This window comes from Gopherus evgoodei, chromosome 4 (genome assembly GCF_007399415.2).
Source record: "Gopherus evgoodei ecotype Sinaloan lineage chromosome 4, rGopEvg1_v1.p, whole genome shotgun sequence".
Classification (NCBI taxonomy): Eukaryota; Metazoa; Chordata; order Testudines; family Testudinidae; genus Gopherus; species Gopherus evgoodei.
In genome coordinates, this window is record NC_044325.1 from 100,433,358 (window position 1) to 100,572,440 (window position 139,083).

General features: G+C 39.5%; 1 protein-coding gene across 1 annotated transcript; it reads right to left on the bottom strand.

The window, feature by feature from the left end:
• Nucleotides 1-9,430: 9,430 nt before the first annotated feature.
• On the bottom strand, nt 9,431-121,636 carry MICAL2 (microtubule associated monooxygenase, calponin and LIM domain containing 2). The gene is given in 25 exon segments (XM_030560346.1): nt 9,431-11,193; nt 12,380-12,468; nt 14,162-14,348; nt 15,575-15,658; nt 16,106-16,213; nt 27,354-27,485; nt 31,812-31,913; nt 32,133-32,342; nt 35,318-35,440; nt 35,442-35,462; nt 36,320-36,385; nt 41,471-41,583; nt 42,760-42,959; nt 45,805-45,952; nt 46,046-46,136; nt 46,349-46,475; nt 47,683-47,798; nt 49,452-49,709; nt 52,907-53,007; nt 54,070-54,225; nt 56,456-56,557; nt 58,520-58,636; nt 63,299-63,506; nt 88,892-89,249; nt 121,515-121,636. Coding segments are annotated over 24 exon segments (3,510 nt in total). The 5' UTR covers nt 89,156-89,249; nt 121,515-121,636; the 3' UTR covers nt 9,431-10,806.
• Between the last annotated feature and the right edge of the window lie 17,447 nt (nt 121,637-139,083).

Below are 139,083 nucleotides of genomic sequence, written 5' to 3' on the forward strand. Positions count from 1 at the left end.
CAGCCCATTCCCTACTTTGCTTCTCAATTCATAAATTGCCTACACAAAGATGGAAAGTTATTTTAAACAGATACTTGTTTCATTCATCTTAAAAGGTCTCCACATTGGAGTTATGGTGAGCCGAGAGTAGGCATGAGTTCCAAGCACTATTCTGTTTGATCAAGCTTAATCTTCAGACACTTATGACAGCCTTCATCCACAATCCTACACTGGTAAGAATGGCTCACAATCACCCTCATCATTTCAGGAGAAAATTTAAGACTGAGTGTGCAATGCACAATGAGCCTCTAACTCATTGCCACAAGCACATGGAGACCAAGCCGGATTAAAAAAAAATTGGACGTTTGTATGGACAAAACCAAAAATATCCAGAATTAGAACAGCAAGAATAAAAAACAAACAAACAAAACAAACAAGTTGTGGAAACCCTCATGCCTGAGGGAATAAGCCAACATAACTGGGGTTAGGAAGAAACTTTCTGTGGGGATGGGCTATTTGATCACTCCCTGCTGCAGGATTTCTTGAATATTCCTCTGAAAGTAGCTGGTCACTGTCAGAGACAGGATCCTGGACTAAATGGACCACTGACCAGTGCTCCTCACATAGACGTTAAACTGGAGGGCTGACAAGATGGACACCCTTGGTGCCCCATCAGAAAAGGGAAGAAATTATTCACAACTATCCCCATGATAATCCTTGAAATGAACAAATGTACTCACCTTTGCATACTCCTGTTCACTCCCGCCAGGACTTGCAAGCAAAGCACCACCAGCTAGTGTGCTCTGCTGTGTCAGAGATTTGTGAAAGTTCTAACAAGAGCAGCATAGACATCTGGTCTTCTTCCCCATCACCAGAAGGAGATCAGGTACCAAAGGCTCCAGACTACATGCCAAGGATCAAAAATTCAGGCGATGCTGGAGTTGGCCAGCAGTTATCAGCTTGATAACTACTCTGAGTAAGAGGGAAGGGTGAAAACTGTATAAAAGCTTGATACCAACAGAACATCTTGGTCGCGTCTGATACCTCTTAATCAACCTGGCAAGCCACAAGTGATGCTGAACAGCCCAACCTAGGCAAAAAGAATATTTGCTTCCCACAGACTGGCCCCAGGAAGATAAAAGTATCGTAGCCAAACTTTTTAACAAGCCAAAGAAGCCCTGAGTGGCGAACTGGGCTTCACGCTCTGGTCTGTATCTGTGGTCATCCAGCAACTGAACTGCAAGCATCAGACAGAAGCTGTATTTTCTCAATTCTTTTTCCTTTAATCTCTTTGTCTGGTCTTGTTTTAGGTCTAAACACCTAAAATTAGCTGACTACTGACTCTGTTCCCTCTCCACCCACCCCCAACAAGGACATTTCAGACCATCCAAAAAAATAATGTTAGGCAAGGAATTTTCCCTTTGGAAGTCTGTAACCTTACAATCTGCCTTGAGTAAGGGATGGCATATACCACCACCGAAACAGACCTTGTTCTGAAGAGGAAAGTAAATTATTCCACCCTTTTTGTGGAGCAGCTCACTCTTACCTGTGACCCTGATCAGCTCTCTGACTGGCAAATAGGAGGAGTGGAACCAGCCAGCACTCTTCCCACACCACATTTCTCCTCTTCCCTGCCCGTTAGCTCTCAGTGAGATTTGGCAAATGAGTAGCTCATACTACAGGGCTACAGTTGCAATCCAAACAGGGTCACACAGAAGAGTAAATTTTGGGACATTAGTCCCCCTTTTGCACCTGCTAAACTGAGTAAAAGCTGTGACAATCTACTCCAGGGGTAGGCAACCTGTGGCACGTGTGCCGAAGACGGCATGTGAGCTGATTTTCAGTGGCACTCACACTCCCCGGGCCCTGGTCACCAGTCCGGGGAGCTCTGCATTTAATTTAATTTTAAATGAAGCTTCTTAAACATTTTAAAAAACCGTATTTACTTTACACACAACAACGAATGTTTAGTTATAGATTACAGACTTACAGAAAGAGACCTTCTAAAAACGTTAAAATGTATTACTGGCACGTGAAATCTTAAATGAGAGTGAATAAATGAAGACTCGGCACACAACTTCTGAAAGGTTGCCAAGCCCTGATCTAGTCCTTTGTGCCTCAGCTACAGCTCCCCAGCTCTAAATGGACAAGCTAACTTTGTGTCAAAAGGATCTTTTGTCCAACTCTAGTGCGCATGTGCACACACATATACAAGTTCTTCTCTAGCAAGTTACTTTAACAAACATTTTTTAAATCGCTTACCTACTTGGTGCACAAACACTTTGAAATTCAGTCATATAACATAACCAGACAATTCAGACCAGGAAAGCAATACAGGATTTAAAGCAGGCAATTTCTGAATGCATCCCAGGACAACATTAATACAACAAAATAAGCAAAACTTAGCAACCTGCTAAAGTAAAAGTGATTAATTGAAAAGTTATTAGAAACAGAGGCAGGAAGTGAAGAAGATGGGTTTGTATATTTATGGCAAAAGGTTTCTCACGTAGGAGTCACTACCATACTACAGCTTTCATTTTATAACAAACGTTACATAAAACATATTAGAGCAATTTGTGTTAGTCTGGTATATTAATGCATGTAATCACAACAGATTCAGCATGGAGCAGCAATATTTTAAGCCATTAGAGTAATAAACATTAGTTAGTGCCTGTCAAACAGTGATTTTTACAATATACTAAAAGCAGTAAAATAAAACGAAGACATGAACCAATATGTGCAGAGAAATATCAAATCAGCAAGTTCAAGGGTACTTCACTATAGTAACATGGAAATTCCCTTGTAATTTCACATTTCAAAAGAGAAATTCCAGCAATCTGAAATGAGTTCAGAGACCACCACCTGAGGAGGTGAAATCAAAGCCTTCGTCTTTATTCTTCTGTTTGCAGTTCATGAAGAAAAGGAAAGTGGCCTAGAGAAACAGTTACATTGCTAATTTGTATATTTGGACCAAGCATGAATGCATTATGTCTTTTGAGCTTCTACAACCTTATCTTTCATACACAATCAAGTGCTTCATAAACATGTCATGCTTTCAAAAATATTCATAAATATTAAGGATGAAATCAATGCATTTCTAAATTCATCACTTTAACTGGAATGTGAGGAATGTATGGGCAGCAAGTGGAGGGAAGTCAACTAAGATAACACTATCTGTAATGCACATTGTGGGGGCAATGCAAACCTGTGATCTAGTTCTTGAGGCAGGAGTTCATACAGTGTTATCTTGTTCATATTTTTATTGCTCTCATGTACATCAAAGCTCAGAAGGAAGAGGAAAGGTTGTTTCACAGTGGCTTTTATGAATCAAAAACATCTGAATTCATGTAGGAATTACTAACCTGGCAACTGGCAATTTCAAGTGGCTTTTGTTTGTTTGAAAAACCAAGCTTACTTCTCAGATGCTTAAAAAAATTTAAGGTCTTCTTTGGATCCTAAAGTACTAGCATGAAAGTAAAGGATGTCTATCTTTCAGAACAACATTAAAAAGTATGGTTTCAGAAACAGATACTTAGGCAAGTAATCCTGTATTGAATTAATAATTATGGAGACCCAAGAATAATCAGCTTGGGTTTTGAAAAGTACAGACCAATGTGATTCTAATACCTGTATAGTAATTATATTTGAAACAATCTGAACCAAATTTAAAAAAAAGAACCATGAGTTGACGTGGCTGAGACGCTTTATATCTCTGTAACTACTGAACACTAATTAGGTCTGCAGCTTAGATATAGCTTGCATTCCTTGAAAAAAAAATTTGCAGAACACAAAGAATGAAATGATTTAAGGAGGCAATACCAGCATTAGCTCCAAACCCATTTGTTGGAAGGGCTCTGTTAAGCAAGTGCTTCAAGACTGGAGTGGCAGTAGCTTTGCTTCCCTCCCCCCCCCCCGCCCCACACACTTCTTCTTAAACAAATACCATTGTCAATACAAAGTACAGAAAAGAAAAAGGCATCATTGGTGTGTGTGTGTGTGTGTGTGTGTGTGTGTGTGTGTGTGTGTGTGTGTGTGTGTATATATATATATGTGTGTTTAAAATGGCATGCGCTGGGGTGGAGATTTAGAGAGCGTGGGAGTTTTTGGAAATGGCTCAGCTGTAGGCAAGAAAAAAGGCATTCACAGTCTTCTCATCTACAGTGTGGCCTGGTCACATGGTCAGAGCACAGAGAACTCATGAGGGATGGGAGTCCTGAATTACATCTGTTAAACTCATACAGATGTTAATGCACTATCTTCTAGCAGTATTAGAAGGAATAAACAAAGGGCATTTAATCTTATAAAAGCTTCATTTAACAACAATTTTGACTGAAATATGGAACTAACACAATGTTCGCACTGATCGTTCTGCTTATATGTTACATCCCTTTCCCGCATCTGTCTGGTCAATTTAGATTGTACACTATTTGAGGCAGGGACCGTCTACTATGCTGTATTTATTAAGCACATGGCGCCCCAATGTTGGTTGGTCCCCGGGTACAGGATAAACGTGATTAATAAGAATCAATTCTAATTGACTGGCTCTTTTTCACATTAAAGCAACGTACCAATTGCAAAACATTACTTAGGAACTTCATTACTCCTAATGCAAAAGAGGATTTAGACTATTTATTGATACATTATAATGCAGGGAGTCAACAATGAATGTGTCTTGTCAGATGGATCCTACAATGAGGCCAGAGTGGAAACAGCACACTGATCTCTCAAAGTATTTCAATTCCATTGCTTCTTTTTGGATAGAAGCACCAAGACAGGCAAAACGTACAGCCCCCAAGCAAGATCAGTTTGTCTGAAGGGTCGATTTCATTCTTATTGGAGGTGCTTTGACCATTCTTATTAAAATGCTGCCCAACATTCGTTCTTTTACATAAAAGTCACTGGTCCCTATTTTAATTTGCACATCTCTTTGCCAGGCAAACTTTCCATTCCTGATGGCATTTGGGCCATGGGGATTGCGTGTCTTGCCTTTTTTAATCAGAGATGGTTGAATAATTCATTGAAAACAACATCCGTTATTCATTTTGGAAGTTTTTCATCTAACAATTTGTTAAGGATGTTTTTTATTTCCACTATTCAAGCAGCTCATACAGGTTCAGTAGAATTAATTGCTAACACATTCTGTAATAAAATTATTTGCAACATAATTTCTCCATTATTTTACCAGCCATATTTTTTGCTGAGTGAAGCAAGGAAAGAGGTGAAAGTTTAAAGAACTGAAAAGATAGGAGGAGAAGGAGAGGAGAAAATAGGATTACCAAAATGATAACCTAACACAATTAACTGTGGGGGAAAGGAAGGAATCACAATGTTATCATACAACAGGTTACTGTGAACTGCAGCCAAGAGTCCAACAGATTTCTGGAGCTTACAAACTGGGGTAGCAACATCTTTTTGTAAAGAGCTGGGGATAACAGAAGGATAAAGCTTATCCACAAACATTACCTGCTTTCCCTAGAATGCAATATAGTCTTTGAAAAGAACACATAGCATGTACTACACCGTGACCTTCGTAATACAAAAAATATTTGAAAAAAAATACATGAGAGAGGCAGGTGAAGTTAAAGGAAAGAAGCTATATTTCATCTGTATATACAGTTCTGTCAATCCCTGAGCTCAGAGCTATTGTTCCCACGGAGAGTAAATCCCATCACCAAACTCCTAGTCATCTTAAGTAGATGTGACAACTTGTTGTGCAACATTAATGGTTATGGGCCTGATGCAAAGCCTTATGAAATCAGTGGAAAGGCTCCTATTAAATTCAGTGGGCTATGGATCAGACCACAAAAGAGCTATAATATTACAGCATCTAACAGAAGCAGAACATGTAGAATCAACTTGGATATTTGCTATTCAGTTCGCAAGAGCTGTTCTGTAGATAATCCAAATAATATTATAGCAAAATATATTGTGCTTTCCCTTTCCAGATGTAAAAGGTTCTTCAGTAAAAGGCTGACTCTAACCTATTTCAGCTAAGCTCTGTGAATAAACTAACAGGCATCCCCCCAAATATAAATTATGCCTTGTATTAAGAAATTCCAGGTATAGAGTAAAGTCTGCATATAAATGTAGTGGCAAAATATGTTCAATCAGCATCATTAATTCCATGTTTCCCCATGTTCTAGATTTGGACAGCTGCTCAATAAAGCACATTAGAATGCAACAGCACTTTTTACATAAGACTCATAAGAAAGTTACTTTATGGATTTTAATCTGAACACATTTTAATTTCTACGGCTGGCAGTTATGCAGTCTACAGTATTTACAATAGACATGTATCAAAAGATGCTAGCAAAAGTCCTGAGTCTCCCTAAACAGCATGTGTGATGCTCTAAAATGTCACAGTCCAGCAATATTCCAAGTCCTGTTGCAGCTATACAGCGAGGTACACAACAGGTGCCAATTTCTAGTGGGAATTTGAACATCAGACTCCCAAGACAGTATCTTTGGAAAATAATTTTTTTTTTTAAAAGGAAGAGTGGAAAACAGTGAGCTTTAAAAACCAACATTTATTTTTGTTTACAGCAAATGCCATAAATAAAGCTAAACTCCTCTCACAGTGTGCAAAATACAGAATTTCCATGTGACAATTTAAATACAGAATTTTTAAATAACTATTTAATAAAAAATTTGCAAGATCATGAAGCAAAAAGAAAGCCAAAGATTTAGGAGGAGAGGGACAGAATCCTTGATGGCATTCTTTAAAGAAATGAAGACTCTGCAACAGAAGGTAAAGAAACATGGCAATGGCAAGTGATTTGAAAAGAGAGACCAGTCCTTCATTAACCTTATTTAATGAAGCATGCATAGTTTGAAAAAAAAAAAAACCCAAAAAACAAAAAACAAACAACCCCCCCCACACACCCTGAAATTATAAAAATCCATACTTGTGTTCTAGCCTTGTGGTGCAGGAAGTGATGGGTCAACGCCATGCAGCTAGCTGGGGGGGCAGGTTGTTTTTAATTTTAAAAATATTTTTAATTCTCCTAAACAGTTTAACAATATCAGCACGCTCAATTATTTTAGCACTATATACACACAGGTCAGCAAGATAATGAGTTTGCACACCTGATCCTATAGTCCTCCTTCATTCTACAGTTAGACATACAGGATAAATCCTTCGCCAGGGGATGTTTACAAACTCCATAATGTTTTGTTCAAAGAGTTTCAGATTAATTCCCTAAGCTCCTGCATGTGCAACTGGATTCACAACATGGACCACTGTCCCAGTGATTTCAATTAGAAGATATAAGAATGCAGGGTTCCATGCTAATGGATCCATTTGCAGGATTGGCACATAGGTTCTCATTTGTAGTAATCTCTCTTTTTAGATTATCATTTTATTCAAATATACTTAGCTTTTAAAAAAAATCCCACAAGCCCTTCATAGGAAATAAAAGTAAATTCTCATGCACCAAGACAAATCTATTATCAGTTAATAAAACAACCCCCAAAGTTGCTAATGGGGCATAGTTAAAACTGTTATTAGTGAAAACAATTGGAATCAAACATTCTAATTACAGAACTCTGATTGTTTATTAGAGATCAAATTGCCTTAAACATAAAAGAGCACCTCCATTTTTATTAAACTGCCTGTGGAACTTTGGGGTTTTTTTCCCTCCCTCTCGTATAGGAATTTTTATTGCTCTGAATATGGATTTTTGCTTTATCAGAAACTTCAACTTTTTTTTCCTCCCTGAATATTGAGGAAAAATGATTCACATTTATATAGCAGCGTTTCATCCAGATAGCTAAAAAGTGCTTTATGAAACTGGTAAGCAGTACTATCCCCACTTAAACAAGACACAGAAGATCTGTAAGATTCTTCATGCTCTGGTTCTGAATTAGTTAAGATATAATACTTTGAAAGAAGGAGGGTTTTATTTAACTAGTATTTGAGAAACAATGGAGTTGCCTAACATTTAAAAACATGAGAAAAAGATGTACATGCAGGGGAGGAAAGAAAGAAATGTTCTTTATAGAAACATAAGAAATGATCTTTTCTTGCATTGTGCGCTGTGCAGTTGGTTAAAAAAAATAATCATGCTAAAGCTTTCATCCATTAATATACCAGACACACATAATTTGCTCCAAAATGTTGTCAAACAATATTAGAGGTTAGTTACAATATTCTGAAACTGGCAAGCAGAACAATCACCTTACAACAGAAATGTTTCAGCCAATGAGTGGACGTAGAACTGGAATGTTGAAATGAACTAAAAGCAACACAGGATTTCGGAAAAAAGAAAGAAAAGAAAAGAAAAGAAAAGAAAAGAAAAGAAAAGAAAAGAAAAGAAAAGAAAAGAAAAGAAAAGAAAAGAAAAGAAAAGAAAAGAAAAGAAAAGAAAAGAAAAGAAAAGAAAAGAAAAGAAAGAAGACCCTTAGTTTGGCTATAGGTGTTATTCACAGATTACTAGGCAAAAAAAAAACAAAAGTAGAAAAATCAACCAAAATTAAACTCCCTTATTAATTTATGAGTGATGGCTTTCTTCATTAATTTATAAAGATGAACAGTTATGAACCTTACTGGTAGAATTTTAAGGCTAAGGATAAAACATGCATGGATTAATTATATAGATACCAGTGTGACATTTTCAGCGATACTAATGATTCTGAAATGCCATTAAATATACAATTTCATATTTTTATGATTATGAACTTTATAATCATGAATATGCCCTGAATGTGTTTTTTTAATTAATCTATATAAAACCTACACTTAACTTCTGTGTCTCACTTTCTACTAATAAGGTTCATTTTCGGAAAATTCATGGTACATCACAGGTTTTCAAGCTTCTTACTATACAGTTATTCACGTAGACTACCATTATACCCAGGTTGCTAAAATTCAGAACAAGTGACAAACATTGGTGGAGAAATCTTAGGGGAAAAGTATTCCATTGGACTGTTTTAGCGTCTGAAGGTCCAACACTCTGAATCAAAACATGTTAAATAAAATCAAAAAATGTGTTTCTTAACATTCTTTAGGATTGCTGGAGTAACATGGTAAACAACATTATGGGTTTTTTCTTTTTTTTTTTTTAATTAAATTTTTACTAAAGAGGAGTCCAGTATTCAAAATACTCAAGCAGTACAAAAACATTTTTCTACATCTCTATAGCTGCTTACCATATTACTGTTACGGTCACTGTCTCCTGTCAAAAGTCTAGCAAATTCTCACTGGAGTACGTTTGAGCATTAGTGGCAAGTCACTGCAAATGGCATGCTGTACTTGAAAACCATACAAGTTCTTTGTATAAGCCTTTGCAAATATCTTCCTCATCCCCCTGAAAAAATTCTGAAATGCCTTCTCATTGAAAATTGTACATGGTTTCATTCTCTGTACTTTTTAAAATAAAGATAAAATTATCTGGAGGAAAATCTGTTTCTATTAAACCACCAGGCTAGTTTTGTTTTTTGTTTAAAAAAAAAAAAAAAAAGACATTCTTTTTACTGCCAAACAAACATAGAAGCTTCCATTTGGTCTTTTGCAATATTGATATTAAAATCAACCTACCTATGGTCATTGTTTAATGGCCCCTCCTGTTTGTTTTCTACCAACTGCTGGCAACATGTTTTCTGTGGCTTACATTAATACCTTTTTATTAGAAAAAAGGCTACAGATGCTTTTAATTTTTTGGAGATCTGTCCATGTGTTTCTCCATCAAATACAGCTTTAAGCACCTTAATTAGCTAAAAGGAGTCTAGACAATAGTTAAGAGTCTGGGGAATTGTTCATGACTAATTGTCATCAGGCAGCGCTATACATTCTAGAGAAGCTTTTAGGTTAAGGTATCTCATACCGAGATCCACCACAAAAACCTCTCTTCAGAGATGATGCAACTTTATAACTATTTTGATTTTCTCCCATTAGCATGTTATATTGAAATAAAACATCTAACAGAAAATCATCAGTTTAAAAAAAACCCCACATTATTTGTAAGTACTTCTATTTTACCCAAATATGGCTTTTTAGAAATCTGAGTGCAATATATTGCAAGCTAAGGGCTCGATCCAAAGTCATTTTCAGCACCTACAATTCCAACTGACTTCAGCTAGAGCTGTGGGTATTCAACTCCCCTTTGGATCAGCCCCCAAATGAGAAAAAACTCTTAATTCTGGGAATAAATAGCAGCTATCTACACTATGTTTCTTAGATCTGACCATTTCAATTAATCGTCCACTCATCTAAGATTTGCACTTCAAATTTATTTCAGGTTTAATTAAACTAGTATTACAGAAAATACCTAGTATTAACAAAGGATACCATGAGTAATAAATTTTAAAAGGCATGGCTAGAAGTAGGTGCATTAGGTACAGTAAAAAGCTTTTTTTTTTTCCTCTTCAAAACATCTCCATGCAAGTAGTAAACCTTGTTCCCAGAGCAAAAGATCAAAGCAAGAGAAAAGGGATGTGCCATATTCAGGTTTCAAAACCCAGTCACTTGTCACTACTACCCTGAAATGTCTGAAAGAACATGGTCTTTCTTGGTCTTTAAAAAAAGCATTATAAAATGTAAACCCAGAAACACGGTTGTTCACAGCCAGAAACCCACCCCTGCAGAAATGTTTATAAAATATCCTTCATTTAGTCCCCATGTTCTGGAAATGCATCTGGACACTGAACTTCATGATGCCTTTCTTGTACAGTACATGTTTTAAATTTAGTGTGTTTTGATTGCACTTAGTCTGTCGAAGTGAGCTCTTTGTTCACTTAAAGCACGTATTAAATTGAAATGTTTATAAACATATTGCAAGGCTGTTAATTTTGGAAATCTGAAAGGCACAAATTAGCAAGACACTTAAGAATTTAAACCCTAAAGAACTTTTTCACCCATTCAAGCATGTTTTCAAGTGATAGCTCTGCTTCCCGGTACATATGAGTAAGTACCTCTAGCAGCGCACACAGGAATGGCACACCAAGGCTCAAGAGTTCATACAAATAGGTATAGTTGTATGCATTGTCCCTCAAATGAAGATTGGTAGCGTGCAGAAAACCATGCATCCAGTTAGACAGGCGTCTTGGAATGTCAAGCAGATCCCTCGTCACCCTAAGGGGCCAGCTTAGAGTTTTCCTAAAGAAGGAAGTCATGATACCTGGGGGCCTGTCCTCTGGACTGCTAACAGTAGAAGTAATACTTTCTGTGGTGGTTTCTGGGTGCTTGGGTTCCTCTTGCATCCACATTTCTGTTTCCACCTTAAAAAACGAAAATTAAAAATAATTGCACAAGGGCTGAGATATAAATGTCTTTACAAGGATTAATAGATTCCATGGCAAGAAGGCACTATCTAGTCCAGTGGTTCTCAAGCAAGGGTACGCAAACCCCTGGGGGTATGCAGAGGTCTTCCAGGGGTACATCAACTTGCTTAGATATCTGCCTAGTTTTACAACAGGCTACATAAAAAGCACTAGTGAAGTCAGTACAAACTAAAATGTCATACAATGCCTTGTTTATACTGCTCTATATATTATACACTGAAATTTACATTTATATTATAATGATTTTATAATTATAGGATAAATGAGAAAGTAAGCAAAGTTTCAGTACTAGTGTGCCGTGACACTTTCGTATTTTTATGTCTGATTTTGTAAGCAAGTAGTTTTTAAGTGGGGAGTACACAAGACAAATCAGACTCCTGAAAGGGGTACAGTAGTCTGGAAAGGTTGAGAGCCACTGATCTAGTCTATGATCATCTAGTCTGATCTCCTGAATAACACAGGCCATAGAACTTTCCCCAAATAATTGCTAGAACATCTCTTTTAGAAAATACACCCAATCTTTATTTAAAAATCACCAGTGATGGGAAGTTGTTCCAGTGGCTATTTACTCACACTGTTGGCACAATACTATATATTCTTGTGTCTGACACTTACAGGTGAATTATGTAATGTAGTTCCACAAATTCCCACCACCCCTATCTAAATACACAACCGTGCAATCCAAGACTCAAATATTTTATCTTCATACAATCTTTGTTTTTATTTGTATTATCTTAATTTGTAGAATATAATTTGTTCTGCAGTTTGCTTTAGTCTATGAGAATGACACACACAGCATTGGCATAGCACAGGCAAGTATTTGTAAGAGTGACTAACTTTCTGTGATCACTGAGACACAAACATCAACTAAGGTTCCACTTCTGATTGATGTCAACTTCAGCCTTACCTTATCGAGTTCGAGCTCACTTTCACAATGTTAGCTGATAGTAATTGATTCTCAAACCATAAATATGACAAATGCAAAAGAATAAAAGGTTAGCATTACTTCAGGGTACTTTTCCCCATTTTTCTGGTGTGTGTGGGAGAGTGAGGGTGGGAAAGCAACCAAACCCCACAAAACTGCCTCAACATTTATTGCATTAGAAGTATAATCAATACATACTTTCTCTTGCGTTTTTAATGTAGATCGTCTCTTCCTGTGCTTATTGCTTGTTTTACAGTGTATAAAATGAGGTTTGCAGTAAAATTTACCTGTAAAAGAAATTACATTAAATTTAGCCAGTAGGTCCAAGGACTAAAAACAAGCCAATGTAAGACGACTGAAGCAGAAAGTCTAGTGGTCAGAGGACAGCAAGAGGAATTGGGACTTCTGTTCTATTCCCAGATTTGCCACTGACACACTGAATGACCCTGAACAAGTTGCTTTCTGTGTACTGGTTCACACACAGGAGGTATTACCCCACCTCACGTTTCTATCACACGTTTAACGTCAGTAAAATGCTTTGAGATCCTAGAAGTACAACCCAATTTCAGATGCTAACCAGTTAACCTGTTGAATCTATTCCACTGTGTACAAAGAAACAGTCACTGAAGCAGGAGAACTGAAACTTGGGTCTACCCTCTTCCCTACTGAGTGCCCTAGCCCCTGGACTAGAAAGTCTTCTCACTTTGACTCTGGCCCAGTGAATATTTAGAGTGGAACAGTTTTACATGAGAGATTGAAAGAGCTAGGCCCCAAAATACCCTAGAGGCCTGTAGTTAGGACACTTTCCTGAGAGATGAGAGACTCAAATTCAAATCCCTTCTTCATATCAGGCAGAGAGGTATCGAACCTGGGTCTCACGCATCCTGGGAGAGTATCCTACAACAGACTTGAAAGTGGTAAGTGGGGCATTACTATCTGCCACACACCCAAGCAGGGACTTTAATGATGGGAATTTAGGTGCTCAGGAACATTAGGTGCCTACAGGGTTAAGGTGGCAGTGGAGTAGGGGTTTCGAGGCTCAGTGGTGCCTAAATGTTGGATTTAGGTGCCTAACTGGCACTTTAGGAGGCAAAGTTCTTTTGTGGTTCTACTCTAAGTCTCTGTATACTGTGATGCACTGGTACAGTCACCGAAGTTCAGACCCTATTGTCAACATTTTGGGAAGGAAAGGGGACATTCTCGTACTTTAATATATCCCTTCTAGAAACAGAGGTCAGACATGGAGGCCAGTTGTGGATCCCAACACCCTTATAGTCTGGAGAGTACTAGAATAGATTGTACCAGCAGTTTGCTAAAGTTGCTGCTTACAACTGCTGAGCTACAGACTCTTTGGGGATGGAAAAAAAATCCACATTTTTTCTTATTTGTTTCAAAACTGCTGTTAATTCTGCCTCACTCTCTCACTGTATGTTGAATAAGGAAAATGTTTTTATAAACTGGGGGAGGTGGATGATCAGGAGGCTGGAGTATTACTTTGGCAAGTGAAGGTCAATGCAGGAAGCATCTGACGAAGTGGTTATTCACCCATGAAAGCTCATGCTCCAAAACGTCTGTTAGTCTATAAGGTGCCACAGGATTCTTTGCTGCTTTTACAGATCCAGACTAACACAGCTACTCCTCTGATACTCAGTGCAGGAAAACACCCCTTTTTGTCTTTACTTCAACCCACAATCAGAGAAGTGACACGTGTTTGATCTCTCAACCAAGTTTCCAGCAAACATTTCTTCATTTAAACAGAACTACCATGAGGTCAGTCATAATTAGGCTTAACTGAAAGGGTTGGGACTGCAATTGCAGTGGGAATATAAATTGTGAAAGATCAGCATGGGCAGAATTTATTAATGGGTCATGTACATCTCCTGACTGAGCTACCTGGCCTCTACATTTTTCTGCTCTGTTCAAGCTTTAAGATGCATACATTAAAAAAAAAAAATCTTAAATAAATAGTTACTATATTACCTTCTTCTACATCAAAAGCATAGATTCCTAGGCGGAGCGTTGTAGAACATACATTACACTTAAAGCATTCCCTATGAAAGAAGTGGCCTTCTGCACTCAGACGCTCCATGACATATACCCGTTTCTTGCAGAAATAACAGATGTCACTGCCACCTATAGTCTGAGGAAATTCTTTTCGCAGAGATCCCTGTTAAAGATAAGTAAAAGATTAAAACATAGGTAAAGTATTGTGTTGCCAATCAACTACAGTACACACATATACTTCATCTACTACATTGCTGCTTTATTAAATATCTCATGCAGTTTTCACACACATACTTAATATGAATAGCTGCTGTCAACTTTTCTGCTGTCTCCTCTTTGTACTCATTTAATAGGATACTTTATGTTTACACAACACTTGAAAATACTCACTTTACTAAGACTTTTAAGGGACAAAGTTTCAGCTGGGCCTGTACCCAGCCTCCACACAAGATTGTGTGTGTGCATTTATGTGCACACACACACACACACACACTTACTTTTGTACTTATGCAGGTACAAGGTAATATTCACCCCAACACCCATTTGTTAAACTACGGCTTGCTGGCTCAAATGCAAATGTTAGCATAAGTATTAGAGCTTAGGCAGATGTTTGCACCTGCAAAGCAGAGACATATGCCAGAGTATGAAATGCTCTGCTAGTATTTGAAAACACATTTATTCTTACCTAACTGTTTTGAGGTTGGTATTTTTGTCCTTCGATTGCCTGTACGTGTTTTTACATTGCTTCTTCCCAAGGTATATTTGGAATACACTAGAAATTTTGGTTTTAAAATATGGTATTAACTACTGAAATCTTTTTTAAAATGTTAATGACATTCTTTATTTCCCCAAGGTTTATTACTGATGGATCCTTGTGTCTGCAAAAGCAACCTCTATTGGATATCCTTATTCTACCTAGCTATGGGCCCATGCAGAACTGTACCCTACATCTTACATGAGAAGAAGTAATCTGCATGGAGAGGAGGAGGTTGGGGCTTTGACAAGATACATACAAACAACATGCAGACTATACCACCTAACCGCCAGATCCCTATCAGAGACCATCGTTTTGCTGTACCTCACTTTTCGGTGTTAACCACAACCAAGGCACACTGCACTTCCATCTTATGCTTCCCGTCTCGCTGTGCAGTTTTTGTGTGCAAGTTCCAGTCAACATTTGCCCCCTCCATCTCATTTGCCAAAACAGATTATTTCTATACACAAAATTTCCAAAGTATGCAAGCATATGAGTGAAAAAAGCCAGTCGCAAATACTATGTTAATGGAGTACGGACAGTGATGAACTATTGCTAAGCTGAGACAACTGCATATTAGTACTTGCTAATAACTGAGCACTACGACAGCACCGCCTCACTTTGCCTTTCAATACCTGACAACCCTGAACAATAGAAGCACAAGTGGGAGAAGTGGAATAGGAAGTGGGGAAAGACGTAGCTGTGTCCAATGACTGGTTCTGAATTCAACACAATATCATCATAGTTTAGAACTGCTTTCTTCAAAAGGAAACAAATTATTCAACATACATATGTGGAGTGTAACTATACAAACATGCACTTTAATAAAAACTTCCTTCAGAAACCAGCTCTGATTAACAACTGTCTTTACTTATTAGTTGCACTAGCAATTACACTTAGTAAACACGCCCAAGATTTTAAGATGCAGAGGCAAGTAATAAAATATAACAGAAGCCCTGATCTCTGACATTTACAGAATATACCCATGCATGCATATCTTTTGATAATAAGCACCTAGTTCTTGGAGAAAAGAAAAAGGAGAAAAATTCCAGAATGCTTAAGGACCAGAATTGATCCAATTCTAGAATCCTAAATTGGATTGTTGGGATCCTGGAAATGTTACTCATAAAATGAAAATATTTGATTCTTTGTGGGTTTAGCCTTACCAGTTCTGGGGAGGAAAACTGTGGCTTGGGCCTGTGGTCATTAACATAGAGATTGACAAGGACTTCAGCCACAACCCCTATTCCACGTGACACCTTTCCTACAGTCATCTAACCAACAAAGGGAGAAGATGAAGAATAGAAGAAAGTTTTCATTATTTCTGAGAAAAGGACCGTATGAGAAAAGGACACAAAAACTTATTTGAAAACACATACACAAATGCAAGCAGTGATAAAAACAGGCTAGAAATGAGAAAGAAGAAAGTCTAGCACAATGTGGGTATTGCCATGCATTATCTATAACAGGGGTAGGCAACCTATGGCACGCCGACCCCTGATCTACAAACAAAAGGAATGTGCTCTTTTTTATTTTAAGTAAATTTTTTCTCCTTAATATGATGCTCAATTTCTAAAATGTACATATTCCAAAGAGGATGAGAGGAATGGAAACTACAACTTCATAATGAAGATTCATCAATCCCAGAGCTTCATAACACATTCCACAGAAGTTCACAGGAAGCTCTGTAAGAAAATATTCAGTTAAAATTGACAAACTATTCATTATTTTCCTGCCTAACCACTCTTATCTTATGATTTTGATATTAGAAACAAATTTGAGAGGCTTGGAACCAACTGCTTAATATAAATTTAACAACCCCCCCTCGCCTCCCAAAAAAATCAAAAACCCCACCACCACCCTGAAGGTAATGCCAAAAGAGACCACTGCAGCAAAAGCATAAATTCATATGAACAATATAAATTTATGGATTAACACAAGATAACGAAGACTAAGTGAGGAAATGTAGGTTAGAATCTAGTAATGGGAGATTATACCTTCGTCTGCTCCTAATAGTTCTTAGTTATGACAAAATATTTCTAAGAATATTGCATCAGTTATAAATTAAATTAAATTAAAATAAAATGCACAGAACTGACACTCCCATATATTAGAGGCACGAGGCAGGTCAGGTAATCTCTCTTGTTGGACCAGCTACAGAAGTTGGTCCAATAAAAGATATTACCTCACCTACCTTCCCTCTCATATATCCTGGGACCCACATGGCTACAACATCATCGCAAAGAACTAGCGTCTATTGGTATTTTATGAGGATACATTAAATAAATTATTAGAAAGGAAAGAGGTTGGCATCTGCTTAATTCCACCATTTGCACCATGGTGGTTAGATTATTCTTAATGATATTTGTAAAATGAGCTGGACTGCAAGAACCATCCAGTCCCATGCTTACATCAGACAACCTTTGTTAGCCACAGTTCTTCAGAACAATATTCTCAAAGCAAAAAAAATGTATTGCATCTGCTCTGAAGTCATTATTATTACAGAATTTCCAGTCTCTGCTTAAACCAACAATATTCACTTTAGCCTAAGCTGAGGCAGCTATTGAGTGATACCACACAAGAAGCTATGGCTTAGGGAAGAAGCTACTCCGTTCTGGTAATAATGTATCGACTGCTTGAGCTTTATTTCCTCTGAAAACCTTTTGTCTACTGAATTACAATTCCCCAGGGATTAGCCTGTATTAATCTTCTGTGCTCTCAATTTTATTTATTTTTTAATTTAGACTGAGTCTCTATTAATGCACAATTTACAATGGAAATCTTATGGAAAAATTCAGTACTTCATAGGAGGAGAAAGGCACTGAAGAAATTAATCATGAGGAAGACATACAACTAAGAGCATGACATTTGATTCCGAAAGTGCTTGACCCTGCAAAGTACAGGCACTCTGGATCTGTTCCAGATAACAAAATGTGCTTAACTCAAACCATGTGAGCATTGATTTTGATGGGACTACTGGTGTTTAAACTTAATGACTAGGGCTAATGATTTGTTACAATAAAGGGCGTGTAAAATCAGTCTGGTTGTCAAAAAAGGCAATGGTCACAAACTGAAAATTAGAAGCCCTGAAAGTCATGTATTGCATTCTCTTAAACCCAAGTAGCTTGTATTTCACAATGAAAGCTATTTAAAAGCATTTGAGTGAGTATTTAAATATTGACCCATTAGCATTTATCCCACTGACTGACGATCCAGCCTCTCCACAGCAGCAGAACAGAAGGGTAGGTGGGAGAGAATTACTACTGCTTTCTAGTCCCAGGGCATGTTTACTCATACAGCGTGGCATAATAAAACTACCTTCGTGAAAGGCAGAAGCCATGTTGGCGGCAGAAGCTCATGAGTTGCTCAAGGGGGTGGTTTATTCACCCCCGAGTGACATAAGTTATGCAGACATAAGCTGTAGTGTAGACATATCCTAAGCCTCTACAAAGGCAGTAGTAGAATAGGGGAACCGCGAGTCTCTTAACTTGCTACTAAAGCTAGGCTAGGATTTTTCCCACCCGAACTAGAGAAAGCATAGAATCCATTCCGCAACCTCAAACTACTAGCCTCAGCAACGAGCATCTCTGCTCCCTGCTAATCCCCCATGCAGCACAGGTTTCAACAAAACAGGTCCCAAGTTCTTGGATGTGACATAATCAGCCGTTCCCATCACATCCACTCTCTCAAATGGGAAAGCCCCAAAACATCAAAAAGATATTTAAAAGAAAAACCAAAAAGGTGAACATAAACATCCATGGAATCCATGATAATTCTTACAAATATTCTGCCTCAGTAATGACAAGTCACTTTGGCTACTTTGGGGTGGGGTGAAAGGAGCATAAAGGAGATTGTTTATGAAATTTTAAAAAATTCAAGTGCACATCAGAACCTCTGAAATGTCCAGCAACATATGGCCACCAAGGTGTCTTGAATGTTAATCAAATGATATGCACTTTTGGCTAGTAGATAAAAGATGAACAGCATGTTCGCTATACAGACAACGCCAAATAACCTCTGGTTTTTTTAAAATGGGAGTAACTGCTGTAAAATATGTACATCCATCACCTCGCTGGGCCCAAGTAGTGTAATTCTTATGTACAAGATTGCATATTAAATCAGATCTTAGCATTAATAGTTATGTTACTTTTCACTGAAGGTGAAAGTCTCTTTCATTAGATTTTTAAAACCACAACTTTTCTCCCAAAACTCTACATTTCTGCAAATTTAAGCAGCAATTTACTTATTGCACTATGGCTTCCTGAATAAAGAGGTAAAGAGCTCACTGAGACATCAACTGAAGCAGGAAGTTTCAGCTTCATCTTGTTAAATAGTCATGTAATAATTTAAACAAACAAAGCTACACATAACTAGATGACTATTTGAAGGAGGGGCAAAATACTATTGAAGCTAACCTATATTCCTTGTTTGGCTTCTCTTCTCCACCCATTAAAACAAACAGTGCTGACATTAAAACAACCAAAACAAGAGCTAGCAAAATTGCACACCTATGCCTATTATTAAATGCAATATTAAAAGCAAATGTACTCATTACGAAAACAAATGCAAATTCAGTGTAAAACAAAAAGTGACTTCAATTCAAGTTGGTGGTGACCAAATGACCCACTCCATAAGCATTCCCATCCTCAAATCACAGAGTAACATTTTCATATGATGGCTGTTCAGTGGTCTATATAAAATTATCATCTTGATTGTCTAATATCCCATGAACACATGTCCACATCATAGAAACCACAAATACAAAAGACACTAAACAGTAATCTTGTCCGAAGTCTGAGCAAGTAGAGTAAGAACTCAATGGGATTGAAGACTGATCTAAATCTTATTCCATGGTCCCTCCAGTGTATTGGTGCTATCCATGCTGTACATGTACTGCAGATGAATAAAAAAGGTCAGTCTGCAAATACTTCAATATTGCACTCTCCATAAACAATGACTTTAGACATTTTTTTTTAAATAGCAAAAGTAGGAGAAAACATTACTCTTAAATTGTTGATCCCAGACCTAGCTAAATGAATACAGAAGAAATTGTGTAGGCAACAGTGTTGGAACTACATTTAAGAGGAATCAACTGAACTCTTCCTCCATAGCTACTGGCTTGATAACAGGTTTTGAAAAAGCAGTTACTAGGCCATCCCATCCTTCGACTCTTTTTCCTTCCAAATCTGATATCAATGACCGATAGTTCTTAGCAGAGTTTTCCAACTCTGAGCAGATTCGATGATGATGGTAATCAAGTTTATATGTATCATGACTGCAAACTCAAAATACAAGACAAAATGGGATTGGTTATCCATAGAAAGTAAGGCAGCACAAAGAGATTCAGTTTCCAAGTATGCTAGCTGAACAGCACAGTTTAGACTATCAAATAAAGTCTGGCCCTTCAAGTCACACAAAAGGGCCAGATTCTGGCTTCAACTCGTCAGCAGTAAACTCCCCTGGTGTAGGAAAACTCCCTCTTGGTGTAAAAGATGCCACAGCAAACTACTGTGCCAGCTGTCTCTCCATCTTCCTCTCCAATACAGCGTGTGCGTCAACTGAGAGAGGGCAGGTGTTGGGGGGGGAGAGGAGGTGCCTGGCAGAGTCATGCTCTGTTATACCTATCTTCACTGATGTAGTGTTCACTCAAGGCTCTAGGCCCATGTCATAACTTAAAGCAGTTCCTTTGCTGCTCTAAACCTCATTGGGGCTGGATTCAGCACAGGCAGCCCCTCAGAAATAGGGAGCTGCAAGCAGTTCAGCGATGTCCCCCTCCAGTTTCCTTTGCTGAGCAGTTATCAACTACAGGAGAGAATCTGGCCCCACATTTGTATACCAGAAAGATGATCCTTTAGTAGATGGAAGTCTGCCAGCTTTCATACAGCTTAAATTAGTTACACTGCTGTGCTGCACCTTGCTTGCCTGATACTGATCATTTATTCTGAACCTACAAATACTTAAGTATAACTTGGCTCATGCACATAATCCCCTTGTGACTACTAATAAAGTCCCAAACATGCTTAAGTCTTTGTATGATCATGGCCATAGTTATTGCTCTACATGACATACTGCTGCACATGACAAATATGTCTACAGAGAGCCAGCCCTACACCAAATGGTGCCCCAGGCGAAGAATGTCTTTGGCACCCCCTCACCCATTTGTTAAATTTTTGAATACCTTATTTTGTATTGCATTTGTAGTCCATTTCATGACTTTGCTTCACAGTTTGAATGCATGATTTATCCCTGTCAGACATTCTATTTTTCCTTTTTGTCACTTACAACAAAAACAGTACCTTGAGCCCGGCACCTCAGTTGGCCGCCTTCCCTAAATCCAGCCCGGTATCTACAGTAGTGGTGTTGGGTATCTAGGTTTCCTAAAAAGGGTTCCTTATGTTTCTCATAGGGAAACATGCAAGGTGGCACTAAGCAAATATCTAAAAAAGGAAATACAAATTCAGAAGAACATTTTGTAAAAAAACTATGAGGATTTTTTAACATAATTATTAATGGTACATTGCCAAAGCTCTACAGCAGATTTATCTGGTTGGCTAACTGCTCCAATATTAATTCATTAGCTAAGGGGTTTGGGGGAGAAGCCTGGGTTTCATAATTTTGTATAATATTATTTATATTGCCAATGCAATCAGAAATCAGATGTGCTAGTACTTTTAAAACACAAAGAAAAACATGAAAACTGCCCCAGGAGCATACAGACTTTATCCTTCCTCATTAGAGTTACTTTGTCTCTTTTCCTCATCGAATGTCCTGCTTTTAATCACTTGCTTATTCTTTAAAAAAAATGTTTGACTGACTGCCCTGGCAAAAATTTACTACTGTTAGATATTGTTTATCTGAGCAGGAAACACCCAACCCTTATTTTCAGCTGGTAATTCCAATCACATGATTCAAGGGAAGTAGTTAATCTGAGGTGTTGTAGATAACAAAGTCAACTGATTGCAATATGTTCATAGTATGTATGACTTTTAGGGTTTAGGTAGCATAAAGCTTAGACAAGCACTGTCATTCGAAACTTTGGATCATCTTGATTTGCATCGGAGATTATTGTTTAGAGTGTGGACCACCACACCGAACTCTTCACAGAAGAGTCAGGGCAGTAGGAGTGTTCAACATTCATTTGTACTAACCTCCTGTGGCATAGTTTAAAAATTAATTCTTTTCCATTCCTAATAAGATGCAATACCTAGACACTTTAATTAAAGGAATATGCCTTTGAAAAGAAATAGGAAGGCATGTTACATTTCCTTAACCTCCCTTCTAGAGGTATCCTTGCGTCAAGCTTAAAAATAGGTTTCAACATGTAAAGCTCGTCAGCCACTATTTTGAGTAAATACGTCAACACCCTTACAATGTATTATGAATGCCTCATAAGGGTAATGCTGTAACAGTCAGCATGGATTTGTCAAAAACAAATCATGTCAAGCCAATCTGATAGCTTTCTTTGACAATGTAACAAACCTTGTGGTGGGGGGGAAAAGCAGCAGACCTGGTATATTGTGATTTTAGTAAAGCTTATGAGAAGGTCATGCAAGACAGTATCAAAAACAAACTAGGAAAATGCACCTTAGTTCGAGCTACTATAATGTGGGTGCAAAACTGATTGGAAAACCACTCCTAGAGAGTAATCATCAGTGGTTCACAGTCACGCTAGAAAGGCATAACTAGTGGGGTCCTGCAGGGATCAGTTCTGAGTCTGGTTCTGTTCAATTTCTTCATCAGTGATTTAGATAATGGCATGGACAGTACACTTATCAAGTTTGCGGACAATACCAAGCTGGGAGGGGTTGCAAGTGCTTTGGAGGATAGGATTAAAATTCAAAATGATCTGGACAAAGTGGAGAAATGGTCTGAAGTAAATAGGATGAAATTCAATAAAGACAAATGCAAAGTTCTCCATTTAGGAAGGAACAAATCAGTTGCACACATACAAAATGGTAATTGCCTACCCAGGAAAAACAGTACTGCGGAAAGGGATCCAAGAGTTTTAGTGGACCACAAACTAAATACGAGTTAACAGTGTAACGCTGTTGCAAGAAAAACTAACATCTTCTGGGGTGTATTAGCAGGAGTGTTGTAAGTAAGACATGAGAAGTCAATACTCTGCACTGATTAGGCCTCAACTGGAGTATTGTGTGCAGTTCTGGGCGCCACATTTCAGGTAAGATGTGGACAAACTGGAGACAGTCCAGAGAAAAGCGACAAAAATGATTAAAGGCCTAGAAAATGACCTATGAGAGAATTTGGAAGCAAATGAGTTAGTTTAGTCTGGAAAAGAGAAAACAGAGGGGACATGATAACAGTTTTCAAGTATGTAAAATGTTGTTACAAGGAGGAGGAAGAAATACTGTTCTTCTTAACCTCTGAGGATAGGACAAGAAACAATGGGCTTAAGTTGCAGCAAGGGAGGTTTATGTTAGACAGTAGGAAAAACATCCTAACTGTCAGGCTGGTTAAGCACTGGAATAAATTGCCTAGAGAGGTTGTGGAATCTCCATCATTGGAGATTTAAGACCATGTTAGACAAATACCTGTCAGGAATGGTCTAGATAATACTTAGTCTTGCCATGAGTGCAGGGGACTGGACTAGAAGACCTCTCGAGGTCCCTTTTAGTCCTACGATTATATGAAATCAGAATTCAACTGGTAGTAGGATCATCACGTCAGAACACAAGCAGTTCAGTATGTATTTCAAAATGAAAAATTCTCAGAGGTGTTAGTAGGCTGGCATTCTTACAGGGCAGGCTGTGAAGTCTCAGGAAGCTCAGAAAGACTTTTACACTCTCCATTGTTTCCCCGTAGAATAACAGTAAACTCCAGAAGTGCCATGAATGAGGGTTCCCCGCCACTGGCTTTCTGGCCCTGGAGTATGTCCACATATTGAAGTCTGCGCTTTACTAGTGCCACCATTCGGAACTGATCACCAATGCAAATCCTGAGCCCTTTAAATCCAGTTGTAACAACACTGACACAGGCAACTTGTGGTGTATAGTTACATCCGGCAAGTTCAAATACATTGTTAAATGGCATCCAAAGTACTCGAAAATAGGCACTGTGTGCCTGACACATTATTAAAATTTGTTTATATAAGGCCAGAAATTTAGACAGCGCTTTCTAGACAGAGCAAGATACATTCCCTGCCCTAAAAAGTTTGCCATCTAAAACAGACCAAATACGGGACACGTTAATTGAAGTAAGGAAGGGCATGGAGAGATTACTGCTAAGGAAATCAAGGCTGGAAGGATTTTTGGGTGACAGAGGGGGGAAGGGGAGGGGCTTTTAAACACAGGATTTAAAATAGGGGTGGTCTTACTGGGAGACTGTTTCAAGTATAGAGACCCAAGTTTGTAAATGTTGGCATTTGGTCTTTGCTAATATTACAGTAAATTTAGCAGTAGTCTACTCCTTGGGAAAATTACTTTATTTGAAAATTAACTGGATAATCAAGAGGAGTTGTGATTCAAAAAGGAAAAATAAAACTTAAGCTGATCTGCCAATTAATGGCAAGCAAAATAATGTGTAGTATTAGGAGACTAAAGTGACCTGAGAAGATATGTAGGGGACACAACAATCAGCTGTAACAGTAGTATCATCAAATGTATTAGATCATTGTTAAACAATTCATTGCTATATGATATTTCTTCAGTGAGTGGGATACCAATAGTAATGGTTTGGACTCAGCGGCAATAGAGCAAGAAAGACTTACGGTCACTTCTGTAAACAAGTTCTCCATCTCTTGAAAAAAACCCAACAATCTAATATTATTACAGGCTCAGTCATAACTGCTTCCTTATGAATGCATCTACTTTAGAAGTGAGCATGGTGGCCCTAATCAAGAAAGGAGGTCAAAACATTTCACAAGCTCAGTCTTTTTTTTTTTTAATTGTGAAACATATGCAAAAAAATCCCCAATGCACCATTGTAAACACGTGACATTTCTCCACATGCGCTACTTAAACAGTGTTTCATTAACCAAGCCTGCAAACTGCCAGTGGCAGGGCAAGGATTTGCAACTGGAGGGGAGAAAAGGGGCATGATGAGTCATTGGTAGTGGGATGGAGAATGAGACTGCTCCACACTCATGCTGTAGCTCAGCTCCTGTCTGCAGGGCTGGGCCCAGCTCGCCACTCCAGGCATTGCAACTTGGCGCACGGGGTCAGTCCCATTCAGGTTTCACCTGATCTTCCTTCTGTCATGAGGGGGGCAGGGCCAGGCCAAATTTGAGTGAATGGAGTAACGACGACATGTCGCATAGGGTCACATGCAACTCCGTGCACCATCTCACAGCACCCAGAACAGGAAGTTGGACCCAGCCCCACAAGACAGAAATGGCTGCTGCCACGTGAGTGTGGGTCAGGCTCACTCTCCAGCCTTGCGTGAAAAGCACCACACATATATCTAAAGGCTGCTGAGGGAAGGGGAAGTGGTTGCCCCTCAACCCAAAGCTGGTCCCTATTAGCTCCTTCATATTTCTATGGAGTGGAGCACTGAGCAGCAGAATGTGTAAGCACTTGCTTACATATTGAATTTGATCTTTCTAGTCCTAAGTAGTATGTCAAATATTTACCAAGCTCTAACAAAGTCACTAGGTCTTGTGCAGGTAACAGAAAAGATATTTCGAGTATGGATTATGTCAGGGGTAGGCAACCTATGGCACGCATGCCAAAGGCGGAACACAAGCTGATTTTCAGGGGCACTCACACTGTCTGGGTCCTGGCCACCGGTCTGGGGGGCTCTGCATTTTAATTTAATTTTAAATGAAGCTTCTTAAACATTTTAAAAATCTTATTTACTTTACATGCAACATACTTTGGTTATATATTATAGACTTAGAGAAAGAGACCTTCTAAAAACATTAAAATGTATTACTGGCACGCGACACCTTAAATTAGAGTGAATAAATGAAGACTTGGCACAGCACTTCTGAAAGGTTGCCAACCCCTGGATTATGTTTTTGTTCTACCATTATATCAGGTTAGTACATTCTAACCTACAGTAATGCTGAAAATCACATAACAAAATCCATTTAAGGAGCCAACAACTTTAAGCTATAGCCACTCTTTTGATACAATGCTAAATTCACCAAAATATTTATTTTAAAATTAAAACAGCAATTACAGTACCTTTAATTGAAACAACTGCTCATGGGAGGTATTTAATAGAGAACTAAAAAAAGAAAAAAAACCCACAACCACCAACCACTAAAAGTATTGTTCATGAAAGTTTAAGCACCTGGCCTCTGATCTGAAGTACCAGCCTCTAGGATTGCAAGCACAGGTCAGACCTTTCAGTCATTGCCCATTCTGCTGAGGCTGTAAGTCAAAGTTCTAACCAGTGTCAACTGTAAGATAGGTACAAATCTGCCAGGAATTTGACTGAAACAACTAATTTATACTCCTGAATATCTTCACATTCAGCCATTAATTATCTGGGCTGGATTTTGACCATGCTCATGGGTAATTTATGAATGGGTTTTTTTTTTAAAGAATGATTGTTTTCATAGTGAGCAGAGACTTAGGTTGAGGAAGGATGGGTTGAAAAGTTTGAGCAGATGATCTCTCAGCCTCCAAAACACATGGCAAACAATTTTAGGTTTTGATAAACAACCCTTCCCTAACTCTCGCTTCTTAAATGTGGTGGTAGCACCTACTGGTTCCAGATGCCTCAGTGTTTGTTCCCACAGCTACTCTTTAACATTTCTAGGAACTTTATGGCTTCCCCACTTATTCTTACTCCAATCCTGTTCAATATGCTTATTTGTTCTGAGGCTTGAAAGACAACCTGTGCTGCTGTTGCCATAACCACTGGAGGAGAGAAAGGACACGTAGGTCCTTCCCAAAGATCTGGCCTACAAAAGGAGATGGCCGAAAATACCTCAATTAAAATAGTTTCTGCATGTAGGGGAGAAGGAAGCTGAACCTTTTTAAGCTTAGCCAGATCAAAGCTTGTGTTACTTCATCATTAATGGGAACTCTATATTTGTTGGATTTTAATTGATCAAATTGCCTTCAGTTACTTTATGCCTATTTCTCATGTATCAAAGCTGCTTTTATAGAGGAAATGCGTGCTCAAGCATTTAATTCTCAAAAGAGAGTTTGCAGTATTATTAAAAGGAAACAAAAAAACATTTAAAATTAGCTACTGCTAAGATTAAAATTCTCAAAAAGTATGACCTACTTCTTAGTTTTCAATCTGAATTACTTTTTGTTATAATTTCCTTTTACAAACATGCAGAAGTAAACAAAAAAAAAGTGAGCAGTTTAAACCTCTGCATTCAATGTGAAACACAGTACGCACAGATTCTCCATGCAAAGCCAAGACCGTCAATCTGAGCCAATCCTTCTGCAGTTTTTAGAGCAAGAATGGATTTTACATGAAAATCTGTTAATAGAATACCTTGCTAGATTGAACAGCAGGGGAAGCTGAGTGAATAGATGATGAAGATGAAGTAATAGCTGAATCATGGGCTGGAAGGCAAGAGGGAGTTGGGGGCCGATAATAGGATAGGCCTTTAATAGGTAGTTTATTCTGTATAGAGCAGAAATAGAGGAAAAATTATCAGAAAGGATAGTCACATTAACAAGTGTTAGGATGATGGAATTGCACAACCATGCATAAGAAAAGGTTAGGAAGGTAGTAACAGTACAGTTACTTCAAAACTGAAACTCTGCTACTCTGGTCAAATAAACATGACTTGGCTCTTTGTTAAGGTACACATTATTAAAAAGTACAGTGAAGAGTAACAGAACACAATAAGCAGCTTCCAGAGAACAGTATCTGTGCAACTCTTACAAGGGAATGCACCAGTCTAGTAGATTAACCTCTTCAGAGAGTGTGTTTTGCAATTACTTAGGTTTCTCATTACTATGGAGTGTTTTACAGAATTCAGTCCACTATTTTAATATATTAGGAAATAGAGTCATTTCGCACAATAGATGTATGATCTTGTGCATGTACAAAATTTCGTAGTGCACATTTTCACTTAACACATAATCAATAAGGCCTATTATTATGATTAATGGAATCTGCACTCAATTTGGTGTGTGCCACACTGAAAATATATTTAAGTGGACAATATGAATGGATGGGATTATGAGATCATTATTAATTTTAACCGTATGAATTTAATAACATTTAATTATGATCTGATATCTACAAGTGCTGAACAATTGAAGTCAGTACAAGTGATTGAATAAACAGAAATTATTTTTCTATTGGGTCACAATTGGCTGAAAAAAGTCACAAGATGAGGTAGTAAATTTGACCTTAGAAGTAAATGCAAAAGTTCGGTACAACATTAGCCAAACAGAATATATCCTCAGATAAGTGCATTCCAACTTGCTACAGTTAAGTGAAATCTGCTGAGCCAATTAGCAAAAAAAAAACTAGGAGTACTTGCGGCACCTTAGAGACTAACAAATTTATTTGGGCACAAGCTTTTATGGGCTAAACCCACTTCATCAGATGCATGCAGTGGAAAGTACGGTAGGAAGCTATATGTACACAGAGAACATGAAAAAAATGGGATCAGGGTGTAATGGCCTGTAGAATGTGGCATTAACATCACATTCTACAGGCCATGACCCTCTGATCCCACTGAGGGTTCCAAAAGAAACTACACCATCTGCTCAAGAAACTCCCTGAAAAAGCACAGGAACAAATCTGCACAGACACACCCCTAGAACTCCAACCAGGGGTATTCTAGCTGCTACCCAATAAATCCTGGAGGTCCCATCATCTCAGGCATTGGCACCCTGACAGCAGGATAGTCTGGCTACGTAGACTCTCTCCTTAGGTCCTATGTTACCAGCACTCCTAGCGAACTTCGAGACATCACTGACTTTGAGGAAACTACAATCCATTGGTGATCTTCCAGAAAACACCATCCTGGCCACTATGGATGCAGGAGCCCTCGACACCAACATTCCACACAAAGATGGACTACAAGCCGTCAGGAACAGCATCCTCGATAATGCCATGGCAAACGTGGTGGCTGAACTTTGCGACTTTGTCCTCACCCACAACTATTTCACATTTGGGGACAATTTACACCATCAAGTCATTGGCACTGCTATTGGTACCCTTATGGCCCCACAGTATGCCAACACTTTTATGGTTGATTTAAAACAACGCTTCCTCAGCTCTCATCCCCTAATGGATCTACTCTACTTGCGCTACATTGATGACATCTTCATCATCTGGACCCATGGAAAAGAAGCCCTTGAGGAATTCCACCAGGATTTCAACAATTTCCATCTCACCATCAACCTCAGCCTGGAACAGTCAACAAGAGATCCACTTCCTGGACACTACCGTGCAAATAAGCAACGGTCACATAAACACCACCCTATACCGGAAACCTACTGACTGCTATACTTAAATACACGCCTCCAGCTTTCATCCAGACCACATCACCTGATCCATTGTCTACAGCCAAGATCTAAGATACAACCACATTTCCTATAATCCCTCAGACAGAGACAAACACCTACAAAATCTCTATCAAGCGTTCTTAAAACTTCAGTACCCACCTGCTGAAGTGAAAAAAACAGATTGACAGAGCCAGAAGAATACCCAGAAGTCACCTACTACAGGACAGGCCCAACAAAGAAATTAACAAAACGCCACTAGCCATCACCTACAGCCCCCAACTAAAACCTCTCCAGCACATCATCAAGGATCTACAACCTATCCTGAAGGAGGATCCCTCACTCTCACAGATCTTGGGAGACAGGCCAGTCCTCGCTTACAGAGAGCCCCCAACCTGAAGCAAATACTCACCAGTGACTACATACCACACAACAAAAACACGAATCCAGGAACCTATCCTTGCAACAAAGCCCGTTGCCAACTCTGTCCACATATCTATTCAAGGGACACCATCATTGGACCTAATCACATCATCCACACCGTCAGAGGCTTGTTCACCTGCACATCTACCAAAGTCATATATGCCATCATCAGGGCCAGCTCCAAGGTTTTTGCCGCCCCAAGTGGTGGGGAGGAAGAAAAAAAGAAAAAAAGCCGCTATCGCGATTGGCGGCAATTCGGCGGTAACTCCACAGCGCTGCTTTCTTCTTCTGCAGCCATTCGGCGGCAGGTACTTCCCTCCGAGAGGGACCAAGGGACCTGCCACCGAAAAGCCTGATGTGCCGCCCCTTCCCCTTGGCCACCTCAAGCACCTGCTTGCTGAGCTGGTGCCTAGAGCCGGCTCTGGCCATCATATGCCAACAATGCCCCTCTGCCATGTACACTGGCCAAACGAGAGACTCTACGTAAGAGAATAAATAGACACAAATCAGATGTCAAGAATTATAACATTCAAAAACCAGTCGGAGAACACTTAAACCTCCCTGATCACTCAATTATAGACCTAAAAGTCACAATTCTTCAACAAAACAACTTCAAAAACACACTCCAATGAGAAACTGCAGAACTGGAATTAATTTGCAAACTGGACACCATTAAATTAGGCTTGAATAAAGACTGGGAGTCGATGGGTCATTATACAAAAGTAAAAACTATTTCCCCACGCTAATTTTTCCTCTATTGTTGTTCACACCTTCTTGTCAACTGTTTGAAATGGGCCATCCTGATTATCATACAAAAGTTTTTTTCTCCTGCTAATACAGGCTTGTAATTGTAATTGATTAGTCTCGTTAGAGTTGGTATGGCAACACCCATTTTCCCATGTTCTCTGCATATAATCTCTCTTCCTACTGTATTTTCCACTGCATGCATCCGATGAAGTTGGTTTTAGCCCATGAAACGTTTTGTCCCAAAAAATTTGTTAGTTTCTAAGGTACCACAAGTACTCCTCGTTATTTTTGCTGATACAGACTCATACGGCTACCACTTTGAAACCTGAGCCAATTAGATAGCATCTTTCTGCTTCATGGTAGATTAGAGGTGCAGTCAATTTTTTCTGAATCACTGACTTCCATCTCCTCCGTACCACTTAATTTCAAAGAAAAAAAAGTGTTACATTGGAATTCATGAACATATTGGAGAAAGTTTCCAATATTTCTGATAGAGATTTATGGAGTTACACATATACTGACTTCTTACTTTAGAGAATATCTACATTGCCTCTCAAGAGAAAATATTGATCTCTGTTTCGTATCAGTCAACAAAAGTCTTAACAACAATTTCCCCTTCTCCCAATTTCCTAGTCGTCCTCTATTAAGTCAGCTCCTTTTCTGTTCAGCATAGTGAAGGGTCATTACTAGTTTCCAAATAAAATTCATTCACTGCAGTGGTGCAGAGAGAGGGCAAGAGATTCAGTAGAATCTGGGATACTGGTCTGCAACAGGATAACATAACCCAGGCCTATCTGTACATCTGACAGTGAGGAGTCACGGAAATCGTCACCCCAAAACCTCCACCTGAACCAATATCCTGACTGCCCCTGGCCATTCGATCAGAAACCACACCCATGAGTAGCAACAGAAGAAGTGGAATAGTTTTTAAGATAAAACAAACCTACACAGTGAACACATTGATCAGCTGATTGAATATTCACCTTGTCAAGGTCATTTCTATTTCTAAAGCTACCAGCATTTGAATTATCAAACCACCTTTATAGTGAGCTGTTTCTAGTATGTTTCAGGTATGCTTAATATTCTCACACTTTAAATATCTGGTATTCCATGTTTTCACTAAAAATACGTAACATAATTACCTTCTTTAACAACACAAGTCATTCTGCATGATGTACTGGAATCTGAACTCCTGACTGTTTTAGCTTCACTCAAGATGAAAAGAAATGAAAAATATAAAGTTGCTGCAAACGTCTAACTACATATGGTTTCTTCTAGACTATTGTTTTTGCAGCTGCAAATCTAAAATATTCACCTTTGGTAAGTCCACGTATCCAAACATTGAGGCAAGATGAGCTGCTTTCTCTTTAACGTTCTTTTTATGAAATTCCCTACTTGCTACGGACTGAGCTTTCTTCTGTAGTAAATGCCAAGGAAGGGAAACAGAACAGAGAGACAGATTTTAGATAGCTGTTCATACAAGAAAGGCAGAAATTCATATGTACAGGGAAAGGCAATTTATGTCTTAACTATGTAACAGAAGTATGTAAGTACAGTATATATAGGTGCATAGAAGAATTACCAGAATAAACACAGTTAAGAGAGAGACAGAAGTTAAAATGAAATAGCTTGTCACCTGATTAATTTTTTCCTCCACGTGCTGAAGGCGTTTAAGCACTCCAGAAATCACAAATGCAGCAGGACAGGTAGATGCAAGAGTTTCTGAAAGCCTGGACTGCATATCTGTTTTTTCTATAATTCTTGATCCCCTGGCCACACGATCAGAACCATGCAAAGATTGCTTTGGTTCTCTGACCACATGTTCAGTACTAGTTACTGCCTGAAACTGGGAAACACTTCAAATGAAAAAAATTGTTCTCGGACTGTCATGCAACTCACGCATGTTCTAAGACAGCACACACAACAGTGTATCATAGCCATGCACATATCTAAGCATTTCATATAATGTAGTATTCTTCCATGTTTTAAAACACTGCATTACTATAAAACTCACACATATTTTCATGCACTGGAGTATATTTGGACCATACAACGCATGCAGGTCTTCACATCCTGTAGTCTAGCTATCTCTCAGTCTCTATGTGTAATTCTAAATAGTGTGACTAGACAGGGGTTCTCAAACTGGGGGTTGGGATCCCTCAGGGCGTAATGAGGTTATTACATGGGGGGTCGCGAGCTGTCAGCCTCCACCCCAAACCCTGCTTTGCCTCCAGTATTTATAATGGTGTTAAATACATAAAAAAGTGTTTTTAATTTATATGGGAGGGCCACAGTCAGAAGCTTACTGTTTGAAAGGGGTCACCAGTACAAAAGTCTGAGAACCACTGGACTAGAGGGAGAATTCAACACATTCTCCTGTGATGTCCTGCAGTGTTGTGCATTATTACTACAGAAAACATGCATGAAACTGAACTATTGAAGTGTAAAAATACCTCTGAGGAACACAACTTACTTCGCATAATTCGAGATCTACTCTATTCTGAGCTTAAGCAGAATACATTTCAAGTCCAAAGGTTTGAAGTTTTTGATAAAGTAAGATGTGGCTCAAAAAAAATCAGACTACAAATAGAAATGGTCTTTGAACCACACCTGTGGTTCATACTGTAATTAAAAATGATCCTCCCATTGGTATTTTCATGAAATCAGGCCTTCTATTTTATAATGGTTGATCAATTACATGAAATTAGCAAATAAAAAAATTCATATTTCTCAAAAAGACAAACATATGTCAGCCTGTAAATTGTTAATAATGATACAGTATACACAAGAATATATCTTTCTTTAAACAATGATTCTCATCCCATTCATGCAAACCAAATCACGTTCATTGTCTGAATTATCGGCTGATCTACCCTTGCACCCATCAGATAGAGGGAAGGAGTATGGAACAAGGAGCTCACATTCTACCGCAGGCCACTCTGATTTTTCTGGTATGCCAAGAATGGTCTTCCACAAAACAGAAACAAGACAGCAACCTGAACTGCATAAAATAATACTCAGCCTTTTTAAAATTAAGTATCAACACCGTTTGATATGGGACTTAAAAAAAAAAAAAAGAAGAAGCCAAATTTATTCAGTGTTTTATTCTGGGCTACAATGAGGTTCCTAGAATAGATCCTTACCACAAAATATCTGGGGCTCCACCCAAAAGGACTGGAAAATGGATAACTGTTTAGCTCTTAGATGCTTATTTAAACTGAATCCCAACCCTTTGTTGAGTGTCTATATGTTGCAGTATATATAAATTTTGTATGCTAGAAAAATACTGCAATACATGCAATATGTTGATCTATGCATGTATAATAAGCTGTGGTCGTTGATAGAATGCTAAGACAAAGGGAGTTGCTCAGTTTGACCCTGTGAAACAATTCAGAATTGTTTCACTGGGTCAAACTGAGCAAAACTCCCTTTGTCTTAGCATTCTATCAAACGACACAGCTTATTATACATGCATAGATCAACATATTGCATGTATTGCAGTATTTTTCTAGCATACAAAATTTATATATACTGCAACATATAGACACAACTTCTCCACTGATGTCAACAGGAGTTTGCTTGATTTAAGCACATAGAACTTGACCCATACACATTTAGAGTGCTTTGCATGCATAAACTCATTCTTCAATCAGCTTTCTGATCTTGTCTGAAGAGTGTAATGCAACTTTAACATGGAGGGGGGGTGTCTCTTATCATTCACCTATTTTTTCTGTATTATTCTGGGTACTACCACACTAAATTCAAGTACCCTAAATTCAATTAATTTGAGTGTTCTGGAGTCATTTGAAGACATTGAATCCTGCCGTACTATGTAAAAATAGTACATTAATTATTTATAGAAAGATTTTTCTCCTTATGAATTCCTACCCGACTCTTTGGTGGAGGTGAAGGACTTGACTCCTTAGGCTTAGTAAAGCGAGGATTAGCAGGAGGATCAGAGGAAGAGAGCAGGGCTGGTTTATCTACTAGCTCCTTGTATAACATTTTGAGTCAAAACAAAACATAAAAGAGTGGAAAATCTTAAGAAAAGATAAATAGAACAAGATATTTTGAGACACACAGAAAAAGAAAGAAAAAACTGCTTAAAGGGATCCCTAAAAGGGCTTTATCCAGATGTTCTACACAGCCCTTTTGGAGTTGACCCAAATTAATGGCCTGCTCTCCCATTACAACTGTACTTGGAAGTGCGCATGTGGAATACTAACTAGTTTAAACAGACTATGGTTAACTTTAAACATGAGCAGTCCTGCTGAAGCCACTTGTGATCAACTGCAAAACATGCACAGTATATTCTGTTCATTTAATGACAATGCATGCATCAAAAGATTAGACGCACTGTCTTGTATTTTCTACATTTTCTTTCCTAGACAAGAATTACAATGAAAAGAAGATATTCCACTGGATCTTTTTGTCTTGAAAGTGACTCTGTATCCTTTACTAACAGCCACAAAACATGAAAACTGAAGAGCTTTTACAAAACCTTAGTCATAGGTCTGCTGGCAACTTATTGTTACAAAGCTCCACTATAAAGCCATAGTTTCAGAGACAAGTTAGCAGTATGTTTCAAACCAATACAGTTACACTATGTATTACTATGCAATGGGCATCTACATAGTCACAAATTAGTTTTTCCCTAAATGCAATGAAAAGGATATTTTCTATACAAATTTTAGATGACAAATTCTTAAAAAAAGCTTCTTCAAACTCACTACAGATGCAATTTTTATCTGAGAACTACTGTTTTGCTCATGAGGAGAGATTACTTGAATTTCAAAGGTGAATTTTACATTCGTCACTCACCTGTCTCCGGAGAGATGTGTTTGGGGCATTTTCTTCAAACTTTGCCAATAGCTGCGTTGCCATTGACTTTACTTTATTTTGATTCATTCCTTCTCTGTTGCCCTGATCTTTACCGGAATTCATACCCGATTAGAAAACATGAAGCCTATAAAAAAAAAAAAACACAAGGAGAATTTTCTTCAAGTCTGAAATTGAGACTTACAGTGATATTACACCAGACACTCTCAGCCCGAGAAGAATGATGTCATTTGTGACATCTGCTTATTTCAAAAAGTAACTCACTTTTACAGGACAGTAAACAAAAAAATCACTATATAACAAATAGATTATTCTCTTTGGTGACCCACCCCTCAAGTGAGAGAAAGAACAGGATTTACAGAGACTGAACTAACACTGCTGAACATAGAGCAAGAAGCCATAAAAAACAAAATCAGGAAGGAAATGGGACTCTTGCCGGAAGGAAATGCTGTTAGGAAGTTATAAAATAAAAGTTAAATAACTCAACTGGAACAAGAAAAGCAACTATACACACCTCTACCCCGAGATAACGTGACTCAATATAACACAAATTTGGATATAACATGGTAAAGCACCGCTGTGGGGCGGGGCTGTGCACTCTGGCAGATCAAAGCAAGTTTGATATAACATGGTTTCACCTATAATGCGATAAGATTTTTTGGCTCCCAAGAACAGCGTTATATCAGGGTAAAGGTGTATATGTATTTCCTAAACCAGAATAGGAATTTAAAAAATGAAGATCTCTCACTTTTCCTTTATAAATAACCTGAAAAAAAATAATTTAGCTTCACTACTGTGTAGAAGATAAATTAAAGACTGCAAACTCCTCGGGGCATGGTGGGGAGGGGAAAAGGGGTATGTCTTCATCAGCACAGAACACAAAAGTTCAGATTTTGGGCCTCTGTTAAATCGGCTTCCTGCTACTTCATTAACTCTCTTCATGCGGAAGATGTGGTTAACATAGCAACAAGACTTAACACTCACCTCTTCAAAGCCACCGAGGCCCTTTCGACGCCTTTTGTTCATATCATTTTCTTCACTCCTTTCAACCTGCAACAATAAAGCCAAACAAGGTATGTTGAGCACAACTATATTTACACAGAATTTATTAATCAGTATGTTAAAAATATTAAACTTAGCAAATAGGGAAGTGGGCATGGGGTGTTTGCAGAGTGGGACTGGCTCGGGAGTTTCAAGACTTTTGGGTACTTATCCCACCTCTATCACTGGATTACAGCCCTGATTCAGCAAAGGACTTAAGCACATGCCTAACTAAGCACACAAATAGTCTCATTAAACTTTAGTGGGAATACTGACATGTTTAAAGCTAGGTATGTGCATAAGTATCTTGCTGAACTGAGACTTATTACTGAAACTTTAATGGCACTACTGGATATTATTGAATTCTGGTCTCAGTTTCCTTGTAAAACAAATCTAAAAGGAGTGCTTCAGGGATAATGATTTAGGGGACATCTTAAAGGTATTAGTGCTCACAAGCACTTTGACATTCTTGGATAAAAGGTATTAAATACAAATTATATTATAATGAAACTGTAATGGATTTCAGGTAAAGTTAAAAAAAATATACACAGCCACATCCCCCTCCCCTCCCACCTCTCACCACACACCCCATCAAGTAGATTTCAAGCACACAATATAGCTTTCTTCCCCTTCAGAAAAACTGTATGCTTTATTCACAATTCTATCAAACTGATTATGGTCTTGATTCAGTAAGGTATTTAAGCACATGCATAACTTTAAGCATATGAGAAGCAATTGACTTCAACTGGGCTACTCTCACGCTTAAAGTTATGCACGCGTTTAAGAAATTTACTGAATCAGAGCCTACTTGAATAGACAGACAAGTGATATTACCCTGTCAAATGACTTAGTGATTTAAAATTTACATCCGCTCTCAGTAAAATTTCAGTCCTGGAACTCTGGTTCAACTCCACAAACAGGTAAATTGTAGGAAAAAGTAATTATAACATGGACAATCTTTCTGCCTGGTAAACATGTCAGCCTATGTTGTTTCTGTATAATAGTCAATAAAAACCACAGTTCAGTCATTTGTATTTGTATGAGTGGCAACTGAGCAACCTTCCATGACAATAATAAAAAGAAGGGGGGGGGGAGAAATGGGACGACAAACAAACAATAAATACAAACTTCTTTTTAATATTTTCCACAGCTTATAATAAATCATTCTAGAGTGAACTGAAGAAACAGATGACAATATTTTGAATACTGTGCCTTTCAAGCATTGGTTCTCAGTAATTTAGTTTCCCATCCTACGTAAGCATGTCTGCCCAGCAAGACTGAACAGTGAAATAGCACAATGTGTTCTGCAGAATAGTTTGTACATAAAAAGAGAAGACCACACAAGAGAATGAATGAAGGGCACAATATCACATTAACTTTCAAAAATTTGTACAATGAACTGTGATTAATTTTTTTAAAGATCTAGACTACTAAGCAATTAATTGCACAGTGACTCCATGCCTGCAGACTGTGCTCATTATCATGTAAACACGTAAAACTCATTCTATAGTCTGGAGAAGTACAGGAAACCTCAGTTCCTCTGGAGCACTGCAGACACTTTAATAGGAAAATGAAAAACATTATCTAGCCCAGTTCATATTGGCAAACAAACTGCAGCCACATTACCCTCAGCCTGCAATTTCCTAATCTCTCACACACTAGGCAGGGTTAGAGGTCTCCCATCCAGCTAATGACCAGCTCTAAGGAAAAGCCTGACAGCGCAGGAAGCAGTGCTGGCAATTCAGTTGGTGGCAGTTTTCCCTTGTGGTCAGTGCTGAATCAAACCCACATAACGTTGTAAGGACATACCATTGTGTTGGAAGTACCATCTCTCCAACAAGACAACACTAAGCACCTGACTATTTGTACTTGTTAATAGGTCCTACATCAATTTTTAAGTCTGGTTTTCCTGCAAAGCTAAGGTTAAGTTCTGCCTTGCTACATTTCCACCGCCTCTTCAGATAGCTATAGTTTGGGTAACTTCCTGTCCCAAACTGAGGGTGCGCCCACACAGCAGCTGGGAGGTGTAATTTCCAGCTCTGGTAGATGAAAACATGCTAGTTCTGCTGGAGCTAGTGCGCTAAAATTAGCGGTGTAGCTACAGCTACTCTGTTACATATTCAGGTGGCTAGCTCAAGATGCCGCTTATGCCACCATGTCAACAATGCTATTTTTTAGGTGCTATTGAGGACAGCTAGCACATGTAGGTCTACCCCAGCTGAGATTCACCTTCCAGCTGCTGTGTAAATGCACACTACAAGGTAACACTTCTGAAACACAGAAGCTACACATCACAGAGGAAGCTGTGAAGGTCTGTGGCGCTTCCTACAAAAGAAGTGACCTCGACATTCTTGCTCCCCGAGCCATTTCTAGATGGACAACATTGCACACACACTATATTGGGGTTGGAGATGACAGGCGTCTGAAGGGAAAGCATTATTTCTTCTTTCCATGGTGCATTGTGATAGTGGTGCCAACAGGAGGCCACAAAGCAAATTCCCTCTCATCGTTTATCTCATCTGTAAACTTTTTTGGGGAAGGGAAGCAGTTACTGTTTTATCAAATGCTGTGTACATGTGCAGCTGTACTCCAAGATTTAATGTAAAGAACTCCCAGAAGCTGCTGCTCTCACTGGACAATGCAAAGTGCTGAACTACTGTATTAATTCCTACTTCTGCTGCTCGCAGAGGTCAAGAAGTACCAGTATTTCTTTTGTCTACCAGTTAATGAGAGAAGACTAAACACCTTAGTAGTGGGGAGAGATTTCCACTGCTGAAAGTCTGTTTACTTTTGTAAGTAACTAAGGAAAAAACAACATGGCAATAAGAAGAGCTCCTCTCCAAAGGAATCATCTGTTTTAATAGAGCACAATGGTTATTTGCCTATTTGGCTTGTCTCTAGTTTGGCTGGTTGGTAAGTGTGTCACTCTGGTTTTGTTTGTGGGTGTTTGATGGGTAAAAGTTGTACCTAATAAGGATATAGAGATAACTAGTGAGTGGCTGACTAGTCACATGCTTTAAAAATGTGTTTATGGACTTAGCAACATATAAAACTCAAGTAAACCTAAGAAATAAGCACTTTCTGGGTTAAGAAAATCTTGTTAGGTAGCTGGTTTACACCAGAATGAAAGACAAGGTGGAAGCAGATTTATAGCCAAGTAAGGAAAACTATGACATTATATTTTAATATATGCATACATATACACATATATACCACACATATACACACACACAGGCAGTCTGTTAAGATCTTGGACTAGGAATGAAGAAGCGGGAAAGCTGCCTTCTGTTATTTTTGCAAGTTAACATGTGAGGCAATGAAAAACTAAAAGTAAAAAAATCTGAAGTGCTTGTATTGGCAGATATTTTGTCTTTTACTATGCAACAGACTAAAGTTACAATAGAGTAGCAAGTTAGGTCTATTACAAACATGGTTTCTTTGCAACAGCTGGAATTATTGAAAAAAATAAGATTACAGAACGGTGCAGGAAACAACCTCACGAGTTTGCATTAGATTGTATTTTCAGGAAACAACCATGGAGGTTAACGAACTATGCTGTTATCACGGCTTTACAGAGCAGCAGCCACATTCTGGTGTGGGTTGGCTAGCACTTCATAGCAATTAGAACTGAACAATCACAGAGGGACATTGTCTTTCACCCCCAATCCCACTCTCATCTTCCCTTTTTAAAACTGAGCCTGCACAGTCTGGCTCAAAGTCAACAAACTGCCTCTCCAAGTTCCTGTCAATTTAGAGGATTGCATTTGGGGTGGGGAGAAGGGTAAATACATAGGATAGCAAAGTTATTTAACAGAAAATATGTAACTGAATGTATCTCCAAAGTCATTGTCTTGGAAGAGCTTCTATTTATTTAAGGAAAAATAAAAACAAACACTCTCACTAGCCCCAATCCTGAATCAGGCTCTGCTAGCCCAGATCCCTGTGCCCTGCACGGTTTCACTGACTTTGACAGGCACCGAGTGCTTTATGAAGCACAGGAAATCGTGTACTCACTAGCAATTCTCCATTACTCAGCAGCACTTATGATAAAGTAAGAGAGAGAAAAAATAAGGGGACATGTGAATGGAGTATTGCCTAGGGGCCAGATCCTCCAAATATTTACAGCAGTAAATGTTACTCTTGGTAGTGAACTTTCCCACTGATTTCAAGGTCATAGGCATTATACTTCTGTAAGTTTGGAGGATTGGCCACTAAAATGTTTTGGAGAATGGAACCTGAAAATGTGGTATCAGAAGTATTAACCTCAACTATTTTCCAGGTCATTAATTTCATTGCTATAAATAAAAGATATTTAAAATAATTGAAAAATTCTCCCAGAATCACAACTATTATTTGAGTGTACATGTGGTATGGTAATATAGATTTCACTCTTTTATATGAAGTACTGCAAGACTACAGTACAACTTTGATAAAGGCATGGTTAACTGATGCAGGGAAAAATTCAAGGTTTTCTCCAGTCTTTTCACAAGTCTATAAAACTTTAGAGACTATTTTTCATTATATATGTTAACAGTGGAAAACCTGGCCAGAAATATCAAAAAGCTTTTTATATGATTTGCAAAAAACAGGCCATCTTTTTATGCTGCTCACAAATGAACAATCTGGAATTGAATAAAGCTAAAGTAGAAAATGTTCTAAGAAAGGACACTGGCAAGTTGAAAAATCTTAAATCTTTTTTAAAAAGATATTTATTTACCTATGTCAAATAATACCAAGTACTCTGGACAGTTAAAGTAAACTAGTTAAGTTTCTGCTTTCTACTTTTTCACTGTTTGCACACTCAAAACTCCCGTTGAACATTAAACAGGAATTTAGGATTTGCAAGGACTGCATTATAAGAACTAGTTGGTTTCGAGATAATTTCACTGATGACTAGCATAATGTTGCAATGCTTAGAGTTACAAACATCGTAACGAATATTTTTGTTTAATAAGACAACACATCCTTGTCTGCATTGGAATTATTTTCATATAACCATGAATATATTCTACTGGTTGACATTATGTAGAAGTATGATAGTATATCTTTAACCTACTAATATGAGGTAAAGTAGTAAAGGGCAAAGAACCTTACTTTTGGTACTCGCTTCCTTGGTAACGTTAAATTGATGTAGTTATTAAATATGAAGTTTGATGATTTTGCTGAGCAAAGGTCATTATTTTCTCCATTTTGCTTATCCACAGCATCTGTTAAAATGAAGATATTGCACTCTTAAGATATTGTATTCACATAAACATCACTTTTCAAAACATTTTCTCTGTAGAAACAAATATTTTTGCAGTCTACTAGTAGTAGCATTTATACATGAGTGTGTTGGAGCCCACTCTCCCTGCAGAACGAATGAATAAATAAAATCTACGTATCTTTTTTAAAAATTGGAAGAGAATCCCATATAAATAAATATGGAGAGAACATCATCCTTAGCAAGTTGCTATAATGTTTGACAGTATTATCTTAATGATAGTGGCAGTTACTCAGTGCTCTCCTGCTTTCCGAGACCATTTAGGAATTGAAAGCCTTGATCCAAATCAAATATTTTTTCCCTTTCTGTTTTAAGCATGAGATTACTACAGATAGCAAAAGGAGTCAAACATTCCAGAGTGGTTATACTGTAGCTGTGAGTGTCACGGAGTCACCGGGCGATGCTCTGGAACTGCTCCCCACCAAGCCAGTCAGGGCTCTGGGGAGCCTCCTCTCCCTTGGAGCAGACTTGTTCAGGGCAAGAAGCTCACACGGCTTCACCTCCTGGGTCTCTCCTTGGAGTATTCAGCATCCTCTGCCCCTCCGTGCGCTTCCCACAGCGAGCCCGCCTCAGTGGGGGAAAGCCCCCACTTTGCAGTCAGACGTGACTCTCAGCCAGCCAGTAAAACAGAGGTTTATTTGATGACAGAAACAGGGGCTAAAACAGAGCTTGTAGGTACAGCGAACCAGACCCCTCTGCCGGGTCCATTCTGGGGGTCAGTGAGCCAGACCCCCCACGTCTGCCCTCAGCCAGCTCCAGACTAACAACCCCTCCCAGTCCCTCCTCTCTGCTCAGCTCCTTTCCCGGGCTAGGAGGTCACCTGATCCCTTTGTCTCCAACACCTTCAGCTGAAATCTTTGAAGGGGAGGGGCCCAGGCCATCAGTTGCTAGGAGACAGAGTGTCAGGCATTTAGGTGCACTGGCCCTTGCTCTGCCAGATACTTAAGAACTGCCTAGGGGACACTGAGGCACCAACACAGTATTCAGAGAAAACATTAAGAACATTCCCAGTTCATCACAGTGAGAAACGGACTTTGGCCCAACATCAGGTGTAATTAGGCAACTTAGGTGAAATGATCATTCCAATTTCTGTAAAAATGAAGAACAATGGTTTGCTTACCAACTGCTCTCAGAGGGGTTCCTCTAAATAGCTCATAGAATTTTGAGAGGTACATGACCATGCTGAGTTTATCAGGCTCTCCAGCAGACGCCATCTCTTTCCCAGTGGTTACTGGAGGAATTCCAAACTCTCGTTCAGCGATGTCAAACACCAGTTGGTTATTTTCAACAACATCTTCTTCATTCAAAGAGTCAAAGTCACTAAGGAACAAAGCATTAATATCAGGTGGGTTTGGGAGAGAGCTGCCTTCTGTCATTTTCACAAAAACAATAAAAGCACTCATTTGCCTCATTTGGGAACGTCATGACTGAAGTCATGATTCAAGACTGCCTGCATGTTTCACAGGGTTGCATTTGTGAACTGTATCCAAATTTACAGACAAGGCATATGACCCAAAGCACTTCCCTACAATGTTTGATGTTCACTTTCAAATTAAAATTTCAAAAACGTCACTGAACCTAATTTTTCAAAACTAGTTGTAGAGAAAGAATTTCCTGATCTACCATGTGAAAAACATAACCATACCACAAACACTACAAAAAAATCCTTCCCTTCCAGAATATAGCTGCACTGCTACGTGTTCCAACTGCTGCAAGTGATGCACTTTGCCTTTAAACACTGGAATAATCCCAATTCATTTAGAATGAAAAGTAATCAAATTCATGACCACATAGATTAGTGAACTGTGAGCTCAGACTAGCACCACATTCTCTTATAAAAAAGTCTCTCTCTCTCTCTCTCTCACACACACACACACAAATTGTCCTTGCGATAAATTGGACAGTCATGTGATAAATTGATCACATTCTTTTGACTGCCCCCAATCCATTTTCTCTGGGACTCAATAAAATTGCAATCCCAAGTAGTTTCAAGCACGACATTTTTTTAAAAAAATAAAGCTGCTAGCAAAGATGTTTCCTCCACCTCATGTCAAACATGAAATTCTATGCCCCCAAAAAGTGATCCTTTCCTGATGCCCAGGATGGCTGAAATTCTGTCATGGGCCAGTAGCTGCTTTTATGAATCCAAAAGCATCAATTTTAAAATCTGATGGTACAGCGCTCTGGATCTCATTACTGGTTTAGTGCTTCATATTGATGTCCTCAGGCCAATGAGATTAGCCAGTATTTGGGGCCTTGCCAGGTTGTTTCCTTTAGGAGGAGAAATTGATGCTGGAGTCGGATATTTCTTAGATGGAATCCTCTTTAGTTACAAAGAAAGCATGCAAAGTCCTGTTTCTCTAAACACAGTAGAAACAAAACAGCAGAGTTTTCTTGCTCAGGAATCTGAATTTCCCTGTCCGGCAAGTACTGTGCTCAAAAAAAGGTCTCTGTGCTCCTTCTCACTCTACAGCTATGACAGATTCTCTCGCTTTCTGTCTCTCTCATGCCTAAGGCTACAATTATGTCATGAAGGTCACGGAATCCTTGATTTCAGAGACCTCCATGACATTTTCTGCTTCAGCCCCTGTGCAGTTCTTAGCTGCTGCTGGTGGCAGGACTCCTCACAGCTGCCGCAGGCACATCCCTGCAGCTCCCAGCCAGTGAGGAGGGACCCCACAGCTGCCCATTTTGTCAGAGATATTTTTAGTAACAGTCAGGGACAGGTCATGGGTTTCTGTGAATTTTTGGTTATTGTCTATGACCTGTCCATGACTTACTAAAAATATCCATGACAAAAATCTCAAGCTTACTCATGCCCAAACAGCTTGTCAACCCATCCCTTGATCATTGTGTTTTCAGTCAGCCCCAGACAAACCCCTCTTATTCTCCTGAGTTACGCCTTGCCATGTGGCCCACCTTGCATGGTGGCTTCTACGGTTTCCAGTTTCACAAGGTAAAAGGGGCCCAACTGCACCTCCTATTTAGCTGAATAATTAGCATTTAGCAAACCCATCAGCTCTAACCATGTCGAAAACCATTAATGCTTCCATTTATACTAGCTCTTATTTTGGTGCATGTGCCATTTTTTTCCATTCTGGAGTTTCCAGTTAGGTCTTCTTTTCAAATTTCTGCCACACTGTCATTCTGGATTTAAAAGTGTATGTGCATTGGGTAGCCCAGCATGCCTGTGTGCACTTTCCAGTGCCAGAGAGAGTCTGAGAGGATAGAGGAGTCATTCCTACCACAGATTTCAACAGAGATGACCATTAAAAGACTGATTACAGCTTCTCTGGACGCAGGAAGATCACAGGTCTCAATAAATAGCTGGGACAGAGGAAACACACTTAGGGTATGTCCATACTGCAACTAGACACCCATGGCTGGCCTCTGCCAGCTGACTCAGGCTTGCAGGACTCAGGCTAAGGGGCTGTATAATTGCAGCGGAGACTTCCAAGTTTAGGTTGCAGCCTGAGCTCTGGGACCCTGCCACCTTGCAGAGTCCTGGAGCCTGGAAGTTTACACTGCAGTTGAACACCCCTATAGCCTGAGCCCTGCCAACCCAAGTCAGCTGGTACGGGCTGGCCGCCGGTGTCTAGTTGCATTGTAGACATACCCTAAAAGTTTCTGTGTAATTAGTTAGGTCCAGTGGGATATGGTGTGGTTAAGGGATCCCAGAATTAAGACCGAAGAAGGGGGTTAGGGCAGACGAGAGAGTTAATTTGACACGACTACCTCAGGCATCTGTTACTCGATTTTTGGTGTTCATAATGCAGCTAATATGAAAGAGAGTGTCGGATTGCTCTGGACAGAGCACATACAGAAACAGTCTAAAGCTGCAAAATTCCCCTGAACTTGCCCCTCTTTTCTAAGAATGTGCTTCGAGGAACACATGGACATAAGCCCTCACATTAAAAAAAAAATAGGCATGTGATTTCCACTAAAGTCAACAAGAATCATACAGCTAAAAGCCACGCCGCTCTTTGAAAATGTATACCGATATCTAGGAAAAAACCAAACTCAGCAATGGCATGCACCTGGTTGCAAAAACAAATGTTAAAAGGGGACTCTAAACCACCAGCATTGTTTTGGTTGGCCTTACACGAGTCTATTATAAACTACTTAGAGTATCCTACAATTAGCAAACTCTACCCACATAACTTACATGAGGTCAGGTCTGAAGCGGTGCATAATTGCACACAGCGCAAGGCCACTCCTCCAAGAAGTAGTGAGATCAGTGACATTAACGTTCCTGTAGCCTTCTGTCTGTTTCTGACACCAGGTTAAAAGCTTATTAGGTCGAATATCAGATTCTGCAGGTGTAATACAGAGAGAACATTTCAGTCACTTGCATGCTCTGAACACGACATGTAAAAGAATCATACCAGGCAGAAAATTTCACATACCATGCCTTGAGACATTCACTGATCTTCTAATAGAGCTGACCCTTTCAAGAGGGCATTGTTGTAGCTCATTTGTAACATACAAATGTCTAACCTAAAGCAAAAAAAATTTGAACATGAGTACATGAACCATTGCAAGTGATTTTAATATAATATTTTCTTTTCATGTGAAATTTATCGGATAACTTGACCTCATCCAGAGAATCTCATGAAAGTTTTGTTTATGCAGCATTTCAACTGCAGCCATATGACTCTTGGGACAAAACTGAATTGTGATCTTGTAAAGTGAGCCTTCAAAGAACTGACCTGATGAGGTCGAACACAGCTGGAGTTCAAGTTGGGATAGCGCGTTCCTGGGTCAATGGTATACTGGTCAAAGTTCTTGTTGATATTTTCGGGTGTAGTCTGGGGCAATAGTCGATAAATGCTCTCTCTGACAGACAATAATAAAGTGTCAATTGAAGACCGAGTGCAACCATTTTTTCCTACATTGCTTTTGTAATTGCCTTCACCTTTATTTAGAATCTGTCAATGATTAGCACCCTGCACTAAACCTGCATCAGCACCAACTGCCCATACTGTCTCAGCAGGAGACATTTTCTATCCCAAACCAGACACACACTTACGTGATGCCTGTATCTTCCTGAGGCAGGAAGAGAGCAAGAAAAAGTAAGATTACGTCATGCAAAGACATCTGGTTTTGCTTTAATCTCCACCCAAGGGGTAACATCTCCTTTTACCACAAAACAGCAATGGATCCAGTCATTCTGCAATTCACCCAACCACTAGGCCCTTCCTTTGTTACTCCATTTAATTTTCCATTTGGGATTGTGCTGTGTTTCTGAGTCATCCACAAACATCTGCTTTCTCATTCCTCACACAGCACTGCACTTATAGTTCTGATCCCATAATTACCACAAACAATACTGCTCTCAAACAGCTACCATACATCAGTTTCTAAAACATCTTGACTAGCTGTAACAGTATCAAATCTTTGCCACTGGAACCACTAAACAGGGTCAGCAAATTCAGGCCATCGCCATTCAAAAAAATTTTTTGTTGGTGCCTTTAATAACAGTTTTTAGGAGAGTGAATAATAGATTATAGAAAAGAACTTATGATTAAAAGCTATGCAGATTCTTGCTTGCTGCACGTTTAACAGAGTCCATAAAAGTCACATCACGGTCCCAGCATGAACTAAAAGGCTCAGCTAGAAAATGGAGGTGCCAATTCTGAAGACTACTGCTGCTAAGACATTGTTTGTGTGTTCTTTGACTAAAAGTATATTATTTCACAAAAGTGTTTGGGGACCAGAAGATCTGCAGGGCTGGTCATTTGATACCAAGCCTTACACCTCTTCCTCAAAGTTTCAATCTGGTTTAGGTCAATAGTCACTTAGGCCTTAACCCTTCAGATTACTCCATATCAGCGGACCTTTGCACCAGTAGAGTAACTTGCAGGACCAGGTCCTAGAAGTCACTGCCACCTGAAAACTGTTCAGTAGCCTAAATGAATTGACTGTCACCGCAGGTAAGCAGAATACTTCTGTTACTTGTGTTGCTCCTTGAACATCTTCTACCATCACCATATTCCCTTAAAATTTGCTTAAATGGTAGGGGAAGAAGAAAGGGAGTGTTTACCGTTCAGCAAGGATCTCTAGTGGGAGTTTTCCTTGATCCCAGCTCTTCACCATCCACGCTGTATCAAAAGCAGCTAGGAAGCCTCTTGCACAGCCGGTACCCATCGGCCAGAAGGGCTGTAAAGAGTATTTACAGTTTAGCCAAATTTATCCCTCATCTTTCTTAAAAAGAGACTTATCACCAAAGCAGTTGCCAGGTGGGCTTGCAGGCTAGGTTTTCACACATTCCGAGATGGTAGGCCAGAGAAAGTTCTAGTATACAGTGTTTTTTCTCAAAGCCTCAGCTCCTGGAGTCATGAGAATCGCAATTTTCCATTTTTCATTTGTATATTCATTGTCCAAAGAAAATTTCTAGCACTTATGCAGAGAACAGCTGGAAAATGTGAACCCTAAAACATTCAAAAAACAGAAAGGAAGCAGAAAGATCGAACATTCCTTAATATTTAAAACACTTCCTGATTTTTAAGTCAATCTCACAATGTTTTGGGGATCTGAGAGATGATTTCTGAACATCAAGGGTTGGCAATACTGAGTACACTGCTTGTTCACTAACTACACGTCTAGCATCAAAAGTACAAAGCAGGACAGTCTGACTAACTGGGACTTCAGTCAAGGGAACTACGCTATTTACACCAACCGAGGACTTGGCTCCCTGTTTTCAGCTGTGAAACACAACTTGTGTCATATACACAAGTAGAATCCGCATCAGAGATCATTAGCCAGGCAGTAGTTACTTACAAGTTATAGTATGAAAGTGAGAGAAAACTCCAGTGTAAAGAGAAAAGCACCAACATTTCACAACATTTATTGTAGGTAAGACAAAGTATAGAGGGTCCACTGACATTCGTAGGCCATCTCTAATGGCAATGCGAGTGTATATGTCAGCCAAGTAATCAACACATACTCCATTTCGTAGGAGACATGCTGAAGAAAGCCCATAAGGCCACAATACTCTGATACAGACATTCACAAGCATGAATAATAATAATGAGTAACAAACATTTACACACACAAGCAACTCCTTTGAAGATTTCCCTGGAATTACTCATGTAGGTAAACTTACACATATGAGCAAATGTCTGCAGTATTGGGCCCACAGTTAGTACAGCTGACATGACCAACAAGGAGTCACTCCCCCTCCAATTTTAGAGTTAAAAACCAGAAAGTTGTCTGTCAAAATGTTGTACCTAATCACACTGTAGTTTAAAGTGGCACCTAAAGGTTATTATAATTAAAGAAGTCGGTATGTAACAAAATATTTCTCTGAATTTTTTGTTTCTTTATACTTTAGGCATTTGCCAGCGTTTTATGTAGAAGCAGCCTCACTGTTTCTCCCTTATTTCCTGTTTCTCCTTAAAGAATCTTATAGGAATGGAAGAAAAAAAAATTAAATCCGGCCATTCTACTTAATGGTATTCTATGAGAAATTGCAGCTTTTAAAAAATGAGTCATTTAAAAAGTTCAAAACTTTTCAGTGTCCCTTTAAACAAATAGTTATTAAGCTTGATCATAATTTCTAAGTAAAAATGCTGTCTGTTACTAGATATTACTAAGTATTTGGCCAGCTCAGCTGGTTTCTGAATCTTCTTAATTTTATTCTTTTCAAGAAAGATTTACGATTACGATGTCAAAATAAGCAATCTGAACGCATTTACTAAAGTACCTGAACCTGGTGTTTAACAAAACCAAACCAAACTCCTCTTCCAGTATAAAAATATATTTTTACTTTAAGGAATTCAAAATGCTTTTTGTTGTTGCTGCTAGATATACCTCAAGTAAACTGTCTCCAACAAGGGCAACTAAGAGCTGATGTCTGTGCCTTTCTCTTACTAGTGCAGCATTTTCAGAGGCATACATGGAAGTAAAATCAAACATAGCCACATCTGGCTGCCCATAGTGATTAATTGCAAAATCCAAGGAAGGCAGCTGGTAATTGGTTGCAAAGTCTGCAGCTTCCCTTGCATAAGACAGCAGATTGTCCTGGTTTACGTTTTCCCCACAGAGAAGCATCTCGGTATCAATATAGTCCTGAAGAGACAAAAACACCGGCAATATGAGAGATTTTAAAATATTCTGATGTAGGGACAGAAAATAGAATAGCACATAGCGGATGGCAACATCACATCTTAGTGGCAAAGTACTGAGAGAAATCTGGCTGCTACTTAAATATTTAGAAAGCTTGTTAATATATAAAACACATTGCTTAATATTTTAAACTATATACTAAACCCAATCCAGAAACAACAACTCTCTATGAAGCAAGCCAAATAAGCATTACTACTTACAATGGAAGATGGTGTTTTCCTCACCCTCCTCCCCATAGCTACAAGTTATTTTGGTAAATTTACTACCCTCCTATTGAGAAGGTACTACCACCACCAGTTATCAGTATGTAATGCATTCCGTCTTTCGTGTCCCATCACTATTGATAATATTGCACTTTAGGGCTTGTGAGTCACCGTACTGAGTGACGAGTAATCTGGAATATATGACCAGATATCGATGAGCCTATGGTTTAGAACTGTATATACATGGAACTGTGTAAGTAAGACATAATAGACAAATAGACATATCTACAAATTGGGCAAAGAAAGAATTTGTTTGAGGAAAACTGCTCAACTTCACAGGGACTCCTTCTTTATGGGTCATGCTTCTTGCCAACTTAATCATGGATGAGACCCCTGACCTGGCGCATTCTAGATGGATGGTGCTGCAGAACTGATATTAGACCAGTTATCTTTAGACAGGTTGTGTTTAGCACGAGACACAAATGGATCGAAGAAATGGTGTGCATGTGCCAGTTGCCTATGACCTTGGTTAAGTGGCTCCAGCTCCACAACAGGATTTGTTTGAACATGTACATATTGTGAGAGAGTCCTGGGAATAGGATTAAGATGAGAGAAGCAATGGTGAATGCTGTGCAAATGCCCTCACAACAGCTGCATGCAGTGTTGCCCCTATAAGAAGACCCCTCTGCAACTGATGGCAGAGAGGGAGGAAGGAGAAAGTTTACCTGGCTGGAGCAGTTTGAACAGGAAGTGGGTGGATTAGGTGTGGAGGAGGGGGGATATTGCCCTTCCAGGTGACCAGAGAAGGGGATGTTCCAGAGAAACCCGCTTCATCTGGACATATTTTATTGGGTGCCCAACTTCAGGGAGAATGGGGTACACCCATCTGAATGGGGAAGAAACATAGTCTTTCCCTAATGTTAGATAAAAATATCAGCAAATATCTGGGAACCCAGCTATGGTAGCAGTATGGCAGCCAAGATAGTGTCTCTTTGTGGCAGATGTCCAGTGCAGATACTCAGTATGGAAAGGATACAGTTATTGGATAAAATGGATTGGAAGGGAATTTCGAGGAAAGCAGCACTTAAGAAAGCTAAGTGGAGGGTTCAGGGCTCGTAGTGTCTGGCTCTTCCTTTTCAGGCCCCTTAATTCTTATATGAGGGAAGGGAGGCAAGGTCCCAGCAATGCGCTGGCTTGGACCGGGTTGGGAAGGGGGAGGACTGACAGTACCTCTCCCAAAGAGGTGAAATTTAATTATATCCTGCACTGCACAATTTATTGCCAGGTACTCCCAGATATTTTAAGTGAATCAAGTTGTAGCCTGCTCAAACCACATCCATTGCCTCCTGTTTTTTTTCCTGCAAGGCCAGACAATGGGACAGTGCTCTTAGAATAGAATTCCTTTGACGATACTGTGCTAATTTTGTGGCAATATGAAAGGAACAGAAATTTGTATGGCTTTGTTGACAAGAATTTGGTTTTGCTTGTTGTACGTCTAACACCTCCCACAAAATTTAAAAAACAAAAAACCTAAAACATTTGAAACCCGGGACAATTTCTGGCATTATTTCCAATGGGGAACAATCTACTTGTCAGTTCTAAAATGATACTAAATGTTTTTGTTGGGGAGATCAGGTTTTATTGTTGAAGTCTGATCCTGTCTATAAGGGACAGAAAAAAGATTAGCTCAAGTTTGGGGGATGCAGCTTGTGTCATTTGGTTGCAGTACAGTTGCTGGAAAGGCACAGTGACAGCACATGGCACATGATCCAATTAGACATTCCAGTATCTCAGCTTTACCCACCTGGGTAGGGAAAAGGGTTTGGCTAGATTGCCCTGTTGTCCTCCGGGCAGTCCATGGAAAGCATTTAAACAAAAACTAAGGAGCCCAACCCTGAAGTCAGGCTGCACAAAAAATTGCTTTTAGTTCAAAAGTGGTCATGGCAAAGCATTGCAAAGTTAGTCACCAGGACAAATCTAACATGGACTCTTTAGACAAAATGAAAGACAGGAAAGAGGAGTCTTAGATTCACATCGCAGGAGTCATCTGGGTCACAGTCCTGGAGACTGTGATGTCATTTTGTTCCATTGACTTGTCCGTTCTGAAAATCTTTCAGGATTGGGAGGGTTGGGGTGGCCCACTGGTGTGATGGTAAGTCCTAGAGTCCCAGCCTGTGGCAAGTCATGAAGGGGAGGCTGCTCAAAGTGGGAGTGTGGTGACAATGGTGAGAATACTCCAATCTCCCTGCCTCGCTGAACTCTCTTCTACACTCTAAGCTGAAAATAATTACCAAGGACTGATCAGAGAAGCAGTTTCGAAAAAGGGTGGCAACTGTCTCTCATCAATAGTACCAACAAGCCAAACAAGATTCTGATAGCCCACATACAGGTACTTCCTTTCCTCCCAGGAAGATTCTAGTCTGTTATGACTATTCCGGCAAGGTTACAAAATGACAAGTGATTTTTGGATGCTTAACAGGAAACATCTTGAAGGGGACTGATTTTCCAAAAGCCCAGTTTCTGAAAATTAAGGCCTTTTAAACCATCTCAGTTTGGACACCCAAGAATTACTAGGTACTTTGAAACTTGTTTATAAAGGCCAACTTGTTTAGAAGCAACTTTCCTGTTGCCTTTCATCCATTTTGGACAATTTAATATTTCAGTGTTGTACTCTATCCTAGGGTCTCTCAGTGTGCTGGCTGAGCATACACAGTTTTCCCTAATTGGATTTTTTAGTCACTGAGGTTTATTGTCTTCAGTGATATCAATGCCTGCGTAGCCAATGACTCTTCCAGGGTGACTCAAGATCATATTACAACCAGTTTCTGAACTGACACATTTAAGCAGTACCATTTTCAGTTCTCTCTGAGTTTTGTGTTCTCACTGTAAAAAATTAACCAAATAAAACAGAGGGCTTTGCCCTGCATCTATACATACATTGATAATCACTCCTTTGTCCAGAAGACTCTGCTTTTTTGCTGTCATTACAAAATAGTGAGTGCTATCTTTGTAGTAAACAATATTCTCCAAGTCAATTCCTGAAAAGACAAGACATTTGTGAAGAAAACCTAACTTAAATGAATGTTTTCATTAGTTTAGCCATTTACCATCAATAATAGATATAGTCCCCACAAATATCTTTGATTTCAGTCTAGTTCAGGCACCTCCCAAAAATAAATACGTGGAGTCGCCAACTGAGATTGCAGAGTGTGTAGAACAAAGGGGCCCCAAAACACAGAATACAAGAAAGTCCTTGACCAGCTGTAAAATATTTGTAGCTATTATTTGCATTCTAAATAATCTTCTAAGAAAGAGAAAAAATGATCCATATTTGACACAAAATGTGTAGGTTGCCATAGGCCTAGCTATGGCTCCAATAAAATGCTCATTGGTTTAAATTGGACTAGGATCAAGCGCATGGTGCCCAAAACGTTAATTTAAAATACAGACTGCAATGTGGGAATCCCCGAAACCAGGGAATGGAAGTATATACCCTTAGTATACTTCTAGTGGATGTTGCTCTATTCTGGGCCCTTTTTTCCCCACACACTCAAGGATGAAGGTTTAATCCAAGATACAGTTTATATAATTTACAGTGAATGGTTTTAAATCAACTATTTATATTTTATTTTAAACTGATATAAAAACCTATTGACAGCAAACTAACATGCACTTCAAAAAGTACTTTCTTAGCAAATAGACAATGACACTTCCAAGAAAGCAAGTGTGCATATTTTATGGAGATACTTAAAACATACAATACGTGAACTAATACAAAGAAATCAAAGCATGGGAAATCTTTAGGTATTGAGAATGTTCTCACAAAAAGTTATAGTTTGTATCAAAAATATTTTTCCAGTTGAAAAAAAAGAAAACACCAAAAGATCTAGGATGTGGTAACACCCATGATAAAAAAAATTCCATTGTATGAACACCTCCCTCCCTAAGACTTTGAAATCAGCAGAATTTTATTGCGTTATGTTATTGAATACATTATAAACTATTTTTGGAGGGGGGTAGGTGGGTGGTCCTCTATATATCAAGTTGTCCTATCGTATATTTTGTTTGGTCATGAAAAAAATACGAGAATCAGGACCTACCCGTTTCCTCTTTAAGGTCCTGGAAGAATTTTTGATTGAAGATGAAAGCGACACCACTAATTTCCTCTACCTTGGCTTCTGCGGTTGTGTTTCTGTTGATAAAGTTGGCCGTGATAGCTATAGCCAGCTTTCCACGAAACTCCTTCCTTCTAAAACCTGGAGAACAAGGGAAAGAATTAACACTACAGCAATAGTGAGGTTCATTTGTTGACGCTGACCCACATATCTTGAAAAGTTTAAGGCTGCTAATTTCAAACGCTCTGAAATACTGTATAACTACATAGCTTTTGCAACCTTATTAAACAAAGTTGGGTTACATCCCTCCAACAATACCTCTTCAGTGACAATTAAGACTGGCAACCCAGAGAGAAGTTCCTGTAACCCTGGCTGGTGTGTAAAACCAGCCAAAATTTTTAAACCATGCTCTGAGATGGGGGAACCTTCAAGGCAACACTCTCTTTCACAAAGAAATACCAATCCAGCCCCAAGTTTATGGCTAGTAGATTCCTCCTTTTTTCTAAAATCCCATGCATTTCATTTCAAGGTGTCAGCATATCCCCATCCCCAAAAGACCTGGAGATACATGCATGGTACTGTAATTAAGATATACAACATCAAGCTGAAGGTTGGATTTTCATTTGGTTGTTTATATTTTATTCTGGGGTGGGAGAAAGAGAGAAAAGTGTGGAGCAAAAACAAACCCATGTATTCATTACTTGAAAATTTTAAAACCATGAGGGAGAAAATTTGTAAAAGCTACAGTACTTAGCAAAAAAGCCAGAGTTTTGGTAGCACTTACTATTTGGTTAGTTTTAAAAAATAAATAAATAAATCAAGTTGTCAACAATCAAAAGGAGGAACACAGAAAATATGAAAAATATTTGGCTCCTACAACTATGAGAAAGATAGAAAGAAAGAATGTGTGCGAGTGAGATAGTAGGTCATGATCCAGCAAATATGCATCTGCTTATGTTTATGCATTTGAGCAGTCCATTAAAACTGTGTGTGTGTGTGTGTGTGTGTGTGGGTGTGTGTATAAACTTAAGCAGACTCATGTTTGCACGATCAGGATAGTAGGAAGTAGTTTAAACCAATGGCAAAAATTATGACTTTCAGCTAGTGTATTTCACAGTCAGTATCAGGGAAAATGAAGAAATTCACAATATGTAGTAATTTGTCTGTAGGTGGTCATGCGTTCGACGCAGTGGGTATTCACCCACGAAAGCTCATGCTCCAATACGTCTGTTAGTCTATAAAGGTGCCACAAGACTCTTTGCTGTGTCTGTAGGTGTGTGTGTTTCTGTTCTAGTGTCTCTTTGCTTGGGATAGGTATAATGTGCAAATTATCACTATTTTATGAATGGTCTTTAGTCTGATACATTATCGTGGTCATCAAATACTTTCTCTTAGCCAGATTATTTCTTTAAAGGGGCCACCAAGATTTTTGTTAGTGTCTGCAACCCCCAACAGGTTACACTGGCATTAATTTAGTTTTGCTGATGTGTGAATCCTGTAGACTTTCTGCAAAGACAACCAAGGAAGCGTGACCAAAATTTTCTTTTTAAAAGTGGGGAGGGGGGAAGGAAATCTATAAGCACTGTATTGTGTTTGGCAGATAGTTTTCTCCACATGTCAGTTTTTTCTCCTAGGACTAATAAAAAGGGAAAATCAGGAACTTGGTGAGTTGAAACTAACATGAGTATAATTAAAGCTATCAGAAGAACATATAATTAAGTAACAGGTTTGTTCATGTGACGCCAGAGCTGCTCAGCTAATGTCTCACTCACAAAAGCAACTCAGGGGGTTGGAATTCTGTTTGATGACTATAAGAGACATAGCAGCAGGACCTTCCTTTCCTGCAAGTTATTTATTATCTCTTACATCTGTTACTGAAATGACTGCTTCTGATATTAAATCATCACCGTCCAAGAACAACCCCTCTGCTGTGTTCATTAAATACCTGGCAGTCACTATATGATCATTATTTCAAGTATATTCAGCTGACTTATGAGACAACGACATGAAGAATGTGCGGTTCCCAACACATTTTTGTCAATTATCATAAAATTAAACCAGCATGTTATTCGTTAACCTTGCAGTAGGGACTTATGGTACTGACCATCACAATATGATACCTACAAACTGGCAGAGATGGCCCTAATAATCAGTAATTAAGTAAATGTCTCACTTGTTGGGGTACAGCTGAAAACACTATAATAAAGGCGGGAGACATGCCATAAAGGAATTTCCATTGTCATATACACAAACACTTATGCATTGAGGGAGAGGGATAGGGAGAGAACCCATTCCCTTCTGTTCTCCATAGCTCAGCCTTTACACTGCACTTTAAGACAGTTAAGGAGCTTAAGAATATCTTTTTACTCACCTTCTAAAGTGTTCCTGCGACCATCTGCACCAATAACAACATCAAATTCAAAGGCTGACAGAGGGTGATCCATTGGGAGAAATTCAGCCCGCCAACCTATCTCTAAAGAAACAAGTAATACAACTTTTTCAGATATTGTGCTGTTACAGAAGAAGCATTGTTAGAATGTGAAGGAAAGCAACTAGGATTTAAAAAAAAAAAAAGTCTATTTTCCTTTCAAACTGAACCATATTCTGCCTTCAGACATCTGCATACAACTTCCACTGACGTCAAAGCTGCATGTAACTCCTATGAATGTTAATGAGAGTTAAGCTTGCAAGCTGACGGCAGAAAGGAACGCCTTCATTCGGGTCATATAAAACATTATGTTGACTATGGGCCCAATCTTGTGAATACATACACAAGTGATTTTACTCACATGGGTAGTTCCAGCTTGCACTCAATGCGACAACTCACTCATGTGTAAGTGTTTGCAGAATTGGAACTTAGTAGTTTTATTTTTAAAAAACTGTTAAGCAGATTCCAATTAATCTAACACAAAGAAAGGGGAAAATAAAATCTAGCCAAAATGCTACAACCTTTTAGAGAAAGATGCCTCACTTTCATTAACCTAAAACAGAATCTGAAAATGTTTGTATTACCCGTACTTACAATGATGAGAAACATTCTGAATACAAATACGAACAATCATAACTAGTATCCCTTTATCTCAGTCCATCTACTCACAGTCAGTTAAAAACACAGAAGTAGTATTAGCTACCAAGATATAAAATGGAAACCTTGCTCACTCTATATTAAAATTTGCACCACATGTTGCAAACTAAGGCTATGTTTTAGTCACAGGTATTTTTAGTAAAAGTCATGGACAGGTCATGGGCAGTAAACAAAAATTCATGGCCCATGACTTGTACTACACGTATACCCTATGAAATCTTTGGGGGGCGGGAGGGCAGAAGAAGAGCCATAGGTGCTCATGGGCCGGGGGAGGGGGCATCCAAGGACCCCCCTCCCCCAGTGCTGGGTGAGGGGGATGGCAGTGCTAGGGGGTCCTCCACTGGTGCTAGGGGGCAGAACTTGGCGGGGCTGGCAGACTCCCTGCCCTGCTCCTTATGGCTCCCTGGGAGTGGGGATATGTCCTTTCCTCAGCTCCTAGCTCCGCACACTGCCCCACCCCAAGAGCCAGCTCCGCAGCTCCCATTGTCTGGGAACTATGGCCAAATGGGAGCTGCGGAAGTGGTGCCTGCAGTGGAGGCAGTGCACAGAGCTAGGAGCTGAGGGAGGGAGGGTCATGTCGCATCTTTTCTGGGGAGCCCCCCACCCCCAAGGAAAGTGCTACCCAGAGCCCCCTCACTCTCAAGTGCTCCAACCCCCAGTCCTGAGCCCCGTCCCACACTCAAAATTCCTCCTGCTGCTGCTGTGGGGGAGGCAGTGGCCCAAGACTGCCCCAGCAGTGGCTGGTGCAGCTGGCCCAGGGGCTGCCTGAACTGGTCTGGTGGCCCCCTGGCCAGCCGCACCGGCCACTACATAAGTCCTGGAAAGTCATGGAATCCATGACATCCATGACAGACTCGCAGCCTTATTTATACATACTAGTAAATACCATTCAATGAGAATGACTAACTTCTGATAGGGTACAAACTGTCAATGGGAGTCGCATACAATGGAAGAAAGAGCAACATACGCTCATAGGGCTTAAAGACATCCTCAAAATTCATATTTATCTATCGAAAATTCTCATGCCAAGAATACAGCAGCTGGCCATATTAACCTCCCTAAAAAACCTCAAGCACATGGCAGCAGACATAGTGAGAAACCTCTACTTTTCTGGCCAGGGCATATTTTTTAAATGGATCAGTGTATTGATACAATGACAGTTATGCTTGCGATTCTATACACCATTTCATAAGAAAGGCACAAGTTTGTTTAAGAGGAAGTGTGCTACCTTGGCTTGATTAGAAATTATTTCACAAATGATAACAGTTATTTCATACAATGAGAGTAATTCAATAGGACAAAGTTACTGGATTCTTAATTCTATTATTTGAAGTCACAAATCAGTTGTACTTTGGTTTTCTTGATCTTCAGGAGGTTCCAGAACTTTCACAAACTCTACGTTCACGTGGATTTCTATTCCCAGCATAAGTGCAACTTTGAAGAGGATAAGCTGAAGTTGTCGAATACCTGTGAACAGTGATAACACATTTGTCATTTTAGGCCATGCAACAGCATTTCCTTTATTAAATTAATATTGTGGTAGCACCTGGAGCCCTCATATTGTGCTAGGCACTGTACAGATACATAACATGTTTTCAGTTTCTTTGCTGGAGTCCCTAGAGACTAGGCAAGTCACTTGAGCCTAACTTTTCACAGGTGGTCATTAACTGTGTTCTCCTCATTTTCTGGGTGCCTCACGTGAGACCCCGAGACCTGATTTGCAGAAGTGTTGAGCGCTCGCAACTGAAGACAGTGGGAACTGTGTTTTGAAGCTATTGAGTATTAAAACAATGCTAAGCACTCTGAAAAAATTAGGTTCTTAGCATGTCAAATTGGGTATCCAAAATTAGTGGATTTTTTTTTACCTTAATCTCTTTGTCTCAGTTCCCCATCTGTAAAATGGGGCCCAGGGTCTCAAGACAGGCACCCAGAAAATGAGGCACATACACACAATTTACGACCACCTGTGAAAAGTTCAGTTTAAGTGACTTGCCCAGAATCACTCTGTGGCAGGGAAGGGCAGGGGTACTTCCCAAGGCAGCATTTCACTGCCTGAACCAAGAGATCATCCCTTCTCTTCCTCCAATCCCCTGCCTCATTCACTACATGCCTTCCAACTTGTGCATCTGAAGTAGCAGTTCTACAGATACTCTCCTTTACTACACAACTCGGATTCATCACATAACAGGTCCAACCCGTGCACTGAATGAAGGGGTCCTGTGGAAAAAAATAGTATGTTATGTAGTTAAAGACTGTAGCATAATGCATATGCCCAAGGTGGCTCAATTAAGATTGCACAGGCAACCTTAATACTAAATACCTTTGTATTTCCTAATTTTACTGAGTGCTTGATCTTCAACCTTAATCATGTTCTTTTAACATAGTTTTGATCCAACACACAATCCTCTGCCAAGTGAGCTAACAGAGTAAATAACAGCAGCAAGTTGTCATCCCCTGTGTGGACTAGCAGTAGAAGGGATGAGACACGAACACAGGATTTCACAGATATTTGCGGAAAGCAGAGGAATCTTCAGTTCCATTTCAAGCTCTGGAGGGGACAGTGCTCTATTCCAAGCTCTAGTGTGCACAGATTTTCTGGCCATTCCCCAAGCTCGACCCTTTTGCCCCTTCCCCCCAACTTTGTCCTACTCTAGTCCCATCTCTTCCCAACCTCAGGTTCCTCATACCAGTCTCATTCTTCTCCTCATCTAGCCAATCTCAGCCCCCATTCCTCAGGTTCTCATCCTAGTCTCTTAGTTCAGCCATTTCTACACCCTAAAGGCTCCTTTTCCCATTTTTTGCTCCCCCTGGCGCTGTTCCAAGTTTGGCTCTTGTCCCCTCTGCAGTTGATTCAGATAGTTTTCTCCTCCACACTGCTAGAATGCCAGCAAGAAAAGCACTGAGAGTGCAGGAGAGAGAGACTCAGATCTAATAAATACCTACAGAGGATGCCTGACTGCAATTTTTCAAAGGCTTATACTTTAGCCAAATTTGGGCAGATTTTCAGGAGGAAAACAAACATCCCTGCAGGACTGGCGCTAGGGGTTTGAGTGCCCTAGGCGGACGGCAATTTCGCCGCTCCGCATGCTGGTCCCGCGGCTCCAGTGGAGCTGCCGCAGTCGTGCCTGCAAGCAGCCGACCGTCCGCAGGCACCACTGCGGCAGCTCCACCGGAGCCGCCTGCTGCCCCTTCCGGCAAAACGGCGCCCATCATTTATTCTGGCGCCCTAGGCGATTGCCTAGGCTGCCTAAATGGTAGCGCCGGCCCTGCATCCCTGACACAATAGCCACTTCCCTGTCAAATTTCAAGTCTCTGCTCCAAACTATGGAGACGCTAGAGCGCTTCTCATAGAAAAGGTCACCAGAGTCTTTATCCCTAACCTCATTCTAGGAAACAGCTGAACCATTTTGTCTGAAAATTTCCAAATAAAATTAATCCTGACACAGACACATGCCATAGAAAAGTGCAGCCTGAAGAGCTAAAATTTGGTAAAGTTATAAGCAACTGAAAACAGGGTCTTAAAATGGGAAGTGTCAAGCACTCTTATTAATAGGTAGTTCTGCCAGCCCCATCTATAATAAGAGAGTTGGGAAGCACATTTTGGTTTCTACAAACTTTTAGATTTATTGTAAAAAGAACAAGGAGCACCTCGGAGACTAACAAATTTATTTGGGCACAAGCTTTCGTGGGCTAAACCCCATTTCATCAGATGCATGGAGTGGAAAATACAGTAGGAAGATATACATATCACACACACACACACACACACACACCCCATGGGTTTTTCCAGACCAACTCTAACGAGGTGGGCTATTAGCAGGAGGAAAAAAAAACACCTTTTGTAGTGATAATCAGGATGGCCCATTTCAAACAGTTGACAAGAAGGTATGAGTAACAGTAAGGGGAAAATTAGCATGGGGAAATTGTTTTTACTTTGTGTAATGACCCATCCACTCCCAGTCTTTATTCAAGCCTAATTTAATGGTGTCCAGTTTGCAAATTAATTCCAGTTCTGAAGTTTCTCGTTGCAGTCTGTTTTTGAAGTTTTGTAGAAGAATTGCAACTTTTAGGTCTGTAACTGAGTGACCAGGAAGGCTGAAGTGCTCTCCAACTGGTCTTTGAAATGTTCTAATTCTTGACGTCTGATTTGTGTCTATTTATTCTTTTGTGCAGAGACTGTCTGGTTTGGCCAACGTACATGACAGAGGGGCATTGCTGGCACATGATGGCATATATCACATTGGTAGATGTGCAGGTGAATGAGCCTCTGATGGTGTGGCTGTGATTAGATCCTATGATAGTGTCCCTTGAATAGATATGTGGACAGAGTTGGCAACAGGCTTTGTTGCAAGGATAGGTTCCTGGGTCAGTGTTTTTGTTGTGTAGTGTGTGGTTGCTGGTGAGTATTTGCTTCAGGTTGGGGGGCTGTCTATAAGCGACGACTGGCCTGTCTTCCAAGATCTGTGAGAGTGAGGGATCCTCTCTCAGGATAGGTTGTAGATCCTTGATGATGAGTTGGACAGGTTTTAATTGGGGGCTGAAGATGACAGCTAATGGCATTCTGTTACTTTCTTTGTTGGGCCTGTCCTGTAATAGGTGACTTCTGGGTATTCTTCTGGCTCTGTCAATCTGTTTCTTCACTTCATCAGGTGGGTACTTTAGTTTTAAGAATGCTTGACAGAGATCTTGTAGGTGTTTGTCTCTGTCTGAGGGATTGGAGGAAATCTGTTTGTATCTTAGAGCTTGGCTGTAGACAGTGGATCGTGCCATGTGATCTGGATGAAAGCTGGAGGCATGAAGGTAAGTATAGCAGTCAGTAAGTTTCCAATAGAGGGTAGCGTTTATGTGACCATCATTTATTAGCACTGTAGCATCCAGGAAGTGTATCTCTTGTGTGGATTGATCCAGGCTAAGATTGATGATGGGATGGAAATTGTTGGGATCATGATGGAATTCCTCAAGGGCTTCTTTTCCATGGGTCCAGATGATGATGTCATCAATGTAGAGCAAGTAGAGTAGGAGCGTTAGGGGATGAGAGCTCAGGAAACGTTCTAAGTCAGCCATAAAAATGTTGGCATACTGTGGAGCCATTCGGGTACTCATAGCAGTGCCTTAACTTGAAGGTATACATTGTCCCCAAATGTGAAATATTGCGGGTGAGGACAAAGTCGAAGTTCAGCCACCAGGTCTGCCTACTTGTTCAGGACGCTTACCAGTGTAAAAGTATGTCCTGTATCCTTATATTTTGATATTACAGATGAAATCCTGTCCCACAGAAGTGGGTGACAAAACTCCCATTGACTTCTCTGGGGCCAGGCTTTCAACCTTCATATATAAGGACATTGGTTTATCAACCCACTATCTAATTCATATCAGTCAACAAATATACATCGAAATTACATCTAGTTACATTGTGATGAATACACATTCAAATAAAAACAGATATCCACACAATCAGATGTCACTCTCCTCCATCCCATCTGCTTTTTAAGAAAAAGCAGATAGCATCTCCCCACCCCCACCCAAGATGATCAAAACTCATTTCCATGGTTTTTGTTAAGATATTTGGTTTACTATTTTTGGTACCATTTTCTCTATAAGTTCTCCTCCTCAATAATATCTGCAAACACTCCTACAGTCAAGATGCTGTCCAAGAGGTTTGTTTTTGTCCGAGTTAAGTTAAAATCCCTTTTGGGTAGGCATCATCCCCTTTTCAGTATTTTGTAAGGCACATGGTACAATTAAGGCACTAGATATAAAGCAGCAGTATCATTCATACAACTGTAAAACCTTTTATTTTTAGAGTACGCTTTTAAAGGCAGCTTAAAATGAAGTCTGTCAAACTGGTTCTGGACACCAATTTAAAAAAACGTCCACACGAGGTTTCTCTTAAAGATGAGCAGCATAGGTTATCGTTCAAATAAGATTATGCAATTTTGGCAAATCAGAAGGGCTTGACTTTTGGGATTTTTCTGTGTGTGTGTATTCAGGATGTATCATTACTATCTTGGTAAAGAAACACTACACAGCAAGTCCAGAAAAGATCTCTATTAATATTTCTGAGGTAAGTCTTCTGCATAGCAAGCATTCAACAAAATTGTACATTTGCATGTAGTCACTGGTACTTACTGATATGGTCAATAGATCCTCCACAGAATTTTCCATAAAATTTTTTCGCTCCCAAACCCCGGAGGTCATGGATTGTAAAAGGCCAGAGATGCAGCACATTGTTTCTTGAGAAAGTGTCCCGCTTCTCCACAACTACAACCTTGGCTCCAAGAAAGGCAAGTTCTATGGCAGTCCGCAAACCACATGGACCACCTCCAACAATCAAACACTGAGGGAGGAAAGAAGAAGTTTGTTCATGCAAATGGAAGTCAATATAAAATTGCCAAGTCATCTCAAGGGTGTAAACTGTCAACTGAAGTAATGCTACTGTATCAAGAGCTGATCATATACCTCCATAAATATTCAAGTACACTATTGACAAAATGAAGCAGTTACATTCATCAAATATTTTACTTAATGGAAGGTGTTCAACTATTTATAGAATTTGGCAAATGTCTCATACGAAGATATCAAAATAAGTACCCATTGAAAAACTGATGGAAAAATATAGTAAAAATTATTCAGAATGATTTCATCCAGCTCTAAGTAGATGTAAATAAATTTTAAGGATATAACAGTTATTTCAAAATTACTTGCAGTAGACAACAACAGGAAAGACTTGGAAATGAAGAATAAACGGTTTCAAGGCAGATTAAAAAAAAAAAGCACATCAACATGCTATTGCAATCTTCTATAGCACAGCCAGTGTTCTGAATTCCATGGATGAGATCGTAAGCTGGTGTAAATCAACATAGCTCCAGTGACGTCATTAGACCTACCCTGATTTACAGTACTTGTGAACTGGGCCTGTTCTACTTTGTTTTAAGACTGACCAACATATTCAAAAATGGGATTTTAAAATTAGGCTCTTATGTCCACATTTAGGACCTAAGGGTGGGATTTTCAAAGTGCCTAAGCACAAATCTCATCTATATATGTTTTGGCCTGCAGCTTTGTTTCTACAAGCCAGAAAGCTGTGATTTCTGGAAAACTACACATGCAGATGCTTACATTTTCTGACTTGGTTACCACAAATTGTTTGATTAGAAACAGCCCTTCTTGATATATATAACTTCAAATTATTAGAGAAGCAAAACAGTTCAAGTAACAAAATGAAGTCTGCTGACCGCTAAGGTGTGCATGACCTAATTCAGACAGTTCTGACTATGAGGTAGATGTTGTCCTATGCTATAAGTACAACTGCATTATCTCACAATCAAAACATGCTCCTTTGGTTCTCTCACACATAGCCAGACAGCGATTACAGTTTCAAAAGCAAGGACTTTAAACCTAGTTGAATGTGTTTACAGAAAGTCTGGTTCTAATTACAATTCTTTTTTATAACAGTAGAGTTATTTATTTATTTTGGTCTGTCCATTTATTTTACAGTTTTACGTTTCAGATTAAAATTATTTGGCACAGGCTTTAATGTAAACCAATGATGAGAAGAGCTACAATTATATCTTTTTCAAAAGTAAAATATTCTAAAAATTCAATAATAGTGGATTTTCCACAGAATGAACAGGTACTGTAGATTTAAAAAAAAATGCTACAGATATTAAAGTATTAATAATTAAAGCTAAATCAGTTCCATCAGCCATTTCCCAAGCTTGCTTACTCCTAAAATACGTTTTTAGCTTGTACTTTCAGAGTAACATACCACATTGTATGCTAAATACTAAGAAAACATCAATGGATCTAATTATATAAAGGAAGAAAATCCAGCACAGATGTTGCCAGGATCAGAGAGTGGGATTACTGACAGAGGCTGGGTCAGTTCCTCTCTGCACATACTTGTTATGAGATTAACATGGGAACTCTGAGTTCTGACAAGTAAGTGAATGCATTTACAGCTATGCAGTTTTCCAGTAATGTTGAGCAAGCAGCTAGCAGCACTTTGCAAATACAGACCATACATGGATTGATCAGAATTTTTCTGGCGGACAAGAAATATTATATATAAATACATGCATTTTTTTTAAAGTAGTCTTTTGAGATTTAGTCATAGTCGCTGTTGCCAACTAATAAAACCCCACACTGACATTTCTTCATGGTGCTGTAGGAATGAATGTATTCAAATTTGAGAGAGAGAATGAGAATTTCTCCTCCTCCTCCCCTTCCTCCCGACAAGATATCTTCCAATTTGCATGGGGGCACTGTGAAAAGTAATTGTATTTTTGCCACCATCCATGGTTACCATCTATAAACACAGATATTTGCATGTCTTAGAGTCATTTGCTCTTTGGTTTATCAGGAGAGCTTTTCCAGTGATGTATAGCTCACTCCTCCTGACAATGTATTATCCATTTTGGAAACTTCTGGAGCCAAGAACAGCAAGAATCTATTGCAAAGATAATTTTTTACAGTGTTGAGGCTTCTACCTTAATTAAGTAGTGAAAGAGACAACACATGGAAAACACACACTGTTTATATGCAAAAACCAAAACAGTACTGCAAACATTCTAGCAAGACCTGTGAAACCCTTAGCTCTATATTTTTTCTGCTAATAAACCAGACTTTTTGCTCATTATTGGTCATATTCAGAATGTTATGAATTTATCGCTGCTTTCACACGGTCAGGTGAAGCCATTTCTTCCATGGTGAGTAACTACTGCCTACAAACAAGTCTGGCGAAACTGACCTCTGAGTTGTAATGACTAGCATTGTGGAAATCAAAGGAGTCTTAGCACATAGATGCTACTTATGGCTGAAAGGCTTTGTTCTGCTCCCATTCAAGCCAATGGGAAACACTCCCTTTACTTTTATGATCCAGAATCATTTTGCTCTTCAAAGGCCCTCTATCAGTGAGGGAAACCACAATAATTGAAGCAGCAAAGAATCCTGTGGCACCTTATAGACTAACAGATGTTTTGGAGCATGAGCTTTCGTGGGTGAATATCCATTTCCTCAGATGCATGTAGTGGAAATTTCCAGGGGCAGGTATATATATGCTAGCAAGCAAGCTAGAGATAACAAGGTCAGTTCAATCAGGGAGGATGAGGCCCTGTTCTAGCAGTTGAGGTGTGAAAACCAAGAGAGGAGAAACTGGTTCTGTAGTTGGCAAGCCATTCACAGTCTTTGTTTAATCCTGAGCTGATGGTAACAAATTTGCAGATGAACTGAAGCTCAGCAGTTTCTCTTTGAAGTCTGGTCCTGAAGTTTTTTTGCTGCAGGATGGCCACCTTAAGGTCTGCTATAGTGTGGCCAGGGAGGTTGAAGTGCTCTCCTACAGGTTTTTGTATACTGCCATTCCTAATGTCTGATTTGTGTCCATTTTTTCTTTTCCATAGAGACTGTCCAGTTTGGCCGATGTACATAGCAGAGGGGCATTGCTGGCATATGCAGCACACACCTCAACTGCTAGAACAGAGCCTCATCCTCCCTGATTGAACTGACCTCGTTATCTCTAGCTTGCTTGCTAGCATATATATATACCTGCCCCTGGAAATTTCCACTACATGCATCTGAGGAAGTGGCTATTCACCCACGAAAGCTCATGCTCCAAAACGTCAATCATATGCCAGCAATGCCCCTCCAATTACTCTCAATTATGTGTCTTGCCATTCTTGTCCTGAACACGAATGACACCATTCTGGTTATCAGTACAGCAGGCCTTTCATTGAGAGATCTCATATTCATGACACAAAATCATCAATAAGAAGTGGATTTACTCAATTGATTTACTTTTTAAAGTAATTTTAACATTCCTAGTTATATACATCTTGCTGAAGCACTCTTTCATAAACAGGTCACTTTAAACTGCAGTATGGTCTTAAATTTGTCATCAGGTCATTTTTTTCTTCTCATAAAATTTAACTATTCTCTGTAACAGTTATTTTATATTTTAAACAATATTAATAAAATCATGCACATCTTATAAATCATAGATGCTTCAGATATTAATGGAGCAAATACGGTGTTTTTACGGTACCAGTAGAGAGCTGACATTGAGGACATTGTTTCTGAAATATAAATCTGCTTCCATACAAATCTTACCCCAGACAATAACATGCTCAGCTCTATTGCTGTTTAAAGTTGGAGAAAGCAGTGGGTACTGGTGTCAATAATGGTTTTGAACTGAAATTAATTTATATACATATATGAAAGCTTCGTTTCCCAATATCCCCTGTGTTTCTGTAGTTTAGTGAAGCCATAGTACTAAATTACCTTAAAAATGGGCCTCTCTCAAAGATAGTTAAACTATTGAGTTCTTGCAGATCAGGCATTTGAGAAATGTAGCACCTAGATAAACCCTTTGCATGTTTCTGTACCATTGGTAGGATATAACTGGCATCAGTTTACTGAGCCAAATAAAAGCACAAGTTAACGCTGCAAAGACAGAATTATTTTGTGCCTCTCCTTTCTGGATATGGATTTTCAACAATCTGAGCAGATTCCTCCTGCGGGGAGCAGGAATTGGGGAGAGGACAGATGGCAACAGGACTGGGCTCAAGTAACTGCCATGAAGGAGGCACACCAGGAACCCACAACACTTGTACCCTACCCTAGAAAAGCCTAACGTGGCTTAATGTACTGTAGATCTGCAGGTGAATAATTCCATCAGTCTGGGGGGTGATGGGGTTAGGTTTTAAAGTATCAGAGATCAAACACAAAAAGGACACTATAATTATCAGCAAGTTAAAAGGAGAAAACTATCTGATCTGGTGACAAAAATCCTGTTTGCTCACTTTAATTACAGGAACAACAGAATTACTCATTTACCTTGCAAATATAGAACAACCACTCTTTACACTCCTGAACTCAAGGAATCTACTCCTTGAAAATAGGGTAAAAAAAAAATTCTCTCTCCATATTTAAAAATAAACAAAAAGTCTAACTCAGCATGTTAAGAATAATAATTTTCTTATTATTATATTTTAAGCGCAATGCCATTCTCTTACCTAAGAGATCCAGGCCCTATACAAAAGACTACTGGAATATATAAACATATTTTAAATACAGCAAAAAAAATACTGTTCTGCAACATTAAAACTGAAAATTAGAAAGGTTCCAATGCTGGGGGAAAAAAAAAAACAAACACCACACCACAATGGAAATGAAAGATACATCAACTTTTTGGCAGGGGAAGGAGTGGTAGGTTTCAGGCCCTGATCCAGCAATCAGATCAATCATGGCAGACCTTGGCTTGTGTGGGGGTGCTCCACCCAGGAACAAGAATCCACCCAGGGATCCTATTTGTGGGTCAGGACATTTCCATTTATACATAAAGAGGAGTAAGAGCTGAGAGAACATCAGTGCATCACCCATTTGTGACAAGTTAAATGAGAGGAACTCAACCCAGAAGAGGGATTCCTGCCTCCAAGACACAACCCTAAACCCAGCCACAAAAAACAATATTTCCAAACACGTACGTGCTCAAAAGGACTCCAGAAAAGGTTGTCTTCAGAAATGAAGTAATCTCCTTCATCAAACTCTGATTCTGAAAACAAAGTTTTGCCTACAGGAATGATTGTGCCATTAAGGAGGTGGAGCATTAGCCTCATGCACCCCACACCAGCTAAAAGTCACGTCTGTCTCATATGAAGACTATCACATACAGGGCTGGCTCCAGGGGTTTTGCCGCCCCAAGCAGCCAAAAACAAAAAACAAAAGCACAACAACAACAGAAAAGCTGTAATCCCGATCTGTGGCAATTCAGCGGGAGGTCCTTCGCTCCAACCGGGAGTGAGGGACACTTTGCTGAAATGCCACCGAATAGCTGGATGTGCCACTCCTCTCCGGAGTGGCCGCCCCAAGCATCTGCTTGCTAAGTTGGTGCCTGTAGCGTGCCCTGATCACATATGCATGCTATTGCACCCTTCTCCCTAAGGGAGATTTATCTTAGTTGATGGATCCATTGGCACTGCTCTTGGCCCATAACGATGCCCTTCCAACCTCACTGAGATGAGAAGTGGATGCCTGGTGGATACCTTCATGGTATGCAGGAAATAACGGAATCCCTAGTGCTTCGCCTTCGCTACTCCCCACTCCCACACGCCAAACACACACAGAACTAACTCTCTTCTTCAAACTGCAGTTAAGGACACTATTAGAGACTACACAGTGGGCCAGATCAATCATTGGCGTAACTCCACTGTCTGCAATAGAATCATAACCAGCATGAAACTGGGCCAATCTTTACATGCAATATAACTAAACACGAGGCCATGAGTGATAACCATAACATATAATAAAACAATAATAAATTTTCTGTATCAGCAATGATCCGTTCCCTGGAACAGTTTTAAGGAAAAACAGCTGCATGACCATCTAAAGCAGACAGCTAACAGAAGCTCTGATGGGAAATTCTCCTCAGCACCATTCTCCTTATTTTATCTCTATAAGTAAAAATTGAAGCATTTCTGGCAAGTATATGGGTGCTCTGAAGGAGATTCATGACAATTTCTGGCTGCGTTATTTGCCAGTTTCAATTTTAGCACATAAGCTCATTGTCAGTCATAGGATGTAAAAGTGCAGTCAGATGGGAAACGTGCCCCTGATTCAACAGACTAGAATAACCAATATAGATTAAATTGTATAATGTGACAGAAAATGGTAATATCCAATTTTCAAAGAGCTAGAATCTTACATGCAATTTCAGTCAAAATAAGATACCCACACTCAAAACGTTCCTGAGCAAAAAACAAGATAATAAGTGTGACAAGAACTAGCAATATGTAATAATAATATACAATATTATGATTCGAGCCCTGGCTAGCCTATGGCCCCAGTCTAACAATCATTTAACATGCATAGCCCTATTGGATTTAATGGAACTACATATGTGCTTAAGTGTTCTGCTAGATCAGGGCCTACACATGAGGGAGACTTGGCTCCCCGTGAACCACCATGTCAGCAGATGTCAGTTGAGGAGCGGTCATCAAGAGTCCCTAGGGATACACACCAGAGTAACGGAAGGCAGAGCATCTTTGTGGACAGCCCTTGACTCTGTAATTCACTCTCTCACTGAGCATGGTGCTCTATCCTGGTAGGGCCTTACAACCACTCTTAGGTGAGAGTACCTTGCTACATAAGAAGTCCCATTAAAAGGTGACAAAATAAGACACTGAGCCCAGGTCTACCCTACAAAAACTTGCCAGTATAACTATGTCGCTCAGAGGTGTGGAAAAGCCACATGTCTGAGCGATGCAGTTATATCAGCCGAACTCCCAGTATAGACAGTGCTATGTAGACGGGAGGGTTTCTCCCATCAACATGGCTACTGCCTCTCGGGGATGGGGGAGTACCTACACTGACAGGAGAAGCTCTGCCTCGGTGCAGATAGCGTCTCCACTAAGTGCTATTGTGGCTGCAGCTCTGTAAGTGTAGACAAGCCTTTAGGCTTTTGCTTGATGGAGGTGGCAGTAAGTTTAGGAAGGGCATGATGCCATGTTGTGGAAGGTTAATATTAAAAAGAATCACTGCCAACCTGAAATCTAGTAAAGATTAACAGATGTTTCAGATACTAGATCTGCCTCCAAATGCCCCTGACAATTTTTGTGGGTTTATAGATGTTCTCTTGAAATATGTTCCCTCTCCCCCCTTCCCTCTCTAATGTTGCTGACCCATACAGACATGGGAGGAAGCTGACCAATGACTATATAAAGATTCCAGTGAAACTGACTGTACATAAAGGAAAAGAAAGTTGTTTATTTCCTGTTACAGGAATAAGTGTCATGCGTGTTCCTTATAACCACAATAGATTAAAAAACAAATCTCAGAGAAAAAAGAAATGTGAATTTTCAGTTAACTGTGTCTCTTTAACGAGACATGATCCAATCTTATGAAAAGAGTTGTGTGTGCTTAAATTGACACACTGAGAGTCATTCCATACATTATTGCACTTCATATTGTCTCAAATGTTTGTAAACTTACTTACAACTTGTTGGATGTGCATTTTTAAAATCAAGGAGTACAGAAATAAGATGCTGGTGAAGTTTAACGACAGAAGAGGTAAGTATGTAAGTTTATGAATCTCTAATCACTATATGTGGCAAAAGACACTCAGATTTGAATCATTTTTTACAGACTTCCAATTATGTGAAGTTGTGTGCTGTGTTGTCACGTGGGCAACTGACCACAGGAGAGTAGCGTGTTGTCACCAAAACAGACTTTTGCTTATGACCGGAGCAGCATTTGAATATACATCTCCAAGGATAAAAGGCTAATGAACCAGCCAACTTTGCTAATTTCTGACTTCCAAGTTCTTGGAGATAGACGACAAAGATACAGAAACTCTCATATTGGCATTTAAAAAGACATGTGCCAAGGATTTAAAGTTTACAAATTTGGCCTAATTCCAAATTTGGCATTCCTTCAGCTGCTGTGTTGCAACAAATTTGCAAATCCTTCAGCTGTTGTATCCACAGCTGAACTTTCCAGCTACTTGCCAGTGGAATCCATACAAGAATCTATAGAGTGCGTATGCAAAAATAATTTCTTAACAAAGAGCCCTTATCTTTATTGTGTCTTTTTTTTTGGCACACATGGTCAGAGGTGAAACACGTGCATTAATGCATTGAATCAGTTGGCCCTTTTTTAATCAGGATTTTCTGAGTGGACAGAGATTCTAAATCAGGGCATTGTTGTTCTAGTTGGAAAAATGCAGACACTTTTTTAAAAAATGAAAAGTAATTCCAAATATCCCTATATTTATGTCTCTCAGATTTATATATTGGCATTAGGCTCACATACAAGGGTTTGTCATACAACTCAAAATTAAAAAAAAACATCACCACATCATATGCAAGAGATCCAGAATTTATGCTCCATTATACAAGAAATGTGTGTTTCTGGTTACACACTGAAACATTCAATTTATAGGGATTTTGAGATACACTGAGTATCTTCATTTTTAAAATTGGAGAACTGAACCATGCCAAGCTATTTAATTTACTCTGGATTTTAGCTTTTTAGTATAATACAGCTCTCTCATTAGCATTTTGTCATATTTAAATTCTGTCAGCTTCCAAAGAGCTTTAAGAGCTTTTAGCTTACAAAAAAAATTATTGTATATTGGCAATTGATAGACATCACACAGAATATACACAAGTGTCTCTAAAAACTTTAAATTCTTCGTTGTCACACTTGTGAGCCAAAAATGGCTGAAAAGGTAGAAAGCTAAACCCCTAGGGAAGAGAGAGTGCCTCACCCATTTCAAGTGTAACCTGTTTGTCTGTCTATTTATCTATAGTACCACAGTATCTGAGCATCTCACAATTTTTGAGTATTGATCCTCCCAACATCCCTGGGAGATACAAGTGCTGTAGTCTCTCACTGACCCCAGCCTGCCCAAATACCTACACACACAGATGGGGAACTGAGGCACAGAGAAGCTAAAATACTTACTCAAGATCACAGAGGAATTACATGGCAGAGTATGGACTTGAACCCAAGTCTCCTAAGTCCTAATGCGGGTGCCCTAACCACTTGACCACACTTCAGATCCAGACAGGAGCATCAAATGTGGATTATGTCAACCTCATTAAAGTCAACAGGACTAGTTACATCAGAAAGGTTACTGTGTGATTACAGACAAGGTTAATAGGTCCTGAAGGAAGTCAGTTCTGGCTTGAGGAATGGAAGTCACACTGCCTCCTTAAATGAAAGTGGTGGGGGTGGGGGAATATGGGGTCAAAGGCACCTCTGGCAAACTGGTCAACAGACAGTTTTTTTCAAGGATGGGAGGAGGAGGACTTGGTAATATACAGTAAGAATATTACTATTGTACACAGCCATAATAATCTGTTTGCAGAGACTGCATATTACACTGTACCAATGCTTGCTTATCTGGGTGTCCTTAGAGTCTTGTAATGAAAATAATGCCATAAGTCTTTTAATTGTATCAGTATAGCTAGGAACATACTGTACAATCAACATTTCCAAGAACAGAAACAGTATTCTTGTTTTAGATATTTTAAATAAATCTAGTAACTATATACTGCTGATGCATGCTGAAGAGAAGGTTAAAATGAAGCTCCCTGGGCTAACACTTTACACAGAGCACAGCAGATGCAGCAACTCCACTCAGTATTAGCAGATAAAGTATATATTTAAAACAAGAAGTTTATACAGTTTAAAAAAAAACCCACACATGGTATGTTTTTAAGTCAAGTCGAGTCACTTTCTCAGGATATTTCACAAAATAGTTTAATTTGCAGTTTTAATTAAACATTGGTTATTCTATTAAAGGCAAATTCCAAGAGATATGATTCTTTAGAAGCTAACTTATGATGCCTGAGCTCACGCAGTAACAAACAAACAATCACCTTTTGAAATGGAATGCAGGTTTGTTAAGGAGCAGACCATTTCCTCTCATCAAGTCTAATCATAAGCACAGCAACTGTATAACAAGTGGCAGTTATAGTTATATGTGGGAGGTAATACTTCATAAGTAATAACTCTAGGTTCCTGAGGTCATTTCCCTTCCAATCCACCTCTCCCATATTTCAAAAGAACAACAACAAAAATGACTCTGATCAAGGATGTATTTTGCTCTTCAGTATCATCATTAACTCCCATCTTAACTAGCAGTGTTGAAGGTCACTCCCTAGAGTGGGAAGTTGAGCTTTTCCAAGGCAATCTCACACTTGAACATTCAAGATCATTGATATCTATATAATAAATTTATTTCTTGAATTTTGTGATTCTAGATACAATGTACAGATTGGCTGCTCAGCACTGTTAGTGCCATTGTTTTCTAGTGTCAACAGGCAGAGAAACTCAGAACAGTTATAAATTCTAACCAGAATTAGAACATGTACCTTTACTCTAACAATTATTGGGAATGTTTCCAATAGTACAGTGTGTTAACATAACACTCCCTCACAGGGCCATCATACTAGTCTGGTGACAGCCTAACACACTGTAGGGAATCGGAGTTTAGGGACCTCAGTTGTCCTGGACAAAAAAGAGTTTCAGAAATATTAACAGGCTGAGAGGTCAAGGGGCAGCTAGTGCCTTTGTTGCCAGAAGGAAGGCCTTTGGAAAAGGAAAGAAAAAATTAAGTGTGCATGTATGAGGCAGGGAGAATTCAGAGGAAGTAGTGTTCAGCAGTGAACAGAAGAACACAAGCTATATGAAGCACCAATTTATGTCAGTGCACAAGAAACATGACTTTTCTATATATATGTTTATATGTATGTGGCTTTGTAATTGTAACTCTGTTTTCACATTCCAAATACATGCAATTCTGATACAAAGATCAACGCTTGTGATTGTTCTGTCACCGTGATCTCTATATCCAGACTGACAAACAATGAACTTCCTAAATCAGATAAATTCACAGAAGCAAAATGTGGGTGTTGTGAGGACAGAGCAAGTTCTACGAGACATGTGCCAAGGCAGGTCAGTCAGGTTATAATTGAGTAAGACTGGCACTCCTACAAGTTGTGCCATTCTTTACGTGCATGCAAATACCTCGTAATGTCACACCTTAAATCAGAAATTACTTCCAGTTTTCTTCTTACAACTGAAGACTCACTAATGGGCATAAATTATTAAATTATTTGGGAGTAGACAATGCTTTGCAGGACACTGAACTGACATCCCTTGCAACATTTCTTTGATCTGGATTGTGAATTGCACCAAGGATTGTCTCTCATCTAAACTGCACAGTTTGTTAGCGATGATAATGTGTAAAGGTTGGGAGGAAGGGGCAAACAACAGAGGGCCAATGGTTACACCCATGAAACATTAAGAGAAGCATGTATTGCAGCACAAGCTTTTTTTTAATACTTCTTATTTATTTAAATGCGGTAGTGCAAATTAGTGATGGAAGTGCAGGCAAAGCCACCTGCATCCAATAGCTAGCATCTTTGGTTCATGTACCTGAATAATCGTTACAAGTAGCATCCACTAAAAGTGAAATCTATTGTATGTAAAAAAGGAAACCATCTGACAGGAGAAGATGGTTACAAGGGACATGACAGTTCAGTGGAATGGATTCAGAAGCTCTTACCTCTAACAGTATGTCTACACTGCAGTTAAACACTCCTGACTGACTTGTGTCAGCTGACTCAGGCTCTCGAGACTCAGGCTGAAAGGCTGTAAAGTTGCAGTGTAAACGTTTGGGCTCAGGCAGAGCCCAGGCTCTGGGATCCTCCCCACCACATAGTGTGCCAAAGTTCAGGCTCCAACACAAGCATCTATACCAGGGGTTGGCAACCTTTGGCGCAGAGCCCATCAGGCTGCAAGATATTTTATTTATATTGACCGTCTGCAGGCTCGGTCCCCCACAGCTCCCGGTGGCCGCAGTTCACAGCAACCCACCACTTCCTGCAGCTCCTGGCCAGGAATGACGAACCGCGGTCAATGGGAGCTGTGGAGGCTGTGCCTGTGGATGGTAAATGTAAACAAAATGTGTCGCGACCCGCCTTCGGATTACCTGATGGGCCACGTGCCGAAAGTTGCCGACCCCTGGTTTAATTGTAGTGTAGACATACCCTAAGCATTTAATTGCAGTGTAGACATACCTTAAGGGGCCAATGTGAATACAGGCCAGGCTGAAAGTCCGTATCACCTGAAAGGCATTTAGTGGCCTTGTTTCAACTTTCATTATTCAAGTGTCCACCATCATCACTACTACTGACAACAATGTTGGCTGTCACAGAGCGTGTTCAAGGACAGAATAGACAATGTAAATGGACTGAATTAATCTTCCATTTCTAGAGAGTGTCCCTCCAGCTTGCAACATAAGGACACTGGTAGAGTGGTTGAGGGAGGTGGCACTCCTGCTGCACCTTCTTCTGTAGAAAGGAAACATCTAAAAGTTGGATTGAAAATGGATGAAGTTCCCCAACCAGCATACAGTTTTTAAAGCAGAATTACAAATTCTGAATACAGTTAACTTATCAGGAAAACTCTTAGGTGGCAGTGCTGGTGTTCATGGTATCTTTTACATGCGCACACGCACGCACACACACCCCTACCTTGTAAGCAGAAAAAAACCTACTACTACAAATGAATTTTTTGTAAACAAAATGTTTCCCAATTCTTAATTACTCATAAGCAGTAAGAAGAAGAAACAGTAAGTTTCTACAGTACAGATCTTTTACTCAGTAAAAGGCTGCAATCATCCTCTCCCATCCGCCCCCGACTCCTAAATGATTCATCAGTCGTGAAAATCAGAGGTCCAGAGCACTTACTGATTTCCACATGTAATTGTCATAGGCTGTAAAATCACTTCAGATAATCTGTGAAAAATGAGAGTAAGGTGTTCCTCTTCAGATAGCTGAAGGTGATGCAAAGTTCGCCCTTCCATTTGCCATAATTTAAAAAACAACAAAAAAACCCCACACCTCATCAGAAGTCCTGCCAGTACAGAAACATTCTGGTGCCAATAGACTACTTGCCAGTTCAGAGACAGAGCTGAAACTGCAGTGTTGCGAGCCATTGGAAACATAGGCTTTAGGTTATGGTTTCCTGTCTACAGCACTTCTCGTTCTGAAGATCTGTTCAGAAATACAGCTTGCACCAACTGTAACAACCCAGAGATAATAAAGGGAGGTCAAGGGAAAAAAAAATCAATAGCAAACCTTTTTACATAAACTCTGTCTCACCAAGGCCAGAAGGAACCACTAGATTTTCTAGTCTAACCTCCGCTATATCACAGGCCACAAATACAATCAGCACCCACTCACTAAACCCAATCAGGGCTTTGGAGCGGAACCCGGAGCTGGAGTGCGGACCAGTAGGTTTTTGCCCAGAGCTAGAGCATAGCAATTCAAAAATCTGATTGCTCCAAATCCCTGAACTCAATAAACTGAAATTCATAGATTCACAGACTCTAGGACTGGAAGGGACCTCGAGAGGTCATCAAGTCCAGTTCCCTGCCCTCATGGCAGGACCAAATACTGTCTAGACCATCTCTGAAAGACATTTATCTAACCTACTCTTAAATATCTCCAGAGATGGAGATTCCACAACCTCCCTAGGAAATTTATTACAGTGTTTAACTACCCTGACAGTTAGGAACTTTTTCCTAATGTCCAACCTAAACTGCCCTTGCTGCAGTTTAAGCCCATTGCTTCTTGTTCTATCCTTAGAGGATAAGATGAACAAGTGTTCTCCCACCTCCTTATGACACCCTTTTAGATACCTGAAAACTGCTATCATGTCCCCTCTCAGTCTTCTCTTTTCCAAACTAAACAAACCCAATTCTTTCAGCCTTCCTTCATAGGTCATGTTCTCTAGACCTTTAATCATTCTTGTTGTTCTTCTCTGGACCCTCTCCAATTTCTCCCCATCTTTCTTGAAATGCAGTGCCCAGAACTGGACACAATACTCCAGTTGAGGCCTGACCAGCACAGAGTAGAGTGGAAGAATGACTTCTCGTGTCTTGCTCACAAGACACCTGTTAATGCATCCCAGAATCACATTTGTTTTTTTTGCAACAGCATCACACTGTTGACTCATATTTAGCTTGTGGTCTACTATAACCCCTAGATCCCTTTCTGCCATACTCCTTCCTGAGTACCAAAGTATTGCGAGTTCACAGAAGACTAGACCATTGTATGTCAGAAGCTGAGGTGCACCAGTGCCTGCGGCCTCCTGCAATGCCAGGGAAACAAGGTCTTACCTTTTAACACAAATAGTTTAGAAAACAATTATTTACAGGAGCTGTTACCTTGGTCACAAAATCAAAAGAAAGTAAGCGTCAAACGTATTGACCTCTGAAGAAAAGGGTTTGTTAGGTTTTTTTTAAAAACACTAAAAGCCCACTGCTAATTACAAGAGAGCTGAAGCCGTTTATTACAGTGCTTCACCATGTGGTGACTGCATCCTCCTACTGCTCGTTCAGCCAGAACAAGGGTAACCACAAAGCAGAAAGCCATTTAATGAAAATAAACCCACACATGGAGAATGATGTTGCAAAAACATCTGGGAGGATCGATCCTTTTGGGGAACTCAGCTCTAATAACTAGTTATTCTTCCTTATTTAATTTTGTGTCAAAAAAAAAAGATGTTTGGCAAGTTGGTTTTGATGGTTTGCTTTTAAATACTTTCCATTTGAAATGGACTCTGCTGTAAACAAATTGGATATGGGTTTGTATAACTGTTAAACCTAAATATGACGTTAAAAACGTCATCCTCATCAATATTTTATTGAGACAATAAAGCATGAGCATGAGACTTCTGCACACAAAAGACGTAGTTAAAATAGAGTAAATTAAACTGGATTATTATTCATTGTTTCTATTAAGGCTTTTCTTCAACCACAAAAAAACACAAGATTTTACATTACAGATTAAGAACATAAAACCCTACATAACACATCTGAATGCCAGGGAGTTAGGCCCAGAAATTGAATAATTAAAATTTAAAATTAATTATAATGGGAAAACATGACAATATGGAATTACCATAAATAATCCTGACCCACTATAACTCTGTTCATATATTCCCACCATCTTGTGGGACTTTTGATTTATATAAAGTTTATATCATAGCTAGTGACATGTCAAAATCAGGTTAATTTGCTAGTTTGGCCAGGAACCTTGATACTTATGTACACCATGTATTTTGGTGTTTGGAGAATATGCAAAGGTTAATATATACCAGTCTCCCACTCTAGAGCCAAGTCTTCTATCACTCTCTGCATCGGAAGTGTATAGAATAAAGGCTTTAAAGTGTTGTGGGACAGGGAGACAACTATCATTTCCCCCAACTTTCAGACTATTCACTGCATTAAACACACACACTAGTGAGTTCTTTGCCTATGCCACAACTCCGACTATAGGTATTAAAATTGTTTGAAAAAAAAAATAATCAAGGTTTTGCGTTTGACAAAAAAGTGACACAATGTATCCATGTGCTACAGTGCCTCTTGTATATACAGAAAAGCTACAGAATTTGTGTCTTAATAAACTTTGACACAAAAACATATCATGCTTTTTCTTGATAAAATACATGTTTCTCAAAATAGCAAAACAACAACAGAAAAAAAACCTGGCTGGTTCTCAAACCAGGCATGGGAACTTAAATAAGAGAGGCACCTGTTCTACAGAAGACAGGAAACTGCCTTATATCTGGAACCTATTCTGTTCTCAGCCAAATGTATAATCCATTCTTATTACCAAAATTATGTATTTCCTCACTTATCTGTACAAAAATAAAAATAAAAAAAAGAAGCTCGTAATGTAACTAACAATAAAGCTGTATCAGAGCTCAGTTTGGCTCTCTCTCTCTTCCCTAGACAGAAACAAAGATCTGACCCCAAACCATCAACAAAGGAAAGCAATTGTCTGGCAGGCCTGTACTCCTGAGGCTGCATTGGAGAACTGTTTCCTTTGGTTTGGCACACATACCACCCTGTAATTTGGATGGATATCTGTCTTTACTATTTTCACACAGTTATAAATCCAAACCACCAAAATGTCATAATAAAGCAATGTATCTCACTGTAATCTCTTGACGATCGAGTCAAATTTAACTAAACCATGTGACAGCAACAATATCTGTGATTTGTGTAAAAGCAAGCTGAGTGTAGACACTGGTTCAGTGAAAATCGCTACAGAAAAAAGAATACCTTGGAAAACAGTGAAACAGGAGAAGTTACTTTCTGTAGATTAATAGCAAAGACACAAAAACAAGGGACACAGATGTAAAGCTGCTGTTATCTTGTCAACCAAAACTTAAGACTTCCAAACATCTAGAAAAGTTTACAGAAATATTAGTCAGGCATTCTGATTAGGTTCTCCTGGCCATAGATTAATGTTTCTCATGAATGATAAAAAATGGAAAGTGGGTGCCTGACAAAACATCTGTAGTATAATGTATACAAGTTCTAATAAAAATAAAGTGATTTCATTATCGAAACAAATACCAAAACTTTGCCTTTGGTGATGTAATTTAGCCTGCTTTGAAAACAGAGTGATTCAGAAAGTCAGATACTTAGCAGATATTCTCTCAAAACAAAACCATGTCCTTTCATCGCCATGACTCTTTTCAGAGACAAAAAAACATTTCTTGAAGAAACAGTAAAAATAGTCTGAACCCGTCATCAACAATTAAAGGGCTCTGCTGTAACATGTTGTCCCTATCCATGCATTTTCTCCTTTTCCCCAGTAGCTCTTCCGTACGATTTCATAGATAATCCCACAGCCTTCCCTGAACTCAAAGCATTCTATACATTTTATTTATATAGATTTTAAAAAGAATTAAAAGAGGACTCTCTCCAAGGCTCTAGGCACCCATGCCATAAATTACAAAAATAAAGTAACCTGGGCACTGAACTAAGTGACGTGATTTTTCAAGCACACTAAACACTCACAGCTGTCATTTAAATCAGTAGATTATGTTGGTAGTAAGTACCACCAGCAGCTTCACAACTTCAGGACCAGAAGTTCAGCCTAAATTGAAGGGCTAAAGAGACAAGTAGTTTTTGCCCTCTTTTGTTTAAATAAAGAATTTGATATCAGAATGTATTTTTGTGCACACAGGTTCCTCATCAGAACTTCCTCTAATTATAGTATTTAATTCCTATTATGACATTTCATGACCTGTTGATGAATATACAGAGACAACCTGCTTGCTACAAGATACCACAGAGAGTTGTCTTTAGTAAAACAGTAATTTGATGCAGTTTTGCACACCTTTTATATCATCTGTATCTTCAGAGGTATAAAGGACAATGATTAGTGGAATTTCCTAATTGTGGCTTCCAGTGTTGCAAAACAGGTTTTAGAATTTATGGTAACACTTCACATCAGATGGAGTTTAATGCGATGTCATCATGAAAAGATTTGTGATTCCATGTTACATCTGCCGTACATTAAACCCAAAAGTAGTAATGGTGATTTAAACAACACCAAAAACAAACAAAAAAAAAGTGTCACAAAAAGAAAAAAAAATACCCAAGGGATTAGATAGATAATTCATTAATTTAATGTTACTAAATATATGAATGCCATTTTAGTCAAATATAAAAAAATACAGTGGTCAGCTAGTGTAATCCTAATAGAGATATAAGTCCTATTTTAGATAAAATAGATGGGATTTTCATTATAAAGCTTGATTATTAAAAACTTTAAAATCTCAGCCATTTCAAACCCGGTTTTCAAGAGGTTAACCTCTATTTTGGCTAAAGTGAGCCAGTTACTCAAGTTCTAATTAAGAGCAAAATTAGAAGATTTTAAATCTTCCATCTATAAAATATTTCAGAAATGTTCACTAAAGTAAATAGAATGCAGAGCGAGGTGTCTCTGGAAGTATTAGGTGGATCACAAATGACAGTGCTGGGGGGCGGGGGGGAAGGTAAATCTGCCAGCGTTTCAGTTAAAACATATTGGAGGATTGGTTTAATTATGAAACAAACTTTTGTTCAGCACCTTCAAGAAAACAGAACCTCCAGAAAACAAATATATTGTCCACTGTGTACTTAAAATGCTTCAACTTTCTGCGTGCAAGTCACAAGTTTTTGTCCACACTAAAGACCAATGAGAATGGCAGATATTTTGTACATAGCTAAAATGCAAGACTGCCATTATGGGTCACTTGCCCAGTTTAGTGTCTTTGGTCCACACTACACGGTAGCACACAGAATGGGTTGGCAATAAATCTGCCATTCTCAATTCCGTGTTAAAAACAGATTTGTTAGATCTACGGTGCATTGAGAAGATGTTTTTTAGAGATGAAAAAAAATTCACTCATGTAGATGAGGTAAAGTGTTATTCAATGGCATACACTATGAAAAGGAAGAAACAATGGCTTGGCAGATAAAATTGTCCTATTTTATAATTAATGAATATTATGAAGAGAGCTTGATGTTGGTATTCTGGTTAAGTCACAAGCTATTCCAGCTTGACTCAATTTGTGAGATCAGACCCTTTCAACTGATTCATATCCTGGCCCTATTAATAATCCTGCACACATGCACAATGTTCTGCATATATCAAATTTGAAGTCATGCTGTAATAATAAGCTGAGTGATTATTGCACCTACTTAACCAAAATAACTGAAAAGTGTGGTAATTCACTTGTTTCTATACTTTTTACACCACCAGTAGCAACAACTTCCACACATTGATAGCATATTAAATTACACAGTTTCTATACAAAAGGAATATGCAAACCTAGGAAAAAGTAGTCATTAACCCAAGGAAATGGTTCAAAACAGTTTAATTTTCTACTGTAAATAGTTAATTAGAAGATATGAAATAAGCTCTGGCAGCTAGTACTGATATGTAGGCAGCACTGTTCTCTGTAATGAAATTTTTAGTAGTAATAGTTTGCTTTATTAAGTATCCCTTATGTTTTAAGCAGTCAGATAATGCTTATGCAACTGACCGGGAAGATATGTTTGTGTCAGTTTATGAGTTCCATTTTGGCTTTCTGAACACCATGTTGTATGTCAACCTTCATTTTTAATGAACACTTTAGTGAGGCTTTGAGCATTTATTTGGTAGCAGGAACTTGGCACCTAGTACAGATACTATGGGCATGTCTACACTGCAGTTCAGCTGGAGATGTGAATAACAGCGTGAAAGAAGTGCTGAGCTATAACTCTCCCATGTGGGTGTGCGAACTTAAAGTCCTCAGCATGAGGTAGGAACCTATGTTAATGGGAACTTGCAATCTTTTAGTTCATGCTTGCAGTGTCCAACTGTGGGTGTTACAGAATAGCACCCTGGTGCTCAATATTGTTCAGACACCTACTGTCCTAACTGTGGAGCAGCGTAGACACACCCTAATTCTGGGAAGCTCTGACTGGATCAAGGGCTATCAATACTGAATACTGAATAGTTCCACCCTAGTGAAACAATAGGCTTGCTATTAGCGGAGCCATTGACTGAACTACTCTCTGCCAAGAAGGTGAGGGTGCTGGCTTTGGAGCTTGGAAATTCCCCAGCTGAAACAGGGGCAGAAAAGGTGGCAGAAGCTATTTAAAAAAAAAAAAAAGAGGAACAAGCTTTAAGCAAGAGAACACTGCAAGTGTTGCCTGGCCTATGGATTCACAGGGGTAGAGAAGACACTGAAAGGAAGTGGTCTGAGGAGTTTGTTTTCTGTACCTCACTCGTGGGGTATGTGCGTGCGCGAGTGCGAGAGAGAGAGAGAGAGACTATGCTTTCCTATATTTTGGATGCTGAAAACAATCTGGTTTTTTTTTGTAATCCAGGTGCACTGTGTAGGACATGAGAATCCGGGTAGTAACTCCATAGTTAAGATACTCGTAACATTACAAATCTGGGAAGGGGAGAGGAATCATTTTTTAATTTTATTAAATACACATACTTTAGCTTCTGAAAAAGGCTCCTTTATGCCTGTAATGTTGTGTGTGGGGTTTCCCTAGAGCAGAATGAGGTTTTTTATTGTGGTTTCTTTTGCAAATTTTAAGGTTAGATTATGTCATTTTTGAGATAGATGACTAAAACGTGGTGTGTCTGAACTTTTTGAAAATTCAACACTTTTTTTTTAAGTCCTCCCAACTTAAACACACTTTACTGTAAAAACAAAATAAAAATGGACACGATTCTTAAATAACTAATGCACAGGATTATTACTACTTATTGCAGTGGAACAGTCTTTAGGAAATAAGAGCTCATTTTTTAAAATGTTTCCATGTATATTACTATACTATATAGTATAGAGCAGTGGGTCTCAAACTTTTTTTTTTTTTTTTTAACTGGCGACCCCTTTCACATGACAAGCCTGAGTGCGACCCCCTCCCCAATAAATTAAACAAGCTTTTTAATATATTAAACACCATTATAAATGCTGGAGGCAAGCAGGGTTTGGGGTGGAGGCTGGCAGCTCACAACCCCCCCATCTAATGACCCCCTAAAGGGTCCTGACCCCCGGTATAGAGGAAATTACAAGTCACTTAAGTGTGTCTAAAAGGTTTGTGTAGCAAATGGACCTTGCAAGCACTGTGAAAGATGAGAATACATCAGGTAAAGTGGCCAATTTTGATTTTGTAAAACAAGGATCAAGGCTAGTTTAGACCCTGGTTTTATCTTAGCCACCAAAGATCGCAGAAGATTTTGGGTGGTTGGATAGGTTATAAAGCAACATGTAAAAGGAACCTCAAACTATGATATTGGTCATTGTGCTCACCAAGGTTACAAGTTCAGCTAACATAACCAGCAAAGCTGCTTGGGGCCTCTACTTTAAAAAAAATACCCTGAGGACATTTCCAAACCCACAAAGCGACCTCTAAGGTAAAATTTAAGTAAAAGCTCTTCCCCGCCCCACCATTTTAAAAAAAAGATTACAAATTAAATAGCATTCCTTAAATTCTAAATTTCCTTTCAGTCAAGTACTAGTTCTTACACCTAACTTAATGCTGGCATCCTTTCATCTGCAAGAGATGGTAGGAATTGCAGCATATGATGTAGACAGTTTGCAGTGTCCCATGTGACTGAATAGTTCAATCTGAGATTTGCATGATCTTTGGCAATTATTGCAAACATAGGTGTCTCAGTTGGGAACGGCTTACTTCCTACAGAGTCTTTAGGTTCTTCAAACAGGCAAATTTATCAAGCACAACAGCCCTGCTAGAGCAAAAACGACTGCGCTGGTTGGGCCCTCTAGTAGGTTGGAAGATGGATGTATATGGGGAGCTATCAGAGGGAAAAGAACAGCAGGACATTCCAAGCTTCGCCATAAAAGACACATGAAAGCAAAATATGAAGGAATTTGGAATCGATCCTGACCAACGGAAAACTTTGACCAGTGATTGTAACAAGTGGTGCCATCATCTCCATTAGGGCATCAAAGTCCATAAATTAATGCTGTCCTCAATATTCCTGCTCATCAAGAGACTCAAGATCCCCTGTACCATTGTCTTCCCCGCAGCACTCCCTTTCAAAATCCAGATCTTAGATGCTCTTTGCTCACCCTTACACAATAAAAGTTCTACAGTCAAATCCTAACATGCAGGATCAAGAACTAATCCTCCATTACACCACTCTTCCACTAAAATCCAGAGACTGCAGCATCTCATTCCATTCCCATTTACATGCCAGACAACAACACCTTCTCTCCATCCAGCACCCTACAGGCCAGAGATACCACTGTACCCTTCTATACCATTCTGACATGTGCACATCATGGAATCTAGCCTACCTACTTTGTCCTTACAATACAGGTCAGAAGCAGTATCCTTGACATACAAGTCAAAGACATATCAGTGTACCTTGCCCACTCATCACTGAGAAAAGAAGCTTCCACAGTTACAGCCAATACTAATAGGCCTCAAAAACCTTGTGAAATTTATAAAGTCACTGCAGCTCAGCTTTGCATTTGTGTTCCAAGTGTCAAGAAATGCTAGTGCAAAAATTAAGGGTGGCCAGAATTATGAGAAGTCAAGGCGTGGAGGAAATAATTTCAGCTCATCGGAGCTTTTCTTTTTTATAAATTATTTATTTTTAAAATGAACGAATGTCTTTAGCTAACTGTTAGAAAAAGTGATGCCTATTGGCAACTTTAGCTCTCAAAATTGTATTTTCAAATAGCCACTTGTCTAACTTTTTGGGTCTGCTGACATATGAAACCGTTAAAATTTTCATTCCAACTGAGCCACTGCAACCAGCACTTTTCCGTATATAACTGAAAGTGGAAAGTTTGGGCCACATTCTACACTGTGCAACATACAAAAGCCTACAGTGTTGCACGAGACACAAGAAGAGGGTAAATTTAGACCACCAAACTTAAAATGTGCAAACAACTCCAGAGCTACAAATTCACAGCACAGGTAAAAGTCACAGTGGTTTGAAGATGGCAATTTGTTGGTAGCATCAACAAAGCTAATAACATACCAGTAATGGATTGGTATATTTAACCATTAACCTTCTCTATTGTGCAGTAGTATTTTTATTGGACCATTAGTATTTCTGAAAATGACTTATCTATACTTTATCGTGATCTGTAAATAGGACTGCTGGATTGCAGCAAGGTAATGATCAGAGAGTCTGCCCTCTTGTCTCAATGTGTTTCCTACCATTCATGTGGCACAGATATGCTTTCGCAAGAGACTATGATTCATATGTAAGGAATGTCTGCTAGATATCCATACTAAGTCTGTAGACCACAGTTAACATTTTCATTTGTTGCAACCTCCAGATTCATTCTTCTCATATGCAGTCAGCTCACTTTGATGAGAGAATTATAGATCTTGTTATGGTAAATAATATAAAACAAATGCAGATATATCTTACTCCTATACGCACTCTTTTGTCTATGATGAGTTATCCTACATTTATCCATAACATATAATACACACAAATCCATTAGTTTATACAAATATTTATGCCCCATAAATACAAATAAATCCTTATTCCAAAGCACAGAACTAATACCACAGGAGGCAGATTAGACTCTTGGGTCATAATCCTGCAAAGTTTTACACAGGTGCTTAAATGTTACAAATTGAGAGTGCTATTGACTTCAGTGTGACTTCACATAGTATGTGCATTAAGCAAATGCTTAAGGCTTTGCAGGACCAGGGCCTTGCACTGTATGGGCACCGTTCAGAGACCAGAGCCATGCTCCCTCTCCCTACACTTTACACATGCCATCAACACTACCTGTTTTCTGCTGCTATTATCTCCTCAGGCTGACGACAAACTTGTGGGGGGGGGGATAATTATTAACTGCCAGATGCTTCCCCCACCCCCACTTCTTTCCTTTCCTGACTGTACATTCACCATGAAGTTGCTCACTGACATATATTCAAAACTGTTTCAAAAGAACAAAGAGAGGTAGGATAGACGAAAATGGACGGGACAGGAGGAAGGGAAGGAAAAAAGCAAACAGAGGAAGAAGTAGGAAGCAGATAGGAAAGTGGTGAAGACAGTTTTACTGGTCCAAAAATCTCTTGGTTCTTCATTTTCTAGAGAAGCCTGTGGCAGAGATATTTCAAAACTATTTTTTTTAAAGAATAACAAAGCTTATCCAAAAGATAAGTTTTACAAACAAAAACAGAAGCCCTTACATGCATTCCAAGTGATTTACAGAGCCCTTTCTCCAAGATGCTTTTGAAAAGCCCCTGGTCTTTAAGGAGAGTGAAGAAGGTAGAAAAGCCATACTTTGCAGAGATTACAACTATAAAATTCATGATGATTTCAATTTATGAAATCCTTCACGGTTTGGAATCCAGTGTATTTTTATATACCATTTGTCCCCTGTGTTCTACTTCCACAAGTGTCAATAACCCTTAGATTTGTCCAACTGAGGGCTGGGAATTCTCAATCTGGATTTTGTATAATTTATAGCTATAACTCAGCAATAAAACTGAGAGCCATATATATACAGTAGCAAATGAGCTACTCTAAAATTAAATATAATCACCACACAAATGACCCCAGTGGCATGAACTGGTTAAAAATAAATCTTTAGTATAAAACTTTTATAACAGCATTTATTCTCACTGGAATCCAATGGTTTCCAACAGGCCTGCACTACATCTTATTAGAAACAGAATATCACCATGCTGTTCACAATCACACAGACTGCCTCCTCTTCTACTCACAATTAGGAATATAAAATATTCTATGGTTAACCAATAAGTATTAGTCTTACTGCTAATATATTGCAGTTAACCTTTAAAACAGATTAGTAAAATAATTTCATGACATTTCATATCCCTGCCTCTGCTATCATTCCCTCAAATTAGCTGAGCTCCCTGCCCCATGTCCGAGCACGCTGTGTGTATTAACAAATCTTCCTCTTCCCTATCTGCATTCCACTCCCCAGCAGCACCTAGAGCAGGACAAGCCAATCTGCCCTTACAGGGTGATGGTTCAGGAGCCCGGAACAGCTGGGTGCCTCGCTCCCAGCCAGGAGCCAGTACAGGGACCGCAGCCAGGCACATACCCCTCCCCCACAGACACAGGCCCCCTGGCTGAGGGGCAGCTACTGCCCCCTGCTGCCCTGGCCCCCCTGTGAGACTCCACCAAGCCCCTGGACACCATCCAGACTCCTCCCAAGTGGGCAGTTGCTCAGGACCCAGGCCTCTGCTGGCTGCTGCCACTGGATGTGACAGGCTGAGGGGGTGTGTAGCGCTGTGTGGCCAGGTTTCTGGGCAGCACAGGGCACATGACCAGAACTATCCAAAGTCCCACGACGCACTGAGGGAGACTAGGTTATATGACGATGGAGACTGATGTCACCATGACACCTCCTGGACAGATTCTCCGTGCCACCATAACACTCCTGGATCACAGGATGGTCTCTACCTTTCCCCACCCCCATCACCAGGACAGTGCGCAGAAGAGGGGTGGTGACAGGGTACCAACTACGAATGTAAAATGTTAAACTGTTAACAGATATAATTTTAATAATTTAAACAGGTACTTTTTAAAACACTATTTACATCCCTACTTGCAATCACGTAACATCAGTGGGAAAACAGGAATTGTTTGTATGCAAAAGCAACGATAAGAAGGTATTTAAATATTTATGTTTACTATAGTTTAATAGTTAGAAACAAGGAGACTCAATGCAACATGACAAGCCAGATCTCCAGGTTCCAGTAAGTGCTCTGCAAACAACCACCACCCATTTGCTATGTAAGAAAACAGTATATACATGCAGAACCGTTTATCTTTAGTGGCAAAATTTGGCAACTAAAAATTGTTCTAAACCATAAATTAGAAATGGAAGTTCTCAACTTACCTTAGTGTTCGTACAAGATCTTCCTCGCTTATATTCTTTATGACTTACTCTTTTATCAAGCTTGTTCCACAAAGCTTTGGCCTTCCAGCTGGTTACTTTTGACTTCAATTTTGGATAGAAATTTCTGTAGTCCAATGGATCCAGTTCAAGTTGACGGGTGAGGATATTAAAGGCCTGAATGGTACCTTTGCATGTTGATGCTTGTACAAAGTTTTCAAATATCTGGCCACCTTGGCTGTGCTTCTCATCATCGTTTTCCCCCATGTTCTGAGCACTGTGTGTAGAAAGGGCTAAACTTGAACTGTGGTGCTCTGATACAGGTGACAGACACTATCAAGTACTTCCAAGAATATTGTACCTAGAAAAGGAAGTCAAATTAACATATTTTCAACATAATGAAGATCAAAAACCTACAAATCATATTTAAAACCAGCTAGATACAAGCATGCAGAAATGAAAGGCTCTCTAAATGAGCCAAAGTGCAGAATAAAGTTAGTAATGGCATGAAATATACCAATTGCAGAAATAATAAATAAAATTATGACACCTCTGCAATGAGGATGTTGTGAAGGCCAAGGGCTCAAAAAAGAACTAGATAAATTCATGGAGGAGAGGTCCATCAATAGCTACTCGCCAGGATGGGCAGAAATGCAAAACCATGCTCTGAAGTGTCCCTAGCCTCTGTTTGCCAGAAGCTGGGAATGGGCAACAGATGGATCATTTGATTATTACCTGTTCTATTATTCCCTCAAACACCTGCCATTGGCCACTGTTAGAAGACAGGATACTGGGCAAGATGGACCATTGGTCTTACCTGGTATGGCTGTTCTTATGTTCTTAATGCTAGGCATCAGTTTATTTCATAATGACCATTATGAACATCCTTAAACACTCTAATTTCAAGTTCAAGGACAATTCATTCCCCCTAAAACACTATCACATTTGTCTAATGACAATCATTTTTGGCCTTATTCTACTAGCTAGCAATCGATACCATTCTGACAACTTCACACATAGTAATTCCTCAGAAGCATCCCTCAACCATAACTGTAGTCAGAACCTTGTATCTCTGGGAATTGGCCACATGTCAACACTATATTATTTTAAAGAAAGATGTCCAATTACAGCTAGGGCATTGGTATATAACTAACTCAGAACAACTTAGATTCAGCATGAAGAGCCTGTTCATCTTGTCATCAGTTGCATGCAGAAAACATTTAGGATGTCTGGAGCATCACATCTTGTTACTCCAAAACCGAAATTTCAGGAAAAAAGGGACCTACTCCACTCTTCCAACCCCTGTATGAACCATGCCCGAATGAAAAATAATCTAGTACTCTCCAGTATAAGAAAGGTAATCCTGCATTCTTTGCACATTGTTATTTAAAATGATTACATTCATGTAAAGAGTAATTCAAGTTCCTCATGGTCAAACCACATGCAGTATTTAGGACAACTACTATTGGAGCTGTGAGAAGAGAAAGCTACTCTAATTAGTGTACATTTGAAAGTACTAAAATAACTTTGTAGGGCCACTTCTAGATCCTACTTTAACCCCTCATTCTGAATTTCACCCCAGTAAAGTCATCCCAGGTCAAAAGATTTAGATTCCCAAGTTCTTATTTTTTCCCCCCAAGAGAATTAAGATGGATTATTTAGCTGCTTACAACTGGTGAGAGTTTACCTGGATTCAAGTCCCAGAGTTTTAAGTGGGGCCAGTCATATTCCCTTCTTCCTGCTATTAAGGAATTACATACTATTTCAAACACAATACCAAACTGAGGCTTGTTTAATCTCCCACATAATTAGTTATTTTACTTGGACCCCCATCAATTGGCTTTTAGATTTAAAATAAATTGTCAGAAGGGCCTTTGCAGATACAATGTTAAATTAAAAGTGTTCACAAACCATCATTCTCTACCCATGTTTGCTTCAAATGGAAAGGGAAGCCAAAATAATCAATGTATTTAAATTAAGAGGAGACCCATCACATAAATCTTGCATTCTTTCAACATGAATGAATATAGGCAACCTATAAAAGCCTCCTGTGGGAAGAAACAGAGAAGTATTTGGAATGCTTACATTTTGTGGCTATGCTTAAAATAAATAACCTTTGCTTTTACATCATTCTGTTGCCATTTTAGGGTATAATAAATTTCCAGTGTTGAGAGTTTGTACCTTTTCTTGGACCTAGGGCCATGATTAAATACTTGTTGCCAAAAATAAGTTAGGCAATTTTTGTTTTCCAGTCTGAGTTCCTCATTTGTGGTATGTTCCCTGTTCATTTGTGAAGGGCTTCACGAAGCAAAAAACAACCTTTCCCTTGCTCCATCTCTCAGAGGCTCTAATCTTGCCAGGAACTGAGTGCTTCCACTCCCATTCAGCACCTTTGAAGGTTCAAGCCCAAGTGATTAAATGTTAACTTCTCAAAATACATCCATGGAAACCAGTGAAAAGTAAAGAAGGAGTGATATAGCTATAGTCACCCACTTAGGGCATGTCTACACTTGCCATTTAAAATGGAAAATGTCCCCTTTTTCTGCAAAAACCATGGGAGCATCTACGCTTGCCAATGACTTTTTGCGGTGAAACTCAGACGTTTCACTGCAAAAAGAAAACCACCTCCACAAGAGGCATACAGATCTTACCGGTGATGCTTTTGTGGTGACATGCAAGTGAAGACATGCTCTTCCTGTTTACACAGCTTTTAGCCTTCACAGGATTCCCACCGTGCCTATGTGAGCACTCTGGCCAGCAGCTCTGCTGCTCTGACACCAGGTAAACAGACATTCACTCCTCCCCTGTAAAGCCCCAAGAACTTTGAAACTCCCCTTCTTGTTTTCTTGACAAGTGCTCACTTATTTGGCCAGGTAACAATGCCTGCTCCATGGAGCAAAAGGATCCCCTGCTTGGAGCAATGCTGAGCTACTGGAGCTGATCAGTGTTTCAGGAGAGGAGGCTGTGCAGGGACCCAGGATGCCCTGCGATCGCTCCCCACAAGACTTATCAAAGTGGGATAGCTGCCCTCAGTGCACTGCTCTCATCAGTGATGGAAGTGCTGCAAATATAAACACTCTCTGATACCTGGGAAGTAAGTGAGTCACAAACAAGCGCTCTTCCTTTACCGGTTCGCTATCACCATTGAAATAGACAGCGCAAAAACTCTGCAAGTGTAGAAACAGCCTATTAAATTTGCTGGCCTCTGCCAGAGTTGTTATTTCCTGCAGCAAAAAACTGATAACTTCAGGAAAAAATCTGTCCCTGGGGAATGGTCAATGTGCCGACATAACCACCAATAACTCCTTGTCTGAGCAGTCACCAGGATATCTGGAAGAAGCCCTTCCACAAGTCTTTATATCACACCACACACCGACACTTTCGGACAGCACTCCGGAGCACCTAAACCATTAGTGCTTTTTGATTTTGTAGAGGGCTCAAAATCAATCAAAAGGAAAGAGGCATTTTCCTGCCTTCCACTGGCTCTTGGCTCCTAGCAAGCAGAAGACATCAGTCTCTAAGAGATATAAAATAAAAGAAAATAAAAGTTTGGTGCATGGCCCATCTAGAAAGCTTCCTTGAATTGGGGGGGGGCCTCTTATAGCCAAGAGTCCCAACCAAGTTTTGATTCCACCTGACTTTTTTAGGGTTGAGGAGACTCTTCCTACTTCCTCCACCTTTTATGCACTCATAGGCTCTTTGTCACAGTAACACTCACTCCAGCTGAAGGGGGCAGGATTCTAGTCTAGTTTTCTAGCACCTATCCACAGCATTGCAAAAACTAGCTGAGTTGGAATGTCAGAGAATTTTAATGTGGAGAAGGAGAAGGTGGCGGCGGGATGGGAGGGGGAGGGGTTGTTGCATCAGTCTTGAGTGGTATTTAAGCATCCTTCATCCAAACTCCGTGTGAGTACAGCATGACTAGGAATCTTCAGGAGGAAAAAGAAGGGAAGGATCTCCAGCAGACAGGACTAGTCATTCTGTGCAGCATGCCTCCATCTTAATAACCACTTGGAAAACTCCCCTCTAAAAATGCCATCAGATAAGCCAACAACATTTACATGCCCTCTGTGGTTTCTACCCTCACTTTGCAAAGGAAAGGGGAAGAGGACGAGTGTAAGGCATTGGCAGAGTAGTGGGAGCCAGTGGCAGCATGACTCAAAATGAAACCATGCTGTTGAGAAGAGAGACAGGATATCAGAAGCAGTACAGATAGGCAGCCCCTTTATGAAGACAGAAGGACTCCTGTCTCCTTCACATAGCCTTGAGTGGAAGTCGGGAACTCCATAAAGTAAGATTTGTCCATTGTCCCAACTAACTCCCTCCACCCCATTTCTGTGGGGCTGTTTCAAAGAAGGAGAGCCTTTAGGACAGTCAGTTTCCAAAATAATCCTGAAACTATTTAATATGGACAAAGTGAAATCTCAGCAGAGACATTTGCTCACTGGATGAATTTTTTTTTATTTTTTATTTTGTTAGTTGTGTCAGAGGTCAAGTTCTTCACAAAAGCCACAATTTGTGGTTTGAAGGACATGAGGCACAGCAGACTCTGGTTACTGTGAATTCCAGATTGCTACTGAAAACACCATGGCTCTAATTTTGGCAGGAGCATTATGTTGACCAATGACGATGAAGAGAGTGCATGGAAGAGGAAATGCTGATGCTCTCCAAGGAGCTTATTCTGAGCATTCACTGCTACTTCACAGGACACTGCACACGTTGAGCTCACCAGAAACGATGCAATGAAGTCTGTCCACTGGAGTTTAATGGAATAATTCTTAACCACAAATAAATACATCTGATTCACTACTATCTAAAATGCTTTTAATGATTTAAGAGGAAATAAATATAAACTCCACCAGCGTATAGGGAAATATTTGATTTCAGACTTTCCTTGTGCTTGGATTTACTGCCACTTATGAATTCATGTTTTTAAAATGCAAATCATTCTGGAGATGAAACAAAGTTGAAAGTCTCAAAGGCACATGTTGTTGCTGAAATCTCAGACTATATTATCCAAGTGATTCTGGAAACAATGAAGCACACAATTGTGTCTTTATCTAGGATAATGTAAGTGAATTTAAAGGCTTACCTAACTATCACGCCCCCAAAAGATAAATTTGGGGTCATGGTAATATGTGGGAATAAAAGTTTGGGGTTTTGTCTATTTGAGGTCAGAACCTCCACTGCCTTCAGTGATTTTGGTCAAGCCGAAGACCAGGAATATTGTCCACTGTAACCCCCAACTGTCATACATTTAAGTCTCATGCCAAGACTTGTTCTTTACTAAAAAAATGTTGACAGTACAGTGGAAGATTTTGGCATAGTTGCAGGCAGCAGTTACAGAGGATGGAAACAGGAATGAGGGCAGTGGGGAAGAGCTGATGTTCCTTCTAGTTGCCCACCATCCAACTCTACCTTACACTACCCCCAATTAAAAATGCTAACTTTCAGGTGAGATGCCAGCTGAAGTATCCTTTGTCATCCCTAGTGGTTATGCAGGAAGAATGTAAAAGATTCAATTAGGTTTTTTATAAAAAAAAATAGCCTGGGTAGTGGAGGTATAAATGCCAGTTCCTTGGTAAATATTTCCTCTTTCAATGAAAGAGATTCAAAAGTGGTCAGTTGTGTGAGAACACAAGGGACTACTTCCTTTGCTATCACAGCCATTACAAATGCCAGTAGCTTGTTACTCAGAAGCACATGAATACAACAGGCCCTGAACTGCATAAAAATATAGGAGCAATCCACACCAGAACTACTTTAATTTTTACAGAGCAATATAAAATAGTACTTTAGTTGTATAAAGGTAGCGTGTTAAGAGTTTAAAACTTACCTTGCTACTTAATTTTTCATTGGGGGAATAAAAATAATTCAAAAGCTGTCTGTTAAACATGAAAAGTTATTTCTTAGTCAGACATTATGTTGCTCTCTTTTTAATATTTGAGAACATATTTCTTGAGTGGATTGTAAAAAGATTAAATTCCAAGTATTTCAATACCATTATTGAAACTGGAATCAGGATTAAAGCCGTAATTCTTCCATACTTACTGAAAGTAAAACTTCTGCATTCAGACTTGAGTTAGGCATGCAGAATACAATGAACTTGTTGTTTTTAATCTTAAGCAAACATCAGAAGCAAAGGAATGGATTTTGCAGCATTTGTAGTAAACATCTACTTTGGCCTTTCTCCACTTCTACTTTTTTTTTTTTTTTTTTTTTTTTTAAATAACAGGAGAAGCCACTTTATTTCTGCTCTAACTGGGCCTATATACTGTGATAAGCACAGGACCAGGGACAATCAGCAACTGTTCTGAAAAGCAATTCCTCTTGCCTGGCTCATGAAAGTCTGAAAGCTTAGTACCATTACAATTAGATTTGCAAGTGAATCTGGCAGCACTACAGGGCTTTCTAGGCTTCCCAAATTAGTTTCTACTTATATTAGACATTTTGTTTTTATAGCCACTGTTTTAAATAGAAATATTTATAATTAGAGGAAAACAATGATTTCCCCCCACTCCTCAACTGTCATAATAACCAGGTGGTGTTTTTTTGTTTGGTTTTTAAGATTTGATTCTGCTAATAATAAAGCAAAATCTTTCTTCACTTCACTTAGAAAACTAGTTAATATACATAATCCAAACTGCTTGAAATATTGTTTACTCGTGGCTCTGAATCTGTGCACAAGCCTAAAATTCAGCAATAACTAAAGATGTTTCTGAATAAAGCCTCAAAGTTTTCTTCCTTTATTAACAACTGAAGCTGTCGGTTCGTTTCTTCTTTTGGTTAGTTAGGTTTGGCTTTTGTTTTGTTTTTTTCATTTTTACAAAAAGCTGACTTACACAAAACTCCTGCAAAATAATTTTTGTGGTCAAGTATGGAATTCAAAACAGTTCTCACCAAGACACTCTGTGCTTATGAACTTACAAGGTTACCGTACATGCTATCAGCTTGCTTTGTTGGAGTTATATGAGACATTTTAAACACTGACCTTCCAACAAGTGCTGCTCAGCCAAGTTATCCTGCTTCATCTGGAATCAACAAAAATAAAATATATCCAGAAGCATGTGCATGAGTATCTACGCACCAATCAACACTTTTCAGTGTATACTTGCATATCTTCATGGGAAAGGCTGCTTCAGTCTACTAGAATCCTGCAGATTTATTAGAAGTAGCATTTTCATTTATTTTTATCTACAAACCTAGGCACAGTTCACATATTTGATATCCAGTTTACACTTTTAGTGCACACCAGTTTCTTCATACTATTAATCCAGTGTTTCCACTTTCATTATGGAAATATGCAACCATACATGTAACCCATGCCATCACAATCTGGTTCTTTGTCCCCTCTCTTGGCTAAGTCACATAAGGATGTTGGATTCTGCTACTGCATCCAAAATATTGGATACTGCCCAGTTAGCTCAGTCAAAGCCTGGTACTTTACTGCTTGAGCATAAAAAGGACCTGGTCTACAAGCTCTGAGGCAGACACGAACTCAGAAACCTTAGGCTAAGCCACCTGAGGGAAACAAAACCACATGGCATTAGCATGATTTATACATGGATACATTCTTGAAATCTGAACAAAAAACAAGAAGAACATGAACTTGCAAACTATCATTCATGCAAGTAGTGCTGACCTGCACAAGAAGTGCTATCATCCTCTGATGCAGGCCCAAATATTTCAAGTGAATCCTAATGACAAAGTACTTTCCCATATCTCCCATGCAAAAGTAAAACTTAACAAGTATTCAAGTTGCTTGTATTTCAGAGCAAGTGAATGTGACACTTCATTGATCCTATTGTATTTCTGGAAAATTTAAGCTCTGTTAGCTTTAAGTTCCAGCATTAGGACAACTAAGTTCTTCAGTCTAATTACCATTTTGTGATGTGAGCACTACAGAAATAGTTGCTTCTGATGAAGATCTGGTCTAGTCCTTTTTATGTTGGAACCAAGTAGTGTTACTGCCTTTGCTTCATGCTTTATCCAAGACACTCAGCAAAGACAACTGAAGTTAACAGTAGCTCTAAAACTAATAAAGATTAAAAATAGCCTTGTATGTTAAAATAAAGCTAACCACACCCTTAGTGAAACTTAGTCCCATTTTATTTGTCTGGTATTACGGATTCATATGGTGAAGACTTTCAAGATGAATAGTCACTCTACAGTCATTCTTTCAATATTCGCCCTAAATTAAAATTGTTCCCAAGTGTAATCCTCAGGCAGAGTCATAGAAACATAAGACTGAAAGGGACCTCGAGAAGTCACCAAGTTCTAGTCCCTGCTCTCTGGCAAGATCCGGTAAAACTAGACCATCCCTGGCAGGTGTTTGTCCAACCTGTTTTTAAAAACCTCCAATGACTGGACATTCCATAACCTCCTTGGAAGCCTATTTCAGATCTTAAACTACCCTTATAGTTTAAAAATTAATCCTAATATCTAACCTCAGTCTCCCCTGCTGCAGATTAAGCCCATTACTTCTTGTCCTATCTTGAGGACATGCAGAACAACTGAGTACCAGTTTCTTTATAGCAGCCTTTAACATATTTGAAAACTTATCAGGTTCTCCCCTCCCCCTCTCCCCCAGTCCTCTTTTCTTAAGATTAAACATGCCCAGTTTTTTTTGTTTGATTGATTGTTTTTTAGACTTCTCCTCATAGGTCAGGTTTCCAAACCTTTCACCATTTTCTGTTGCTCTCCTCTGGACTCTCCAATTTGTCCACATCTTTTCTAAAATTTGGCACCCAGAATTGGACACTACTCCTGCTGAGGCCTCCCCAGTGATGAGTAGAGTGGAACAATTACCTCCTGTGTCTTCCATATGACACTCTTGTTAAGACACTGCATAATATTTGCTTTTTTCACAACCGCATCACATTGTTGATTCATGTTCAATTTGTGATTTACTACAGTCCCCAGATCCTTTTCAGAAGGATCACCACCCAGCCAGTAATTCCCCTTTTGTAGTTGGGCATTTGATTTTTCCTAAGTGGAGTATCTGTCTTTATTAAATTTAATCTTGTTGAATTCAGACCAATTCTCCAATTTGTCAAGGTTGTTTTGAATTCTAATCTTGTCCTCCCAAATATTTGCACCTCCTTCCCAGCTTCATGCCATCTGCACATTTTGTAAACATATTCTCCACTCCATTATCCAAGTCATTAATGAAAACACTGAACGAATATACTGACCCTGGAGGACCCGATTAGATACACCCTCACACTTTGACAGTGAACCATAACTACACTACGAGTAAGGTCTTGCAACCAGATGTGTGCCCACTTTACAGTAATTTAATCTAGACCACATTTCTCTAGTTTGCTTATGAGAATGTCATGTGGGACTACATCAAATGCCTTACTAAAATAAAGATATCACATCTACTGCTTCCCCCTTCCCTCATCCACTAGGTCAGTAACCCTAAGGAAGCAAAAGAGGTTGGTTTTGCATGATTTGTTCTTGACAAATCCATGCTGCCTATTCTTTATAACCCTATTATCCTCCAGGTGCTTACACCTTGATTGCTTAATAACTTATTCCAGCATCTTCCCAAGTATTGAAATTAGGCTGGCTGACTGTAATTCCCTGGGTCCTCTTCCTTCCCCTTTTTAAAGGCAGGTACCCAGGGGAAGGAGGGGAATGTGCCCAACTTGGCAGAAAAGCAGAAATAGATTATAGGAGTTGCTGCAATGGAGAAATCCATGTCAGCTGCACAACAAGTTGGGTACATTCAGGAAAGTCTGGAACTCTTTTCTAGAAAAAAGAAACGTAGCACAGGTGGATAGCCTATATTAGAGATTTTTAGGCATCTCTCTCTCTCATGTAAACACCACAAAGAACTCACCAGTGAAAGAGCTCTTGAACTGAAGAGAACTAAAGGTATTCAAAAAACCTCAGATACATGTAAAGTACACACACACACGTACAATCAAGCAGCCCTGATTAGCAGCAATTAGTAACAATTAAAATATATCCATATACATGTCAGCTTCTCTCCAGGGAGTTCCAGAAACAGCACAAGCATGTACAAGCCTGTGTAATCACGTATACCAGACTAACTTTGCCTACTACTAATGTAATTGAGTAATAACACTAATATATATCATGGCCTATTCTATATAAATTTTCTGGTAACCCAGTGAAATGCAGCTAAAATCTTCAGATTTGTTTTTTAAATTAATAAGTGTGAAATATTAAAACATTCCTTTTACGTTTCTAATATATATTTTACATTTTAAAGTTAGTTAAATTTTCCAGGATATTGTGTATGTGTGTATATATTGTGACAAAGTTCCTTCTCTACCTTGGTGGGTCCTGCACTTATTTGGCAGATTTGCTCACCTCAGTGATCTTCCCCACAGTCTGGGTCAACTTCTCCTGTGTCTGATCAGGAGTTGGGAGGTTTGGTGGGAACCCTGGCCCGGGCCCGCCCTCTACTCTGGGTTCCAGCCCAGGGCCCTGTGGATTGCAGCTGTTACAGGAGGCACTATAGACAGCTGCATGACAGCTACAACTCCCTGGGCTACTCCCCATGGCCTCCTCCAAACACCTTCTTTATCCTCACCACAGGGCCTTCCTCCTAGTGTCTGATAACGCTTGTACTCCTTAGTCCTCCAGCAGCACACCCTCTCACTCTCAGCTCCAGACTCCTGTACCCCACTGGCCTGGGCCTGTCACACACACACACACACATTATATATATATATATATATATATATATATTATATATATATATACATATATATATACACACGTGTGTGTGTGTGTTATTAAAAAGATTCAGTAAATTAAATAAGAATCAATACAATTTTGAAAGCCTGAATACAAAAAACTGATTAAAAAACAATGACTCTTGAAATTATTGAACATATTTACAAAAATATATTGAACTTGAATGTTGTTTAGACGGGTTATAAAAGAATGCAAGTTAACACATTTTAGATCTGCTGTAGTAGCACAATGAGATATAAACACTAAGAAGTTTACGTTGATGTTTTTTTAGGTTAAAACCAAATAGGAGGAGGGAATGTGCAAAAAATATATTAAGGACCTATATTAAAGACACAGGAAGCAAATTAATAAAAAAGTGTCCAACAGGCAAATGTACATCTTCTAGCATAATATTCTTCTTATTTAAAGTACATTATAAATATATTGTCACTGAAAACAATTAATGAGACAAACTTAAAATCTAGTGAGAATCCTGGCTAAATCTAGTGAGAATCCTGGCTTGTTTCCCCCTTCCCCATAAAGCATGTAATGGGTTTTAAAGATTTAAACTCAAAACACACAAATCATCAGAATGGGCTGTTTTTACAGAACATGGCTTTTGCACTTTCCTGCTGCTCTGTTGAGGGGTGATGTGTCTCAGAAAGGATTCAGACAACTGCAGAGCAGGGGCAGCTCCAATTCTGCCCACATATCTATTCAGGGGACACTATCATAGGGCCTAATCTCATCAGCCACACTATCAGAGGCTCATTCACCTGCACATCTACCAATGTGATATATGCCATCATGTGCCAGCAATTCCCCTCTGTCATGTACATTGACCAAACTGGACAGCCTCTACACAAAAGAATAAATGGACACAACAGACATCAAAAATTAGAATACTCAAAAACCAGTCGGAGAACACTTCAATCTCCCTGGTCACTTGATTACAGACCTTAAATCGCAACACTCCAACAAAAGAACTTCAAAAACAGATTTCAACGAGAAACTGCAGAATTGGAATTAATTTGCAAACTGGACACCATTAAATTAGGCTTGAATAAAGACTGGGAGTGGATGGGTCATTACACAAAGCAAAACCTATTTCCCCATGCTAATTTTTTCCCTCCCCTCCACTGTTACTCTTGTCAACTGTTGGAAATGGGCCATCCTATCACTACAAATTTTTTTTCTCCTGCTGATAATAGCTCACCTTAACTGATTACTCTCATTATAGTTAGTATGGCAATATCCATTTTTATTCCTCTGTGTATATACATCTTCCTACTGTATTTTCCACTGCATGCGTCTGATGAAGTGGGTTTTAACCCATGAAAGCTTACGCTCAAATAAATTTGTTGGTCTCTAAGGTGCCATAAGTACTCCTTGTTCTTTTTGCTGATACAGACTAACACAGCTACCACTCTGAAATCTGTCATCATGCAAGAGTTTATAATGGCCTTTCCAGGGAAAGGAAACTCGAATAGGATAAGTCCGAGGAGAACTCTTACATGGCTCTGAACTTCACTTCTCAGACTTTGTATTTCATGCCCCAGGGTGGCTGTGTGCAATATACTGGGAATTGTCCAGAATTTTTCAAAATAAAACTTTAAAATGAACATTGTTATAGTGTTTATATAGTCACTAATCAATTCATTTTCCTACAGTCAGACTTGAAAGTTTATCTGAATCAGACAGAAATGCATGGGAGTCTCAAGCACACAGGAAAGGAGGAGGCTCTGATTTCTTTTTTTTTTTCCCCCTCCTTTTTTCTTTTTTGGAGGGAGTGTCTTTGGTTCAGTTGCATCCAGGTCCTATCTCATGTCAACCCACCACTGACTCCTAGCCAGAAATGCTACTGGGGGCGGGGGGCAGTCAAAAGACTGCTAAGGAGTTTTCAGGCAGTGAGCTGCACCACAATTTTTGATGAGGGCCTCCTTTGTAAGCTGAGAGGAGAGAAATGGCACCCACCTGCATCACCCAGTGGGGGAACTTGATGGAGCCCATGTCCCTTCCCCACCAATCAATGGAAAGCCGAGGCACAAAATAAAAAAAAAAAAGTCTCTGAAAAAAAGCTATGATGAAATATGACACAGCCGAAGTCTGCTTCACCCTAACATTTCTCTGGAAGTAAAAGAACTAAACTATAACAAAATGCTAGTTTACTGATATTATCACTTTCATGAGGCAGACTGATAGACAGTTGGATTTAATCAAGTCCCCATGCATCTTCTACAGCATGGAAGATCATATAAGAAAAACATTCCAAAATGCAGACAGAACTGTTACTGACTCTTGCTCATAACTGTTTATCATACACATTTTAAACCCTGATTATAAGAGTCTGTTAAGATCTGTTAAATTTGCTGTGTTAACAATATTAAAGCTAATGAGAAAAAAATACAGTTTCCAAAATTTTTCAATGACTGTCTTAAGCTCTCTTATGCAAAAATCATAGGCACTTGTTTCCAATTTTCCAACAGAGTGAACAAAATGTCTTTGAAGGAAACTTACAAGATGTTATCGTCAGATCTTAATAGAAAATAAACCATGGGTCTGTTTGTTAGCAAATTTTTTTTCCACTTATTTTTGAACAACATTAGCTCTTATTTCCCTGAGTTTATGAAGATACACCCACACTAGCCCTGCCTGCATTCCTGAAGTAGACATATAACAAGGTGGTATGTAAACAACTTTTAAAGGAGAAGCTAATTTTTCCACTGTCTTTTATACCTAACATTTGTTTTAGGACACAGTTGATTTGATTTAAAGCAAAATATCTGGCTGGGAAAACTTGATTTGTAGGATGCCAATGTCAAAATATGTATAAATTCCCAAATAGCCTATGTTAAATTGGCATTAAGGCTGAGTACATATCAATAATTCAGGGCAAAAATCAAAACAAGTATTACAAACTCAGAAAGTCTGGAGCTAAGAATACCACTTAAAAGAAATTTAAACATGTTCACGTGTAGAAACAATCAGTAAAAGCAGTCTGGGTGCCTTAACTCTGCCTACTAGCAATGCCATGCAATAACAATGTAATTATTGCACAATATTGCACAATTGTTTGCTTATTTTTAAAAGCCATACAATTTGTTCTCATTTTTCCCCCCTATGGGTCACTGTAGGGCACAGTTAAGGTTGTTTGGATGCCTTAACTGCATTTCCATACCTTACTATGTTTCAATTTCTTTTGAGAATACACAAAGCTCTTTGGGGCAGGGACCACCTTTTGTTCAGTGTTTGTACAGCACCTAGCACAAAGGAGTGCCGGTCATGGACCAGGACCCCAAGGCATACCAGTACAAATAAGCAAATAATCAATTGTCTTGGCAATCTGCACTTCTGTTGTGTGGCAAACATATTTGTCAATTATGCATTGCAGCAGAATATACCTTCTTTACCCTTGCATGGGGAAGTTTTCTCTCACTGTCTCGCCAAAGCCACACTGTGACTAGAGGCACTAAGCCTCTCTTTATATTGTAGATCTCTACTTCTTCCATATACAGAACCCACAATTTTAAAGTGCGCCTCAGGCTTGTACAGGCCACACATACCTGGCTCTAGCCCAGTGGTTTTCAACCTTTCCAGACTACTGTAACCCTTTCAGAAGTCTGATTTGTCTTGTGTACCACCAAGTTTCACCTCACCAAGAAGGGTGGAGTGGAAAACAGAGATGGGCTGAGAGAAAGAAAAAAAAAAAGCCACTTGGGATAAGCCCATGAAAACACTAGAAGCCACATTCAGACTAGCTCAGATTCCTTCATCACATCCTCAGGGAAGAATAGTACATACTGGTTAAGGATGTCTGTATTACTCTGTCACAAAAACAACCCAGAATAAGCAGTAAGACTACCTGGAAGTGTTTAAAGATGACTGGTTACTAATTTCTCCACGTTTTCATTATTATGGAAGTCAGACTTCAGACATGACACAGGATATAACTGAATTGATCTTTCCAGATGGGATTTTTGTTTGAAATATGTGAAATATTTCATTCCAATAGTATAATCCCATTGCTACTGGCATTGTCGCTAGCATTACTGAAGAGAAATCACAGTTGATGGGCAGCACAATGCAATAGGATAGCAGTGTTGTTTTCCAGCACAGAAGTTGCATCACGAGATGAACGAAATTACAAGATTTGTCTCCAACTTTTTAACTGCAGTTAAAAGCTGTTTGTTTCAATGCTCACCTCACTGTTCCACCCACCCACACGAGTGCTGTTCACCTGCACATTGACAAACTAACTTCAAGGAACCAGAAATATTTTCATTCAACCTGATAATTGAACACTAGCGCTCAATATTCAAACATGTGAATGTAATAAGGATCTGAGAAGGAATAGGGAACGAGTTTAATGGTAAACATCACAAGCTTTGAAAGCATTCAAAATTACTCTCTCTTTCGCATGTAGCATCAAACTACTGATCAACTCATTCTTAGAGCATCAAAATTTTATGTAGTATTACTGAGCGCTCAGGACAATAAGCAAAGCAATAAATAAATAAAATAGTGCACTAACACAGAGAAAGTTTGTGTAAGTAGCAAAATTTCTGTAATGCACTCCTCAATTGTGTGCCGTCGAAATGGAGCCAGAAGTTGTGATGCTTGCAGAAGTCAGATGTTTATTTGCCCCAGATGGTATAATAGAGGGAGTATGTAAACCTGCCCTGGGTGATCTATACTAGCTGATATGAAAAAGGACACAATTCCAAGCCTTTGCACTGGTATACCAAACCCTTGATAGAAATAGCAAAGAGACCAGTGGCACCTTATAGACTAACAGAAGTATTGGAGCATGAGCTTTCATGGGTCTACATGCATCCGACGAAGTGGGTATTCACCCACGAAAGCTCATGTTCCAATACTTCTGTTAGTCTATAAGTGCCACAGGACTCTTTGCTGCTTTTACAGATCCAGACCAACACAGCTACCCCTCTGATACTTGATAAAAATAGCTTCCCAAGTATTTGAGCAATAGTTTCACCATCAATGATCCTGACTGTCATGGCTGACCAGGGTGAGTTTGCTTTTGGGCCCAACATTCAGATCAGGACTCAGCTGAATATAAATATAAATTTTAGTTCATGATATTCAATGATTAAAAACTCTTCTAAAGAAGGTTCATAAGAGCCCTTGCTGGCTGCCTTTAGGATATGCTACAAGTCCTATTTTTTCTTTTAACCTAATTGGGATCATATTTCGCTCTCCCATTAATTTCTGCATCTTCCATTTCCCCCTCTCCAACCATATGTATTAGATGGGATATGATTCCTTTTGTAGATGAGGCGATTTGTCAGAGAAATCTTGGCTCTTCCCCAGCACCTAGAATTTATTCTCAGACTAGACATCATAATTTGATCTCTTTAATATTTGGCAGTTAGGGTTTTTTTTTTAGTAGTAAGATGCCTTGTGATAAGTGCCCTTAAAGTACACTGAAAAAACAAACTGGTTCAACAATTAAAGTGTTCTATTGGATTAAGGCGACTAGACACATTAAGCAGTTAATAACCACATCATGGAAAGGGATTTATTTCTACTTTTCTAAGATTAACATAATAGCATAACATACAGATAATGAGTTTGTTGTTTTCAATTTGTAATAAACAGAAGAAGCCAAGTCTAAAAAAGTGGTGAGAGTGGGGAAAGAAATCAGATTCTAAGCTTCAGTCACAAGTCGCTACTACAATCTCTTCTAATGTTGCCCTGTAGAATTAGTGTGCTACTTTGAACAGGTCAGAGGACACAAAAATTGGGGGAATGGCAAATAATGAAAAGGACAGGTCTGAATTGCTTGGTAAACTGAGCGTGAGCAAATAATATGCATTTAAATATGGCTAAATGCAAATGCATACATCTAGAAACAAAGAATGTAGGTCATACTTACTGGATGAAGCAGTGATTCTGAAAAAGATTTGGGGGTCATGGTGGGTAATCAGACTACGATGGGCTCCCAGTGCAACGCTGTGGCCAAAAGAGTTAATGCAACCCTGGAATGCATCAAAAGGAGAATCTCAAGTAGGAGCAGAGAGGTTATTTGAACTCTGCATTTGGCATTGGTCCAGCTGTTGCTGGAATACTGTGTCCAGTTCTGATGCTCACAATTCAAGAAGATTATTGATAAAATTGTAGAGGGTCAGATGAATCACAAAAATAATTAAAAGATTAGAAAACATGCCTTAAAGCGACTGATCTTCGAGTCTATTTAACGTAAAGAGAAAGTTAAGGAGTGACTTGATCAGTCTATAAGTAATACGTGGATTCTTCAATCTAGCAGACAAAAGTAGAATAAGGTGTAATTTTTAACAGGGGGCTTAATTAACCACTGGAATAGTTTACCAAGGGTTATGGTGATTCTCCATCACTGACAATTTTTAAAATCAAAATTGGATGATTTTCCTAAAAGGTATGCACTAGGAATTATTTTGTGAAAGTCCTATGGACTGTGATATAGAAGAAGTCAGACTAGATCATCATAATGGTCCCTTCTGGCCTTAGTCTATGAACTGTTTGTACAAGAATAAAAGATTTGTGTAGATTTTATTCCATATAGATTCCTGGCTTCTGATATTTCTCGTGAAAAATTTAGATCTCCCGAAAGGAAAGCTGAATGTAGCTCCGCTTCCTTTGTCAATTGGTCTTTATCTGAATGGTGTTCTGTGAAGGGACTGTCACTTTTTAAAACTTTGCCTTTACTTGCTTAATCAAATCCAGTAGAGAAAAATGTGTGTTTACATTGTCAATGTTAGTTTCTATTGAAAACTCAGTGCTAGTCATTAAAAAACATCAGTAAACTCCTTGGATTAGACGGAAGACAGGAAAGCTCCCCCTTCTGGAGAGTTTTGAAAATGCTCCTTCTTAGAATCCTGATGTAATCATCAGAAGAGAAAAAACAACAAAAAAAAACAACAACACATCTTTCCTTCCTCTCCATTGAAATCCATTCTGGATTACATTATTGCAGGCTACACTGTCATTTTCACAACAAAATATCAGACAACAGGCCAAGCCCATGTGGGAAGGAGGAAAGTTGGATTCAAAGCATGGGCTGTTTCCTAGCATGTGACGAGGTATAATTTGCTCATTAGAGAAACAGTGTAATTAAAAACTAAATTGTAATGAAGGCTTTCATGAACTATCCTGTGTTGTCATCTCAAAAAGACAACTTAAAAAAAAGGTCATATATTGTATGCCACAGGTCTAGTCTAAAGTACTGATTAAAACTGACAGGTCAGTTGATATCTGGGAGACAGGCCAGATAAATGAAACAGTGAAAATAAAAACTTATTATCCAAAAAGTTTTTATTTTCTCCAAGAGTAGCAATATTTTTCGCTCTCTTACATATGAGTTTAGTAAAGTTCAAGGGAAGGAGGATAGTAAACTGGCTGCAGTGCAGCTGACCAGTCAGATCTTCTTCTGAAGTTTTAGCATTGTTTGTATACTACACTAAAAGCAGCTTGTGGCCTCTTCATCAGAGTAGTTTTAGTAACTGTACTAGTATGCGCATCTGAATGAAATCTTAAATGTCAGCTGCAGATACACTGCCGGCTATTACGTGCCTCTGTTTACCGGCAATTGTGTTTCATGAACTAAACAAGGATATTCCTAAAAATACTTGTACAGTTGCTTAGCAGTCAGGCATATATAGATCAAAAATTTCAAAAGCTCCAAATTGATGTAGGAGCCTATATCCCACTGGAAATCTCCTTGAGTTAGGCTTCTTCAAGAAGTTTACCTAGTATGTCACAAGACAGAACTTTGCTTGAATGGATGAAATAAAATTGAAAATAGAAATGTGTTTCATGTTGACATTGTGTTGTGGAATTATCTGTTTTGTCCATTTGTCCATTAAAATATTCCACTGGAAAAAGCTGACTCAGTAAATAGTCTGTTGAACACAGGGATTGGGTCATGTATTTTAGTTAATGTCAAGTTGCACCTTGAACCTAGCTTTGTGAAAGTATGTTAAACACACATAGAAAGAGAGTCTCCGCTTATCTAAAATAGACATGTAGTTCTTTTTGTTCAGTATTAATGCATGATGATTGCTCTCTAAATGAGAGATGTAAATTCTCTCCCACTACCCCACCTGAAGCTGTTCCTTTAAAGTAAATACATTAATCAGTTGCTATTCAAATCAAAAACACATAATGATGGGGAAATCAATGCATTCATTAAGTCAAACACTAGCTAACAAATAGTTGGCTATATGAATGCATAGTGCCATGTGTTTAAATTCAAAGTGAAAGGAAGCCTTCAGAAATCATTGACTGCTGGATTTTTAGAAAAAAGGTATTTCATATATTTGAGATATTACTGGGATGGAGACTTTTCTATAAAACATCTTTTTGCTTACAAGTCCTGTACTACTTTTTCAGTCAAAAAGTAGTAAAAACTCCTCTCACGGATCTTAGTGGTACAACTTTTGCCCAAGCCAGTGTAGATCAAGCTTTTGTGGGACCATCCCCTCCCATGGAAATATATGCAGGATCCACATTCCGGTGTTTCACTCCCCATCATTCTACCAGGACATGGGGATGACCACAAGAGGAATAGCCAGTATTTTTTTTGCCCCAATCCTGCATACTCCCCATGACAGCTCCCACCACAAGGAATGGTTTCCCCAATGCAGCAAGGACTGCAGAACAGTCATTACAGCCTCAGCTCTTCCGCAAGTTTTGAAGGGTGGCCCAGGCCATGTATGCTGTTCTACCCCAGGTCTATATCCCCCAAGCCCATCTCTCGGGGCAGGAGCAGGGCCATCCAGAGGATTTAGGGGGCCCAGGCAAGGCAAAGCAATTTCAGGGGCCCCTTCCATAAGAAAAAGATGCAATACTATAGAATATTATATTCTGGTGGGGGCCCCTGCAGGGCCCGGGACAAATTGCTCCACTTGTCTCCCCCCACGGGCAGCCCTGGGCAGGAGAGGAATGGTCAGCTGCTTCCAAAGCACCAATCGCTTAACTTGTTCTAGCTGTTCCTCTGTATCAGAGCTATTTCATATTTATCTAACTAACTTACAGTTAAAATTAATGCACAGAGCATATAATGAAGGCAATATCTATTAGCATGCATAACGTGGGTAAAGCCTGTTGCACATTAATCTATTTTCCTGTCCAAATATCTAAGGCTCAAAATACAAAACTACATAGGCTTGACCTGCAACCTTGGTTGTCATTCACACCACACACAGTAGCCCACGGTACAACTAAGTAAAGGGAGTGTTAAGTTACTCAGCCATTATAACATGTCTCTGCTTAAAATTTCAGCTCAAATACCTGCTCCCAAATTTATACCAGGTACCAAAGCCACAACACAGTGTCTTATTAAATGTTTGGCATGTTGCATCAAGTTACCATTGGTATGTGGTTATACATCACGGCACATCGTGAGACCATGTGGCAAGGTAGCATCACATAATACAGCATGCCAAGAATACTGACAAGAAATTTAAAACAACCCCCACTTTTAGAGCACTTTTAATAAGAAGTATGTCAAACTGTCCAATCCTGTATGTAGTCTTCATTTTCTGTATGAAAAATCCATTAAAACAATGCACTATATGTTTAAGTATTCACTAACAGGTTTACTATTAAAAACAGCATGTTTTAGTTCAGCACACAGAACTTGTGCTCTTCTAATGTTTTAGTTAGTACACCCTGAGACATTATTTATTAATGCAATTAAACTGAAAATCACTTAAGACTCCACTGCACTCCTTCACTGGGTCTGGATAATATCTCAAAGACAATACCTCAAAAGACTAATTATACCAATAAATATTCAGTTAGGCGAGTTCCACTCAATTTTGAATCATGCACCAATAGTTCACATCTGTGGAACTTGTTTCCAGTCCTTAAACGTGCACATTTCTGATACCTATTCAACCACACTAACGTTCTAAACACAAATACTGTATGTAGAAGTGACAGCTGGTTATTTATAAAATTGTGTATATAGAAATGCAAACCAGCTGTTACACTGGAGGGTGTGCATCACACAGGGTGTAAAAATTCTCTCAAACCCTCGAGATGGATCTAGACTTTAAATATTACACTCTTTCTACTTGCATGCAAGAATTTTTTAGCAATAGTAAAACGATGACTGTTGGTGAAAGAAAAGAAAAGATTAAATGAACAGGTGTTACTGGCATGTAGAGAAAAGTAGAATCCTGGAGCAGATCCCCATAGCATGGTTCTGAAGAGAGACACCCCATCCCCCCCATCACTGCCAATGTAACATCCAAGTTTGAATCTCAGTTTTGGATCTCCCCTGTTCAGTTTGGATGGGAAGCAGGCTAGAAAGCAGAAGACATTTTGTCTCAGCTACAGAATACTGCCACTGCAGGAGCCTTGAAGAGAGATCAAGGATATTCTAGCTGATATGTCTGTGCAGCACTCTGTCTCTTAAGACTGACCTCCAGTGGGAAAAGCAGCAATGTAAAGACAAACATACATTCTGGGCCAGATCTTCAGCAAGTGCAAAGTATCAAAGATTCACTGATGTCAGGAGAGCTATGACAATTTACACAGCTGAGAATCTGGCCCTCTATGTCAGTGGTTCTCAAACTTTTTTTTTCACGTACCACTTTAAAATTGCTGAGAGGCTCGGCAGACCATTTAATGATCTTTCCAAATGTTATTTGTTCCACTAGCTAACTACTGTAAAGCACTTTCGATAAAAGCGCTATTTAAAAAGACCCTTAATAATAATTTACTTTTTTGTTCTACAAATAAAAGCACACATCTCATATTTGAATATCAGTAGTCTCACCTTTTTAATGTGGCGGATGTGCCCTCTCTCCCCCGCCGCAGCCCGCAGCAGCCCCCAAGCTTAGGCTGGGAAAGAAGGCCATCTCTCCCTAGCAGCGGCAGCCCTTGAGCTGGGGAAAGTTGCCTCTTTCTGTGGCCACCGCAGCCCTGCGCATCCCAAATTCCCCCCATCCTCTCTTCTCACCCCACTGACCCCTCCCACCTACCTCCTATTCCCCCCAAGGCCACCACCTCACTTTACACATGCATCTCCTCCAGGGTCCAGGCCTGGGTGCACCTTACAGGGAACTATCTGTAGACCACCTGAATGGAGCTCACAGACTACAGCTTGAGAACCTCTGCTCTAGGTCATGTCATTGGGCCAAATCCTTGTACTTCCCAGTGCCTAGACCCTGAATCTTACCCTGTTCTCTTCAGAATGGCAGCACATGCAGAAAATACACAGGAAACAGCTGGACAGCAGCCAAATGGGACACATGAGTCCACACAAGGGGGCTGATACCCTCAGCTCCCAGTGAAACCAAAAGACACTCAGCACTTTGAACCTCTCTCGTAATGAGTTTGATTGTACAACAACAACTGAAAAGACTTGTTCAGCTGGAAAAAAATACATAGCAAAGTTGCTGGAATACACAAAAATCAGACTAGGTAAAATTAGGACAAAATGTCCTGTTTTTAATGCTGAGGCTGCATTTCACATGGACATAATATAGCATCATCCCCTACACCAGAGTTTGACGATTTGAGGTCAATAAGAATTATTGTTTTGCATATTACAGTTTCTTCCCTCCTTTTTAATATCTCGATGCTTCCACAATCTCCCATTTACCTCTCCCTAGTCCACTGTGCTGCGCCATTTGTGCGGGGTGTATCAGAGGTAACATGCTTCCCTAATAACACTAACAGATGGACTCACCTCGGCTAGTAATCAGGGCAGTTATTGTGATACATTCCCAGCCAACTGTATATAAATGAAAATGCCATTAACTGCCAAACATAGGTCTCCCCAAAGAGAAAGAGTCTTCCTCTGTCTCTGCATTAACAATCTTCTTCCCCTCACATCCCAACACCTATTTCAAAGGCTTACATTAGAAACTATTCTCTGAATCTTAACACAGAGGTTTTTAAAAAAGCCTTCCAAGTGACCACTCTGGGTGTGAAAACTACAAAATATATAAGGTGTATACTGTACAGTAGAGTAATTGACAGTGCATTCAGCCTTTTAAAGACAGCACTTTGGGGGCCAATTATTGCACATTATGTGGCTTAATTTTTTAAGAAGAAATGTTTTATTGTAGTTGTTCCAAATATTTTTAAATGGGTCACTGAAAACAAGAACAGTTCTGCATAAGCTCAAAAGCTTGTTTCTCTCAAAAATGGAAGCTAGTCCAATAAAAGATTATCTCACCAACCTTGTGTCTCTAATATCCTGGGACCCACACAGCTAAAACACTGCATAAATACCTGCACTGAAAAAATTTACATAATTTGCATACATTCTAATTTACTGCTCATTTATGGCACTCCTACACACAGGAGTAAACTGGAACAGCTCTTTGGGTGTTGCAACAGCACGTCCAGTCAATAATCTGCAAGCTTAAAAAGTCTGAGAAGGGTTTATCGCGGACTAAGAGCCAAAGAACTTGTTTTTTAAAAAAACACTGACAAACTCCATAATAACATATTTGCAATGCCAGACCAGTCATTTCAAAATTTCAGTTTAATATTAACTTGATAGCATGCAGCCAAGAAGAAAAATTACTGGTGTATTTTCTAAATTTATGTGGGTGGAGATAGAATGTGGGAAGCAGCAGGGGAAAAGAAAAAAAAAGAAAACATGAGCCTGATCCTGTATTCTTGACATTACTGCCCATGGGACTTTTGCTGAAGGAATTAGGCCCTGTGTACATTTGGAGTCAGATTCACAACAAAATTTAAGATTCTGTACAGTGACTGAATGATGCTGGCTGGCCTGCATCAATTTCAATAAAATTATTTCCCCTTCATAGTCTCAATTTTGCAACATACAAGAGGAAAGGGAAATGCGGTATAGACAGTGCTCAAATTACAGGGGGATCTAAGGAGGGCCAAGCCCCCTTACTACTTTTAGGGTCTACCTGTCTTACAGAACTCTGACTTCTTACTACGGTTTAAATTAAAGCAAGCCACTTGACATTCTCAACTCCCATATTTCTTTCTCCATAATCTGCGCACTGGCCACAGAGGGTGAGGAAAGGAAATTCTACTCTCTGTATCAGTGCAACAAAGCAAAGAAATGAACTTATATACAGCAGAGACTACTATTACTACTGATTATTATTAATTTATATGTGCTAGCACAATACATCTCTCATTTAGTTCCCCCCGTGCTAGGCATGGTTAGGGTGACCAGACAGCAAATGTGAAAAATCAGGATGCAGGTAGAGGGTAATAGGAGCCTATATAAGAAAAAGGCCCAAAAATCGGGACATCTGGTCACCCTAGGCATAGTACACAAACAACCGAACAAAACAAAATGGCTCCTTGACTCAAAGAGCGTAGGGACTACTGGGTAAAAAGATAAATATGCTGTAAGAATCTCCATGTGTTGCCTTAAATAGAGTTTCCTTCCTTTTATGGAAGTAAGAAAAAGACAAGCCCCAATGTGACTAAACTCCAGTTCTAGGGAAGCTGAGTAAAATTCTATTTACTTGCAAGGCTAAATGTAATGGTCTGGAGATAAAAAGAGTTATAGTACTACTCAACTCCTCCATGTCAAAAATAAAATGAGCAAACTCCAACTCTAGAATGCATCATTATGCAGCATTAACTGTGCAAATGCACAATTAATCTGAAAAGTAACAGACCTATCTCAAGTCTTTGAATCAGTTGACAGCTCAGCTAGCATCCTTAGTTTAGAAATGAACATCTGTGTTTTCTGGAAGCAATGTAATACACTGAAATACTTAGAATTACTAACACTGCTGGTGAAAGACTCAGTCTCTAGTGTAAATACCTCCATAGACAGTCTTAAAGAGCTGCAAAGCATACATTTAAAGATGGGGCTCACCTGGTAGCCAAAATGTTCAGATCAGGAGCAGTGACAATATTTTTCGAACTAAGAAGGGATCTACAGAGAGCAGATGATGAAAGAATAAGTGGGTCTGAAGAAACAGTGTTACACACATAATATATATTATTTTTTGCATTGCCTCTAAAAACGTGTCTCATTGTTAGTTTTGCATTCTACAACTTGTTAAATTTAAATTAGGCATACATACTGCTAACTGGGGGGGGGGAAGTCTTCCAATAACATATGCCTTTATTTAAAGTGACCTGACATTCTGTTTTGCAACTTGTTAATTGATAAGGTGTCACACCATAGAGTGCCTCTTAGGACCAAGTCCTGCTTCCACTGAAATCAACCAGAGTTTTGTCACTGACTTCAGTCAGATCAAGATATGACCACAAAAGCCAAAGTCAGGTGTATATATTACTAGCAGCTCACAAAAAATTCTGAAGCTGTGTGGTATTTCCCAATAATTTACAACTGAAAACTCTCGGTATCTGAAAAAAGAATAGGAGTACTCGTGGTACCTTAGAGACTAACATGCTGAAATAAATTTGTTAGTCTCTAAGGTGCCACAAGCACTCCTGTTCTTTTTGCGGATACAGACTAACACGGCTGCTACTCTGAAACCTCTCAGTATATGAGTTTCCCCTAAGGTTTTGTTTCAAGTTACTGTTTTTGAAATAACAGCACTGTGATACATGTGGGGTAGAGCCAAAATTTATGCCACAGGAACGGAAATATTTCATTATTTGCTGACCATAAAGAATCACAGCAGTGACCCTGTTGTCCTGCTGTCTTACATACACAGATCACCCCCCCCCCCAACAATTAGCTTGCTCACATCACCAGTCAAGAGACCTGGCATGAAAAAAATATTCTGCAGCAGAACTAGAGAATAAATAAAAACAGTATCAGACAGTACAGCGTGTTTAACTAAAGATGGTTCACAATTCTAGGACAGCTCCCTGCAAATCTGGACTTCTAATTACTTTAACGCAAAGTCAGTCACATACCAAGAACATGTCTTATTGCTGCATGTCTTAGGGCAGCAGTAAGAATTAGAACACTTAGCACATACAGAGCTTTACATTTTCAAAGCACTATACAAATGTTAATGAACCCTCACACTTACCTACTTCACAGGTTTGTTAAGCATTACCCCATTTTATAAATGGGAGACAAATGTCAAGTTACTTGCCCACAGAGCCAGACTCTAGCAGAAATTAGATTAGAATTTTTCCAATTTGGTTCTCATTTCTCTAGCCTATGCCATAAACTTCATTGCTTTGCAATTTTTTCAACTTTGCGGGGAGGGCATGATCATCAAAAGTGTGGAACTCTTATTTCTAAAAAGGTCTGTCCTTCAGGTGTCAAAACTTGAGGTGTCAGTTAACCTGGGGAAGGGTGGATTACTGAGCCAGAAGGGATAGCAAATATGTTTTGCAGCAACTGAACTTGGAAGGTCCATTTGAATAAAGTGTCAGAAACATATATAAGGGGGATGTAGTAACAGTTTAATTAATCAGGTTAGTCATAAAATGTTTTAAGATGGGTATGTCAACACATTACCACGTAATACAGAGAAAGCCAAGGCTCAGACTTAGAAATGCTAGGGTAGCACAGCTGCAGCTGAGCTGCTGTACCGTAAACACTTACTACAGTGACGGAATGGGTTCTTCCATTGCTGTAGTAAATCCACCTCTCAAGAGCCAGTAGCTAGATTGATGGTAGGATTTTTCCACCGACATAGCAGTATCTACACCCAGGCTTATTTTGTACAATAGAATTAAGCCAAAGCATGACATTTTTCACAACTCTGAGCGATATATTTAAACTGACCTAACTCTGTAGCGTAGACGAGCCTTTAATCTACACTTAAAAACTGAATTGGCATAGCTACCTTGATCAAAAGTGTGAAAAAAGCCACACTCATGACCAACATAGATATGCCAACAACAATGTAGATGCAGCAAGTCACCAGGGCCTGATGGAATGCATCCTAGAATACTCAAGGAGTTAATAGAAGAGGTATCTGAGCCTCTAGCTATTATCTTTGGGAAATCATGGGAGACGGGGGAGATTCCAGAAGACTGGAAGGGGGCAAATATAGTGCCCATCTATAAAAAGGGAAATAAAAACAACCCAGGAAACTATAGACCAGTTAGTTTAACTTCTGTGCCAGGGAAGATAATGGAGCAGGTAATTAAAGAAATCATCTGCAAACATTGGAAGGTGGTAAGGTGATAGGGAATAGCCAGCATGGATTTGTAAAGAACAAATCATGTCAAACTAATCTGATAGCGTTCTTTGATAGGATAACGAGCCTTGTGGATAAGGGAGAAGCGGTAGATGTGATATACCTAGACTTTAGTAAGGCATTTGATACGGTCTCGCATGATATTCTTATAGATAAACTAGGAAAGTACAATTTAGATGGGGCTACTATAAGGTGGGTGCATAACTGGCTGGATAACTGTACTCAGAGAGTAGTTGTTAATGGCTCCCAATCCTGCTGGAAAGGTATAACAAGTGGGGTTCCGCAGGGGTCTGTTTTGGGACCGGTTCTGTTCAATATCTTCATCAACGATTTAGATGTTGGCATAGAAAGTACGCTTATTAAGTTTGCGGACGATACCAAACTGGGTGGGATTGCAACTGCTTTGGAGGACAGGGTCAAAATTCAAAATGATCTGGACAAATTGGAGAAATGGTCTGAGGTAAACAGGATGAAGTTCAATAAAGATAAATGCAAAGTGCTCCACCTAGGAAGGAACAATCAGTTTCACACATACAGAATGGGAAGAGACTGTCTAGGAAGGAGTATGGCAGAAAGAGATCTAGGGGTCATAGTAGACCACAAGCTTAATATGAGTCAACAGTGTGATACTGTTGCAAAAAAAAGCAAACATGATTCTGAGATGCATTAACAGGTGTGTTGTAAACAAGACACGAGAAGTCATTCTTCCGCTTTACTCTGCGCTGGTCAGGCCTCAGCTGGAGTATTGTGTCCAGTTCTGGGCACTGCATTTCAAGAAAGATGTGGAGAAATTGGAGAGGGTCCAGAGAAGAGCAACAAGAATGATTAAAGGTCTTGAGAACATGACCTATGAAGGAAGGCTGAAGGAATTGGGTTTGTTTAGTTTGGAAAAGAGAAGACTGAGAGGGGACATGATAGCAGCTTTCAGGTATCTAAAAGGGTGTCATCAGGAGGAGGGAGAAAACTTGTTCACCTTAGCCTCCAATGATAGAACAAGAAGCAATGGGCTTAAACTGCAGCAAGGGAGATTTAGGTTGGACATTAGGAAAAAGTTCCTAACTGTCAGGGTAGTTAAACACTGGAATAGATTGCCTAGGGAAGTTGTGGAATCTCCATCTCTGGAGATATTTAAGAGTAGGTTAGATAAATGTCTATTAGGGATGGTCTAGACAATATTTGGTCCTGCCATGAGGGCAGGGGACAGGACTCGATGACCTCTCGAGGTCCCTTCCAGTCCTGGAGTCTATGAGTCTATGAGCTTTGATGATGGAAGAGTGCTTCAGTCAATGTAGCATCTCTTTCAGGGAGATGATGTTCCTACACCAACAGAAAGACCCCAGTTGGCACAGGCTGCGGCTACACTAGAGGGCTATGCCATCATAGGCTGTGTGCACATTATGAAGCCTAAGAAAACATATTGACGCTTTTCAGTCTCAAGTATGAAAATAAAAAGGTACGTGTCATAATAACGTGTATCCACTTACACTGGCTGTCATATGGAGTTATTGTTCACTGTACTTTTGGAAGGAGCTGTGTGTCACCCCATTACACTTGCCACCAAAGAGGGGCATCAAGAGATAAGAAAGAAGAGGACTGGGTGAATAGGAAGTGGATTCAAGGTCCAGAGAATAAATACGATTTTGAGCTTTACTCCAGTGGAAAAAATAGTTACAGGATCAAGGAAGCAACTGTTCTGTAAAAGAAATCTCCAAGTTCCAAAACAAAGGCTTTTAAATTATTAGAGAAAACGTAAGTATTTGGCCTTGATTTTCTCAAGTGAGATTAGGCCAGGAGTGAAGTGGTCAATAATTCTCTGCATCTTTGTTTTAGTTCATAAATATGACCATTAACTCCATTATGCATGAGAGAAGTCTTTAAAAACATTCCAAGTTATCAAAAACTAATTCAAGTGTCCGCTCTCCAGTGCTCTTATTTCTAGAATACAGGGAACTGTCACGCAGGAAGAAGAAAGTATATCTAGCGTATAAAGCAGGAGTGGGCAAACTACAGCCCGCAGGCTGGATCCAGCCCCTCAGGGCTTTGGATCTGGCCGGCAGGATTGCTCCTCATAGTGCCGTGAGCCCCGTGCTGCTCTCAGAAGTGGCCGGCACCACTTCTCTGCAGCCCCTGGGCAGGGGGACAGAGGGCTCCGTGCGTTGCCCTTGCCTCCAGGCACCACCCCTCGCAGCTCCCATTGGCCGGGAACAGGGAACCACGGCCAATGAGAGCTTCAGGGGAGGTACCTGGAGGCGCAGCAAGGGCAGTGCACACGGAGCCCTCCGCCCCCCACTGCCCAGGGGCCACAGTGCTTCCTAGAGTGGCACGGCATGGGACCAGGGCAGACAAGCAGGGAGCCTGCCCTGGCCCCGGTGCACGCTGCTGCCACCCCGGAGCTGCTTTAGGTAAGCAGTGCTGGGCAGGAGCCCAAACCCCACCTGCACCCCGCACCCCAACTCCCTGCCCTATGCCCCCTGCCTGCACCTCGCACCCCTCCTGCACCCCAGCCCCCTGCCCTGAGTCCCCTCCTACAGTCTGCACCCCTCCTGCACCCCTGCCCTGAGCCCCCTCCTACATGCCACACTGCTCCTGCATCCCAACCCCCTTTCCTGGGCCCCCTCATACACTCAGCACCCCTCCTCTGCCCCAATCCCTTGCCCTGAGACTCTTCCTGCACACCACACTCCCTCCCACACCCTGCCCCGGCCCACATACAATTTCCCCACCCAGATGTAGCCCTCGGCCCAAAAAGTTTGCCCACCTCTGATGTAAGGTGATAGCCCTTACAAAATTATTTAGATTGAAATATACTTATATAGCCTCTTTTATCCAAGATCAAGGTATTTTACAGACATTAATTGTTAACATCCCTGGGAGATAAATGTTGCAAGTCTCACTACCCTGATTTTACAGATGAGGAAATGTAGTCAGTGAGGTTAAGAGTCTTGCCCAAGGTCCACTGCAAGACTGTGGAGGAGGTGGCATTAAAACCCAAGTGTCCCAACACCCATTCCCTCTGCACTATGTTCTAGGTCATACTGTTTCTCTGATGAAAAAAAGTTTGCAATACATGACTAACAAAAAAGTCAACTTGAAACAAAACAGAGGCTCTTATATAAAATTTCCTAGCCCTGCCAACATATTTCAACTCTGATTTGCAGGGACCATCTCTGTATGCAAGAATGTAGTTCCATTTCTTTGCTCGAATTCTTTCTTGGTTGAGATTAACAGCAAGGATGCCAATTGTGAACAGAATTTTAAAATTGACTGAAGCATCCAGATCTTTTCACGCTGGCCAGCAAACAGATATCAGAAAGTCACTTGCTTTCATTTATCAACAGCTGTCAAATTCAGTCCAGTGACTTTCAGGCAAGAGAATCTATATCCCATTATCAGTCTTCTGAGCCCTTCCAGTCGCTCGCTGCCTGCATTTTTTAAACTCAGATTTTCAACCCATACCTTAAGTGTAATGGTTTAATAATATAATTACTACTGTAGATTAAGACACATTTCAAAGCCCTGAATAAAAATAGCTGTCACATTCAATTAGGCCCAATCCGTGAGCAGGAAAGGATGTTGTGAATGGCTCTTGGTGCACATTAACCAGAACACTTAACGCCACAGAAGAGTGTTGTAGCAAGCATACACAGAAAGTGTTTCTCATATTATTTCAGGAAGTTTAAAAAGAGATGCTAGCTGAAAGTTAGTATACTGTCAAATATCTGCACTTTATTTCCATACATTCTTCTACACAAAAAAAGTTAGGAAGAGAAAGAGTCCATAAGGAAATATAAATTTAAAAAAAAGGAAAAGTTATTTCAGGGCTCAAAAGCTCTAAGCTCGTCAATAAAAGAGCTATCTTTAGAGCACACTAGGATTAAATGTCACTATATCCAAGACCAATCAAGGTGGTAGATTTGACTATAAAAGTAATCTAGCCAAGCAACTGCAGTTAACCTTCTTCAGTAGGAAAAAAGCTAGTCAGCAGATCCTATTTAAGTGACAGACATACATCAGGGACAACACACACCATATGTGTTTGTGTGCATTAAAACCTTTTCCAATAAATATATATTCTTTACTCTGCAAAGTTCATACAGGAAAGCGATACTGGCATTCAGTGAGATAATATAATTTAAAAATACAAGTATGATAAAACATTCACTCATTCAGTACACATCCTATTCCAAGCGAGGCTTACATTCTTAACAGATGTAACAACTGTAATTCAGTATGGACAGCATGGATGAAGTCAGATGCCAGGCAGTGAGTAGTTAGCAATTTTGAGTCTATTCGTACTTATTGGCTGATCTACTGACTATTGCAGTATATCCATAATCTCTCTTAATAGTTATGCCATTCCATGTAGTATTACATACAAATGCAGATGAAGTTGGAGAGATGTGATTTGCTCATCATAAAACTTCTTAACACACAACAGTTAGTATTTTAAGAAAGGCTGTTCACAGGGGTGGTGTGAGGATTGATTAGTTAATGTTTGTAGAGCACGTCTGAAACACCGTGTGAATGCTAAGCACTAATTACATATTATAGTATACATATCGCACACCCACTATCATCATTCTCAGGGCATAGCAAGGCTTACGGCTGGTACCCTGTCTTCCCCAGTCTAGCCTCAGCAGAATTTTTTCATCTCTATAGCCAAAAAGCGTTCAGACAGTTCACCTTAACCCATTACCTGGAACAACATATTCATGTCTGTCTGTAAACAACCTCAGACTTCCCCTCCCAGCCTCACCCAGCTCTTATCTATTGCACATATGGTGCACCTCACTTCTTCCCCAGTTCTACTAGTAATCTCTCTCTACAATTAGCTGTCTAACTTCAGGCAGGAAGTGTGAGCAGGTAAAGTGCTACTTTCAGCTTCAGGAAATGCTTTCTGTTAAAGGGAACAGGGATGGTACATTTCAAAAAATATATATATACAGTTCTTATAAAGAGAACTAGACCCTCCCCATCACCAGCGCCACAGAAAACAACCCCAAAAAGCCAAAACAGCTTGCATGTGTTTTTCCTTGGCTGTTACTGACCAAATCAAACGCTGGTGCAATGTCAAGCCTAGCCAAAATAAAGACTGGCGCAATCTGTCAGCCTCCTCTTCTCATCTACTAGACTAACAGACGTTTTCTAGCATGAGCTTTTGTGGGTGAATACCCACTTCCTCAGATGCACTCTTTGCAGCTTTTACAGATCCAGACTAACAGGGCTACCCCTCTGATACTCTTCCCATCTAAAACTCAGGTTTGAAGCGGCTGCTAGTCATGGGTGGGCTGCGAAAGTCCTTACAAATCCACCTGTGCCAGAGAAATCTGAAATCGCTAGTTTCAAAAGCGACTTAATTCCTGACAAAAGACCGTTTTCTAAAACGGTTACATTTGTAACTACACACACTGTCTCTCTCTCTCTCACTCTTTCCTTGCGCTGGCATCTCACTTGTGGTTATATCACGTCCTGTTTCTTTTCAAAACCACCCGAGCGCCAGAAGCCCTAAGCGATACAGCCCCGGTGTGGGGCGGGGAACCGGCCCAAACGCGGGTGAGGTGGGGCGGCAGGAACTGGGCTGCTGGACAGCCGCGGCCAGGTGAATTATTCAGGAGCGCTCCCGCCTCTCAGCTGACGCCACCTGCGAAACCCCAGCCGGCAAACCGAGCCGGGCAGCCAGCGGCCAGGAAGCCGCAACACAAGCACGGAAGCACGTTGGACACAATCCTATTACACAAGCCCCAAACCGCCCCCCTCCTCCCGGCCGGGAGCCGCTCGCCCGGCTGGGAGCAGGGGCTAGTGACCGCCTGGCTGTGACTTACCGGGCACCCTGCTCAGCATGTTGGGTGGGGGCACCAGCCGGGCTCACCACGGGGCAGGAGGGTGGGACACGCGCGCTCCTCTCCCCGGGGGACACGGGCACATCCGCGCACGCAGGCACCACCTGGGACGCAGCCCAGAGACTCTGCCCCGGCCGCCTGCCCGGGCGGAGAGCAGTAGAGCTGGGCGTGGCCCCGGCCGAGCCCCGGGCCAATCAGCGGGCGGCCGGGGGCAGAGGGCTCCTGCCCCAGCCCGGCCCGCTGTCACAGCGCGCTGCACATGGGAAGCCGGGCGCGCGGCCTGGGCAGCGAGTCTGCGCCGAGCTCTGGGGCGGGAGACCGCCTGGTGGGTGGGGGGAACGCGGGTAGCATAGGGTGCACGGAGCGGGCCGGCTTCCCCTCGGGGGACGAGGGCTGGTGGGCCTGGCCACTTCCCCCAGCGCTTCGGTTTACTGGCCCAGCGCTGAGGGGGCCAGGCAGAGCCCGTGGGGCAGGCTGAGGAGCTAGGAGCGGGAGGTGCTGGAGCTGAGGGAGGCCGAGGGAGGTGAAGTGGAAACACTCGGGAGGGAATGACACGAGGAGGTGGATGGGGTAGGACAGGACAGGGGTGAGAGCAGGGCCATCCAGAGGCTTCAGAGGGCCTGGGGTCTTCCTGCCCCCGAAGACCCTGCACTTCAGCGGCAGGTCCCGGGGCGGTAGGACCCCCTGTCGCGGGTCTTCAGGGTACTTTGGCAGCGGGTCCTGGCGGACCCATTGCCGCCGAAGACTCGGAGAAGAAGTAGTTCCAGGGGCCCGGGCCGCGCAAGAGTTTTCCGTGACCCCCGGAGTGAAGGAGGCTGCTCCAGGGACCCCGAAAAACTCTCACAGGGACCCCTGCGGATCCTGGGGCAAATTGCCCCACTTGACCCCCCCCCGCGGGAGCCCTGGGTGAGAAAGGGGACTGAGAGGAGGGCAGATCTGGGAGGAAGCAGCCCCGGGGAAGGGATGGGGAGTGAAGGAGGGCAGGATATGTGGGCAGATGCAAAGTCGGAAGGCTTTTAAAGGGGGGAGCTGGGAGGAGGGGAGATTTGGAAAATGGGCATTTGAGAAGAAAAGGGGTGTTTGAGAGAGGGTAGTCAGGATGGATAGAGAGGTGAAGGATGAGGGGATGGTCAGGAGAAGGATGGGGTGAGGAGAGTTGTGGAAAGAAGCTGGAGAGACTAGGGAAGACAGGAGAAAGTGGACATTTGCAGTGCGGGAAGAAGGGACTTTGCGGGGAGAAATGAGTGTCTTGGGGAGAAGGAGGAGAGAGTCTGGAAACTTGAGAAAAGGAAAGAGGAATGGGTGCAAGAAGAGAAGGAAGGTTAATAGAATGTGGGGGACTTGGGGATAGAGAAGAGAGACTTTGGAAGTTTGGCCAGATTGGAGAGCTGAGGGAAGGGTGAGGAATGAGGAGAGACTGGGAGAAGGAGGAGAGGGCTTTTGGAAAGGGAGGAGAGGAAGTGAAGATATTGGAGGAAAGGAGGGCAGCATTATAAATAGGGTTTTGGCCATAGGCAGCAAAGAGGGTAAAGAATGGAGAGAGATACAGGGAGGAAAGAGACTTGGGCCTGGTTCTTTTTAGAGGTGCCAAGCAACTTCCTTTGAAGTGAATGAGACCTGTTGGTGTTCATCACTCACCAGCTAAAGACTGCTGCTGGTGAAGCCTGAAGGGGCATTGGAAGGGATCTGGCCTAAGACTTATACTTCACACAGGATGCACTTTTCTCTTTTTAATTTTTTTCCCAAGGATCATTTGTGCCTATCCTGTGTCATATTTGTACACAGAAATGGCACTGCAGCCCCAGAGAGTCACCTTTATACCGAGATCCAGCTTGATCTTTACACCACCGAGAGCAGTGTGAAAGACCTGGAATAGGAACCCAGAACTGGAGCATGTGCATGCTCTGATACTTTCTAATCTTCCTGTAGTACCCGTATGACACCCCCATTACTGTAGTATCCGAGTGCCTCACAATCTTTAATGTTTTTATCCTCACAACACCCCTCTTGGGTAGGAAAGTGCTGTTATTCTCATTTTACAGACAGGGAGCTGAAGCACTGAAGACTAAGGCCCAGGTTCTTAAAGCTATTTAGGCCCTTAACTCCCAATGAAATCAATAGGTATAAGGTGCCTAAATAATTGTGAGGACCTGTATCTACGTTATTTATTCAGAGTCACACAAGAAGTCTGTGGTAGAGCTTAGGAATGGAACTCCAGTTTCCCAAATGCAAAGCTATTTTACCCATACTGGCTACTCTGAACCAAATTTAAAACCAGTCTGGACAACATGAGTTAAGTGTAGATGGAGCCTAATTTGTGACTATGAATGTGCACAGCTAAGTGTAATATAATATACAATGAGCTAAATGTTTAAACAGTTGTCTGAGGCAAGAAGTAAACTTCAAGGTGAACGTGTCTCATGGAAGATACCTCCTGTTTGGTTTCAAAATCTGTTACTGTTGCTTGTTCCTCACATTGTTTTACTGGAACAACTTGCTGAATCTGAGCATTTTACTCTATTAGCTTTTGAGCTGTGTTTATTAACAGAGGAAAATAATAAAAAATCTTTTTAAATAATCAAATTCAGAAACATAAGAATATAAGAATGGCCATACTGGGTCAGACCAAAGGTCCATCCAGCCCACTATCCTGTTTACCAACAGTGGCTAATGCCAAGTGCCCCAGAGGGAGTGAACGTAACGGGTAATGATCAAGTGATCTCTCTCCTGCCATCCGTCTCCACCCTCTGACAAACAGAGGCTAGGGACACCATTCCTTACCCATCCTGGCTAAAAGCCATTAATGGAGTTAACCTCCATGAATTTATCCAGTTCTCTTTTCAACCCTATTATAGTCCTAGCCTTCATAATCTCCTCAGGCAAGGAGTTCCACAAGTTGACTGCGCTGTGTGAAGAAGAACTTCCTTGTATTTGTTTTAAACCTGCTGGCCATTAATTTCATTTGGTGGTCTCTAGTTCCTATATTATGGGAACAAGTAAATAACTTTTCCTTATTCACTTTCTCCATTCACTCATGATTTTATATACCTCTATCACATCCCCCTTAGTCTCCTCTTTTCTAAGCTGAAAAGTCCTAGCCTCTTTAATATCTCCTCATATGGGACCCATTCCAAACCCCTAATCATTTTAGTTACCCTTCTCTGAACCTTTTCTAATGCCAATATATCTTTTTTGAGATGTGGAGACCACATGTGTATGCAGTATTCAAGATGTAGGCGTACCATGGATTTATATAAGGGCAATAAGATATTCTCTGTCTTATTCCCTCTCCCATTTTTAATGATTCCTAACATCCTGTTTGCTTTTTTGACTTCCGCTGCACACTGCATGGACGTCTTCAGAGAACTATCCACCATTGGGTAAACTCTACCCAAAGCACAGTTTTGACCCTGAAAAAGCAGACATGCTAGAGAGTCCACTGGGGACTTTGCTATTGCTACTTAATTTAGATGGAAGGGGTCAGATACTATGGTGATGAGCGGCAGTATAAAACCTCAAGATAGAAAACAAGGTACTTGTGCACTGGTATGTTCCACAAGGCTGTGTTGAAACAAATGCCTAACTGGGAAAGACCACTAGAGACCATCTCTTCCTTCTTCAGCAGCATTGTGGGGAAGGCTACCATTGGGCTCCAAGGCTGACTGCAAAATCCTTCCACCTGATAGTTATCCTAAACAGTCTTTTTTCATTCTATCATTGTACTATGCACTCACCACAGTGACCTTTATCCTGCACCATTGACCTCAATAAGCATAGGCGGAACCCTGTAATGGGTATACTACTCTGGAGAAATGCCTATTTCAGTGCCACACAGCCAATTTAACTCTACTTCCTCCTAAAACACCATTATTTACAGAATCCAGGTAATAAAAAAAAATATATTTAACAAACTCACAACAAGTGGTCAGAGTTAGGTTTGCATTGCAAAGAAATATACTTTCTATATATATGATAAGAATAATTGCTTATTATGACCTTAGTGTAATATTTGTGATGCACTTAACTATTCATTTCCTTGTTGTTAAAACACTTGGGTTTTGTAAGTAGCTTCAAAAGTGAGTACACTGTTGTCACTTAGCAACCTGAACTGGTTTGTGAAACAGTTTTTTAATTTGTATATTATTATACACTTTTTTAGCCAAAATCAAGAGAGAGACAGTTCAAAGGCCAACCTTTGTCTCTTCAAAGCCATACAGTAATACTAATTACTTTGGGTCATAAAGGGGAGTTCATCTAGGTAAAGACTGAACAAAAACTAAATCAGAATTCAGTATTATATACAGATCTACTAGCCACTCCACCATATCCTTATGTAAGGGATTGGGGATGCAAAAGCCAGAGAGGAAAAAGATTATTCCTCCTGATTGTAGTGGAACCCCCTTCTACCAAGAACATGTTACCTGAGATTGGCACAGGAACCAGCATTGCAGCCATTATATTTAACAGTGCAGCTCCTTAGTAGATTCTTCTCATCCCGCCCCACCCTGTTTCTCTCCTTTTGAAGAAGAGACACACCATAAAACATAAGAATAGAACTACAGAATATGAAAAATATTGCAGCCTCATTATCTAGTAAAGACACACTAACTCATTGCCGCAGGGTGCTCATCCTCTCATGTGATCATACAATATGCTGCTGCTTCTAACTTATGTAAACAGATTTTTCAAATTCATATAAATGTAATATTATCTCCGTACTTGGCCTTAGTATTCTTGTGTGTTCTTGTTAGACAGATTTTAGGTCTCTTGAAAGTTAGCGAAACTTTTATATAGAGAAGAAGTATGGTCCAGTGGCAAGCACACTAACCTGGAACTTGGGAGACAACATTCAATTCCCTGCTTCACCACATACTTCCTGTGTTGACTTTGGGCCAGTCACTTACTCCATGTCACCTTTAGTAAAATGAGGATAGTAGCACTTTCTACTCACAGAGGTGTTGTGACACTAAATACATTCAAGGCTATGGGGTGCTCTATATTAAACTAATAGTGGCCATGTATTAAGTACTATAGATATTTGCCCAATGTTAGGTTCTAGTCTGTTGCTCAAGTATTGTGTGGTTGCGATGTTGCAGTTTAAACAGATAATTTGTCAATTGCCATAATTTGCCATGTCCTTTTTATCCACTTTGTCTCCGAAAGACAGTTGTTTCTTTTTCAGCAGTACAACTATACTTGCTAAGATCACACAGACTCTTAAATCACTGGAGTGGTTTATCTAAACGAATTTTGCAGTTTAGATCCAGTATAATAAAAATATCTCTGGTAGGGAGTTAATTTCTAGATGTGGGAATATACCATTTTCAGAAGCCTAGAACAGGGGTCAGCAACCTTTCAGAAGTGATGTGCCAAGTCTTCATTTATTCACTCTAATTTAAGGTTTCGCATGCCAGTAATACAGTTTAATGTTTTTAGAAGGTCTCTTTCTATAAGTCTATAATATATAACTAAACTATTTTTGTATGTAAAGTAAATAAGAAACTTAATTTAAAATTAAATTAAAATGCAGAGCCCCCCAGACCGGTGGCCAGCTTGCCTACTCCTGGCCTAGAATATCTGGATATTCCCATCACATATGCAGGAAGGAGTCTTTCCCAAAACACACTGCACAGAATGTGTCAGCTAATCTACTTAGTATATCAGTGAGACACATTCTAAGCAATATTTTTATTTGAATCTCTAAATGCACTGGCACATTTGTGCATGTATGTCAAAGAAAAGCTTAGTACACTTTTGGGTCCTTGGTAAATAACAAATATTCTCTTTCTTTATTTTATTTTTAAACTGACTCTCTAGCACACCTTTGCCCCAAGAGGTTTTCTTGTTCATTCATTGCAGAAATTGTAGAAGATGTTCTTTATTATTACTATTTTTATTATTATTAATTATGTGTATTACTGCACTGCCAACATCTGTTAAGTCTTCCTGAACTTTTTTTTTTTTTTTTTGAATGTTGTGGTATTTTTGTTACAAAGATCTGCCAATTTTGGGCCCACAATGATTCCTAGTTATATCATTCAGTATTGATTTAACTGACTAATTTCCTACATTCCTATGCTATTTCTGTTATTTCTGTAAACTAGAGTTCTTTTCAATGTCATCTAGAGACTGTCCATCTGGTATGGCCTCCTCAAAGTCTGCAGTTTGTGAACCCAAAAACTTCTCTCATCAAAGTCATGGGAAATATATTTAGCAGCCTTGGAGAAAACTCTCATTTTAGCAGGGTATACACTTATCACCTCTGCATTTATTCTAATTTTTAAAAAAATCTGATTTTAGAGTGATATTTCACCTGCATCTAGGCACCAGAAGCAATAGCTGGGATAATAGCAATTCTGTTGTTTTTAGTCAAGAAAAAGTGTTGGTTCTGGAAAGCAATAGCCAGGATCCTATTCCTCGAGGGTTACAACTGCTGTGTATTTTGCAGGTACTGACCTCGGAACATCTGCTCAGGTATATCTGAAAATAAAAGGGGATTTGACATCTTGTCAATGAGATGCTAATGTACGTTCAGATTAAAGAATTAAAGTAAACAGCTGTAATTCTTCCTCCATTAAATCTACTATTCTTAGTGTACATCTCTTCATGATGTTGTTCAAAGTTTTAGCCTTCCAGCTGTTTGTAGCTACATGTTTTCCTTAGTGAGATGGTAATTATTACATTAAGATCCTCTAGTTTACCACTGCTTATTACCGATGAAGCATCAGTGCCTTTGGGATTTTCTTCCACCGAGATTTAATTTTCCATTTCTGTCATTTAGATTTGAGAACCTTTTTGTCCTGCTGTGATTTGCAGCAACCTCAACTTTGAGAAGTAAATATGTAGGGATAATATCAAGGCCCAGGCCTCTATTAAGTAAATGGTACAGTCCCACTGGCTTCTGTTGGAGCAGAATTTACTGCTTAGTGTCTTTGCATTTACTTCAATGGACTTTGGGTCAGGCCCTTAGTCAATCCTTGCAGCCGTGCTACATTAATATCCACCAACAAATGACTCACTGTAAACCAAACAATCTCTACTGTGCTGGTAGTTTTACTTCCTGTATTGATATTCTTACTCCTCCTCTAAAAACTACAGTCTTAAAAATATGCAATAGAAGCAATATTACTTTCTACTGATAGTCAAACTCCGGATGTTAATGAAAAAAAGAAAAGAATGTTCTGTTTGTACTAATCACAAAGAGTACTGTTAATACAATCTTATTTAACTTCAGAATAAGACTTTGCACAGCAACAAGAAAACTCCAGTTAAATAAAATGGTAATTCCACTCATAATTTTTCAAATCAGAGGAATCCAGAATCAGTACAGCTGGTAAATCAGACTGTACTTTAGTAAGTAATCCTAGACAAAGGCAACTGTACAGTTCAGTAAATACAAACCAGGTCAATTATATTGCATTATAAAATAACCAACCACATTGTTTCACATTATGTCAACACAAGAAATAAAACAGTAGTTCAAAGGTGTATAGAAAAATAACATTTGAGTATGGAGAATCTTACATATGCAGCATATACACACTTTGAATGTAGTTACAAGAATATGATTGTAAACCATAAATATGTGGAATCTTCATTTAATGTACATTAATTATTCTCTTCGTATTGCCATTAGATAACGTAACTTTTTGTCTGTGTGAAACTTGCTGTCAAAGACAAGTATCAGTTTACAGTAGCTTCGATATTAGTGTATCAAATCTGGGCTGAGCCTTTATTTAGTTAAGAATTATTTATGTCTTATGTTGAAGAAAGTCTCTGTGGAGTTTCTTTATAGTCATTGGTGTTACCAGACAGGATAACGTAATTCTAGATAGCTGAAGAATATTGTGATAAGCCTGTTGAGTTTGAGAGAACTTCCAGGGACACCCTAGGAAAGTTCCTATCTATTTCTCGCTACACAACTGAGTTTCCAGTTCTCAGACATGGTTGCCTAGTTCTAAGATTAAACCTCAAAAATTCTTATTTCAGTAGTTCTAACTTCATACTCAAATTCTCTCTTTATCCTCCCTCCTGCCCCATGCTGAGTCTTTAATTTAAACACTTCTAAATATCCTGTGTTACTTGTAATATATTTCTGTGTTAATGAGAGATTGAATTTATAAACATGTCAATGTTACAAGTTAATGGTAAATCTCTTTTTCTAGTTCTCAGTCAAGGGGCTACCTACTGTACATAAGTAATTCTAAATAGTAAAGAATAATAGAAAGAATTGTACAAACTGGCCTTGCTTCTCATGCTCAGAAATGGTCGGTAAGCATTCAGGCCATTTATTAAGAGTTGCATTAAACACAAATGTTGCTAATCTATCTCTAGGAAGATAATAAAAAACATTCAGTAAATTAGTAATAATGGCACCTATTATACAGCACAGTCTACCTTGACAACACTAAATAAATAAATACACGCTTTAAATAATACACATGTTGTTTCAAAAATCATTTAAGGTAGCCAAGCAACAACAATGTACTCACCTTTCACATCATTTACAAAACCCAGGCACTTGAAAACAAGGAAATGCATAAGTGCTCAACAAATATTATATTGTAATCATATTAAACAATTATTCTTATTAAGTAAGCATAAAGAACATGCATATTTCATCACAACACAACAATTCTAATTCTGACCAATGGATTGTTGTGAGTTTTTTTAATTTTTTTTTTAGGGCTGTCAATTAATTGCATTTAACGCACACGATTAACTCAGAAAATTTAATTGCAATTAAAAAAATTAATCACAGGTTTAATTGCACTGTTAAACAATAGAATACCAATTGAAATTTATTAAATATTTTGAATGTTTTTCTACATTTTCATATATATTGTATTTTGTATTGTAACTGAAATCAAAGTGTATATTTTTATTACAAATATTAGCAGTGTAAAAATGATAAAATAAATATTTTTCAATTCACTTCATACAAGTACTGTAGTGCAATCTCTTTGTCATGACAGTGCAATTTACAAATGTAGATTTTTTTTAGTTACATAACTTCACTCAAAAACAAAACAATGTTAAACTTCAACACCTACAAGTCCATTCAGTCCTACTTCTTGTTCAGCCAATCCCTAAAATCAGTGGTGGGCAACCTACAGCCCGTGGACTGCACATGGCCTGTCAGGGTAATCAGCTGGCGGGCCGCAACACCATTGGTTTACATTTGCATGGCCATCTGCAGCTCCCAGTGGCTAAGGTTCGCCGTTCCTGGCCAATGGGAGCTGTGGGAAGAGGTGTGGGCCTGGCCACCACTTCCCGCAGCTCCAATTGGCCAGGAACGGCAAACCGCGGCCACTGGGAGCTGCAGGCAACTGTGCAAACGTAAACTAACGGTCTGGCGGCCTGCCAGCGGATTACCCTGATGGGCTGCATGCGGCCCGCAGGCTTCAGGTTGCCCACCAATGCCTAAGAAAAACAAGTTTGTTTACATTTGCAGGAGATAATGCTGCCCTCTTCTTATTTATAATGTCACCAGAAAGTGAGAATTGGCATTTGCATGGCACTTTTCTGGCCAGCATTGCAAGATATTTATGTGCCAGATATGCTAAACATTTGTATGCCCCTTCATGCTTTGGCCACCATTCCGGAGGGCATGCTTCCCTGCTGATGACGCTTGTTAAAAAAATAATGTGTTAATGAAATTTGTGACTGAACTCCTTGGGGAGAAGTTGCACTTTCATGATAAAGATATTGTACTACAGTACTTAGGTAAATTTAAAAATGCTATTTTGTTTGTTTTTTTACAGTGCAAATACTTGTAATAAAAAATAAATACAAAGTGAGCACTATACACTTTGTATTCTGTGTTGTAATTAAAATCAATATATTTGAAAATGTAGGAAACATCAAAAAATATTTAACTGAATGATATTCTATTATTGTTTAATGGTGTGATTAATTGCACGATTAATCACAATTAACTTTTTAAATTGTGCGATTAATCACGATTAATTTTTTTAATCACTTGCCAGCCCTAATTTTTTCATTGTCTTGATTCTGTATCTAAATATTTTCTTCCTGAGATATCTCTAAGGAGAAAATGTCAGTTAACATAATTATCAGTTGACAGTATTTTTATAATTATAATTGTTGCTTCTGCAGAATAATGTTGGCTGGGGTTTTCAAAGGGGACTTTTAATATGACTTGTGCACCTGGTCTCCTTAGGCCCCTATAAATAGCCAGTCATTGTGAATATATACAGCTCAGTGGGGAAAGCGCATAACATTGATTTGTGCTAAAATTATGTATGTATGTGGACTTGCATTTGAGGCTGGTCAGTAAATATGAGCATATATAATTTTTAAGTTCTAAGAGTATTGCATTGTGTCTATGATTTGATATTTTTGAATAAATAACACTATTTTAGGGGAAAGCAGAGTTAAATAGTCTATGTTGCGATGAAATAAGCATTTCTCCATTGTAATAAACCACATCAGTTGTCCTTCCTGCACAGGGCATTGAAGTGAATGGCAAAGCTCCCACTGACTTTAATGGGGCAAGACAATGACAGTGAAGAGTGGACAACAGTGAAGAGTGATGCATTGTATGGTGGAAGGAAGAAAAAAAGATTGATCAGGACATTTGGCAAGTGCAGAGATCCTGCAGATTGCACTGGAGACCACGGGCAGCATAGCAGCATGACTACTGCAATAGATGTTCACAGTGTGATAAGACAGCCACACTGCATATATGAGAAAGGACTTTTGTTCTAAATTTATGGAGTCTTCCTAGCTATACCTGTGTGTGAATGACTGTCTGAACCTTAGGAGGTCTACCTTTAAAGAAAAATTTGACTTCGTCTGTCTGTGGATAGCAAGTGTAATGATGTATTGGAGTGTTCTGTTTTGCTTTCTGACTGTTGCTGAAATACATAAACTTGAAAAAATTTTTAAAGCATAATTTATTTAAAGCATTCATTGCAACTGAGTTCTTCTATTCTGCATCCAGCCACAACAGCTTTAAAGATTCTGCTTTTCTATCTGATCACAGACCAAAGCAGCTTACTCTTATTTTCAACACTTCATCCCTAGTTTCTTAAAATGGGGCCTCTAAGGCATTTACTTCCTTGACCTCTGGCTATAATTAGGTTGTTCAATCTTAGTCAGCTTCAGATTTCCCCAATTAAAACTGGCTCCATTCCAAGATTGTCAGTTTTTCATAAACACATGAAAAAGATCTTGTGTTATATTAGGCTTCATTTCCTAAAGGGACTAAATCACAGTGCTTTACAAACTTAAATTGATATATAAACGATATACAGAGATCACCACCACTAAAATGAAGCTACCTCTAAACTGAAACGCAGCAAAGATTTAATATTGCATGGCAGGTGTGCACAATAATTTAGAACCAAATGTGAAGAACAATGCTATATTCACCTAAGTAGGCATGATGTAATGACCAGAGTTGGAATCTGGGCAAAATACATCAAGGTTGATACTCCTCTTCTTATAAAGACAACTTTGGTAAGTTTAAAGACTGTAAGTGGTTCAGGACCTTGGTTCTACATCTATCTAAAGATTGCACATCCAGCCGCAAAGGGATGCATAACACTGTCCTGGGGCATTAGTTTAGAACTCAGAGGGGCTTGTGCCATCTACGGAATTATCATCACCCCTTACTGAAATGCCAAGGTTTCTTAAGAGGTCTTCTGTTCACAGTTTGGCTCTTCTTAGTTTATATGATCTGTCAGGATCATAGTACAAGGCATTTAGTTCTTGAATATTGGTAGAATATTTCTATAGATTCTATAATTTAATATTTAAACATGTCACTTAAGCAGTGTAAACAAAGGAAAGTAGCTCAACAATGAGCTTGTCACAGTCTCAGAATTCAACAAGGGGGAAGGACAATCTCATTGCAAACTACAGTCCCCAGCAAAAGGGCGACAAAACCCCTTTGAATTCCCTGGGATGGTAATAACAATGCTCTATGCAGAAACAAAGAATGGGCACAACTGCTTTTTCATAATAGCTGAAATACAGCCATCTAACAACTGCCACATTGCTACATTCCTAGAGGAAATCTTCTTGAGCAGGAACTTAGGGCATTAGCTTGTCACATTATCACTCCATATTAATTTGTTTAAAATGCCCTTCAGGGGTTATTTCAAATTCAGCTCTAAGACTGATCTGTTAAACTTAAGGGGAGACAAGGTTTGTGGGATAGTATCCTTTATTGGACCAACGTCTGTTGGTGAGAGAGAGACAAGCTTTCAAACTTACACATAGCTTGTCTCTCTCACCAACAGAAATTGGTCCAATAAAAGATATTTCCTCACCGACTTTGCCTTTCTAATATCCGAGGACCAACAACACTGTTAAACCTAATACATTTAAGGACCTGAACTTATTCTTCTCTTCATTTGGAGCTTAACTTTTTTTAAATGAAATATTTTTTCTACATGTGTGGTATTTTCCTGTAGCTATTCAGTAGCTCTGATTTGTATTAACTATACAGCTCACTGGGCATGTATTAACTATACGGCATTTGGCCATGACCCATTGAGCACCACTATTTAATAAATCCTAGCAGCCAAAGACTGTAAGCCAGATCCTGCTTTCTGTAAAAGAGAGTCAATTTGGAGTAACTTTACTGGCTTCAAATAGATACTCCGAATTTTTTGGCGGTGTAACAGAGAACAGTATCCAGCCCTTTACTTTCACCGTTGATAGCCAAACATTTGTCATGGATCCCTTAACATAACTTTTTATATCCATGGGTAATTTAAATTAAATCCTGATAAACTGCAAACCACACTTACTCCCTGAGTCGGGTGTGCAGGAGAACTACTTATTATCTGAAACTTTTCAAACAAAACTTCCTTGATTTTTAAAAATATCAGATTTCAGATAAGCTTTCTTATTTAATTAATTGAATGAAGGGGTGTTTTTCTTCATGATTCCTCTTTCTGCTCTTATCATTTAAGCTGGACACTGATGGAGTTGGAATTTCTTAAGTGTACGATAGTAAGTAATTAAGTCAATGTGTACATTTCCTTTTGCACTCATGGAGAGAATGTTCATGTGGACTGTATTATATTTTCTTTTCTTTTTGCACAATAAGCCCAGTTTTTGGAAATCTGCCCAGTCTTGCCTTCTGCTTTATTTAAACTTGATGCTAGGAAACATCAGTTAATAGCTTTAAACCAAATAAACGTTTATGGTTCATTACTTTTAAATATGTAGATTTTGCCTGGAACCAACAGAATCCATAATATTCAGGGATTTTACTGGGTTTCTTTTTTGGAGGAGTTTTCCCAGAGCACGTCTCTTTCTCTTATACTTTACTTCACTAGTATTGCCACCACTCCAAGGCATTCAGCATAACAACTCTTACTCAAGGTGCTCTAGTGATGGTCAGAGGGAGGTCAGTTGAGAACAATGCAAGCAGATTGATTCACAGAGGCTGAATATGTTACCCAGGAGTAGGCAACCTATGGCACATGTGCCGAAGGCAGTACATGAGTTGATTTTCAGTGGCAATCACACTGCCAGGATCCTGGCCACCGGTCTGGGGAGCTCTGCATTTTGATTTAATTTTAAATGAAGTTTCTTGAAAAGTTTAAAAACCTTATTTACTTTAAATAAAAAAACAGTTTAGTTATATATTATAGACTTATAGAAAGAGACCTTCTAAAAACATTAAATTGTATTACCGGCAAGCGAAACCTTAAATTAGAGTGAATAAATGAAGACTCGGCACACCACTGCTGAAAGGTTGCTGACCCCTGTGTTACACCTTCAGCTCCTCTATCTCTTAGTGACCATGGGCCAGATCCAAAGCCCACTGAAGTCTATAGAAAGACGGACTCCCATTGACATTGGTGAGCTCGGGATCAAGCTCCAGAGCAACAAAGCTCTGAGCTTCATCTCAAACACTAACCACTCATGTTGTAGTGAAATATATTTCCACTAAGCCCCCACACTTTCGTCTGTGTTAATAAAATAACTTTACCCCAAAGCAATACATTTATTCTTTTCAGTCAAATCACCAGTGTGGCAGTAGCCTATGCTCCAACACAACTAGATAAGATGATCAATAAAGTGTTGAATAGGGTCTATGTAGATGCTAAGGAGGATTTTCAATTTTGTTAAACTAACTCGATTTTTTAAAAATCAATTGGTTTCAGACTGTAGAAAGGGCCCTGTAACTACTCATGAACTTCAGATGAGGTACATGCTTAAGTACCTTACTGAATTGTGCCTCAGTTTGTTAAAATACCTTTGCTGAAGAGCCAAACTAAAAACAAATGACTTTACTAGGGAAACTGAGGTCAAGGTAACATGAATTGTCAGTTTAATGACAGAGCCTGTATTAAAATTCAGTATTTCCTAGCTTCCACTCCCATCTTCCATGCTGTACTACATACTGTGAAAAAGTGCATATGAACCAGTTTATTTGCAGTGGAATACACAGTAAGTCAGGCTTTTAATATTTTGTAATTTAGCAGATATATTTCAAAAATATATTCCTGAAATCCTGAAAAAGTAAGCCTGAAAAGGTTAGCTGCCAAGACAGGTTATTTTAAAGCTTAACAATCATTATGCTGTCCCTGGACATTTAGATTAATCTTCTGAAAGCCCAAAAATATGAGCATTATTAAGATTTCTTAAACTAATATATTTTTCAATGTTTAAAATCAAAAGCCAATTTTTCACAGAAAATCTTGCCCCAGGTAATAAATCCTGTCCATGTATATGCTTGGTCTTGACAAGATCAATAGAATTTGCTTTTTTGTACTTTTTTTTTCTCAGAACATGTTCTGTTTATAACCTCTTTAAACTTTTTGCAATATGTTTCCTGTTCAGACACACTACTTAGTCACCAGAAAGTGTCTCAGGCAATTTATTCACTTCCTAAACTCTTCACAAAGGATTCCAAACTCATATAAAAATTATGAGCATATTGCAAAAATCCTGAGGCTTGCACGTACAAATTGGTTCTTTACACACCAGAAATATTTGAAAAACTGCACAATTTAGTCATTAGATGTACTGGAGCATTAGTTCAACAAGAAGAGCATGTTTGACTTTAGAAATCTAGAAACGAATTTAAAGTAATTGTATTATTATTTTTACCCACTCATTCATTTAATTGCTTTTCATTTATTTCATCGCTGTGTAAGGATATTATATTTCAACAAAAACAAACACACTTACACTTATGCAAATCTGTCATCTCTCATATAGATCTCAGAGATCTCCTGTATGTTTTCTGTGCACACATAACTCAGTAGAAGCTGTTTAAATACATAGATGTTACCCAGCATATTATTTGGCAAGGAGAATTTAGAAGTGGAATGATATACAGAATGTCAGCAAACCTTGTTCCCCTGAAAAAAGCAGGAGCACAGACCTATAGTTAAGGATGGATCTATAGTCTAAAAATTCTATGTATTAGCTACTGTCTGCATGATTCATCACAGAAACATAACCACAGAATTTCTTCTACATCCCACAGTAAAAGAAGGGAAGCTGAAATATTTCCTTTCACACCAGCAGCAGAAGCAACACACTGTTGTCAGACTGACTGTTCAACATGAAGACTCCGCCCTATCCATATTCATGGCAATTGGCCCTGCATTTATCTTGCATTATCTGTGCAGACCATTAAAGTAGCAAAGATGTTCCTGTCAGATTGGGATCACTTGGGAGATACCTTAAATAAAAAAAAAAATCTCAAATTTTGTAGCAATACTTAACTAAAAATAATAATAGTTAGCTGCATAAACTCCTGATAAAAAAATGATGAAGAAAACTATGTGAAATTATATTTAAGTAAGACATTATATTTCTATCCTATCTTAGAGATACTACTTTCTTTTCTGGTAAATACTTTCCAATCCAGAGGCAGGATGGAGTAAATTATGAAGCTATACTAATTTACAGTCTATAGACTCAGGGTTTATCTACATTTACAGCGCTGCACTGGTGCAGCTGCACCACTGTAGCGCTTAGTGAAGACGCTCCTACACCAACAGGAGAGTTTCTCCCATCAGCATAGGTACTCCATCTCCCCAAGAGGTTGTAGCTATTTTAACAGGAGAAGCTCTGCTGAAGACGTATTGCTGTCTACACCAGGGTTTAGATCAGTATAACTACGTCGCTTCGGGGTGTGGAGACTCCACACCCCAGAGCAATGTAATTTTACCAACATAAATTGGTAGTGTAGTCCAAACCTCCAAGTCTTGTCTGCAAAGGAGTATTTGTAATGTATGGCATGAAAATTTGCCTCATTCTATTTTCATTTCAAACTTACTTGTTACTAAAAATTCCTTCCCTCTCTAATCCCAGTGGTTCCTATTGTCAAACAAATAAAAAAAGGGGAGAGGGAAAGATTATCCAATATCTGCACACAACAGAGGTATTCAAGGCCTTTGAATTAGATAATTTTATCATTTAACTCAAGAGGCACCCTTGTACCCGGAAGAATCTGAGAGTCCTAAAAACAGAATATTCCAGTAAGGATGAAGATGCAGCACTGCACTGTAAGGCAACAGACCCTAACTTTCTTGAAGTGACCTGATTCCATGCCACAGGTTGTTGGAAAAATAAGAATGCCTCAGTGTCTGACAGACAACATCAAAGAGATAAATGCCTACCCTGGTGATCACATTCCAGCACTATCATTGTTGGCCTTTTACCTAGAGAAGTTGTTATCCTGCTTTCTCAGCCAGCAGTACTACAGAGTGCCTTGAAAGCAGCTGACAGACATGGGGAGGAGAAACAGCAAAGAACTCTTAGGAAAAACAAAACCATGAAATATTGATGGACATAAATGTGTAAAATACGTTAAATTTCCTTATATTCAGTTTTGTCATTTATCCTTCTGTCTGGCAGCTGTGGGTTCCACATGGAGAGTGGATGAAGATGAAATAACCACTGAAGCATTTTTGCCAGTCTTGACTAGAACCTGAATGTTGCAATAACTGTTGCAAAAGCCTTATGTGGGTATCCACATGATGCCATAATTTCTTCTCTGTCTGGGAAGGCACTTTATTTAGCAATTTTTGTCTCCAGTAGGATGTTTGCTTCCAACGTTTCAGTTCCCTCAACAGTGCACACTAATCTCCACCAAGAGAAGAGATCAAACCATTTCTGAAGCAGGGTCTTCAAGATGACAACACAGCACTCTACTAATATCACATACCTAGGGACACATCATTGTGTTAAGGAGAGGAGACTGGGCAGGCCAGGACAGATGCACATGGTCACCCATCCAGTCACATGGAGAATCTCTAGGAAAAAAAGCCCTCTGAGGTCCACAGGGAACATATAACCTGAGTGAGTATAGAAGCAATACTCACTTTGAGACTTCTACTCTCCAATTCACTTGAGAGCAGATATGTCATCAATTCAGAGCCTCCTTTAGGTGTACTCAAAATAAACAGTTTCATAAGGCAATAAATGTGGAAGGCCTGAGCTAGATACAAATTTACTTTTTCTCATCTTGTTTGTCTTGTACAGAAAGACACTAATCATCAATTCCATCTCTTTTAACTTTTAACACCCACTGTCTGTTGTGCTGCTT